At 32.2% G+C, this 144,179-nt stretch overlaps 9 protein-coding genes across 11 annotated transcripts; 5 read left to right on the forward strand and 4 right to left on the reverse strand.

Moving 5' to 3' along the window:
- Nucleotides 1-475: 475 nt before the first annotated feature.
- LOC139524331 (uncharacterized) lies at nt 476-7,692 on the reverse strand. The gene has a single exon (XM_071319084.1). It carries the CDS (start codon nt 7,543-7,545, stop codon nt 6,325-6,327), a length of 1,221 nt encoding a protein of 406 aa, XP_071175185.1. The 5' UTR covers nt 7,546-7,692; the 3' UTR covers nt 476-6,324.
- An 18-nt stretch (nt 7,693-7,710) lies between these two features.
- On the forward strand, nt 7,711-36,736 carry LOC139524328 (G patch domain-containing protein 1-like). The gene is made up of 19 exons (XM_071319083.1): nt 7,711-7,958; nt 16,825-16,956; nt 17,409-17,494; nt 18,258-18,418; nt 20,151-20,233; nt 23,345-23,397; nt 24,799-24,984; nt 26,125-26,260; nt 26,662-26,883; nt 27,764-28,114; nt 28,670-28,848; nt 29,941-30,068; nt 30,846-30,946; nt 32,469-32,797; nt 33,878-34,016; nt 34,794-34,940; nt 35,569-35,765; nt 36,130-36,257; nt 36,520-36,736. Exons 1-19 carry the CDS (start codon nt 7,895-7,897, stop codon nt 36,560-36,562), a joined length of 2,865 nt encoding a protein of 954 aa, XP_071175184.1. The 5' UTR covers nt 7,711-7,894; the 3' UTR covers nt 36,563-36,736.
- A 5,667-nt stretch (nt 36,737-42,403) lies between these two features.
- Nucleotides 42,404-49,870, reverse strand: LOC139524276 (heat shock factor-binding protein 1-like). The gene is made up of 3 exons (XM_071319013.1): nt 49,711-49,870; nt 45,038-45,104; nt 42,404-42,504 (listed from the first exon to the last, which is right to left on the reverse strand). Exons 1-3 carry the CDS (start codon nt 49,777-49,779, stop codon nt 42,416-42,418), a joined length of 225 nt encoding a protein of 74 aa, XP_071175114.1. The 5' UTR covers nt 49,780-49,870; the 3' UTR covers nt 42,404-42,415.
- Nucleotides 49,871-56,396: 6,526 nt separating this feature from the next.
- LOC139524277 (uncharacterized) lies at nt 56,397-63,633 on the forward strand. Its single transcript, XM_071319014.1, has 7 exons — nt 56,397-56,515; nt 58,560-58,639; nt 58,744-58,907; nt 59,113-59,280; nt 59,940-59,999; nt 61,254-61,841; nt 63,399-63,633. Exons 2-7 carry the CDS (start codon nt 58,622-58,624, stop codon nt 63,568-63,570), a joined length of 1,170 nt encoding a protein of 389 aa, XP_071175115.1. The 5' UTR covers nt 56,397-56,515; nt 58,560-58,621; the 3' UTR covers nt 63,571-63,633.
- Nucleotides 63,634-68,777: 5,144 nt separating this feature from the next.
- LOC139524278 (guanine nucleotide-binding protein subunit beta-like protein 1) lies at nt 68,778-70,283 on the reverse strand. Its single transcript, XM_071319015.1, has 2 exons — nt 69,968-70,283; nt 68,778-69,592 (listed from the first exon to the last, which is right to left on the reverse strand). Exons 1-2 carry the CDS (start codon nt 70,245-70,247, stop codon nt 68,961-68,963), a joined length of 912 nt encoding a protein of 303 aa, XP_071175116.1. The 5' UTR covers nt 70,248-70,283; the 3' UTR covers nt 68,778-68,960.
- Nucleotides 70,284-74,171: 3,888 nt separating this feature from the next.
- Nucleotides 74,172-76,437, forward strand: LOC139524280 (uncharacterized). Its single transcript, XM_071319017.1, has 2 exons — nt 74,172-74,932; nt 75,380-76,437. Exons 1-2 carry the CDS (start codon nt 74,610-74,612, stop codon nt 76,353-76,355), a joined length of 1,299 nt encoding a protein of 432 aa, XP_071175118.1. The 5' UTR covers nt 74,172-74,609; the 3' UTR covers nt 76,356-76,437.
- A 1,341-nt stretch (nt 76,438-77,778) lies between these two features.
- Nucleotides 77,779-82,866, forward strand: LOC139524279 (DNA ligase 1-like). Its single transcript, XM_071319016.1, has 7 exons — nt 77,779-77,910; nt 79,678-79,758; nt 80,067-80,790; nt 81,115-81,307; nt 81,844-81,929; nt 82,148-82,250; nt 82,543-82,866. Exons 2-7 carry the CDS (start codon nt 79,685-79,687, stop codon nt 82,821-82,823), a joined length of 1,461 nt encoding a protein of 486 aa, XP_071175117.1. The 5' UTR covers nt 77,779-77,910; nt 79,678-79,684; the 3' UTR covers nt 82,824-82,866.
- Nucleotides 82,867-93,157: 10,291 nt separating this feature from the next.
- On the reverse strand, nt 93,158-113,081 carry LOC139524282 (eukaryotic translation initiation factor 2-alpha kinase 1-like). Of its 3 annotated transcripts, none has more exons than XM_071319019.1 (18): nt 112,983-113,064; nt 112,698-112,830; nt 110,923-111,016; nt 109,943-110,119; nt 109,509-109,642; nt 108,897-108,946; nt 107,868-107,991; nt 107,141-107,221; nt 105,640-105,736; nt 102,827-102,884; nt 100,810-101,299; nt 99,733-99,826; nt 98,951-99,051; nt 97,381-97,510; nt 96,818-96,909; nt 95,837-95,974; nt 94,652-94,747; nt 93,158-94,223 (listed from the first exon to the last, which is right to left on the reverse strand). In XM_071319019.1, the coding sequence occupies exons 3-18, from the start codon at nt 111,008-111,010 to the stop codon at nt 94,056-94,058; spliced, it is 2,118 nt and encodes a 705-aa protein (XP_071175120.1). In that variant the 5' UTR covers nt 111,011-111,016; nt 112,698-112,830; nt 112,983-113,064; the 3' UTR covers nt 93,158-94,055. The 3 variants fall into 3 exon arrangements, with proteins under 3 accessions (XP_071175120.1, XP_071175119.1, XP_071175121.1); XM_071319018.1 differs by having other exon boundaries at nt 112,686-112,830; XM_071319020.1 differs by lacking the exon at nt 110,923-111,016 and having other exon boundaries at nt 112,686-112,830; nt 112,983-113,081.
- A 177-nt stretch (nt 113,082-113,258) lies between these two features.
- On the forward strand, nt 113,259-136,304 carry LOC139524283 (uncharacterized). Its single transcript, XM_071319021.1, has 14 exons — nt 113,259-113,339; nt 116,901-116,994; nt 117,843-118,060; nt 119,284-119,485; nt 122,631-122,780; nt 123,603-123,745; nt 124,474-124,705; nt 125,630-125,776; nt 126,687-126,833; nt 128,221-128,330; nt 129,288-129,483; nt 130,255-130,380; nt 133,504-133,674; nt 134,010-136,304. The coding sequence occupies exons 1-14, from the start codon at nt 113,319-113,321 to the stop codon at nt 134,267-134,269; spliced, it is 2,217 nt and encodes a 738-aa protein (XP_071175122.1). The 5' UTR covers nt 113,259-113,318; the 3' UTR covers nt 134,270-136,304.
- Nucleotides 136,305-144,179: the final 7,875 nt, after the last annotated feature.

Consider the following 144,179-nt stretch of genomic DNA (forward strand, 5'->3'; position numbering starts at 1 on the left):
ATTTTCAATCTTATAATTAATCCCTCTCCCCAGAGAAGCAGACATATAATTTAAATTAATTCAAGCCTATTATAAAAGAACTTCAGCATCAGACTTGCTGATCCTGGTTAATATTACATGTGAGAAGAACTGTTAACTCAGGTTAGCTGAACATTCTTTTCTGTTCCTGATTTCATTTTATAATATGTAATATTAATTATTTTTATCCAAAAAAATTATTTTATTTTAGTTTTGGCTGTAAACTTTGGCATTATGGAGAAAATAACTCCAGAAAATATTCAGCGAGTTTCTGCATAACCTTGATCTGCTGGCTTCCTGATTTACAGAGATGGTGCCACAGATCCTGTAAGCAAATGAACCATTATCCTAACTGAAAACAGGTTCAGTTAAAGACCAGAATTCTGCTTTATCTTTCAAATCATCTACCATTTGATAACAGGATATTTGAATATAAATTGAAGAAAAACACATTAAAAACTGTTTTATATATATTTTAATGTAAAAGTCTTTGACTTGCAAAATGATCAACAAATACATGGTATATTAATTTCCTAGAGAGTTCAATAATGAAGCTATGATGAATTTGTTCTTTTTAAAGACAAAGGCATGAAATGATATGATTTATGCCCAATGGAAATACAAATTTTATGTTATAAACAAATGCAAAAACAAAAAAACCAAAAAAGGTAGAATAATATTATCATCTTTTATGACAGGTTATTATAATAAATATCTAATCTGGTTTTTTTTGGGTGTGACCTATTTCCCTTGGGTGTCATTTAGAAGGGTTAATGGTACTTATTTGACTAACCAAATTGAAGATGAGAGAGAATAAGAGAATTTTAAATTGTTCAAAAAACAACTTTTTCTAACGTCTCAACACCAGAATACATGTAGTGTAGCAAATCTGATTTATGAATGGTTTTGTGCACAATGACCTCCATTATGGAGACCAAAAAAGAGCAGTATCGCTTGCTCAATTGTGTGAATTGAGACCTTTCTTTACAAAAATGATTTCTCATGAAGACCTCTATCATAGTAACAAAAGGGCAGTAACTCTTGCTCAAATTGTGTGAATTGAGACCTATCTATTCATAAATGATTTTAAATATCTACTTGATCATATTAAAATTATCAAATAACATGTATAACAACCTGATCATATACTCATAAGTTATCATTGCACAAGTTTTGTGATTACTTTAAAAATTATAATCAGAACATTCGTTTAATATTAAAACATTTTGTATAATGAAACAACCTATAGCTACTAATGTAATATGTATATTGCACATGTTGTCGCTAATGTCCTAGAAATATATTCTAAAAAATTACATGCTAAACTTGAAACATACCTCTCTAACCATTTGGTCATATTTGAGCAGACAAATGTTCCTGAGAAAGGAAACTTAAATAAGAACGGCTTTATTACCATACCTGTTGAAACCCAAATGAAAGGGGAGGCTCCATTTAAAGTAGTCTAATTTCAAAACCTACCTCAGACATTTTTACAAGTAAAATATTTTGAATCTAGTAAAAAAATTGCTTAAACTACAGACAATGACAGATTATCATTTCCATACAATTAAACTTAGGATTAAATGATTAAATTTTAATTAATATCGTGTTCAATTTTTTTTTTTATTGCATCAAATGTATTCTCCTTAAATCATAATAATTCTGTTTTATGTTGTTAATAAATATATTTGACCAAAAATGAGATTTTCAGATAAAACCTCCAAACCAAATAGTAGGAATGTTTAACATTTCAGGATAGTTATAACAGGTATGCTGATAATACAATTCTGCTAGCATGTCTAGAGAGAGAGACAAAATATTACTAGCATTTACAAATTCCGTACAAAAACAGCAGCACTTATGTGAATATTTATACATGTAGATATATATATATTTCATTCAAGATCACTTTAAAAAAATCAACATTCAATGGGTTTAACATATAAAGATAGCACTAACTTTCAAAATTGACTTGAAACAAAAGTAAATTTCTAACACTTATGTAAGTAGTTACTCATGTTATCTGTATTAATTTACCTACAGATATATATTCTCCTCTCTTAAAAGTTTAAATCTATTTTAACAACATCCTACATGTACATATTTCAAAGATCCATCATTCTAAGAATAATTAAACCAAAAAAAATATGTAGACATGTTTATCATGTTTATAGATGATTTACATGTATGAAAAAAAATCGTGCATGAATAAACATTATATTCAAAATTACTAACATCAATCATAAATTGATGGTTCCAAATTAAAAAGTTTACAAACAGGCAAGTATGCTACAATTGAAAACAATCTTTCACCTTGAAAAGCATTGCCAAGAAAATCAATCAAGCGTGTTATAAAAGAAAATACAGTTTTTCCTAAAGTTTGTAACGAACATGTGCATGACTTAAATGTACTGTTAGTCCATTTCACATTTATACATGTACATATAGGTTCCAAATCATGTATGAAATTCATATATTGTAGAAGTGTGTTGCATATTGTTTTAATATCTCTATTTCAGCTTAAAATTATACCAGACTACAATGTAAATTTTGTATTAATTCCAGAACCAAATGTTGCGAATCCATTTGAATTACACTCTCCAGGAAATTACAATGTAAGATGGATGACGTACACATATGACAATATTGTTCCAATATGTCAAACTTAAGCATAAAACATAATATTTCCCACTAAAATGTGGTTGTTCATTTTAAAAACAATAAACATTTTGATCATAAATAAATGCATTTCCAAATTCAACAGTCTCAAGATTTCTTTACAAAAACAAACGGCATGTACATCATGTTCATAACCAACCACTGGTTATAGATCTAGAATGTTAACCTTGTTCGACAGAATTTTTTTTTTTTTTTTGAAAAAAATTAATAGTAAATTTTAAAATTCCTAGTACATTGTAGTAATATATAAAACTATCATTTTAGAATAAAAGCTAATATAAGGTGCTTGAAATGCCCATTTGACTATCAAAATGAAAGTGTAAATTTTAAATGTAGGGATTATTTCATTTAAGATTAATATAAACTGCTATAGCTGGCTAGCAAGCTACATGAAATGTGCATGTAGTTCACAATTCCAAATGTTCAAAAACAATTGTCCTTACAGTAATGTCCTTAACCAACTACATCATAAACATGATAAAATTGATCAAAAAAAATAGTTTTGAAATCGACTTTTGAGGTACCTACATGTACATTGACTGATAGGTATGTACATGTATGTACAGTAAATTTGGTTTAATGAATTAGAAAATGTTTTCTACTGAAAAGACAATGTACATATACACTCAATCATCGATGTACTGGTATACAATTCTAAGAAACAGATACAGAAACTTGAAAATCGACTATAATTATTGGTTCAATACGTTTCTATTAATATTTCTGGACAAAACTTTAAAAAAAAATTGTGAACATGAATTTGTCTGTCTGATCGAAATCATTCCTATTTTTTTAATGACATGTACATTTGTATTTAACATAAAATGTTATTCAGAAATGTTCAGCCTTAAAAATAGAAAAAAATCAAAATCAGATGCAAAATACCCCTACAATACATTTACATGCACTTTAATTTGCATTGTACATGTAACGGATGTATATGTTACAGTGAATTTGTATAATCAGTGAATATGTAGAATCCCTGAAAAATTCAGGGATTATGTAGAATCACTGGCCAGTTTAGGGATTATATATAATCACTGAAATTTTCAGGGATTTTGTATAATCACTAGAAAAAAAGTCAGGGATTATACATAATAACTGAAATGAAGAAATAGTTTTAATTTATAAAGAAAATGAATAAAAGTCAAATAATTTATGTTATAAATGCTCATAATAAAACAGCATTACACTGTATAAACATAAACTGTAAAATGTTAAGCACAAAATATCAAAATGATAACACTATTTTTTTTAAATGTTAGGCACAATATATTAAAATGTTAAACACAATATATTAAAATATATGCCTCACATCTGTTATTACCACAATATCCACAATTTAGAAACCATTTTCATTCACATATCGAATCAGATTTTATGACCCCCTTAAGAGAAATAAAGTGTTCAGTAAAAACATCTGTAGGTACCCCCCAAAAAAGGAATTAGCAACACCGAACTGGTTCGAGCAAGAAACCATGTTTTTTGGCCAGGCGATATCCTTTTTCAGACTTTTGGTGAACAAATATCACTGAGTTTTTTGGTATCCCCTTTCCTTTTTTACCCTGTGGAATCATGCTAAGAGAATATTACACCAAATGACAGTTTCCTCTTAACTTTTGTTCTTATTGTCAAGCCTTAGTTTTTCTATACATTTAGATGCGTAAGTTCTCTCTGTTTAAAGTTCTTGTTCATTTGAAGTTGAACAAAAACAAAACAAAAAAAAAACAAAAAAAAACAAAAAAAAAACAGATGTTCCATAATCTACTTCACGATTTGTTTTCCATGTACCACAAATAACATGCTCTGTGGATTTACAAATTGAACATGAATATCCATTGGACTCTGGCTTTTAATAAACAAACAATACATGTTAAGTCATTAAGTTATCACTTTAAAGTGAATCTTGATAATATTAATTTTGAAAGTCAATGAAAGTCTTCAACTTTATCTCTTAACCTTCAGTTGGTTGTATCTTTAAGATCATCCTCTGTGTTTAAAAGCAAAATTATTTCATCTACAAGGACTATGAAAGTATGATTTACTTGTGTCTGATCCATTTTGCTTTAATTCAGCAAATAAAATATGTTTAAACTAAACTATGAACGTAAAAAATGAAGATTAGTCTATATGTAGTTTTCTTTTTTATCAAACAAAGGATCCTTAAATATTCATAATCCCTGAAAAAAATATTAGGGAATTTGTAGAATAATTATTAAAATGTTCAGTGATTATGTAAAATCACTGGTCATTTTCAGGGATTATATATAATTTCTAATGATTTTAGTGATTCTACATATTCCCTGAAAAATCAGGGATTCTACATAATCCCTGATTATACAAATTCACTGTAACATGTACACTGATTATACATGCACATTTTAGCAAACACCTTTTTGAAAAGGACAACAAAAATTCACAGCTATCTATCATGTCTACATGTAAAAACATTAAGTGCAAAGCTATTCTTTTTAATTTATCAAAAACTTGTTTTTTTTCAAAAGATATAACAGTCAATCAAACAATTTTACACCAAAAGGAACACTTTTAATATTAATTACTAACATAAAAAATATAATAATCCAATTCACTAAGACACACTTGGTAAAAAGTATACACTGTAATATGCACTTGTGAGATGATCAAATGATGATACATTAGGTTTCTAAAATTATAATGTATAGATGTATGTCGAGTTACATAATCTCTAAATCTGACTCAATGTTTTACCTTGTTTCATTGTTTTACCATGTTTAAAGCCAAGTATTGCAAATGTATTGCAGATACATGACGTATGTGAAAAAAATTGGTACAATAAAAGAACATATGTACCTATATACTAGTATTAAGTCATGGAACGCTCACTAATTCAGTTTATGCAGATCTACCCTACATGTGTATATAAAATAAAAAGATGGCATGACTGCCAACGTCCAGTCCAAAGGATATGGATTAAAGCAACTATAGATCAAGTACTTTATCATGTTTATCAGTTTATTGTTTGTGACATGTCTCATCTAATAAGCCTAATCTATAAGTATAAGTGTTTTTCTTTAATGCGTTGGTTGGCAAAAAGTTCTGACAATGACATAACCATCTATATATACAATATATGGTCATTCTGTTGGTTTTTTTATTTGACAAGTACAAAAATGTAAATGAAAGTTTGCAGTCATTTTGGCAGTTATACATTGTAATATATATATATACATGATATACTGTTACATACAGGTAAAATGTGCATTTGTTTGTGGATTTTCTATTTAGAAAAGGTTTGTTGACCATGTTGACAGTGACTGGTTCAATTTCTTTAACAGTACATGTACAAATATGAATAAAATAACAATGCCCATCTCATTATATTAGATATTAAATGAAAATTAAAAAAGGGTGTTTCGGTTTCATTATGCGCATGTGGCCATGGCTGCTGCATGTGTTGGTAGTGATGTAACAAATAATTTAAAAAGTAATTAAAGAGACTGTTTTCTCCTTCATTTCCTTTACTTATGCATGTACATTTAATTTGTAAATACAATCATGACATTTAAACCTACTCTGTCTTAAATTCATACATGTACTAATAAAAATGAATATTGTTTAATATATGTACACATGTACATGTTTATATCAATATTGATTTTCCTCAATCCATCCCTTTATCTTTTTCGGCAGTGGTAGTTCTTGAATATGGTCATAACGAGTATATTGACGAATGACAAAACGACACAAATATTGCAATGATCTGACTTGTGTAAACCTTGACACAGGTTTTGTCAGTCTAACTGGGAATGACGGAGCACCAGGGGATCTTGAACGAGAATAACAAAATATTCCAGTCTGAGAATCATTCATTGAATGTTCAATTAAATCAACAATAGAGGGATAACCCTCAGTGTCTGGTTGTGCATAGAAACTAAACATTCCATTACAATGTTCAATTCTTGTATGCCAAGTTCTACCATATGATCTGAAACTTAAACTTAACAAATAGCGCTCATCAGAGCTATCTCTAACAAGAAAAGCACCATCAGGCTGATTTAACAGTTTATCTTCTGCTTCCACTCTAGTAATAGGACCCCAATACCATCCAAATTTTGAAAGTCTGAACAATTCTTGCGTTAAACTCCAGATTTTAGGACCACCTTCATCATCAAGAATTTCTGGATGGCACAGCAGCTCCTGAGAATTATTTAGTCTTTTTTCAGCTGAGACAAAACTGGTCAAGTTGAGACAGTGTCCGTTTGACGAGGCATACACAGAATTTCCTTGCCCACTTCGTTGTACCTCTTGATATGTAATCAGTTTTTCTTTTGAGTGTTTTTCAGGTTTTATATGATCACTTTGCTGAAATCTTGAGATGTCTTTATTACGATAACTAACTTTATCTTTTGTCAATAATGAATTAGAATCTGTATTCACATGATAATCACTAAACTTGTGTAAATTGTTTGAAGATGTGGTCAGATCTAAGCTATCACAACTATGAGATGAGGAATTAGACTTTAATGAAGCATCACAGATGGTTTTACGACATCGTCCTTTCTTTTTCTTTGAGTTTGAATCACAAATGTTAGGAGCAGTGTAATGAGATTCGGTGTGAGTGTGGTCAGTTTCATCTGTTTTTCGTCTAAAATTTAACGTCAATTTTCTTTTAAAACTTTTGAAAAGTCCAAATTTTTCCTTTTTACGAATTGAAGGCTCATCAATCAACGTTCCAGATGGTGCCACATTGTCACTTTCAATTGATGCTGCAACTAGTGTATTGATGGGAGTTTCACTGTTTTCACCTGATTGTCTTTCGACTCCTTGACTTGACAGTCTCATTCCTTTAAAGGATATCTTCTTCATGTTAACCTATATAGGCAGAAACATTTTTAAATAGCTTACATCATAAATCGTGACAAAACAATAAAAATTCTTATGCAGGTAGTTCATCTCTGGGTGATTCCCAAAATCATTTTTTGATTCGCATGCGCAGTGATGTAAGGGTAAATCTTGACCGCATTTTTGTTAATTCCATTGGATAATAATAATTAGTAATGTAGTAAATATCATTTAAATATCATCATTTTTTTTAAAACAACCTCTTATTCTTATCTGATAATCATAATAGTCTTTTTATTCCAAAAAAATATTTTATCTGTGATATTTTACTGCGGTAATATTAAATGGCAGCCTCCATGAAAAAAAATTGAAAATGGATTCAGACGAAGAAGAAACGTTTATTTGTCTCGGAAACCCAGTGGAACAAATTGATGAAGGTATTGTCCCTAGGAACAATTCCCATGAAATATCTTTTCAGTTATATTGCAGATTGTCCGAAGTTTAATCAGCTGTGGGGTGTAGAAAAGGAGGGTTTCTTATCGTCGAGTTGCAAGTTGCGAGTTAAGAAAGTCGAGTTGCGAGTTAAAAAAGTCGAGTTGCGAGTTACAAAAGTCGAGTTGCGAGTTAGGAAAGTCGAGTTGCGAGTTACGAAAGTCGAGTTGCGAGTTACAAAAGTCGAGTTGCGAGTTACAAAAGTCGAGTTGCGAGTTAGGAAAGTCGAGTTGCGAGTTACAAAAGTCGAGTTGCGAGTTACAAAAGTCGAGTTGCGAGTTACAAAAGTCGAGTTGCGAGTTACAAAAGTCGAGTTGCGAGTTAGGAAAGTCGAGTTGCGAGTTACAAAAGTCGAGTTGCGAGTTGAGAAAGTCGAGTTGCGAGTTACAAAAATATTGTTTACCCCGAATTTTCAGGTTTGATTCACATTTGATAAACAAAACATGCATGTACCCGAACTTAGTTATTCCCGTGATTGTGGGATTTGAAACAGTTATATGTGATACTTATTTATAAGAGTCTAATATAAGTTTAGTTTTGGAAGCATTTAAAAAAAATAATGTATCCTTAATGGACGAGATCGATCTTATTTAATCCAATGCGTTTACACTACCGAACATAAAAAGAACCGATCTGACCCTAAATTTATAAATTACCTTTCGTAAACAAATAATTCTTAAAATAGAATAGTAAAGGAAATTCTTCACCTCGCGCGAACTATAACACATTGCAAAATCATTGAGAAAATATGTGTGTAGACCATCGCTAAATAACGAACGGCCAATGCGTTTGAAGATGAGGATTTGCAGCAAACAAATAGAACTTATTGATTTAGAAGATAATAAAAAAATAGCCGAATCTATGTTCACTTTTCGTATTCCATCCATCATTTTTAAACACGCCGAACATTCACCTGAAAAAAGCGATCGATCTAAGCATTTACACTTGAAAAAAGATCGATTCAAATAAGATTGATCTTTTTAAAACTACATCGATATCTGGAAGTAGACTTTTTTTAGACCGATTGAAGATCGATCTTTTCCGTTTTCATTATTCCATCCATCGTTTTGAAAAACGTGTGTTTTTGCCGCCAAACATAGGTAGTAATTTCCATGCAATCGTGAGAGATATGTACAATAAAAGGGAATTATGTGCTAAAATAGACAATGTGCTTACTTCTAATTTGTATTCCCAAATTGGTGTAAACTAAGGGGATATTTTGAATCCCAACCTTTTCAAGATTTTTATAAATGAATTTTACCGGATGCATTTAATGAAACCCCAGATGCTGTTGATATAAATGACCGCAGAATTGACAGCCTCATGTATGCAGAGGATCTTGTTATTTTTTGTCTAGTTCCAAGGCAAGTCTTTCAAAAAACGAATTGATAGTTTATCCTGTACTTTAAAATGGTGTTTAGAGGTGAATCTATCTAAAACCAAAGTTAATATGTTTAACAAACCTGGAAAACTTTTAAAAGAATATTTGTATTGCGAAAAAGATATAATAGAATGTGTTTACAATTACAAGTATCTAGGTTTAAAATGTATATTGACTTTTTAAGCATGGAAAGGGAGAGTTATACAAAAAATCACTATAAGCAATATTCAAATTGCGAACTTCATCATCTTACAATCCAAGTAATTTTACTCTATAACATATATATATATATATATATATGACCATACAATAAAACCTATTTTAATGAATGGCAGTGAAATTAAAGGAATGTTCAAAACTATCTCTGCAGCATGCCAGAAAGAAAGTGACTATTTTTGACAGCACCTTTACATATGAACGATTTTTTTTAGATGAATCCAATTTAAAATATATGAAATATATTTTAGGTTAAACAAATAGTCTTCTAACTTTATAGCTGTGCTAGGAGAGCTTGATATATTCCCTTTATATTTTTCAGTTGTATTATCAATTATGAAAAATCGGTTTAGAATTAAAAAAAAACAATATGAAAGATGATTTATTATATGATACCTTTATGTGTAACAAAAACATGTTCACTGATAATATTGAATGCTTTAATTCATCCATACACATACATTATTTTTTTCAAAAAGCTGAAATATTCATAATTTGGAAGTAAAGCGTGACTTTGTTATCAAGTCAGTTAAGCAAAAACTTTGTTGTAGTTTGGTAAAATTTTGGAACACAAAAAGAATAGATACAAAGAGTAGTAAATTAGATTTTTATTTCAAATTAAAAACTTGTTTTTCTAAAGAAATGTATCTACATGAATCTTTAAACAATTTTTTGATGAAGTGTCGTCATATGTAAAATCAGAATCAGTGCCCACGATCTCAAAATAGAAAGAGACAAGATATGAAACTTTGTATATAGCAAGAGACCATTTTAAAGGATTTGTAAGAAATGTAGTTGAAGATGAACATTTCATTACAAGTTGTCCAGCATGTACAAAGATGATCTTTAGGGAGATGTTTTTCAAGGAGATATTTTTCAGTATTTTTGCTAATTTTTCATATTTCTCAAATGAGACAAAAATTTGATTTGTTATGTATATTTGAGAATGTGTCTGTACATAAATATTTAGGGAACTACATTTGTATATTATTACAGTGGCGGATCCGGGGGGGGGGGGGGGGGGGGGGGGACATATGTTTTGCACCCCCCCCCCCCCTTTGCCCTGGGTTAGCACCCCCCTTTCGAAAATTCCTGCATCCGCCCCTGTTATTACAAGTCTAGATGTTAAACGAAATGTAAATGAATATATGTTACTTAACAATGATATTTGTTATGATTTTATAGTTCAGGCCCTGTCTTGAATTAAATGTATGTGACTTATTTAGAATAATATTTCGTTTCAACGTATAAAATATGGCAGTGGCTGTTTTGTCGGCTCCCTTCGGGGCTATTTTACCAGCTCCAGCAGAATAGCGATTTATATAGAGTTTTGCTATTTTGCCGGTTTTAATTAAGTTAAAAATAACTTATAATTGACAATATCAAACATGTGAACACTATATAACTCAAGTTTAAACCTAAGTGACTCAGTTTAATAAGTTACCCAATACTTTAAAAAAAAATACTTATGAAATCACGATGTAGCAATAATCATTTTATACTTTCCAATTAAATCTTACCTGTAAAATGGCGCAAATGTAGTTTTTACAATAGTATCTTTGACAGCTACATTTATAAAATAAAGAATAAAAACGGGGAATGAGTCAAAGAGACAGCAACCAAATCAAAATATACAATTCAACCAAAGGTCATTGGGTCTACAACACAGCGAAAAATCACTCACCTAGAGGGAGCCGTGAGCCGCGAAACACAATATTAGATAGATCAAGAATATAGACGCCATTCTATGCTGCTAAATATAAAGATGAACCAAAATTAAAACATATACAAGAGCAACAAAGGCTAAAGGTTCCTGACATAGGTCAGACACAAAAATGCGGCGGGTTTAAACTGGTTTTATTCACGCCCATCATATCCCCTTCATCTCTAGCCAATGTATAAGACATTATATATAATTTTAACATCCTCAATTTTGAGTGTCACTAAATTTTGCGGTCCCTAACGAATATTGCCCGGCTCTGCAGCTGCCCCAAAGCCCACTTTAAACGAAATCTGCAGAAGGGGTGTTTTACATATATGAACTATAGTTTAGTTGCTATCTCCCTTTACGTTTAATACGACGGTGCTATGTATGAAATTTAAAAATAATTAAACTGCAAGCCATCGTCTGTATTTCAAAAGGCTATCTGCTTCTACAGAAAATACTATACGTAGTTATTATCTAGTCCATTTTATTTTTACAAGCGACTCAGATAAAGTCAAAACCACAAAAATAATCAACAACACTATGTACACCAAAAATTAAAATATTTTAGTTTCCTCATTTTTATGCAATTCGACTTTTGTAACTCGCAACTCGACTTTCTCAACTCGCAACTCGACTTTCTTAACTCGCAACTCGACTTTTGTAACTCGCAACTCGACTTTTGTAACTCGCAACTCGACTTTTGTAACTCGCAACTCGACTTTCGTTACTCGCAACTCGACTTTCGTAACTCGCAACTCGACTTTCGTAACTCGCAACTCGACTTTTGTAACTCGCAACTCGACTTTTGTAACTCGCAACTCGACTTTCCTAACTCGCAACTCGACTTTCCTAACTCGCAACTCGACTTTCGTAACTCGCAACTCGACTTTTGTAACTCGCAACTCGACTTTCGTAACTCGCAACTCGACTTTTGTAACTCGCAACTCGACTTTCGTAACTCGCAACTCGACTTTCTTAACTTGCAACTCGATTTTCTTAACTCGCAACTCGCAACTCGACAACAAGTGAATCTCGTAGAAAAGTAGTCAGAAAAAGCAAAGGGGACAAAAAACGGAAACAAGACGTTTCGGCCCTGGAGACAATTCGGACCTTGTTGATTCGTCCTTGGCCTATTCGACGAAATAGAACTTCGACAATGTAATATGGTGCAGGCATCACCATAGGCGGATCCAGGTGGAGGGCCCTGGCGTCCCCTTTTGGTTGATTTATATGAGGCAGACGTTACCTGTGAAAATAAACTCATCATAGATACCAGGACTAAATTTTATTATTTAGTATATACGCAAGACACACGTTTCGTCTACAAAAGACTCATCAGTGACGCTCGAATCCAAAAAAGTTAAAAAGGCTAAATAAAGTACGAAGTTGAAAGAGAACGAAGTCTGTATCAATTATTTTTTTAATTCTAAGGCAGCAACCATTTGATTTTCTGGGGGGGGGGCTATGGTTTTTTTTTGAAAAAAAAGTTTGTTTCCAGTTTTTGGAGAAAAAAATAATTTGTTTTTGATTCTGAGAAAAAAAAAATGTTTGTTTCACCCTCAGCTGCCACTATATGTAATGCTAAAATTGAAAGAAAAAATTGTTTTCGACTTGTCGCGAAAAAAATAGATTGTTTTTCGCTGCAGGCGAAAAAAAAAATTTGTCCAGAAAAAAAAACCATAGCCCCCCCCCCCCCCCCCAGAAAATCAAATGGTTGCTGCCTAACATATTTTTATTTTAATAAAGAAAGGGAAATATCGTAACCTTTCCAATGATGGTCCTGTTGTAAGGGATTTAAGTTGTGACGTTATATCTAAAGTTATATATGACATCATATTCAATGAAAACAAAGAAACCCTGTCATTAGGTAAAGTTTTTTTCATATCAAACAATTAATATGAGGCAGGCATTACATGTGAATTGAGACGTCTGTGCAAATTTTTTTTTTTTTTTCAAACATGTTAATAAAGGAAATGGAAATACTGTTACGTTTCCAAATTCTGTTCTGTTGTTAGGGATTTAGTTGTGACATTATTTAAGTTATGATGTCATCTTCAATGTATATGTAAAGAAACGATTTCATCAGGTAACGTTTTTTTCATATAAAACAATTATTAAACATGTTAAAAATGAATTGGTATTGAGTTCCAATCCTATATTTTACTATACTGTTTTAAAATATATAATATATTCAAAGTCTCATACATACAAGACCACTGTTTTAAAATATATAATATATTCAAAGTCTCATACATACAAGACCGGAAAAAGGAAGTATATTACTAGGATAATGGGGGGATTTAAAAAAAAGTCTGAAAAAAAAGTTAACGATTTTGAGTTCATTAGTATATTGAAAAATTTGGGAAATTTTCCCCATTTTTTTAATTTATTTTTTATTGATTTTTCTACTGTTATCATGGTAATAGGGGACTTCGTCCCTATATTAAAAATGAATTGGTTTTGAGCTTCTATATTTTACTAGACTTATAAATATATTTATATTATTCAAAGTCTTTGCAAACAAGACCTGAAATTTTTCAACCATAATTGAAGACTATGTCCCCATATAAAGGGAATCACTGAAGCATGAAGTGGACACCCCCCTTTTTCGGTCAGTCAGCTGCCGGGACGTGTAGGGGTTAGTACTTCATCTCTCTTCGATCATCAGGATAAATCAAATAAAACTCAATAATTTATGTACAAATGTGCAATGTTTAACATTCAAATAAAACATAGTCAAATGAAATGAAACACTTGAAAAAGAGTACAAATGTATTACATTGTATTTCAAAAGTTAATTTAAAATATTTGTAAGAGTTCCGCGGAACTCAGTGTCTCACCTACTTTTGCTGTTAATCATGTTAATCACACACTCAAAAAAAATTATGAAAAAAATCAATAAAATTATTCCTCTTGATACTATCTTTTGATTGTCTGTCCAAGTTTGGTAAAAATCCAGGCTAGTTTATATAATGAAGAATCTTAAAAATGTTTTAAAAACGTTAACTTCAGACTGTATGATAGATATTTTATATAGATATTTTTATTTTAAAGAACCACTGGGTACATATACATGAAAAAACAATATACAGTCCAACCTCGTTGTGTCGAAGTCGAAGGGACCAGACGAAGGTATTCGACTCATCCAAGGTTTGACTCATCCGAGGTCAAGTGTGACGTCATATATTTGAAATGTATGAAAAACCAATATGTGATTTCTGTAAACTAGATGCATGTTTATTGATCATTGTGCTTTTTTCGATATGATAATATATGATTGTGTATTTATTTTCCATATTTTTAAGATTCAACACACAACATTCACAAATAAAATCAATACACAAATATTTACAAAGGGGATTAAGGGTCATCATAAACATGTCATTATACCCCCGCTTTAAAAAAGGGGGGGTATACTGTTTTACCTCTGTCTGTCAGTCCGTCCGTCAGTCCGTCCGTCCATCAGTCCGTCAGTCCGTCAGTCAGTCCGTCCCATGAAACTTTCGTCACATTTTTCTCAGGAACTACACATCCACCCTTTCTGTAATTTGGTATCAACATTTATATATGTCAGCCATACCGTGTGATGCGTTTTCAGATTCATCACTTGACAACTTCCTGTTTACCGAACACTTGTCTGATTTTACACATGATAGCCAAGTTGAAAATTTTCGTCACATTTTTCTCAGGAACTACAATACAAGGATTTCTGAAATTTGGTTTCAGGATTTATATAAGTCAGCTATACCGTGTGATGCGTTTTCAGATTCATCACTCGACAACTTCCTGTTTACCGAACGCTTGTATGATTTTACACATGATAGCCAAGTTGAAAATTTTCGTCACATTTTTCTCAGGAACTACAATACAAGGATTTCTGAAATTTGGTTTCGGGATTTATATAAGTCAGCTATACCGTGTGATGCGTTTTCAGATTCATCACTCGACTACTTCCTGTTTACCGAACACGTGTATGATTTTACACATGATAACCAAGTTAAAAATTTTCGTCACATTTTTCTCAGGAACTACAATACAAGGATTTCTGAAATTTGGTTTCAGGATTTTTATAAGTCAGCTATACCGTGTGATGCGTTTTCAGATTCATCACTCGACAACTTCCTGTTTACCGAACACTTGCATATTTTTACACTATTGATATTATCCACTTGCGGCGGGGGTATCATCAGTGAGCAGTAGCTCGCAGTTTCACTTGTTTTAACTGTTTTACAAGCAAGTATGTTTACACAGCTTTAATCACTTATGGAATTTACACAGCTTTAATCACTTATGGAATTTACACAGCTTTAATCACTTATGGAAATGAATAGGTTAAAAAAGAAAAACATCCGTTAGGAATTTATTATTAAGGTTTTTATTTCTTTCGATTTTTTAAAAATTTTGAACTTCGAGACATCGGGGTCAATTTACATCAATTTTACATCGATGGGACTTAATAATTACCTCGACTTAACCGAGAATTTGAATCATCCAATTTCGACTCATCAGAGGTTAAAATGCATTGATCAAACGGGAATTATGCTGGGACCGAGAAATTACTTTGACTCATCCTAGTTTTCGACACAACCGAGTTTGACACAACAAGGTTCGACTGTATTACAATTTTAAACATAAGCAGTCAATTAACATGTATATTTATAGCAATCAGCCTTTAGAGGCTTATGATGCACTGTCATTTATGTACGAAAAATTATATGAATAAATTTCAAATCCAGTAATCCTTATTATATCAGAGGCTTAATTCTTATTAGATACAATGTAGTAATGTTAACTGGAAGAAAACTAAGTCCATTTATAAGTACAATACAGGAAAAATGGAATTTTATTTTTACAAAATTTACTTCTGGATACTATCTTCTGGTCACAAACAAGCTTCTGGCCAAGTTTCGTAAAATTCCAGGATAGTTTAAGAAAGTTATTATAATTTTAAAAACTTTAACCACAGAGTAAATGTAATGGTTCCTGGTAGAAAAACTAATTCCATTTATCATTTTTATAAGTAAATACGGAAAAAATGGATTTTTATTTTTACAAAATTTACTCCTGGATACTATCTTATGAACATAAACAAGCTTCTGTCTAAGTTTGGTAGAAATCCAGGATATTTCAAGAAAGTTATTAAAATTTCATAAACTTTTAACCACAGAATATTTGTGGCCGCCGCTGCCACCGGAATGTAGGATCGCAAGGTCTCACTTTTTTCGTCTAAAGTCGAAGGTTCGACAAAAATTAAATGGAATTAAACATAATTGTTTCACTGGAATTGAAATGGAAAAGAAAAGTATTTCCAGTTAAATAAAATAGTTATTCAAAATCTCAGTTTGAAAAGTCAATGTAACTGCATACTCATGTTGTGTTAAGAATTTAATAACATACTACTTGTAGCAGGAAAAATTGTTATTAGTGAATTTTAAATTAAAAAAACCTGTGTAGATTGGTATAAATATTTACATAAAAATAATTGATAAAATTCACTATATTCCAGATGCGCCATTGAAGAAGCCAGTGTTTGTCGGAGACTTGAAGGTGAAAGATAATAAAGGCAGACAGAGATTCCATGGAGCATTTACTGGAGGATTTTCTGCCGGATATTTTAACTCTGTTGGATCTAAAGATGGTAAAATCAATTTCAGACATTTTAGATAAGATACAAGATATGTTGGCATTTGATTTGGAAACTGCATAAAGTTCCAACTTGTTGGTCATGATGATCATAAGCCATTTCACAGAATTATTTTGAAATTGTTCTGATCTATACATTGCATCGTTTCAAAGAATTAGTTACTATCGTATTAAGCTCTTTTACTCATTAGTTGAGCATGATAACATTTTGCACAATTTGAAGGTGAATAAAAATATTTTGATATCTACTAGTTAAAGTAATTTCATGATTAGAAATTTATGATTGAAAAATCAGTTGATTATATTAATTGAAGTTAAAACAAAAATTTGAATCACTATACTTGCATAAAGGTTTTAAGGTTTTTAGGTCATGCCAGTATTTACAAAATGTATATTGTAGTCCACTTTTAAGAGATTTGAAATTAAATAATTTTTTTATTTTGAAAGGCTTTGCACCCTCAGAATTTGTATCTAGAAGAGACAAAAAGTATGAATCAATGCAACAAAAACCTGAAGATTTTATGGATGATGAGGTAAAATTATTGTCATTGTAGTACATGTAAACACTGTAAATTAAATAGATGCCCTAAAATTTCAAATTAATTATGATATGTAAGTGAGATATAGGAAGATGCGGTATTAGTGCCAATGAGACAACTCTCCATCTAAATAACAATTTATAAAAGTAAACCATTAAAGGTCAAGGTACAGCCTTCAACACGGAGCCTTGGCTCACACTGAACAGAAAGCTATAAAAGGCCCCAAAAATTAGTAATGTAAAACCATTCAAACGGGAAAACTGACCATCTAATCTGAAGTCGAAAGTGTTTATTTGTTTGTAAGTGCTTCAAAGATATAATGATTCCAATAGCTACTTGATTTTTTTGGTCAACTGCTATTAAAGAAGGGATCAATTAGGTGTTATCTTTGCCACTAACAGTTTGACAATCAGACTCAGAGACTAATTCAAATAGATTACTTCCATATTATTTAGAAGAAAAACTCCTGCCCAAATGAATTTCAGTTAAATGTAGTTGGGGGAAATTTGGATAAAAATATATACAAAAAATTGTAGAGTCAAAGCAATTAGAGTTTAATGGGTAATTCTGCTTCAGAAAGTTGACCTCTTGACTGAATTTAAAAAAAAATTAAAACTGGTATGATGGATGCAGATTCGTAATACATTTTTAAAACATCAGACACCTATTTAGTAAAAAAAAATAAAAATTGATATGTCCTTAATGTCCAAATAATTGTAACATTAATGAGAATTTATTAATCTACTACACACTATAGGATTTCAATGAACATGGGATAGCTCCAAGAAAACTGGTTACATCAGAGAAATTTTCTACAGAAGAAAGAAGAAAGAGACGTTATGATGAAGGACAGGCCTTAATGACAGGAACTGTATTTGAAGGAACATCAGCCTTAACAGATTATATTCTACCTGAAAAGTAAGATCCCTGACAAAACTTATGCAGTGTAAACATGGTAAAAAGATCCATGTACCATATCTTCTCAATGCTATTTTCATGATGACAAAGTTTCTACAGAGTTATTCTCTAGAGAAAGAAAGTACCGGTATACATCAATCAATTCCCAAAGATTTTCCACCTGCAATAAAATATTATATTGATTTATTGCAACCTTAATTCAATGATGATGTAATTTTGTCTCTTCAGTGCAAAAAAAATAATGACAAGCATGTCAAAATTATCAAATTTTAAATTTATGCATCGTTTTAGAAAAAAGTAAAATAACAAAAATACTGATCTTAAAGTGAAATTCAAAACAGGAAGTCCTTTATCAATGGCAAAAACAAACACATCAAACTAATGGAAAACAACTGTCGTATTTCTGACTTGGTACAGGCATTTTCATATGTACAAAATAGTGGATTAAGGTGGTACCCAACACTTTCACTAAAATTAATTTGGCTCGTTTAATTTTCATAAAATTTTGTAAAAGTATTTACTTTGACACTTTAACAAAAATATAAAAATTTAAAAAAATTTGAACCAACCGTTTTGTCAGAAAAATTACACTGGTTATATAGCAATTTGACAAACACCAATTTCGATCATTGAGAAGCGTAATATTCCTTTTACAACACAACGTAATTAAAACGTTAAGCCGACTTTACAGAGTTATCTCCCTGTAGTGTTAGGTACCACCTTAAACCTGTTTTTTTAGCTAGCTAAACCTGTCACTTGTATGACAGTCACATATATAGCTTATCTTTGCAACAGGTATAGGATGGTCTTTCTTCATTTAGTGCAATCTGTAGTTCTCAACTTTTTCAAAGCCAATCTATACATTGTATCAAGTTATATAAAGAATTGATGAAACTGGTAATATTTTCTGAAAGGTGTATATGATGGAGATGAAAATTTAGACTTCTGGATATATGTATTACTGTATCAGTTTTGCAACTTTTTCACATTTTGTCAATATCCGGTTCTATTTTTAATGGAAGTGGACTTTCGTTTTGTCGACCTAGATACTGCAGTATAGCCTTTCAACGAAAAGAAATAAAACCCGTAGCACTACAGACTCCTAAGAGGATCTAAAACGATGACAAAAGACTCTGATTCAATCGGTAATGAAAGGTTGACTATCAAACGGCAGCGAGAAATAATAATTTACAGTCGTGCACCTGTTGACGACAATCAAAGTCTCGATTTCAAGTTGTTTTACAAATATGCTTCTCACCACTCCAAAATCTACGTTTTCATACATTACTTTTGTACAAGTTAAACGACTTTCATGACCGCAGGTTAAGTTTTCTAAATGTTTCAACTCGAAATGAAACTCCTGACCACGATTGTTTATGATTCCGCCATTTTGTTTTTCACGAGGTTTTTTCTTCTCAACAAACTTTGAAAAAAACATATTTTGACAGCGTTTTTACGCCCGATACTAAAATGTAGAATGCATTTGATGTTTATCATAACATCTATGGTGCAACTGCACCAAGAAACATGTCTAAACGGTATTTTTACTGTTTGCACTGTGACCGTCTAAAAATAGAAATCTATGTATCCTTAAGGATAATTTCGCCCTCAGCTCCGTGGTGCCAAAAGGATAATTTCGGCTCGTGCTCGAGGGTGCCAAAAGGATAATTTCGGTACGAAAGGGTTAATAATTTGATGATAATTTTCTAATGAGTTTTCCTGTATATTACAGACTAAGTGTTGGAATAAAGCTTCTAAAGAAGCTGGGATGGAAACAAGGACATGGAATTGGCAGTAGAAAAAAACAAGAAAAAGGTAGTCAAACAGTACTTATATGTCTTTTGAATCCAGGGGTTCTTGTAATGGGGGTCTAAGGTCAAGAACCTGTCTTTTCTAGGAGAGAACTTTTCATATTTTACAAAAGTCAAGGACCTACCATTATTTTCACTGATGCTTATACGCTACCATTGATTTCTTATGGAGGACCTTTCACTTAAAATTTCAAATGGTCCTGGACTTTTCATTTTTTTAAAGCAAATTTGAACCCCTGAATTTTTATATGACCACAAAAAAAAATTGCATTTGTATATATATATATTGGTATCATGTTGTCCACAGCATCGTCCAAGACACTTAGTTTCCAGACAATAACTTTATTTTAAGTGAATGGATCTCTATGAAATTTAAACACAAGATTTGAAACCACAAAAAGAAGGTCGGGATTGATTTTGGGGGTTATGGGTCCAACAGTTTAGGACCAAAAGGCCCAAAAAGGGGTCAAAATAAGTATTTTTTCTAGTTTCCAGACAATAAAGTGTGTGTAAGTATATGGATCTTTCTGAAATTGTACCACAAGGTTCCATTTCAAGAAAGGAAGGTTGGGATTGATATTGGGGGGTTACCGGTATGGCCCGAACTGTTTAGGAATTAGAGGCCAAAAACAATACTTCTCTAATACTAATAAATTGCTTATTTCTTGACCAATTTCAATGAGGTTTTCTTCATGAATTCTTGGGGTTCTTAAATATGCTGAATCTAACCGTGTATTAAGATTTTGGAATTTGGCCCCCGTTTTAAATTGGTCCACATGAGGTCCAATGGGTCTAAAATTAAACTTTGTTTGATTTTAACAAAAAATGAATTCCTAGGGTTCATTGATATGCTGAATCTAAACATGTATTTAGATTTTTGATTATGGGCCCAATTTTCAAGTTGGTCCAAATTGGGGTCCAAAATCAAACTTTGTTTGATTTCAACAAAAATTGAGTATATGGGGCAAGGCTTCCAAAACGGTCATATATTCCGGTCATTTGTATAATGTCCGGTAAAAGACCGGCTGGGAAAAGCATGAAACGGTCATCTACTTTTTAGTTTCAAAGGCTTTTTCGGTCATTTTAACATATAAATTCACGATCTTTTTGACCCAACATTTTGCCTTTAACAGCCATACATTTCCGGTCATAAAAGTGACATGACATGATGATTAATTACTATCAAAACAACCACTACTTCAATACTTTTTAATTTTAATCAAGGCTAATTAGTTGTTGGACAGCTGAAAACTACCTGTTCAGGTGACAGGTAAACTATTTTCAGTACCGGACATCATATAAATTAATCGGTCCATTCCCAATTATTTTCGTACATTTCAGCAGCTTGTTTCTAATTGATTTAAAATATATAATAAATACATTTATAAACATGATTTGATAAATCATTTAAAAAGGTTTTAAAAGAAAAATCGTCAGAACTACGTTGTATGAACAAGAACACGTGTGCGCATGTGCACAGGTGGGAAATTCAATTATGCATCCTACATATCTCAAAAATGCTAAGACTATCATTAATACCTGTATCTAACGTTCATTTCAAGTATTTTGTTGAAGAAATAACGTGGAAAGAGCTTCTTCGCTCAGTAGTTCTATGTTACGTACACGGATTTTACGTATCCGTTTATGGTCCATTTTACCATTGTCAAGTCAACATCCGGTTTTGAAAAATGTGACTTTAAAAACGAAAATAAAGTTCTAGACATCTTCATTTTGCACAAATAAAGAGTCTAATGCAGATATGAGCACGCTGATGTGCACACTTTGAATGATGCAATGCCAATTTTAACAGTTTATGTCAGAACATCAAATTCATATCAAAGTAAAGTTTAATATCGATTTTAATTTAATGTCAATCATATGGATGGCCATCTGATTACCATAATTGCCTTTTGTGACTTTGTCTTAGGGATTAAAATTCGGATCAGATATAAAATGTCCGGCTGGCTCAGAAAAATTTTGGAAGCCCTGATATGGGGTTCTTTGATATGCTGAATCTAACCATGTATTTAGATTTTTGGGCCCTGTTATCAATTTGGTCCACATTGAGGTCAAAAGGGTCCAAAATAAAACTTTGTTTGATTTCATCAAAAAACTATTATTGGGGTTCTTTGATATTTCAAAACTAACTGTGTTTTTAGATTTTAAGTTTTAGGTCCTGTTTTTAAATTGGTCTACATTAAGGTCGAAAGGGTCCAAAATTTAATTTTGTTTGATTTTAACAAAAATTGAATTTTTGGGGTTCTTTCATATGCTGAAATTAAACATGTACTTCGATTTTTGATTATGGGTCAAGTTTTCAAGTTGGTCCGAATTGGGGTCCAAAATTTAAATTTGTTTGATTTCAACAAAAATTGAATGTATGGGGTTCTTTGATATATTTAGATTTTTGATTTTTGGGCCCTGTTATCAAACTGGTTCACATTGAGGTTAAAAGGGTCTTAAATTAAACTTTGTTTGATTTCATCAAAAATTGAATTCTTGGGATTCTTTGATATACTGAATCCATGGCCATGTATTTAGATTTTAGATATTGGACCATAATAGGTAAATTTAAATTTTTTAAGTTCATAAGACCACATTTATTCTGTGTCGGAAACCTATGCTGTGTCAACTAATCACAATCTAAATTCAGAGCTGTATTAAGCTTGAATGTTGTGTCCATACTTGCCCCAACTGTTTATGGTTCGACCTCTTGGGTCGTATAAAGCTGCGCCTTGCGGGAGCATCTGCTTGTTAATGTCATGTCATATTTGAGGAGGTTTTATTACAGATTATTGTTAGGATCCAAAATTAATGTGTATGATTGAGTAAAATGAAATGTGTGGTATACGTCAATTTATTACATCTACATTACAAGTATCATTTTAGCTTGAATAATGTGAATAACTGTTCCCTGAATCTATGTTCTAAATAAGGATACATATAAACCTAGACTAGTATACCATACATATTTAAACAGATTCATTATTTAAAAAAAAAAACAGTTTGTAAAGATTAAGTATACTATAGCATATTGCATTGACTTTTATTCAACAAAAAGACACAGTAAAATGAATTTCAAAACTTATTTGAATACATATTTATATCTTTTTAGAACCAGAGCAAAAGATTTATGGATGTTCTTTGCCATCTCAGACAGAAGAATGGGTAAGTGAAAAAAAATTATTTGTTCCAAAAAAATACACATTGAAAGAGACAAATTGTAACAACTGTTTTGAATTTTCTAGATTGTTTGATTTTTAAGTGACGAATTACAACAGCAAGGAGTTATGCCCCTTCTTATAATACATTTAGATGATTTTTTAATTTAAATTTCCGGGTGATAATTTAAGTACCACTTGACAAAATCTTTTGAAAAATGAATACCATTTCATGGACCATAAAACATAGGTCAAGATCAATTTTGATAATTTTGAGATATATGGTTTAGGAGTTATTCCCCTTGATTCCATTTAAATAAGACAAATTAAATATAAAAGGGCATTGATTGCAATGGAATACTGTGAATTCCTAGTTAAATAGAACTGATAATATCACATTTAAAATACATATGATAATTTCACTCCTATGACTTAAAGTCATAAGAAACGAGTGACAGGTGAAAAATAATGTTATTCCGATTCTTGAACCAATGCATACAAACATCATAAACTTAGTCTTCTGTGCACGATTTTATCATTTTTTTCTCGCTTAAATTTCATATAATTGTCAATTTGTTTTTTTCAATTGGTAGTGTTGTGAAAATATGGCAGGTAATTAAAGTTCGTGTTTTGAAGCCGAAGTTTAACGATTGTCACCTCTTTGTCAACAATCAACAAAAAGCATGAATATTGAGCACGTGTTTAACATGTACAATCAGATAATTATAGTTTATTTTAAGGACATCCATGCGTATTGCTATCACCGGATTTTTACGAGATGGGTCACACTGAGGTCACTTTGCATACGGAAAATATGTCGGGGAATTGCTTCCTGTAAGGAAGCAATTAAAATAAAGTAAACTTCTTCTAAATATGAACAAATTAAAGAATTTTCTTCAGAAAAAAGTATATGTAGATACGTTTTATAATGAAAACTATCCATTGAGTTATAAAAAAACATATGCATTCTTTTTTTTAATTTGAGGTTTCTTATGACTTTAAAATAAAAAGGTGTGTTGTTATCTAAATACATTGATGATGATGTTGCATCAAAACAAATTGGGAATATATAGAATATGGTTAATTTAATTGCATTTTCTACTTTATTGCATTAAAAAGTACATGGTTAATAAAATAATCTATGATTATTCCGAGAGTAGAAATATGGAAAACTATTTAACTTTTAACCATAATTATACACAGAATTGCATGTGACGTTTGCATGGTGAATATAATTTTTCAGTAGGTAAATATGTTGTTTTATTCAAAATCCAATCCATATAGAAAAACCTACTACAGTTCTATCAATATGGAATATTATTCTATATTTGATTTTTTGGATGAGTTATTGTTTAAATATCACAACCTTGCATGTCTGGTTTTGTGTACTTATTAACTTTATTAACAGGATTCTGATGAAGAAGCAGAATTTGGTCCTAAAGATACGACTCCAATATCATTTGTTGCTAAAGACAATGTCCATGGTTTAGGATACAGTGGTCTTGACCCCAGGTCAGCACTCCCTGGAAGTCATGTCAATCTGTTTGAACCACCAGCAGTTACTAAAACAGGTCGGAAAGGAATCAGGGGTCAGGTGTGTATTTAAGGATGTACAAAGGTGAAATTAAACAAATCTAGAATATAAAATTGATACTATAAGTCAGAATAGCACTAGGTAGTAACAAAATAAACTAAAATATTGATAGGTTATGGAGCTCCTTTTTAAGATCATTTTTTTTATATATAAAAAAATAGGGGGGAAAAGGCTGACTTAGACATTTACCTTACATTTGCATTGGTATTATTTTGGTCTCAAATGGAAAGAAAAGAAATCTAGAATTTTCTTTAATTTTGATAAATGTCCTTTTATGAGCTTTTGAAGTCTTATATAAAATAAAAATGGGTGTTATGGGGCTCCCTATACCTGCTAAATTGGGCTGCTGTATCATAGAAAAAAACAGAAGGAGTTTGAACATCTAACACAAATTCCTAAACCTCAACTAAGTACATCCTTAAGAAAATATATGCACATTATTATTTTTATTTATGTAAGATTCGTTGTAATTATTGATATTAAAGTAATAAAATTTCTGTATTCGTGAATTCTAATAAGGATCTTATTTGGTGTAATCTTTCACTGAAATTTGAAAAGTTCATTCAAAGATTGATGTTTATGTGTATTTTAAAGTTGGAGTAATACAATACTAAAAATAAGTAGCGTAGAATCCATGATGACATTATAAAGGCAGGAATGGCTTTACTATATAATGAAATTTTAATTTTCTGATTCATTGGGTTAGAAAATAATCCAATTTTCTCCATCAAGAGTAGAAAAAATATGTTTAATATGTAAATACCAAAGGCCAATCCAATCATTTATGGATTAAAACCATTTATTATTTATTACTAAAAGTAGAGCTCTTTCATTATTTCATTGCCCATGATATATAGGAGAAAACAACACAAAAACAGGAAGTTTAAATATCTGTTGTGAAGAAAAACAAGTACTGGTATTATTTTATTACCTTTGCTATTCATTAATCAATAACCTAACAAAATATCTCAATGTCGCAGAACTTATTTATTTATGTTGCACTACTTTACGTGTGACAAGAGAAATATCTCTTTGTGAGTAAAACTGTAAAACTGTATAATAGATTTAGGTCACGACCATAAGAGAAGTAATGACATCATCATCAATGCTAAGGATAAAATGTTAATTATATATTTGTAGGGATTTGGTGTAGGAGCTTTAGAGGATGAAGATGATGATATTTATACTAAAGATCACATGTCAAATTACGATATGACCATGGAAATAGAGGACACATCAAATTTACATGGATGGACGGCTCCAAAACATAAACATGGTATGTTTATAGAGATCTATATGAATTTTTCTGACTGATTGGAATGTTATTGCAATGTGCTTTCGTCTGAATTTTACTTAACACTAACAGTCAACTATTTTGTGCAAATGAGGAGATGCGGTATTTTTTGCCAAGGAATTATAAAACAAATATTATAATAAAAAATCACTTGAAAGTAAATGAACTTTCATGGATAGATCCAGTTCTTATTAATTGCACGTTATTTTAATTTTAATTTTAATCTCAATTTCTTTTACAGTAAAGTTTGACCTGACACAAATGGCTATGTTTATATGTGTATTTGAATTTTTTTTAAACAATTATTTTCATAAAAATGTTTGCGAGTGAAAGCAGTTATTTATACAACTATGGAAAGATATTATGTTCCATTCTTTTTACAGAATCTAAGCAGTTAGCAATCGGCTATATTGGAAAAGTTCTAGAGGGATTTAAGTTGACAGATAAACCTCTTCATCAAAGAAAATCTTTTCCTCCTCCTGATTTACCCAGACACTTCAGACCTATCCATGTTTTCCAGAAGCCCAAAGATACAGAATCTGATAGTATTATGAAACAGAAGGAGCAGACGTCCATCACCAGAAGCATTGCATTAGGGGAAGTTCGTAAGTATTAAGGGCTATTCCATTTAAATGAATGTGGGAGGGTAGGAAGGCACTATCAAAATATCCGTACAACCAAGAACCATTTTTATATAACTGTGCTTAATGGTAATAGACACATACTGAAAAAAGACCCATGACCCACATTCATTGATTAAACTTTCCTTCCACATACATTCTAATGGAATAGCCCTAAGATGATTAAACTTCCCTTCCACATACATTCTAATGGAATAGCCCTAAGCATATAATCTATTGGAGATTCATTATGTTGTTTTGCCAACATTTGTATTCAATCCTATAGAACATTTAAATTGTGTTTTCCTTTACCCAAGAAGTGAACGAAAATTGGTTCCCATGAATAATAATGAATCCATAAAATACTTGTGCATCGAAGTAAAATGAAAGGAAATTTAACAAAATCATTGTGTGTTATTTACATGAGTTAGTGATGATTAAGCTGTGTTAAAAAAGGTCACAATAAATTTTGTGAATTTAGAATATAATCTTTAAGAAAATTTATTTCAACCCTGACTTCATTTTTATTTTATTTTAAAAAGATATATATGCTAATTGTATACAAAGGGTAAGTGCTTGATCAGTATTTAAAAAACTGTTTTTGAAAATTACACAATGAAAATTTAAAAAAAAAATGAATGTAATGCAATAAATGTTTGGTAAATTTACCATTTTGTCTTGTAAAGGAATTTTATTCTGTTATTTTAAAGTATTCAAGATGCTAGTTATTTAGATTAATGGTTTCAAATCATTTAATTGCATTCTGAAGAAGAAAATAATTCCTTTTCATACTCTTTGTCTAGATATGTCATTATAGCTTCCTATATATATAATAAATTTGTCTAAACAATGTGTTACTTTGCAGGATCTGTTTTTGATTTGGTGTCATCTAAAGATAAAGACAAAATGGAAAGAGCTAGAAAGGGAACTGAACTTTCTCTAGTACAGCCTTCAGACAAAAACCTGATATCTATTCCTGAAAATCAGCAATTATTTAAAGTACCATCAGTGAGTTCATCTACAGAACTACAGTTGGTTCCAGTTCATACAGATATTACTGAAAAGTCACAACAGTCACAGCCAGGAACTGATCAATCTAGAACTAGTGCACCAGTATTCCAAGGAGGAAGTTTGTCTTTTAAACCATTTATCAAAGATGAAAGAAAACAAGCAAGATATGAGAAATATCTTGTACTTGTGAAACAGGGAATGAAGGGTAATATTTGTTATCAATTGACCAATCTCAATGCAATATGTTATAGTCACACATAAGAAAATGATATTCAGTAAAATTCTTGTATTAAATAAAAATCAATGAAAATTACAGTTTTGATTTTTTTTTCATTCTGATGATGTTGTAATGAATAACTTCTAAAGTATGAAACTTTGCTTGCATAGAAAATTGTACCCACGATTCCTTTGATTTTTTATTGAAATTTTGGTCATGGAAAGCTGTATCCGACAAAAAAAATATGGATAACTTAGAATAAAAATAAAGCATAGTTATACTGACTGAACTTAAAAAAGAAAAATGTGCAATTTCTGTGACAAAAATTTGACACACATAACAAACATGCATTTTATTGTTCAAAATGATAATGAGTCATTATCATGTATTGCTGTATTATCTTCAATGACTTTTCACGGAATTAAAAAATTTAAATGAAAATACTATTTAAATAAAAATTATTATGTAAAAGTCAAAATGAAGAAAATCTGGTTACCATTTATACATCCAATTTCAGTATTCCAATTTTAATTCTAACCACAGATGCCTATGCTGAAGTAACAGAAGGACATATGACAGAATGGGAAAGAGAAAGAGAGAAAGAAGAATTTATAAAGGCAGGAAAGATGTACAAACCTTTAGCAGGGATGATAGCCTCCAGGTTTACCAGGGCTAAGTTTGATGATACTGTTGAAACTGTAGATGTTCCTGCAGAAGAAGGGGTAAATTTGATTATATTTACTTAAACTATAAACAAACTAGGGCCTTACTGTGATTTTAAGATGAAGATCATCAATTAAAGCATTGTTCCTTTGCTTATGTGTGTTATTTGCTGTCTTGTGTTGAACATATTGCAAACAAAAGAAAGTCATTATAAAACATTCTAACATGACGTCCTTCAAACGCTTTGAGTACACACCCATGGTAAAATATGAATATATTGTTAGGGCTGTTCCGATTGTACTCCCAAGTCATACGTTTTTTTATGAATGAGCTACCCGACGTCAGAATATAAGCATTTTACGGGAAAATACACACCTGTGAAAGTGAAAATCATCACAACAAGGAAACGTAAACAAAGATGCAAAAATGTGTTATATTAGCCATTTTTGTATACATATGAGACATATAAGTACAATGATCATTTAGATTCATCCAAATTTATCTAAATATGTGATTGTAAATGGTTTAAGCATCATCATTTATTCAGTTTTCCCCATTATTTTACATCAATTTATTAGTGCGTTTATTTACGGGAAGGGCAAAAAATGCCATCTACTAAAGCGCTTTGATCCAAAACAATTGCGGTATTTGTCCTATTAGAATCGAAATAATTCATGGTGGCTTGAATATATCAGGATTTTACCACAGGTTGTCCCTTAATGCTGATATTTTACCTCTAGCAATCGCTCAGGGTAAAATATTTGTCATAAAAAGCCAACCCGTGGTAAAATCACTATATATTCAAGCCCCCATGAATTATTTCTTAATTATAAAAAAATATATATAAATATACTTGTATTAGATTTTTTATAATTTTGAAATTAAAACGAGTCATCAACAACCTGGCAGTACTAGTTACGATGAAAATAGAAACCTTTGGTGATTGTTTGCGTTCATACAAAATTGAAAATAATTTGAACTTTTACTTAATATTTTAAAAAACGTGAAAAAGGACAAAACTATAGATCTTATATGTGCCTCTGAAATAAATATGCACCAATTAAAATGTTGGAATGTTTTACTGTAAAATCTTGCAATTTACATTAAAAAGAGCATTTCAGAAAATTTAAAGAAAGAATTTTGAACTTCAGGGTGACAAAGATGACAGAGAGAAAGCTGCAGAAATGAAGATGTATGGTAGATTGACGAGGGATGAATATAAATGGTATCCACATAAACTGTTGTGTAGAAAGTTCAATGTGCCGGATCCTTACCCAGGGTAAATATTCTATGGAAATCGTTTTAAAAACAGAAAAATACTGTAGTTCAGAAATTATTGCAAGGTTTTTATTAATGCATTTAATGTAATTATGTGAGTATCACAATTAATATGAATTATAATAACTTACATTTTGAATTTAGATAGATATATTTTGCAGACATTTATGTATGCAGATTTTCTTGAAATGGCAATAAATAATCTCACATTTTTGTCCATTGTTTAAAAATTGCAAAAATAATAGCACACAATTATTTCTGAATTTACAGGACTTTGTTTAATTGTCATGATAAAAATTTTGCTTCTCTAGCAATTACACCTATGTAACAGGTTATTGTCCCCTGTGCAACACGTTGATGTGGGACATAAAAATACTTGGTGTCTGTCTGTCTGGTCTTATTAAGGCTCTCACATATACAATTCTTGGAAGATTTATTTAAAAAAAACTTATATTATAGGTTTATATCCCTAAATGCCTAAAAAGTTCAAAAATCAGTGCCGATGATTTTGTTGTTGTTGTTATGTTTGTAAAGATGGAATCATGATTTATTAATGTTTATTTCATGTGGTTTCTTAGTATCTGCATCATTGTTTTCAGCAGTGTATGAGGCTCTGCTACATGAATCATGGTACTGGTCTTCTAAATTGATTAGGTATTCAGTTTTCTATCGTAGGTGGTGAAATGGTTCAAACCAAATTAGATAGATTCAAATTCAAAAATAACAAATTATTTAAAAGCATGTGGTAATAACATTAATTTTTTATCTATTTGTTCAGATCTGGTATAGTTGGTTTACCTACAGTAAAGAAAGATAAATTCTCTGTGTTCAACTTTCTCACATTCCAACCAGATGAAATGGCTGAACCTGAAATCTCTGGTAAGTTAAAAAAGTGGAATTTGTTCTCAATTTAACAGCAGTATTATATTATAGTATACCATTGTACTTTTGTATTTTTAGAAAGCAACTCAAGTTTACTGCAATCTCCCCCAAGAAATATAGCAAACAGCTTTGATTGTATGAATGTTTCAACTCACCAATACATCAAATGAATTCTGTGTTGAACAAAGCGACTCCTAAAAATATTCATTATGAAATCATTTTTTATCAGATACTCATTACAAATGTTTATTAACCAACTAAGTGCATTATTGCCAAAAGTGACTGTTTATTAAAAATTACATATTTTCTGTAATGGCCCTGTTTTTCTGTAATGGTCCTGTTTTTTTCTGTAATGGCCCTGTTTTTCTGTAATGGCCCTGTTTTTTCTGTAATGGCCCTGTTTTTCTGTAATGGCCCTGTTTTTTCTGTAATGGCCCTGTTTTTTCTGTAATGGCCCTGTATTAATGCCCAGTTTGTCTGTATTAAGCCCTGTTAGGGTTTTTAATAAAGTTAATAAAACTAACAAAGTTGTAAAGAGTATAATACCTTTTTGTATTTTATTCAATTCAGTAACCAGCAACCAACATTAAAGAACCATATAAAGGGATCACTGTTCATCCTGTTTTTTTAAAACATATCTCTTTCAACTTAATATCTTGGATATTTGGTATATTTAAAGCTTTATAATGGTGAAGTACAAATAATTTTGTTCAAACTAAACTGTCATTAAAAGAGTAAGACAGTACATCAAGTTAGCACAAACACATACACTTTTGATCAGTTAGTTAATAAATGTATTAAGAAATGGGTGTTTTTATAATGGCCCCGTTATATGTCCTCGGTCAGTAATAATGGCCTTGGATGTCTGTAATAGCCCTCGGCATTGCCTCGGGCCATTATAGACTTCCTCGACCATTATTACAGACCTTGGACATATAACAGGGCCATTATAAAAACACCCATTCATTAATACTATAATAATGGTCTGCATTAGTTAAAATGTTGAATGTGATCAATAATCCTTCATCTTAAATGGGTCACTGTGGAATGAAAATATAGTCTCTTTGGTTTTCTTTAATTAAACAGTTAAACCCCTTCCCAGTGTGCTTTGGTTTGGCTGTACTGTATATGTACATGTACCCAGCCACGTCTAGTCAGAATGAGGATGTTAAATTTAATGCCTTGTAAAGAGATAATGCCATGCTCTCTGCACAATATGAACCCTTACAACAACTATGTGGGGGCCTGTTGCATGGCAAAATTTGTGCCCCTACCTAATATACAGCCATCTTTTTTAGTGGCAGGCCAAACTTTTCCAACCTAAATCCTTGATGGCCTCTATTTGAGGAGCTGTATTTATTGCGGATTTGTTTTCTCCTGAATATGCATGAAATATTTGCCACTGGACTTTAAGCAGCTGACAATCAATCATTTAAATACTAATTTCTTGTGAATATGTATAAATATATAGATGGCATGATTTCTGCAGGTTATATTTATTCATTTTCTCATTTTTAAGGTAGCAGAGATATTGATAATCAGACATCTTCAACATCTACAAATGATAATAAAGAATCTGCAAGCTCGCAGGATAAAACTTCCAAATCAGAGGACATATCAATTTCTTCCAAGCCTGTGTCTATATTTAGTCATCTCTCTGCACCAGAAAAACCAAAGCACCAATCGCAATCAGGAAGCAAAAATAATAGGACATCAGAAAAGCCTAAATCTATTTTTAATCATCTTGTGGAAGAAGCAAAAGACAAATCTGAAAGTTTACAAAAAGATGCTCACTTTGACAAAGCAGACCAGGGAAATGATGAAAAACAGGCTTTTGTTGAAGGGGAGGTAAATATTGTCAGTAGAAAACTTTTATTATGTGAACCAAATAAATTTTATGGGATAAATTAACTAGCTTCACTGTATCCACCTCACTTTTGGGGTAGTAAAGTTTGAATATATATATATATACGTATATATGCTTGAATATTAGGTTGTATTTTAGAAAACAATAATATTAAAAAATATTTTAAAACCAATGAAAGTGATAAAAAAGAACAGTAACACACAATCCTTTTGTTATATTTCAATTTGGATAAAAAAAACACAATTTTTATACATGTACATGTAACAAATTTTGTTGTAGAGGGGTCTAAATACAGCATAAACAAAATTTTCCAAAAGACCAAGAGTGAAAAAATATGTTATAAGAAAATGCATTTGACTAGCATCTCAAACAACTGATGTTCTTAAACCCTACTGACTGCCATTTTTTCGATTGCCAAATAAATTGATCACAATGTGTAACAAATGGATCTCTATATTAATTTAATACAAAGTAGAAAACAATAAATTTGTGGCAAATAAGGTTAGGTTTAGATTAATACAGGGGAGATAATTTTGACATGAAAAGTAAAGATTTTAATTACTTTGAAACTTTTATGATGTTTTGTATAGCATTACTTCACAGTGAAAGGAGTAGGTCCAGTAAGACCCCCTTTTGGCTCCAAAATATAGCAGTTTTACAAAATTGTTAAAATGTAAACTTTTAGCTCTTTATTGGAAAGTAGAATACTTCTGCTACATGTATATGGGCTATTTATGACAATACAATGCACATATATCGGGTACAAGCATCATACATCATACATATAAAGGTTGAGAGTGAACATGGATGCAGCCACTTTCATTTTTGACAAAAACCATCTATCTGAAAAGTGACATATGGCATTTTTGATAGATTTCATAAATTATTACTTATTAAATCGACCGAATTAGACACTTAAGTGTTTAAAAAGTGTCCAATGAACTTGAAATTTGAGGCCAAAATTGACTCTCACCAGATCTACTCCTTTTATTTTAATTTTTTGTATAAAGTAAACATGTAAATAAGTTTACAGAAATTAAACTTATTTGTTTTACTTTTAGAAAACAGTTGATGGAAAACCATCATTGGATTTATTTGCTGCTATTTTTGGAAACACAGATTCAGAAGATTCTGACAATGATGAGTTAGAAGATAAACCACCAGATGAGACTCCTAAAACATCTATAATCTCAAAGCAGGGTATAAAATATAATCATTGAAAAAAAAACTGTTTTTAGTAATATTGAAGTTAAAAGTATATTTATTTCGAACAATTTAAAATGATTTAATATCTGATGTGAGGTAACATTATAAAATAAAAGATGTGGCTTGATGGCCAATGAGACAACTCTTGACAAGAGACCAGTTGACATAGAGATTTTAAAACAACTATAGGTCACCATACAGCCTTAAACAATGAGCAAAACTTAAATGGTATAGTCAGCTATAAGCGGCCCTAAAATGAAATGTTCAAACTTTTACTAACAGCCCTTTTATGTACAAAGTAATGAACAAAAAGCAGATATGATATACAGCAAAAAACAACAACTACTAAATTGTAGCTCCTGATTTTGGACAGGCACACACAGAACAGGGCAGGATGAAACTAGTTTGCTTGCTGAACTGAAGATTCTCCTTCAGTGACCTGGTACCATAAAATGGTCAATGTCATGCATGTTCTATTACTACATGTATATCCAAAAGAGAGGGGGGGCTAAAACATATATTTTTTTCATACTTTAAAGAGTGTTAGGACAATCTTGTTCACTTTGTTAGCTCCCAATTAAGTCTACAAATCTATTTATTCATAAAAAGAAATTAAATAATTTTAAATATAAAAAATATGATAATCATATTCATTTCTGTTTAATTTTTTTAAATTTAAAAAGTGAGAAAATTTAATTGTTGAAAATGCCTTCCTATTTTCGAGTTTTACACATTAAGACTAGAAGTGTAAGTCATAGTAATACTTTGCAGATATGGAAATTACACCCAAAGAAGCCTCAGATGTACCACAGTATTTACCAGGAGGACCAGTTGTCATGGAAACCTTAGAAGATAGACTATCACCCAAAGTACCAGAGGGGCCATTAAGTTATGGCCCTTTACCACCATCTTCATCTGGTGAGTTGTTTGATTAAAAAAATGACATTTGACATAACATTTACATATACTGTGGATTCATTTATTCTTTTGTGGGTACCAATTTTCATGGATTAAGATAAACCTCCATGTTCGAGGATTTTTTATTTTTTGGTTTAGCTGAAGTCTGAAAACATCTCTATAGAAGATTTTTTTGTTGTTGAACATTTAAACTCTTTGTTCACATGTACCCACGAAATCCACAAAAATTGGTATTCAACTAATAATATTCCACAGAAGTTATAAAGCTGAATTTGGCGGTTCTGAATACATCCTTATTTTGATTTTGGAAATATCAACAGTAATATATAATAACGGGATATTGGAAAAGACAATATTCCGGTATTTAAAGTTTGGGGCTAGTATAAATCTGTGAACAGCTATACAGTATTTTTTATGTCTTTAGATGTTCTATTTATGTAAGTTTGTCATTAAGAAATAGTATGTGGTATTAATGTCAATGGGATGAAACACACAGAAGAAAATAACTAGTTGCATGAAAATTATCCCCCCCCCCCCCCCAAAAAAAAAACAAAACAAAAAACAAAACAAAACAAAAAGAAAGTTTTAAATGTAAGTCCCTATTTATAAATTAAATATTATATTTCAGCTGCATCTACCAGTACTCCTGCATCTACCAGTTTTGTAAGCAGTGCTGATTATTTAGCACCAACAGGTCAAAGAAAGCATGGTACAGGAGATTTTGTTGATCCATCTTTACTCCCTGATAGAAGTAAACACACTAGGGATTCTAGTGACCACAGAAAGCATAAACGCTCCAAATCCAAACATAAAAAAGAGAAAAAGGTAATGTAAAAATGTATTTCTTAACATTAGATTTATAATAAGAAAGAAAATTTTAAAAAATATTTTTTTACTTAAAAAGGTCTGTTACAAGAATGACATTCTCCATTCTCCCTAAAAATTCCTTGAAAAAAATTGGCATACATGGAATATATATGATAATGGTAAATCTGTTTTAAACTTTGGCTACAATATTCTATGATTAAACTCTCTTTTCTGTAAATCTAATATTATTAGCCTTGCCGGAATTCAGCAGCATAAGTGAAACCATTTACAAAAAATTCTTTGAACAATAGACATTTAATTCGTACAAGTTTATTGTATAGTCTGTAAGGTATGATTATAATTTATGTGTGTTTATTTTAAGTCTAAAAGTAAAAAGTCCAAACACAAGAAGAAGGATAAACGAAAGAAGAAGAGTTATTCTGACAGTGATGATTCAGACGAGAGTAGCAGTGAAGAAAATCTACCTACAGATAAGGAATTATTAAACAAGTAAGAAAACAAAACCTTTGTACAGTGTTCTCCCAATGGCTTTTTAGCATCCTAGTAAATTCTTGGTATAAGCAACAGAGATATTAAAAAATTTGAAAGCTCACATAACTCAATTTTTAACTATTATCAACACAAACCTCTGTACAACAAAACTAGGGGGATCTCAGTTAGATCTGGGGTGTTATGTTTAAGGTTGTCTCCAGGGTTGTTTTAACTAGCATGAAATGTGATTTTTTTTTTCAAAACTTGCTTTTATTTTCAGATTGAGGAGTTTACCTAAAGGGAAACATTCACTGTTGAGATGAGGACATGCTTCGTTGGATTAACATCATTGCTCATCTGTGATAGAAAAAGACACAAACAATTTTCATGTTCAGTTTATACAGGATATGTTGTCACAGCAGACATTAGCAATTATAAAAGTTTATTTATATTTTCAAATGGCTTTAATGGTCTAGGAAAATAAAACTCGCCATAAATGCCATGATCAAAATTTTGTACGCCTGATGCTCCTTTCATTTAAAAAAAGACAAAAAAGGCCAAACAAAGTAATGAAGTTGAATAGAGCACTGAGGACACACAAGTTTTAAAAGTTTTGCTAATTATATTTAAAGTAATCAATTTCAGGGGTATAAAATACTTGATATTACGAAAAAAAATCATAGTTTATATACGACCCCAAAAATTTTTGGGATCGTATAATGGTATGATGTCGTCGTTCTCGTCCGAAGACACATTGGTTTCCGGATAATAACTTCAACTGTTCAGGGTTCGACCACTGGGGTCGTATATAGCTGCGCTCTGGTTTAAATAGTTAATTTATAATTGTGACCATATCAATGACAGTTCATGTCAAAACAGAAGTGATGACTACTGGGCTGGTGATACCCTCGGAGGAAGACTCCGCCAGTAGTGGCATCTACCCGGCGGTTGAATATAAACTCATCATAGATAGCAGGATTGAAATTTTGTACCCCATACATACATTTGGTGACAAGTGTTGTGTTCCAAAGATTCATCAGTGACGTTGAAAGTTAAAAAGGCCTAAAATTCAACGTTTTCAAGTTCTTTTATTTAGGTAACCTAGAATATAACAATGGTGGAAATCTGCTGCAATGTGTAAAAAAAAGAAGTTGTGGTATGATTGCCAATGAGACAACTATATCTACGACTGTTCAAATGAAGTGAATGTAGTAGATATCAGCTAATCATATGATTGATACAGTTTGAGCGTTAGAATTACAACCTATATGTCTCTAGTCAATAAATAATGTCGTGACTCAACTTGGTTTGATAATGCCCAATGGGATGAAAAGGACACTTATACATTTTGAGGTCAGTAGGTCATAGATCAAGGTAACAATATAAAACTATTACCAAAGTTTGTTTGTTGTCTTGGTAAAAACAGGAACAATATTGATTTTGGGTTAGTAGGTCAGAGTTCAAGGCCACAGCCATTCTTGAAAGACTAAAATTTTGATGAAGTTCCAATTATAAGTTGTTATTTTTTTAGGTTTAATCATGCCCAAAGGATGTTCAACTGTTGGGGACAAATCTATCAACTTGTCACACTATTAACCTGGTAGATGATAGTTAGAAGCTCATGTGTTGATATTGATTGAGTCTCAAAAATTTGTACAAATCTAAAAACCAGTTGAAATTTAAAACCTTTAAAGTATGATTGAGCATACACTTGGAATATATTTTATCTAAATTTGGTAGTATATACTCTCAAACTGTCAGCCATCCATTTCAACATTATCTTGGTGTCAATAAAAGGAGATAGTACACTGGCATTATTTGAATGAGACATCAACTAAATAAGTTGGTTCTTAGGTTCATGCTATATTTATTAGGTTTAAAGATTCAGAATTATGTAAATTTCTGAACCTGTTTTCATTTTTAGCTCACCTGGCCCGAAGGGCCAAGTGAGCTTTTCCCATCACTTGGCATCCAGCGTCCCTCGTCTGTCGTCGTTAACTTTTACAAAAATCTTCTCCTCTGAAACTATTGTACCAAATTAATCCAAACTTGGCCACAATCATCTTTGGGGTATCTAGTTTAACAGATGTGTCTGGTGACCCGGCCAACCAACCAAGATGGCCACCATGGCTAAAAATAGAACATAGGGGTAAAATGCAGTTTTTGCCTTTTAACTCAAAAACCAAAGCATTTAGAGCAAATCTGACAGGGGTAAATTTGTTAATCAGGTCAACATCTATCTGCCCTGAAATTTTCAGATGTATCGAACAACCCGTTGTTGGGTAGCTGCCCCATAATTGGTAATTTTAAGGAAATTTTGCTGTTTTTGGTTATTACCTTGAATACTATAATAGATAGAGATAAACTGTAACAGCAATAATGTACAGCAAAGTAAGACCTAAAAATATGTCAATACGACCAAAATGGTCAATTGACCCCCTAAGGAGTTATTGCCCTTCAAAGTCAATTTTTAACAATTTTCATAAAATTTGTAGATTTTCACTAACATTTTCCACTGAAACTACTGGGCCAAGTTCATTATAGATAGAGATAATTGTAAGCAGCAAAAATGTTAAGTAAAGTAAGATCTAAAAACACATCACCCTCACCAAAACACAATTTTGTCATGAATCCATTTGTGTCCTTTGTTGACCAAGGTGAGTGACACAGGCTCTTTAGAGCCTGTAGTTGTTGAGCCTGTGACTTTTGGCTCGACATAGGGATAGTGATGCGTCGGCAGCGTTAGCTAACTTCTAAACAGCTTTATATTTTAGAAGGTGGAAGACTTGGATGTTTAATACTTTGTGTATGGATGCCTCAAGTTATGAAGTTTCTGTTAGTCACATGTTCAATGTCCTTAGCCTCATTTTCATGGTTGAGTGACTAATTGAAAAAAAGTTAAGATTTTTTGTAATATTTAATTCTCTTTTATTACATTTTGTATAAGTAATAAGATAACTATTTTTGGTATGTGCGTACCTTGCAAGGTCCTCATGCCCGTCAGACAGTTTTCACTTGAAATTTACCTCATTCATGGATCAGTGAACAAGGTTAAGTTTTGGTGGTCAAGTCCATATCTCAGATACTATAAGCAAAAGGTCTAGTATATTCAGTGTATGGAAGGACTGTAAGGTGTACATGTCCAACTGGCAGGTGTCATCTGACCTTGACCTCATTTTCATGGTTCAGTGGTTAGTTTGGTTTTTGTGTTTTGGTCTGTTTTTATACGACCGCAAAATTTGAAAAAATTTTCGTCGTATATTACTATCACGTTGGCGACGTCGTCGTCGTCCGAATACTTTTAGTTTTCGCACTCTAACTTTAGTAAAAGTGAATAGAAATCTATGAAATTTTAACACAAGGTTTATGACCACAAAAGGAAGGTTGGGATTGATTTTGGGAGTTTTAGTCCAAACATTTTAGGAATTAGGGGCCAAAAAGGGCCCAAATAAGCATTTTCTTGGTTTTCGCACTATAACTTTAGTTTAAGTAAATAGAAATCTATGAAATTTTGACATAAGGTTTATGACCACAAAAGAAAGGTTGGGATGGATTTTGGGAGTTTTGGTTCCAACAGTTTAGGAATTAGGGGCCAAAAAAGGGCCCAAATAAGCATTATTCTTGGTTTTTGCACAATAACTTTAGTTTAAGTAAATAGAAATCAATGAAATTTAAACACAATGTTTATGACCACAAAAGGAAGAATGGTATTGATTTTGGGAGTTTCAGTTTTGAAATAAGGGAAAGGGGGATGTGAAAAAAAAATTGGAGAGTCAATTTTTTTCATTTCAGATTTCATAAATAAAAAAAAAAATTCTTCAAACATTTTTTTGAGAGGATTAATATTCAACAGCATAGTGAATTGCTCAAAGGCAAACATTTTTTTTTAAGTTCATTTGACCACATTCATTCTGTGTCAGAAACCTATGCTGTGTCAACTATTTAATCACAATCCAAATTTAGAGCTGAATCCAGCTTGAATGTTGTGTCCATACTTGCCACAACCGTTCAGGGTTCAACCTCTGCGGTCGTATAAAGCTGCGCCCTGCGGAGCATCTGGTTCTTATACTGTATGCAAAAGGGTCTACTATATTTGGTGTATGGAATGATTGTAAGGTGTACATGTCCAGCTGGCAGGTGTCATCTGACCTGGACCTCATTTTCGTGGTTCAGTGGTCAAAGAAAATTAGTTAAGTTTTTGAGTTTTGGTCTGTTTTTCTAATACTATATGCAATAGGTAAACTAAATTTGGTGTATGGAAATATTTTATGATTTATTTGTCAGTGTGCAGGTTTAATTTTACCGAAACCTCATTTTCATGGTTCATTGGTCAATGTTTAGTTTTCTTGGTTAATGTTAAGTTTATGTGACAGTTGTAATAAAGCTTTATATTTAGGACTATTAACTTATTATCAATGATTAGTAAAGAAGGCGAGACATTTCAGCGTGTGCACTCTTGTTACAAATAGGGAGACACTGCCAACATAAGAGTAACAATTAGCAAGTCTGCAGTATTAATGAACTATGAGTGACCTGACAAAAGAATACTCCTGCCCTACAATACGTTTTGGTGTAAATTTTATTATCTCCCTTTTAACATGTTGTTCATAAATGTTTTTCCTTTCTTTGTTTAGAAAAAAAAATCATAAGGGTTCCACGGAACCCAGTGTCTCGCCTACTTTTGCTGTTAATCGCAGACTCAACAAAAATGAGGAAAAACATCAATAAAAATTTCCCTCTCGATACTGTCTTTTGATTGAAAGAAGCTTCCAAGTTTGGTAAAAAATCCAGGATAGTTTATGAATCTAATAAATGTTTTATAAACTTTAACTGCAGACTGTATGTAATGTTAACTGGAAGAAAAACTAAGTCCATTTATAAGTAAAATACGGAAAAAGTGAGAAAAAAATTCACAAAATTTACATCTGAATAATATCTTATGATCAGAAACAAGCTCTTGTCTAAGTTTGGTAGAAATCCAGGATAGTTTAAGAACATTGTAAAATTTTTTAAAAATTAAACCAGAGTGAATGTTTTGTTTCTGGCAAAAAAACTAAGTCCATTTATAAGTAAAATACGGAAAAGTGGAAATTTATTTTTACAAAATTTTCTTCTTGATACTATCTTATGATCATAAACAAGCTTCTGTCCAAGTTTGGTACAAATCAAGGATAGTTTATGAAAGTTATTAAAATTTTAAAAACTTTAACCACAGAGTGAATGTAATGTTTCCTCGCAGAAAAACTAAGTCCATTTATAAGTAAAATACGGAAAAGTGGAAATTTATTTTTACAAAATTTTCTTCTTGATACTATCTTATGATCATAAACAAGCTTCTGTCCAAGTTTGGTACAAATCAAGGATAGTTTATGAAAGTTATTAAAATTTTAAAAACTTTAACCACAGAGTGAATGTAATGTTTCCTCGCAGAAAAACTAAGTCCATTTATAAGTAAAATACGGAAAAAATGGAATTTTATTTTTACAAAACTTACTTCTGGATACTTTCTTATGATCATAAACAAGCTTCTGTCCAAGTTTGGTAGAAATTCAGTATAGTTTAAGAAAGTTATTAAAATTTCAAAAACTTTAACCACAGAGTGAATATTTGTGGACGCCGCCAACGACGACGGAATGTAGGATCGCTTAGTCTCGTTTTTTTCGACTAAAGTCGAAGGCTCGACAAAAAATGAGTATTATGGTTTGTTGTAGAATGACAGATTAAGGGTTAACTTATAAAACCCCAAAAACTTTGTTGCAAGGCCATAAAAAAATTAGTGAACTACTGGTATTTTTTATACAAATATCACATTTATTTCTGTGTTTTTACAACTTTGATTAACAAAGAAAATCACAATTACATATAATGTTTCAAAAAATAAAACTTCTTACACCCAATAAATATTTAAATACATGAATGTGTACAGTAATACTTTTGTCTTTGCTGTTCGTTATATGCATAGTCCTAAATTCATCACATCTAAAAAGTCTTTAAAACTTGGTCCAACAAACACTGACGACCTAATAAATAGTACACTATCTACAGAGGCAAGACAAAAACACAAAGAAGCTATCGTAAAATTTGTGAAAAATATGAGCTGCGATTTTTGAAATTAATTAATAATGGCTGTGACACGCAAAGGCACACAAGATGCGTCATCTAAGGTCTGAGGAATGTTATGCCCGTCCATCATCAACTCCTGCCTGTGTCATCAGATCGGCAATGTTCTTTTCAAGGTCATCAATCCGACTGCCCATATCATCTAGTAAGAATGGTTAAGGAAATAATTCCAATACAGAAATAGTTTAATAAATTGAATACATGTAAATAAATATTGATAAAACCCAATAAATTATTATTACTATATGACCATGATCAAAGTATAAATATAGGCATACATCCAAATTTTCTTGTTTGTGCAGAATGACACAAGACATTTAAAATCAAAGAAATTATCTAAATAGAAATAGGATTCAATGGTAAGAATTGTTTATTAGAAGATATACTTCTGAAAAGTTCTCCTTGTGTTGCCCTGACATGTGTGATCATAGCACATGTTAAGCGTTGTTTCCAAACTATCAATGAAACCCTTCCATATATGGTAATCATCGTTAATCATTGTACAAAGTATATTGTTATTTTTATAACTTTTTAATGAAGTCAGACAGCAATTGAAGAAATGGGTTCCTGATTAAAAGAAAGATTGATAAGAGAAACTTTTCGGTCTCCAAATGATGTATATTTATGGCTTTTATAAGCAAAGTTCATAAGATATTTGCCCAAGAAAGTTTTCCTTCACTGAAGCTTAATTTGGACTCCCATTGACCCGAAACATAAGTTTATTGATTTTCTGATTTTATCTAATAATAATCTGGATTGGATTTCCATGTATATTGTAAAACTCAATTTATATTCCCCTTGATGAGGTTAATGTTTTGACCATAAAGTAATAGGAATAATAAACTACTTGTTATAGAAATTCAGTAATGTCCTGCAACAGTAATTTACTTAAACCTTAAAAGAATTGAACATTTTAGGGATTTGTCTATCACAGCTTTTTGATTTTGATTGACATTAAGTACCCTTGATTGATGATAACTGTATTTAATGTTGTTAAATCTCCTTATCTATTAAGAAGTTATTAACAGACCATAAATGGTTTTTCACACCTGATATTAAATATCATTGATTTATGGTCAACACAAACATTGACATGTTAGATATGTCTTGTCATGAAATTAACTTGTATCCTAATTTTATCAATTTGATTGCTGGTAAATTTCAACTTTCTTTAATAATAAACTCATTTGATATATATGTTCCGGACCATATGAGTATTTGGACCATACACATATGCTTTTAAGAAGCTCTAGATCTCAAATATCGAAACATGATTGCAATACACTATATTCACAAGACAACTTAAATAAACTATGTTACTTCCAGTGCCTTCATTAAGAAAATTTTCGAATTTATTTTTTTAAGTCGACATATTGCCATTCGCTCGTTATAACAAATCGGTAATGACCATCGGTATAAAATGTGTTTATTATAGTTTTGACAAGTAAGTAAAATTAACTATGTGAAATTTCTAATTGTTATTTAGTTAATCTTTTTATTATAATATAATAATAAAATTACCTATATGATAGGTCTTTGTAATGAACGGTCATACCATATGAAGAGTTTAGAAGTATTAAAAGTAAACTGTAACAGAGTGTTAATTACCCCGACCATACGCGTACGGTCGGACCATATGAGTATATACCCATAAGGTCATGACCATATGCGTATGGTCCAAATACTCATATGGTCCCGAACATATACATCAGTCAGGGGACTTACTTAAATGAGTGATTTTCTAAATCACTGGTTTAAGTAACATTATTTCCATAAAAGTTGAGAGTGAGAGTTGTCTTTCTTTAATAATCACCTATTTAAGTAGTACAAATTAATCACTAGAAGAAGTGATTTAATCTTATTGTAGCTTTAAATATAGAATACAAATGATCCAGGGTAATTATGTTTCTAAACTTATCAGAACCAACATCTGTGTTGTCTAGGATGACCAGGTCATTTCAGGTGATGACCTTGTACTGAATCTAGGATAATGACATTAAAATCACTCAATTTCCTTCCCAAAAATCACTTATTTAAGTATCATTATTTTAATAACCCCCACTAATTTCCACAACCCGAACAGTGAAATGTTTATCCTGAACAGTAGAATTTTATTACATAATCTGAAAGATGAAACCTTGAACTTTACAGGAAAAATACTCCCACTGCTGGGAAAAATCTGTTAAGAAAGTATCAGTTCATTATGTAAAGCCATTATTATAGCATTTTTTCAAATAAAATAGAATTTTCAGATAAATGATAAAATCTAAGGCATAAACCTTGCTACTTAAAAGAAGCAAAAAGTTCATGTTTTTCAATTTTACTAATTAAAAGATATTACTTAAACCTATGTGTTTAAAATTTTGAAAAAAACTACAAAATCCCAATTTGTGACAAAACTTTGAATTTGCTACTCAAATAAGTGATTTAAAAATCACTTATTTCAGTAAGTACCCTGACTGTACATTAAGTCATTACCCTTAGTTTAATATAATATATAGTATACATGTTATATAGTATATATAGCTAAAATCTGAAAAAAATATTATATGCATATAGAAAAGGTTTGTCATGGTAATGAATAATTTCTTTTTAATTTTTTATAAACATGATGGTCATCCTGTGTTTTAACAATTTCAAAGACTATCTTGTAAGAGGTAAACTAATAAAAAGGATATTTCTATTGATGATCTGGTCTGACATTCCCTGGAATTTGTCCTGCATATTTTGTAGAAGATTTTGTACCTGAAATGAAAAAAAAAATTATGATTACACTTGCAGTCAATCATCATCAACTAACTTTGATCTAAAACATTTTATTTCAGTGGTTAAGTTAACTTGTATTGAGTTGAATATCTCAAAAGAGTTGAATATCTCAACAAAAATTACACATCTCTTTTCTGCATCATGTTCAGTGTGGTTTTGTTCAATCTCGTAAGAGTAACACATGTCTTCTACCATCTACTCGGTTAATTTGTGTGCTATTTTAGTGTTTATTTACTACAGATTTGTAGGCATCAAATTAAAAAAAAAACAAGTGCTTATATTTTGCATCCCTAAGAAATGAACTCACTGAAATCAAGATTAAATAAGGTATATTTTTTTTATAAATGCCTCATTGAAAAGGCCTATTTTTTGTACATCCAAAACATCTGATACACATCCAACTTTTTGTGAGACCCAAAGCTTTAGCTTATGTTTTTGTGAACATTCTTTGTTTGTATGCATTGTTTGATCTTGGAGAGAACCCTGCCCCCCCCCCTCCCCCTTTTGTGGGAAAATATTTTTTTTTGTTAATTATATAGGGAAACACTGAAACATGACTGAAGCGGACCCCTCTAATGACAGTCAGTGTCTCCCCCCTTTTTACAAAAAGTTCTGGATCCACCACCGGTCTGTATTACTGCGGAGTGTTAAATTTACATGTATGTACCGGTATGTTATGTACATGTACTCTAGAATTTGATTGTTAACCCTCCACATAATAAGTGAGTTCAGAATCACTTGTTATTTTTTTCTGTTACTTAATTCATGCAATGTATATATACATTCTAAAGTCAAGGGAATGTACATGTACAAATGTATCTGGGATAATTACTTTTGATCAAATTAATATAATACTCCTGACCTACATGTACCATGAAGCCTACAGACTACAGCAATTAAAGTCAAGTGAAATATACTGTTTTATATCAGACTGAGTATAAATCAATTCTTTTCTGAGTTATATTTGCTAATAAATAAATCATCAACGTATGTAAACTTAAATTAACAAAATCAATTATTACTTTAAAATTTACAAAAATGTACAGATCTATAGAATACTTTCCATTTTTGCTGTTTAGCAATTGTGCTTTAAAATTGTAGGTACATGTACATGTATAGAAGCTTAGTAGTGGTGGATCCAGGGGCGTCTGAGAGGGGCGTAGACCTCCATTTGGTTGCCCCAAAATTAATTATATATATATATCATGTTTTTCTCAATACTTTTATTATTTTTATCAGCATAAAATCAATAGTCTAGCATGTCTAGAACAAAAATTAATATCTGTACAATAATAAACCAACCAATACTTATTAATCTGTCTAATTTTGACATGTGAAGTGTTTTAAATAAACCATGCTTTCAACAAGTAGATTAAATCTAAATTTGATATCTCAGTTTTCATCTATTAAATACATGCCAAGACAAGAACTGTGAACAATGTCTATGTTTTCACATTATAAATATTTAATTACATAGTTTACAATTTCTTATTTCATGTATTTATTTATTAAAATCAATATAGTTTTGCAAGTACAATGTAAAGGACTTCATTGTTTGGAACTGATCAGTTGTTTATTACACAGTGTTATGCATGATTAGTTTCATATCAATAATTTAGTCATGTTACACGGAAATTTTGGCTTACTCTGCAAAAAATATGCATTTACATTAAATTACAATGCACTGAGTTAAGAATTTTCTATATCAAATCTATGAGGGTCTAAATCAGAAGTCATTCATTTACAAATGTAGCTTTTCTCTAATTATAAAGCCATTTCTCTCTATTCTTCATAGATTGGGTCAGATTTTTCTCTATTCCTTGATTTTTGGCCTATTTTTCTCTATTATTTGTTTTTTTACCCATTTTTTCCATAGTCTATGTTCCATTATTCTCTATAATTGTAATCCCCACCATGAACCTCATAAAAGCATTGAATTAAATTGGATACATAAACTTGTGCATGTTGATTCTATTGACAAAGTAAATGGTGGTATTACTATGTATTATGTGAACTGAAATAAATTGCAACAACAAAAGCTTGCCATTGTCAAATAAAAGTTAAAAGGTGCTTTATTTTCATTTCTGAGTTCAAAATTTAATGAATTTTTTGTTTGACTTTTAAAGATCAATAATCTTTACATACAATCCACTTATGTTACATTTAAATGGAATATTTCAACAGGGTTTAGGTTCTCTACAATAGTATTTCGTACACACAATCTAATAAGTGTATTGTAACATTAGACTTAATTTTTTTCATGAATTTAAAATAAGAAGTAACAGGTATTCAGGGGTAAAAAACAATCTTTTCTAGTGTTATTTTTGTTTTTCTAGAAAATTGAATTATCTACTGACATGACAGATAAAGAAGTGTCTTTTTAGATATTGCTACAGGTCTGTTTTCAATATAAAAATCTAGAATGGCTTTAATGTTTACTAGTTGTAAAGTAAAATCAACTCTACTCATTATTATCATGATTATTCCATAATTTTATTAACATAAAACATGTACCATGTGATCATTTCAAAAAGACACAATGTATATTTTTTTGTACATACAATTTATATGTTACATTGTACCTTTATGAACAGGATAAATTTATTAATAACTTTTTATCAAATGATGACATCATTAATTTTACCTTTTGAACTTGAAGGGATATTAATGTAAATTAAACAAGTTGTACATGTATGACAAAATACATTGTACAAATGAAATGTATGCAAAATTCAAGTCACAATTGAGTCACCAGAACTTCAAAACAGCATAAATGAGTCATACATGTACATGTATTCTAAATTCTGCATAAAGCCAAAGAAAAATAAAGTTGTGTTGAAATGCCACTGTACCTAAGCTTAATGTTCATGCTTAGTGATCTATATTGTACATGTAACAGCAGTGTATCCAGAACTTTTTATAAGGGGGAGGGGGCACTGACTGCTAAAAGAGGGGGCCGACTACAGTCATGCTCCAGTGATTATATGTAATCAACCAAACTTTTTCTACGAAAGTTGAGAGGGCACCCCAGCCTCCATGGATCAGCCTTTCTGCAAACATATACATGTAAGTGAATAAGAATTTACTTACAATGTATGAGCCTAACTGGTGCTGAGGCTACTGCTTTTATCAAGATCAAATGTGCAATATTGAGTCAATGAATTATTTTAAACATTAAAATATATCAACATAATCAAATGACTTTGAATGCAAAAAGTACAAATGTTTAGCTTATGGTAAAAGGGGTGATGTTCTATTATAGATTCTTAGCAGAATGCCTTAATCCCCTTTTAAGTCATTTTGGAAGACTATTAATTAGGCCATAAAATATAATAAATAATAGGTTTGTTTGCCCAAACGCTACCTACCCAGAAAAAAGCTGCCTACTCAAATTCTTATATTGTCCTGATTTGAAGAAGTTTTTTTTTTAATCAAATAGGCATGAAGACTAATAAACATCTGATACATTAATTTGTACTTCAATTTCTTTTTAAAAAAAAATTAAAAATTCCTACCTACATTTTGTCTCAACCTTTGGATAGGGTTTGGGCAAACCAAAATATTTTTTAAGTGTGGCCTTATTGCTAGGGAAAAGACATTCTTTAAGTGATGCTCTAGGTAGAAATTGAAAGGAACAAGAGGATATGACATGTAGTACATGTATGACGTAGAGGTAGAAATCCTGATCATGAAAGCTTTTAAAATAGGCAGTGGCTTTTTTACCATCTCTGATTTAAATATCCTTATTCAAACCGGCAAAATAGCCACTACCTTTCATGCCTTTAAAATAATTGTGATATCTTGAAATGCCATAGTTAAGGATAGGAATAGGCCATAGGGGGTACCTTCATGATGAAAAACGGTCAAAATTTTTGTCAATAGACGTTAACAGTCATTTTTGGTGAATGATGATTTATATGTATACATAAAATGTACACATTCTTTTAGACGATAACATAATTGACTGATTTTAATGCATGAGGTCTTCCAAAAATGACACTTATGATAATTATTTGAGACCTCTGACGAAACAGGATAAGGATATTTTGACGAATCACAGTAAAATTTTAATCAATTTGAAGCTAACAGTTACTGAAAATGACCGTTTGACGTGTCCGACTGTAAAAGGCATTTATCATGTTTATACCATGTATACTACCCTCATAAACTTGAGTTCATGCACTTTCCTGTAAATCTCATATGTTACAATGCTTAAACAAATGTTACTACATCAGTTTTACTGTTTAAGAGGCTATTGGTTGATGACTTAGTTTACACCAATTGACATAATGATTGACCTCATGTGTAAATTATTAATAAAAAAACTACTTGAGATTGGTGAATTTTTATAATGGTTATTATCTTGAACAAGGGCAAAATCTTCAAGAAACATATATCTATTTGGACTAGCCATTCAAATTGCTGTCAATGATAAGGGGAAATCATTAATATTATCAGGATTTTGTTGTAGAAAAAATGTAGTTGTCACAAGTTCAAGTTGAAACATGAATTGAATGATTTGAATATGCAAAATTGCAAAATCACAACCCACTCAAATCGATCTTGTTAATGAAAATATACTTACAAAAGCTGTTAGATCTTGAACATTTTTAGGATCAGAACCACTGGACATATAATCTTTGCCTGTTTCCATTTTAGTGTTATTCTTTCAAAGGAAAATATAAACAGGAAGACGGAAATTGTTGACAATCAAGCTTTATAGTGTATTTTCGGAACACTTCGGAAAGTATCATTAGACTGACGAGTACTGTCCCCTTGAGTTACAAGTAATTTTGGCGGGAATTTATAAAATTCATCAAGCATGCAAAGTTGCGACCCGCCTCAGACCACACGTGTATATGTGTGTGTGTGGGGGGGGGGGGGGGGGGGGGGGCTTATCCCGAAATCCCGGGCTTATAAACAGGTCCCGAATTTAAAGAAATTTAAATCCTGACATCCTGACGAAATTCGAAAAAAAAGAATCCAGGATCCATCCCGAAATCCCGAGCTTAATTAAAAACACCCGATCCGGAGTACCGATGAAGGTCCACCCCACCCCCTCTGCCACGTGTGGCAGAGGCGGATTTTTTGGTGGGGCATTGACTCCCATTTGTGAAGAAAGGAGTAGGTCCGGTAAGACCCCTTTTTGGCCCAAAAATATAGCAGTTTTACAAAATTGTTAAAATGTAAACGTTTAGTTATTTATTGGACAGTAGAATGCTTCTGCTACATAAATATGGGCTGTTTTTTACAATACAATGCACATATATCGGGTACTAGCCCCATTAAGTCATGCTAAATTACTGAAATCTTCACAATTCTAGCATTTTAGTTAAATTTTAGACGGTTTTCGTGTAAAACGAAAGTGGCCGCATTCGTGTTCATCCTTAATATTGAAATGTAAGTCGTATTTTATGATAATTACATAACATATATAAAGGTTGAGGATGAACACGGATGCGGCCACTTTCATTTTTGACAAAAATCATCTGAAAAGTGACATTTTTCGGCATATTTGGTAGATTTTTCATATATAAGCTTGAATCTGAGCGTTTGGGGAGGTTGTATCATGGTTTGAACTACTTTGTTGCTAAGTTTGGAGCCTCATATATAAAACAAAGTCAATTAAATCTCACACAGAAATATAATACATCGCTCGACAATTTTTTAAAAGAAAACGTCAAGTTATTCTCATAATATAAAATAAAAAGGTAATTGAAGCTTTAGAACACAGATTAATATGGTGGCCGGTTAAGGCCATTTCGCGTTTTCGCGTTTTCGCCCATCATATTATATAGGGCGAAAACGCGAAAACGCGAAATCGCGAAGTCGAAAACGCGAAAACGCGAAGTCGAAAACGCGAAAACGCGAAGTCGAAAACGCGAAAACGCGAAATATTTTTTCTTTCCGATTTCGCGTTTTCGACTTCGCGTTTTCGACTTCGCGTTTTCGCGTTTTCGCGTTTTCGACTTCGCGATTTCGCGTTTTCGCCTTTTCGCGTTTTCGCCTTTTCGCGTTTTCGCGATTTCGCGTTTTCGCCTTTTCGCGATTTCGCCTTTTCGCGTTTTCGCGATTTCGCGATTTCGCCTTTTCGCGTTTTCGCGATTTCGCGTTTTCGCCTTTTCGCCTTAAATTATAGGTATATTGATCCAATATCCACCCGTTTATAGTATGGATCACATTTCTATGGTGGCCGGTTAAGGCCATTTCGCGTTTTCGCGTTTTCGCGTTTTCGCCCATCATATTATATAGGGCGAAAACGCGAAAACGCGAAATCGCGAAGTCGAAAACGCGAAAACGCGAAGTCGAAAACGCGAAAACGCGAAAACGCGAAGTCGAAAACGCGAAAACGCGAAGTCGAAAACGCGAAAACGCGAAATTTTTTTTCTTTCCGATTTCGCGTTTTCGACTTCGCGTTTTCGCGTTTTCGACTTCGCGTTTTCGCGTTTTCGCGTTTTCGACTTCGCGATTTCGCGTTTTCGCCTTTTCGCGTTTTCGCCTTTTCGCCTTTTCGCGTTTTCGCGATTTCGCGTTTTCGCGTTTTCGCGTTTTCGCGATTTCGCGATTTCGCGATTTCGCGTTTTCGCGTTTTCGCGATTTCGCGTTTTCGCGTTTTCGCGATTTCGCGTTTTCGCGTTTTCGCGTTTTCGCGATTTCGCGTTTTCGCCTTTTCGCGATTTCGTGTTTTATATACCAATACATATTCTTAGTATTTGACTTTATTTCATAATCTATTTTGTTCAATTAAATATTTTATCATAAATATTTGTTGTTTTTTAAGGTGTTTCGGTTAAGGTTTAACTACCAAGGCTTTTCCTCATCAGGTATCCCAAGCCTCTAACTAATAAAATAATCAGTTTCAAAGTAAAGTTCAAAGCATCCATACGCATAGAATTTAAAAATTCTGCATACCGGGATACGACACCTGGTAACTTTGTATTGATGTATTGTATTCTAAATTAAATCAGTTTATGATTTGATATAACCATTGTCTTTTATGTTGTGATTTATCCTATAACTTGGTTTATCCTATAACTTGGAGGATGTAAGTAGATCCTTCAAGTTTTTGTGTCTTTTATATGCTATGATCGGAGGTTTTGGAAACATGGTTTTTGTGCTATCATTTTGTTCAATTAGGTGCCAATGTTTTTTAATTGCTTTATTTAGTCCATTGAAGGAAGGATTAAATTTGGTGGCTAAAACAAATGGAGGCATTGCTCTTTTGTTTTTAAGCTTGTACCTTAGACAATCTTTTCTTTCCTTATGAAGTGCATTTGTTATAATGGGGTTGATATCTTTTTCCGAGTATCCCCTTTGGAGAAGTTTTGTTTTAAAAGTTTCAATTTCTTTTAGTGTATCTTTTATGCATTTTTCTACCTAGTTCGGCAAAATCTCGTAAGAGATTTTGTTTTGTTTAATGTATTTTACATCAGGACTGGGAATAAATTTTAATCCCTTTGCAAGAACTAATATTTCATAGTTTGTGAGATTCTCACGTGAAAACACTTCTATATAGTTTAAAGCTTTTTTTACATTTTCATGAAAGTGTTTTGTGCGTTTAAGATGGCCTTTGTTATTATTATGTATACGGAGTTTACTTTTGTATTTTATTAATCGTTTTTTCTTATCCCTTTTTCTGAGAGATCTTTTTCTATTACTCATAGTAATTTATTTGTATAAATTTGTTTTGTGACAAAACTATTTTGTTTGTTTGTATAATTATTTCAACTCTAATTGAGAGATGAAATGAATATATATGAACTTCAACTCTATTTGAGAGATGAAATGTATTTTATTAATTCTACTCTATTTGAGAGATGAATTGATTTGTATTTTGTTTAAATCTATTTCAAAAATTATACATTGTATATGTAAACTCTGTTGAAGTGTTTGTTCACTTGTATCCCGGTATGCAGAATTTTTAAATTCTGTGCGTATGGATGCTTTGAACTTTACTTTGAAACTGATTATTTTATTAGTTAGAGGCTTGGGATACCTGATGAGGAAAAGCCTTGGTAGTTAAACCTTAACCGAAACACCTTAAAAAACAACAAATATTTATGATAAAATATTGAATTGAACAAAATAGATTATGAAATAAAGTCAAATACTAAGAATATGTATTGGTATATAAAACACGAAATCGCGAAAAGGCGAAAACGCGAAATCGCGAAAACGCGAAAACGCGAAAACGCGAAATCGCGAAAACGCGAAAACGCGAAATCGCGAAAACGCGAAAACGCGAAATCGCGAAAACGCGAAATCGCGAAAACGCGAAAACGCGAAATCGCGAAAACGCGAAATCGCGAAATCGCGAAAACGCGAAATCGCGAAAACGCGAAATCGCGAAAACGCGAAATCGCGAAAACGCGAAAAGGCGAAAACGCGAAAAGGCGAAAACGCGAAATCGCGAAGTCGAAAACGCGAAAACGCGAAAACGCGAAGTCGAAAACGCGAAAACGCGAAGTCGAAAACGCGAAATCGGAAAGAAAAAATATTTCGCGTTTTCGCGTTTTCGACTTCGCGTTTTCGCGTTTTCGACTTCGCGTTTTCGCGTTTTCGCGTTTTCGACTTCGCGTTTTCGCGTTTTCGACTTCGCGATTTCGCGTTTTCGCGTTTTCGCCCTATATAATATGATGGGCGAAAACGCGAAAACGCGAAAACGCGAAATGGCCTTAACCGGCCACCATACATTTCCGACCTTACATTGATTACGTGCTACGTGTACAATGTTTCGAGTTCTTTCGGAATTATATTCCAGGTAACTCTCTTCAGAGGTCGTCCGTTTTATTTTTATTTTATATAGCTATATACCAACATATAAATAAAATTCTAAACATCTTTCCACACAAAAACAAAATATTATTTCATAAACGTATGAAGGATGATGGATATATTTTATTTCAAGGTACTACGGAAGAAGTTAAACTTCTTTTCGAAATAGCAAACACAAACCACAACCTACTGCAATTTACTTATGAAATTGACAGACAAAGTTTGAAATTTCTAGACTTAGAAACGTATAAAGGACAGAGATTTCAAAAAGAAAATATCTTAGATATTAGATGTTTCACAAAACCAACTGAAAAATTCCAATATCTACACCAAAATTCTAACCACGCTAAAAGTTGTTTTAAATCCTTTATTAAAGGTGAAGGAATACGAATTCTTAGAAATACCTCTGATCCTGACAATTTTAATGAAAGAATAAACTTATTTACAGAAAAATTAATACAAAGAGGTTACAAAATCGCTTTTGTAAATAAAATATTAAGAAATATTTCCCATACAGAAAGATTAAACAAATTAACAAACAAAGAAACAAGAATAAACAAAAACACAGATAACTATAATATATCTTTCATAACACAATACCACGCTAATGCGGAAAATTTACAAACCATTATAAGAAAACATTGGCATTTAATTCAAGACAACCCACAGTTCAAAAATCTCTTTGATAAAAAACCCACAATAGCATTCAAAAGAAACAGGAACATTGGGGAAATCGTTAAGAAACACTTGAAATAAATCAATGTCTCCCAATAGAAATTAATTAGACAGTTATACTAAAACCAAAGGAAGGTGCGTTGACAATGAAAAATGCATATTGAAACGTATCTTAAACAATAACCAAAACCAGTTATCCATACGTTGATAAAACGAACAATAATAAATAAAAGGTACAATAATAAATAAAATGTACAAAATAATAAACAAACAAACATTTAAAAATAAAAATAAAAATAAAAATAAAAAATAAAAATAATAATAATAATAAAAATAAAAAATAAAAATAAAACGGACGACCTCTGAAGAGAGTTACCTGGAATATAATTCCGAAAGAACTCGAAACATTGTACACGTAGCACGTAATCAATGTAAGGTCGGAAATGTGATCCATACTATAAACGGGTGGATATTGGATCAATATACCTATAATTTAAGGCGAAAAGGCGAAAACGCGAAATCGCGAAAACGCGAAAAGGCGAAATCGCGAAATCGCGAAAACGCGAAAAGGCGAAATCGCGAAAAGGCGAAAACGCGAAATCGCGAAAACGCGAAAACGCGAAATCGCGAAAACGCGAAAAGGCGAAAACGCGAAATCGCGAAGTCGAAAACGCGAAAACGCGAAAACTCGAAGTCGAAAACGCGAAATCGGAAAGAAAAAATATTTCGCGTTTTCGCGTTTTCGACTTCGCGTTTTCGCGTTTTCGACTTCGCGTTTTCGCGTTTTCGCGTTTTCGACTTCGCGTTTTCGCGTTTTCGACTTCGCGATTTCGCGTTTTCGCGTTTTCGCCCTATATAATATGATGGGCGAAAACGCGAAAACGCGAAAACGCGAAATGGCCTTAACCGGCCACCATAGATTAAAGTGTAATTTGGCATTTCTTAAGACAAGGGACGCTATAACTTCTAAAGAATAGTACTAAGTAAAAGCAGAGAGCACAAACACATTGGTTGCCCTGGGCTGCATGTTTTCTTTCCTTTGGTTGTGTTGTTGTCTCTTTGATACATTCAATGGTTCTTCAAAAGAAAACTTTTGAATGTATTTCACATATGGTCCTTTGTTAAACTAAGTTCCTCGCTCGGCAGCCATCTTCGATTATTGTAACAACACTTGGTCAGCACCTCATATAAGGAACATTCATGCCATGTTTGGTTTCATTCCATCATTCCATGCATTCAGTGGTTCTCTAAAAGAAGACATGTGTTTGTATTTTCCATAGAGTCCTCTGTTAAACGAAGTTCCCCGCTAGTGGCCATCTTGGATGATTGGTCGGCTTCAAAGAAACACCACGTGGTTAGCACCTCATAAGGAACATTCATGCTTTGTTTAGTTTCATTCCATTCCATTCTGTGGTTCTCTAGAAGGAGTTCAAAATATAAAAAGTTAACGGCGACGATGGAACCAAGTGAATAGAAAACCTCACATGGCCCGAACTTAAAAAAGTCATTCATAACAACAAATAGCAGAAGAAATGAAAACGTTGACCGGTCTGTGAGTACGGAATAGTTCAACCTGTTCTGGATAAAATCCATAGGCCTGTACGAAATATGCTGACTTTTCATGAACCTCAGCAGAAATATAATCTGAGATTCTTGTATTTATTTCTTACAATAGAATTATAATAATACACGCAAGAGAATAAATTTCTTGCTTTGTTACTTTTCATGACATCTGTGTCTACGTCATAAAATCCGGATAATTTTATGTGGTGTATTAAATGTTAGTAATTATTTTCAAATTGTCATATGTTAACTTATATAAAATCAGAATAAATAAATTATAACTTATTAAACGAAATTATTCGTGAGAACCTGTGTTAAGAATATCACGTACTATATATATATATATTCCTGTGTCTCCTAAGAGGTAGAACGGCGAGGTAAGACATTTTCTAATGTAATATTCAGACCACTGTATGAGCTAAAGCTATTATTTCAATCTCATGTATATGATATTTACCGAGAGGTTGACCTTCAGTTGGCTACATGATGTAACTGAATAGTAAAATCACAAAAATACTGAACTTAGAGGAAAATCAATTCGGAAAGTCCATAATCACATGGCAAAATCAAATAACAAAACGCATCAAAAACGAATGGACAAGAACTGTCATGAATACCAGTTTTCCTAAGAATTAATTTGATAAAAGATCGAAGTCGAAGACGAATTGACAACAAACAGAAGAAAAATGGTAGTCTACAAAACAAAATGTAAAAAAGAAAAAACCCTCTACAAAAGATATCATGGTAGGAAATGCATGCACTGGAATATCCTATGAACTTTGAGTTGTATAGTCATATGCAGGCGTTGTTATAATGTTGCTGCATAGAAATGGAAAAATTACAATTGAGGAATCTGAAATCAAATCGTTCGCCTAAAGATTGTCATTAACTGACCCTCATTGCATGATCATTTGCAAATTCAAGTCAAAACAACAACAAATGGAAGTTTTTAACGACCTTGACTGGCTATACAGCCCTTGCACGGTCGGCTAAATCAAAATATGAGTTAGACATGACTATATACCAGTTGTATCATTCACTACAAGATCATACCCGTAGCCAGGGGGGTTCGGAAGAACCCCCCCCCTTGAAAACAAATAAGCACTGTTAAAGTCAATGTTCTGTTCGCATTGTGACTGTTAAAGTCGAGTTTGTGAGTCCTACGAACCCCCCCCCCCCCCCCCCCCCTTTTTGAAATTCCTGGCTACGTGCCTGAAGATCAGTTGGTTCATGCGTTCAACATAGTCACAATTATTTCGTGAGAGGACTTCATCTATATTACGGAATGTGAGATTAAAAGATAATTCTAGCTCGCTTTGCATTTTTCAAAAAGAAGCTCATTTGTTCAAAGTGTACCTAACACGAATAAAGGAATAAATAAAAAAGAACGAACACAGCTGGTTCCTATCTGAATGTAGGTTGTATGTCGAAAAACACGCCCTCTAAATGAAAGAGAACAACGACTTACTTCTGTTCCTATAATAGAAAGTCGTTTTTTTTTCACTTTCAGAATTGTGTTCCCTTAAATGATTTAGTCCACTCATACATCGCTGATGTACTCAAACAGATATTTGGAAATTTTAAGTATCAATATCGTATTCAAACCACATCTAGAGTACAAATGTACGAAGTTTCATAGTAACTCTTAAGCCCGGCATTGAATGTTGATATAGCAACTTAGCACTGTAGTTTAGAAATAGGTTAGAAGCACTTGGAAGACTCAACACTAAAACGTTAGACGCGTTTGTGATTTAGGTATCCAATAAAATAAAGCAAGTCAGTTTTTCGTCTTTTTAAATTCAAAAGGAACATGTAGAACAGAACTGTAATTAATAAGAAATGCGCGGCGTAAACGTTTAGATGCAAATATATGGTCAATGCCTTGTTATCCTTTTATCAAGCAGGTGATGTATCGTGAATGATTTACACACACAACGATGTTGTTTGGTGCTTTATCTGCGAGGACAACAGCAGTAATTGTTCTTGTAATCAGTTATTATACATCTGAGTCATTATGCTAATAAATTATGATAAAAAAAAAAACGCTATATAGAACTGCAGCAAAATTATTCTAAAACTCCAAAAAAACAGGGGTGAATGAAGGAATTTTAAAAAGGCCGGGTCGAAAATCCATAAAGCTAACTTTATCAAACTGGATTCTGATTTCTAGATTTTTTCTTCTTTTTAACTACACAAAAAGGTAACTATTTACAGAACTTGATAGAATTGAAATTGTCTATTGTAGCTTGCTATGGTGTATGGGTTCATTGTTGAAGAACGTAGGGGGACTTATACATTTTAAGTTGCGAACGTTTACATCATTTGTTTATGATGGAAAGTTGACCCGTTGGCAATCATATCCTATCTTCTTATTTTCAAATAATAAGACTAGAAATAACACTCTCAATTTTATAATTACAGAGAAAGGGGATCACACAGAGAGCAATATGGTCAACGACTGGTGTTGAAAGTTTCTCATCGCAATGATAACAGCATGGATGGTAAGTATTATATGTAATTCTTATGAATATTGTAAATGCTTGTACTCATAATTGAAATTATAACAACTTTATACCTATAGCTTTTAATATTCCATTAATTTTAGTTTCAGAGTGTCTGCTTATTGGTGATTGTCTTCAGTCGACGGACCTTTACATCAGCGTTTGATCCATATACCAAACAAGCCCGCTTGTGCAATGGTGTTGTCATCTGGCCCGCTAGACCATTGCTACCGACAAGACAAATTGGTTCAGGCGAGAGGTTTCCAAGGTGTGTTTCTTTTAGTATACATCTGTTTTAGAAATTAAAATCACAATTAAGGTTTGATAGGGTGAAATTATGCCATTATTTTTCCAAAAGAATTGAGAAGATTTCGCAAATATTTTCAGCCTGCTTTTTAAGTTATTATCAATATGGCATATTTCTACAAGACGAGAGATTCAGCTTTACCTTTAGGTGTATTTTGTATTCACAGAGAAAAGGCAGTCCATGACTTTGTAGAAGATCTGGAAGTTTTAGTTAATGAATCTAGAACAGGTATACATGCCAGAAGCATGAGTAGTGCGCATGCACGCCACAAAAGAAGTACCAATGTGCCAGCTTCAGACGTGTTGGATAAAGTGTGCAATGGCAAAAAAGACACGTAAGGACATAATTATTATAGTTGCCGATTACGCTGATACTCTCGGTTAAACATTAACAATAACTAGCTAAAGACATGCAAAAGATACCAAATTCATTAGTCGAAAAAAAAAACTGAAGACGCTAGGGCTAAAAATGAGAAAAAGACCGGGATGATCTCATGTGTACATGGGAGGTGAATAGATCCTGCTCTACATGTAGCACATGTTGTGTTGCTAATGAAATAAATGAATCATTTCAATCGTCATCTTCATTATTTCATTAAACTTGTCTTTCTCGTTAGGGGAATTTTATTGTAATCAAATTAGATAACTGTGTTATTTCAAACTTAATTAAAAATGAAGCAAATAAATAATTATTTTAAATTGAAACGAATGAATGAAACTAGCCACAAAAAAAGTCTATAGGATTTACTAGTGGTAGTAGATTAGCATATGCTTTGATTATTTTTCACGTGTTTTCCCCCCATGGCTTAACTTACAAACCCCATTGTGTTAACTAAAGTTAAAGCCTTTCCACACTTATACCCTATAAAGGTTAAAGCTATAAGAGCTATTCGACTGTTATCTGATCTTTTGTCGGGTTGTTGTCTCTTTGACATATTCCCCATTTCCATTTTCAATTTTATAATATTAAAGTGCATGTTGCTTAAATTTTTAGAGGTAACCCATGGGCTGAAGATTTACCTAGTACAGCATTCCGGATGTTAAGAGGATTTATGTAAGTTGCAGTTTATTAGATACTTTACACTTTTTTCTTGACTGGCAAATGAAATACTTTACTTTTCTACATTGACTAGAGGAATAGGGGTGGGTTGAGATCTCATAAACATGTTTAAACCCGCCGCATTTTTGCGCCTGTCCCAAGTTAGGAGCCTCTGGCCTTTGTTAGTCTTGTATCATTTTTAATTTTAGTTTTTTGTTTACAATTTGGAGTTTAGTATGGCGTTCATTATCACTAAACTAGTATATATATTTGTTTAGGGGCCAGCTGAAGGACGCCTCCAGGTGCGGGAATTTCTCGCTGCATTGAAGACCTGTTGGTGACCTTCTGCTGTTGTCTGTTCTATGGTCGGGTTGTTGTCTCTTTGAAACATTCCCCATTTCCATTCTCAATTTTATTTAGATACTTTTAGTATTATGCTTGTTCCTTGTGTGTTGCTATCAAATCACTCAACTATAAACGTTCATAGCTTAATTTGAAAGTATAGAAAAAATTAGTATGATGAAATTGAGATTGGAGATGGGGAATGTGTTAAAGAGGCGAAAGGCCACCAATGACAATGCGTTTGAGCATAAACAATAAAAGACTTGTTATCAACATAATCATAGTATCGTCTCTGCAGATGAAATGACACCAACTGAACACAAACCCTTAGGGTCGTAGTGATGCTGGCTCTAACCGTTTCTGGACCAGGAAAGAGTCCAAGAGCGACAAAATATAATTTCATGTAAAGCATTTTGATTAGGATTTCCTTGGTGTAATTATTTGCAAAGAAATCTATATTTATGTTTTATATCGAGAAATTATACGTGACATTTTTGGTCCCCAATATTCAAAGGGTCCAGAAGTGGCCAACTTTAAGAAATTTAACCTCGTTTGGTTTGAATTTTAACATTTAATCCTTGTAATCTATTTCCGTGCCAACGGTTACGGTTTTCCCAGCCCCTGCTATAATTAAGAGAGTCAGAATCTTTAAAAAATCACATTTTGGATGCATGGTTTGCCAAATTTTGAAACTTTTTTGGTGTTCTCCTTCCGACTGCCAAAATCAAATGGGAGTTCAGCAAATAATTGTTTCCAATATTATGTTATTGTAAGAACATTGTGGGTTTTCGCTGTATGTCGTGTTATGTTAGGAAGCCCTTACTTATGCTGTCGGTTTAGATTTATAACGTTATCGTGTTCTATGCAATGGTAAATATACTTGGAGCTTTATAACATTTGGAGGTTTTTTATTTCTTTTTTATGTAGGGGTATGTGTGACGATCGGGACCAAACCAACGAAGAAACAGTAGTTCAAGAACAAGAGAAAAGAAAAAACAAACGGAGCGACACTGTTCCAGTTCACAACGGTGTAACATTTATTCCTTCACATGGTGTTAAAGGTGTTACTCCGGTGAAGAAAAAGAAAAGGAAAAGGAAGAAAAAGAAAAAGAAAAAGAAGAAAAAAGAAACATTTAAACCAGCAGAGGTGCTAACAAAATTGAAAGAAAAACCGTTTAATAAACCAGAAGCAAAAGTTTGGGATTTTGTAGAACCAGACAATAGTGCTAAGATGGCACCAGCAGACGACACACACCCAGACGTGAAAATTGTTAAGTGGAATGGAGGGAATTTTGTCGATCCACATTCATCCAAAGTAGTATCGTTTGGCAGACGAAAACGCAGTACAGACCAGATTTTCACTTTACGAAATGTTGACCAAACAGTATCTGGACATTCTGCGTGTACACCTCATTATGATTTATTCTGGTTCAAGGACATTGTTGGGTACATGGGTGACATGTGTTGGGTGCTTGGAAAATTTTCTCGAAAGTTTTACTATTCTTCAAATTGTATGTAAGTAAATATATATTTTTTTCTAGGATTTCACACGAATAAACCATACAGTTACAAATCTTTGTCTGTAAAACAAAAACCGATATGGCGGCAAAATAAATTGAATTGCAATGGCAATCGGAAACACAGACACGAATCTGCTGTACACGACAGCAAAATTAATTGTATTGCAATGACAATCGGAAACCATACAACAATCTGCTGAACACGACAGCAAAACCTTTGTATTGCAATGTCAATCGGAAACACATTTTCAGACAACAATCTACTGTACACGACAGCAAACTCCATTGTATTGCAATGACAATCGGTAACACAGACAACAATCTGCTGAACACGACAGCAAAATCCATTGTATTGCAATGGCAATCGGTAACACAGACAACAATCTGCTGAACACGACAGCAAAATCCATTGTATTGCAATGGCAATCGGTAACACAGACAACAATCTGCTGAACACGACAGCAAAATCCATTGTATTGCAATGACAATCGGTAACACAGACAACAATCTGCTGAACACGACAGCAAAATACATTGTATTGCGATGGCAATCGGTAACACAGACAACAATCTGCTGAACACGACATCAAAATCCCTAGTATTGCAATGTCAATCGGTAACACAGACAACAATCTGCTGAAGACGACAGCAAAATCAATTGCAATGGCAATCGGAAACACAGACAACAATCTTCTGAACACGACATCAAAATGCATTGTATTGCAATGGCAATCGGTAACACAGACAACAATCTGCTGAACACGACAGAAAAATCATTTGTATTGCAATGACAATCAAACAAACACAGACTACAATCTGCTGAACATGACAGCATAATTCATTTTATTGTAATGGCTATCGGAAACACAGACAGCAATCTGCTGAACACGACATCAAAATGCATTGTATTGCAATGACAATCAAACACAGACAACAATCTGCTGAACATGACAGCAAAATTTATTGTAATTGCAAAGGCAATTGGAAACACTGCCAACCATATGATGTACACGATAGCCAACACAATTATTTTAATAGCAATCGGGAACACAGATTCATATTGTATCTGCCGTATCGATTGCCGGTGCATTTTCAAAAATGTGCGCGAAAATGTTGAAGATACATGTGATCGTTTCATGATTTTAAGCCTTTATATTTGAATTTTTCGCAGTAATATCTGCATTTCAAAAATTAAGGCAAACGGTACACCTTTTTAACTTTACTTGAATTTCTGTTCTAAATGCATATGGCGATGCATTTGATTATATTTTTTTTGCATTTGGATCGAACATTTCTGATTATTTCTCATTTTGTTTGAGGATGTTTTCAGTTTCGTCACATATATTCCAATGAATGACAATGTATTTCTTAAACTTCAATAAAATACTGTACTACACATATAATTGTCAAGATTTAGTGATTTATTGTGAAAGTATGATTGATTCAGTGAAAGGAATTTGATAAAGGGTCCTATTTCAAAGCCATGCAGTCACGGTTCTTTAAGGTAGTAGTTTTTATGAACATCTGTATAATCTTTGTTTCATTTTTTTCAGGCCTGGAGTGTGTCATGCATCAAATCCATTATTCAGGAAGCAGTCCCATTGTTATCCTGGAAAGCATTCTACACACGTTATATGGTTTTATTGTCCAAATTTAGAACCTGGTGAAAGGTATCGAAAAATGGCGTTCAATTTGGCTCACAACTGTGAATGCAGGACGTGTTGATTCGAATTACTTTAAACATTATTAATAAAAACATTATTCGTTGATAGTTGAAATGTATTGAAATGTGGTTTTATTTTATTTTATTTTCGAGGTTTTCTACCAGAGACATATATGTTACAGGGAATTTGCAAAATCAGTGGACTAATCAGTGATTTTGTTAAATCACTAACAGTTTCAGTGGTTTTGTAAAATCCCTAAAATTGTTAGGGATTTTACAAAATCACTGAAAATAGAGCTAGGGATTTTGTAAAATCCCTGATTACAATTAAGTATAATAACTTGCTATTAGAAATGTATTTTTTTTAATATAAAAATAAACTAATGATCACTAATGATTTTGAAATATATTTGTTTATTCTAACACTATGAGCTAGAACTAGTGTATAATGATAATGAGTAAAAGACATGTAAACGGATATTTAGACCACTGTGAATTTACTTATTTTTGGCAAGTTTGGGCGACATCTACTGTTACATAATTGCCCTGGTTTTCGATGCATGTCTGTATCAAATCAACCTGTACTCAGAAAATTGAACTCTTTGCTTATTATAGACTTCACGACAATGCCAGCTCGACGTTTTTTTTAGTTGGCATTCCTCTAAAGGTCCTTGTAAAGTTCTGAAGGTTTGTATGAAACATTTGCACACTTTCTATTTGCGTACTTTTAATACCATTTTGTCCCTACCACCATGACCTATTGATATGTGAGTTTTATGAACTATGCTGTACATGTCTGAACCATTGTTCTACAGTATGTCAGTTGTATACTATAGTGCATGAAAACTGCTCACTAAATATTAAAATAAAGGCTACATTAACCTCAAACTTACTGAGTGTAACTGTAGAATGCTTTTTTCACAGAAATACTTACCAAAAATTAATGAATTTATTTTACATATTCCCTGAATTTAATCAGTGAATCTGTAAAAAAGATCTTAATTATTTCAGGGATTTTGTAAAATCACTAGTCAAAATCAGTGATTTTATAAAATCACTAATCAGTTCAGTGATTTTATGAAATCCCTGATTTCATAAATTCCCTGTAACATATACACATATATGTCTCTGTTTCTACCTATAGTTGATGGCTAATCTTTTCACTTTTGAGGCAGTATTTTAAGTCCCACGTTTGCATTCTTTGTACTTATCGTTCATATATTACAGAACATTCTCTTATATATATATATATATATATATATATATATGCATAATTTCTACACATCATATACTGCTTTATTTCTAAATAGACTCACAAAGGGCAAATACAATTAATATCATAATATTATTATTAGGGGGGGGGGGGGGGAGGAGGATTTGTTTTGGATCGGTTATTTATTTTTGGAAACTAAGAGGAGTGGACAGGTTATCTATTTTCTGCACTATTGAAGCAAGATTTTTCATTTTCATTAAAGCAAGGGACTGATTATTTATTTTCACAACTATAATTATAATATTCGAAAACATACAATTTTTAAATTATTTGTTTATTATAATAATACATGTGTAGTCAAGTCATTATAATATGTATCATTTAATCAGAATTAATCATCATCCAGAATTTAATCTTCTAAACTCCCAACTGCATATACATGTATTGCATACATACAAAGTATTAAAGTTTGGTTGTATCTAGCCTTTTTTTTAAGTTTTGGGAAACATTTTTCGTCGAGCGGAGCGAGGCAAAACATATTTTTGAAGGGTTTTGGACCCATTGAAGGCCGAGAAGCAAAAGAACAAATGATACAAAATCATGCTTTCTAGGTGTTCCCCAGACCCTTTCTTAATCTGAAAATGCAAGTTCTTTCTAAATAAATTTTTGACAATATTTTGGTCTCGAAGCAAAATGTATAAATTCAGTGGAAGATTTAAGTTTCTAGGGACCAATATGCATGATAAAGCAAAAATGTAATTGAATTCAATTGAGGGACAACAGAACTTGCTTCTTGCAAGGCACTCCCCGTGAATATAATTGGATATGGAGACGAGCATTTAGTTTTGAAAGGAGTAGGTTCAGTAAGACACCTTTTTGGCCCCAAATATAGCATTTTTGGAAAATTGTGAAAATGTAATCTTTAAGCGATATTTTGGAAAGTAAAATGCTTCTTCTACATAAATATGAGCTGTTTTTGACAATACAATGCACAAATATCGCGTTCTAGCATCATTAAGTCATGCTAAATTTGGAGAAGGTCCAGTAAGATCCTTTTTTGGCCCCAAAATATAGCAGTTTTACAAAATTGTTAAAATGTAAAATTTTAGTTATTCATTGGACAGTAGAATGCTTCTGCTACATAAATTTGGGCTGATTTTGACGATACAATGCACATATATCGGGTACTAGCACCATTAAGTCACGCTAAATTACTGAAATCTTCACACAATTCTAGCATTTTAGTTAAATTTAGACGGTTTTCGTGTAAAACGAAAGTGGCCGCATTCGTGTTCATCCTAAATATTGAAATGTAAATTGTATTTTTTAATAAAACATAACATATATATAAAGGTTGAGGATGAACACGGATGCGGCCACTTTCATTTTTGACAAAAACCATCTGAAAAATGACATTTTTCGGCATATTTGGTAGATTTTTCATATTTCAGCTTGAATCGTTTTTTTTTTATTACTAAATGAGTTAAAATCTTTCACATAAACTAATTGATTCAAATAAAATAGACACTAAAGTGTTTAAAAAGGGGTCAAAATCTTACGTCAGATGAACATGAAATTTGAGGCCAAAATCGGTCCTTACCGGACCTACTCCTTACTGGACTACTCAAAATGTTACCATTTTGGTTAATTTTTAGACGGTTTCCGTCTAAAATGAAAGTGGCCGCATTCGTGTTCATTCATAATATTGAAATGTAAGTTGTATTTGATAATAATACAAAACATATCGTCGGTGTTATGCAAAAACCTCGTATCTCAATTTTTTGCGGAAATCTTTTTATCAATTATTTAGGGTTAAATATGTATGTTCCACTGTATGCGAAAATATCTGATCTTCTAACCAATCATTAACCCCAATTCTGACATGTGACGAAAAAGTGTAGTCGGATTGATGAGACATTTTGTTGTGCGAAAATATCATATCTCTAAGAAAAACACATGGCACAGCAGCTGACATTATCACAGGTACAGTTTTAACAATTTTAGATTCTCAAAGCTATTACATGATGAAAAGCTTTGAAAATACATAATAGGTGCAGAAATTTTTGCTCGTCTTGGTAATTGATTGGTTAGAAGATCAGATATTTTCGCATACAGTGGAAAATACATATTTAATTCTAAATAATCGATAAAAAGATTTCAGTTTTTTCTGTCTGGTGTAAAATTATCAAAACCTTAGATACGAGGTTTTTGCATAACAGCGACGATATATAAAGTTTGAGGATGAACACAGATGCGGCCACTTTCAATTGAAATTTCTTTCAACATGTTCAAATAAAGAAGGCACTGGCTACGGTTACATGGAAATGTAACAATAATAAAAATATTATTGTTACATCGGAGACTAATTGTCGGAATGCAAAGTTGGGCAAGGAACCGATTAATTACGAATGTAACAATAATTATTGAGGCTACGGTTACATTGTGTTATTGTTACATGAAAAACAGCAATGTACGCTAAATTTATTAAATTTAAATCTTCTTTAGCTGTGTTGTTTAATTCTTTCATATGTACTAATTAATACTTGTTATAATGATAATTAATAAGTATTATTATTATACAAATGATGTTTAAGTTGTTTTACACATTAATCTTAAAGGTAATAAAAATACCTCAGATTAGCAGTGTCAAAATTAATGCGAAAAATATAGTTTGTTGTTGAGAACTGGGGCTGATAAAGTGTTCACTTTTTGAAGTATTTAACTGCACACCTTCTCTTATTACTGTCATTATATACTTTGAACAATGGATGAAGAGATTTATTTTACCAATTTAGTTTTGGATGAAAAACTTGGGATGCGTTTGAAACGAAAATGAAACAATATCAAGACACAAATTTCATACAGCTCTATAGCTATAGCTCTATACAAAAGCAACTCCAAAAAATTGATACATCAACTGAATCAAAGTTTGTTAACTGCTAAGTTGGATACTGAAATCTGAGGAAAACCTAACATCCGTAATGGACGGCTATGCAATCATATTGAAAGACAACATGAAACTACACCACATGCTTTCAACCAAAAGATCGGATGAGAATATCAACATTGCGAGAGTAAAATAGTATTTCTCACCGAAAGCATGGCAAACATTAAAGACCGACCGTGCAAGGGCTGTATAGCCAGTCAAGGTCGTTAAAAACTTCCATTTGTAACATTAAAGATTTCCTTATCTTCTAAAAGGAATATCGCAGAATTGAATTGCACGGTATGCGATACAGACGTTCACAGCGGAGGGTAGAAGGGGTCCTGATCCCGACATCCCGGGCTTAAAAACATGAAGTCCCGAGGTCCCGAATTAAAAAAAAATAAATCCCGATCAATCTCGATATCCCGAGCTTAAAAAAACACCCGATCCCGCATCCCGAAAAAGGTCCTGCCCCCTTATTACTGGTGTGTGATGGCTGCTTGGAGTGGATTCGTTAAAATGATGTGTCGGACTTAAACATGCTCCAAAAACCACGTACTGGATATTTATAAACTGTCATTGTAAAAAAAAAAAAAAAAAAGACATTGTATGTATTGTAAATATAAAATAAATGTCTTAAACTTTTATTATTTAGTACATATTACAAGTCCCCATCGTACATTGCTGTTTTTCATGTAACAATAACGCTATGTAACCGTAGCCTCAATAGTTATTGTTACATTCGTAATTAATCAGGTCCTCACCCAACCATGCATTCCGGCATTTAGTCTCCAATGTAACAATAATATTTTTATTATTGTTACATTTCCATGTAACCGTAGCCAGTGCCAATAAAGAAATACTTGGCATGCGTAAAGTTTTATCCTGTCCAGTTTTACAGACAAAATTTCACATAACATTTCATTGCATATAAGAAAATAATCTTCACTGGAAGTTAAGCAATCAAATTTTCACTCTTTATTTTCTGTGTACAAACTTTAGTGATCATGTAACCTCAAGTTTCCAAAATATTCTATAGAAACACCAAATAAAAAAGAATGATGTTTTGAAACAATCAAGATATATGTTTCCGATTTCCACTGATTCCGATAGAATTTTGCTTTACAATTACACCTTGATACGGGTAATTATCAAGCTAGTGCTCATCATTCAGATTTTTTTAGGTCTTAATATAATACAAACCTTTGGGGACATATTTGTTCTAGATCCACTGGTCAATTTCTTGTGTTATTTCAAATAGTAGTTTTTTATTTTTTTTTATTTTATTATGTGTTTTAATAATAAGAATAAAACTATTTATAAATGTCCCATAAACTAATATGGCCATCCTTAGATCCACATGCTAATATATTAGCAGATGAAAATGTGACACACTGAACACTTTCTTTATGGTATGACAGTACAGCTAAAGGTTTTAACTTTTTCACAGAATATATTCTGATATTAGAATCCCATCCACCAGAGGCAAATATCTTTTGATCATGTCTTATTGAAACACTAGTAAATCCTGGATTTGTTACTGTAATTTCTTTCCCTTTTAGTAAAGTGTTGTTCTCACTAATTGACCACGACATAAAATTTTCATCAGCTGATCCTGATATACCAAAGTTTGATTGTGATGAGTAATCAAGGCACATGACAGATTCTTTGTGTATTTGTGACTTGTCGGCCATCTTAAAAGTCTTAGCATCCCACGATGCAATACACCCATTTTCATATCCAATCAAAATGTTGTTTTCAACAGATTTTACAGCCATGCACATTCCATATTTTTGCCCTGAAATATCTGGTTTCAGTTCTCCTATACATTGTTTTGTACTCATGTCATATAACTGTACTGCAGAGGTACTTTCAGTTGGTATAGCAATTTTATTGTCTACTATGGAACAAGCACAGTATCCAAAACTTGTGGATTTTATGACATCTGTAATCGAAATAAATCATCCTAAAATAACATTTCTAATTATAAGTAAATATTAAATAACAAATTTTGCTTAAGTCAATTCACATACCAACTAGTCATGCTAGTATGGATGATACTTTTCAAATTCTTCAACATGTTCAATATTAAACCAATTAATTTTTGTTTTCACTTAATTATTAAGTCTAATGTTAACAAATAAATATAACAAGATAAAAATCACAATACCAGGTACTAAGAATAATTAGCAATTTATTTTGCAAGAAAATATTCAACTAAATGTTCTAAGAAGTAGCTTTTTATTAATCTTGTATTATCATCAATTGTTCTAGTTTTCCGACCGTGGACTGCATGCATTAAATTGAAAATTTATATTACCTGTTTTTGTCCAAACATCTCCTGTTTTATTCCAAAACTGTATAAAGCCATCTCTACCTTGTGTAACCATTGTACAATCACTTATAAACTCTATCCATAACACAGAATGTCCAGAATGACCGATTATCTTATTGACTGGGCGCTTAGTTTCCATGTCCAAGATGTAAATATTCCCATTCTGATCACCAGAGTAGAGAACATCATTAGACCAATACTTCAAACACGTCACAGCACTCTCACTTCCACGTAATATGTAGACTGGATCTGGTCCATGTGCCATTGTGTAATCAAAACTGTAAAATTATACAATATTTGTCAATCACACATACTTTTTTCTGCCAAAGAACATGAAGAATCACCACAACAAGTAGAAAACTAACGAAAAACTGACAAGGCAGCAAGGGCCATCCATGCTTGCACATTTTTGTATAAGGCAAAGAAACAAAAACATAACCATGATAACTGGGTAGAAATGATTTACTGGACTTAAACATGGGTGTGAATATAACTGTTTTATATGAATGAATGTATATATACAATGTATACAATTTATAATATGAGGGTAGTGACATGACCCCCCCCCCCCCTACCCCCCCCCCCCCCTAAAAAAAACAAAATATTGACAAAACAAAAACGAAACTACAATAACATTAAAAAAACTGTTCATGAACAAAATTTATGGTCACTTTAAAACATGCTTAAGCCAAGCTAATTCTCTGTGTTGAAGGCCATACTTTGCCCTATAATGGTTTATTTTTTTTTACAAAATGTGACTTTGATGGAGAATTGATTCATTGGCACACATACCAAATCTTATGATATCTAATTAAGGTCATACAATTCAGTTTATTGGAGTTTATATTAACAAGTTATTTTAGGGATGTTCAGTTCCACTTTAGAAAATATAACAAATTGGGAAAAGATGAATTTTAATTGTCAGCTTGATAACAAGAACATATTTGACCCTCCTCAAATTACCTCCAGCTTAATTATGTACGAATATTATGTCTTAATTTTTTTCAAATGTGACACCCTGTTAGTTATTCTTAAAAGGATAAATATTATAAACATAATAAACATAAACCACCTAAACCACGTCCAATTGTATTTTTGTCCATCTGATAAGTTAAGCCTTTTTCAATTGATTTTTATAGTTCATACTTATGTTGTACCACTGTCCGAGGTTTGGGGGAGGGTTTGAATCCCACTTATATTTTTGACCCCGCCACATTATGAAAGTATGTGACTGTCCCAAGTCAGGAGCCTGTAATTCAGTGGTTGTCGTTTGTTTATGTATTATATATTTTTTTTTCGTTCATTTTTTGTACATAAATAAGGCCCTTAGTTTTCTTGTTTGAATTGTTTTACATTGTTATTTCTGGGTCTTTTGTAGCTGACTATGTGATATGGGCTTTGCTCATCATACGGTGACCTATACCATGTATACATTTTTAGTTGTTAATTTATGTGTCATTTTGTTCTCTTGTGGTGAGTTGTCTCATTGGCAATCATACCACATCTATTTTTCTTTTTAGTATATAAACTATTTTCAAAGAAATGTTACAAATGTTAAGTGCATTTTTCTGATACTTATAAATATATGTAAAAAGATATTCCAAATCTTTAATAACTATATTTGTCCGACAATAATGAGATGCCTAGTTTTATTAGAAACAACAGAAAATGTGGGTAAATAATGGAATACTAAGTGATCTGTATATGTATAAAGAATACTTGCAAGAGTCACAATTTCTGTCTACATACAATTTTCTCTCAAGTTTTTTAACTTTCACTTTATCCATGTGTTCTATTTTCATTTTCAAAGGAAATGTGAAAGTTTGTCTAAATAATCATCAATTACGGACATGACATGATTTTCTTTTACCGGATCAACATCTTTTCGGGTTCTTGTATGCTGTGAATTCATACGTAGCTATTAAGGTCCTTTTGATGATTTTGATATTTGATAACCATAGATGTATGGCAAAAAAAAAATATTCAAGGACAATAGAGCTATGTTTTCAATTCCAAATTTTATAAAAAAAAGTTTTCAAATTTTAGTTTTTGGATTTTTTTTATCAAAGTTTTAAAATAGCAAACTACCAAATTTAATAATACCAAAACTGGACGTACAGTTTTTATTATTTGTTTTTTTGAAAGTTTGAATGTTTTGATTTTTTTTTTATTGAAATATGATATGAAAGAGGAAAGGACTAAAAAGTGAATACCAGTTACACGGGCGAAACGGAATGAGAAGGGAACGAAACCAAATGAAAAATCAAATCTCTTGAAATGAAAACAATGATTTCTGAAATCTAAATATAATATAAAATAAGAATTTAACTTGATTGATCTGCAGGATGAAAACGATAAATGTGATTCTTTCAATCGAACAATTATTACTTAAAGTAGTTATAGACCTGCCAGATTTAGATACACTTTGATTCCGAGTCTAAATAAATGAACAGTAAACAGAGCTTTGAAATAATTGTCAACTGTGTGATTACTTCTCTAAATGTGGTTATTGACGATGATAACAAAGTTATTAAAAACTATTTATTGAACAGGGAAATATTAAAAATATTAATTCACTGCGAACAGCACGTAGAACCTTTGAAACAGCGTACATAGAATTTGGCGAGGCAGTTTCAAAAATGGTTAAAATCACAAGAGAGGAAATTCTATAAAACAAATAGTTGGAACAAAGTTTATTCATCAAAAAGCCACTAAGCTAACAAAAAAACTAACGAAACGCAAACAAAGCAATACAAGGTACGTACCTAAGAGTAATAGCTGTCACTAAAAGCTATTCCAAAGCTAAACCCGACCGTAATCTGAATTAATCAGGTCAACCCCCCACCCCCGAGACAGTCAACACAATAATTTATTACACTGAACTTAGAGTTCGTCAAAACTTTTATTCATACATTTCATTACCGTTATGTTTTTGAAACAACTAGTGTAAAATTGAGAATGGAAATGGGGAATGTGCCAAAGAGACAACAACCCGACCATAGAAAAAAACAACAGCAGAAGGTCACCAACAGGTCTTCAATGTAGCGAGAAATTCCCGCACCCGGAGGCGTCCTTCAACTGGCCCCTAAACAAATATATACTAGTTCAGTGATAATGAACGCCATACTAATTTCCAAATTGTACACAAGAAACTAAAATTAAAATAATAAAAGACTAACAAAGGCCAGAGGCTCCTGACTTGGGACAGGCGCAAAAATGCGGCGGGGTTAAACATGTTTGTGAGATCTCAACCCCCCCCCCCCCCCTATACCTCTAGCCAATGTAGAAAAGTAAACGCATAACAATACGCACATTAAAATTCAGTTCAAGAGAAGTCCGAGTCTGATGTCAGAAGATGTAACCAAAGAAAATAAACAAAATGACAATAATACATAAATAACAATAGACTACTAGCAGTTAACTGACATGACAGCTCCAGACTTCAATTAAACTGACTGAAAGATTACGATTTCATCATATGAACATCAGGCACAATCCTTCCCGTTAGGGGTTTAGTATCATACCATCATAACATATATGAGAAGAACATAACCCGTGTCATGCCAACAACTGGTTTTTGAATAAATGTGTATAGTTCCGATGCAAAGACCCTATAAGTGAATCAATATTAACGCCAAAATATGCAATCTTTAATGACCTGACAACAATATCGTAACTATATACCTTCTTAATAAGTCTATTCAAAGGTACCTTTTTGTGTCGAGTTCATGATTTAAGACTGAGAGTATATTGTATTTAAAGCTTTACAGACGCCGATCGGTTGTTTTACTGTCGCAAATTGAGTTTACCTATATTCGAAGCCTTAAACTATTGCATGCATGATAATACTGTAAATACACAAATATGAAATAAAAGAAGAAATGTATTAACTAAATTTTGAACAAGAAGTAAGCAGTAGCATTTGGGTATAACTGTCAAAAAATACAGTACAACAGACAAGCCTACACACTTGTAGATTGATGATAGTTGTGTAAAGCAAGAAAGCGTTCCTCGTATAACTTCCAATTTTATAAATTTACTACCAGGACGTTGGCTGCAACCGAAATTTGATACATTTTGCAAGAAATATGTCTTATACTTCAGGCAAATACTACAATTCGGCGGCAATATCCACAAAGACTCGCCATGGTTGAATTGATTGGAGTCCAATGACCACCAATCAGTTATACCCCCTTCACATACACGAATGTTTCTTACGAATGCTAACGAATCACCAAAATTTACAAGATTCGTTAAACTTTAACGAATCTTTTGCGAATAAACCACTTTTACGAGTGATTTGCGAGTGCTTTACGATTGGTTACGATTTACTAAGAATGAATGCGATGCTTTTACGATAACAGTAGACGATTCATTGCGAATAGATACGAGCAATTAACGAATGCATACGAGTGTTTTGCGAGCACAATACGAATGGTAACGATCTGATCCAAGTTTTTACGATTGGTTAACGAATAGTTTACGATAGCCCACGAACATTTGCGATTGAGTTACGAGTGTTTTACGAATGTTTATTTTTTTTGCAATGGGAAATGCATGCACTCATATAGATAGTAGGCCATACAGTCTCATTTATTATCCATGTAAACATTCGGAGTAACAAGACATGTCTTACGAGAGAAATAAATTATTACTCTTCCATAACTTCCTTCGACTTCTTCTTCCACTGGCACAGAGGGCAGAGGAAGAAAATCAACAACTGTTTCCTCTTTGTTTTAGGAGGAGGAGGAGGCGGACTCAACGTAGATTTTGGTGCAGGCCATGGCTCATCAGAAGAACTTTGTTTGGACAATATGACCAACTCCTGCATGAGCTTAACCGGGAAGATGCGTCTGGTTACAGAAACTTTTTAAGAGTTGATGCCGACTTGTTTGGGGAGATACTTGACAGAATTACCCCTGCAATCAGAAAAAGCTCTACCTCTTTCAGGTAAGTACTTCAATTTTCAAGCAAAATAAAACAGAAATGTACATTAAGAATAATAGTTAGTTTTATTTTGTATGCTGACTATATCATATGAATATCCGACGGTGCCGAAGGACGAGGCTTGGATTTTCCGCATGATATAGTCAGTTTAGAAAACCATACTAACTGTTTTTTCAGAAATTCATATCTAAGTAAAAAGGTCAGCAAAACAATCTTTTAAAAAATTTTCCTTAAGCACTTTGCTTCTAAATAATTCAATTTAATACAAAGTGAACAAAGTACGTGTTAGTAACGCCCCAAATAACGTTCGTATTCATATGGAAGTGGGTATATTAAACTGTCTTGTCTTTTGTTATTCTAATGTATGACACATTTCCAGTTTACCTTTTATGCGACAAAAAATATTCTTTTAATTGCATTGTAAGTTTAGATAAATATTTCTCGTTACAGGGAACCACTTGAACCAGGACTGAAGTTAGCCGTTACACTCAGACATTTGGCTACCGGTTCCACGTATGCTGATCTTATGTATGCCTTTCGTGTTGCCCGGAACTCCATATCACTCTTTGTGCCTAAAGTCTGCGAAGCAATTTACTTAGCATACAAAGATGAAGTCATGCCGGATGAGATTACGACGGAAGATTGGATGCGTATAGCATCTCACTTTGAAAGAATATGGAACCTCCCACACGCTTGTGGTGCTTTGGATGGGAAGCACATTAGAATAAGAAAACCGCCTAACTCGGGGTCGTTATTTTTTAACTACAAACATTTCTTCTCTACAGTGATGATGGCTCTAGTTGATGCAGATTATAAGTTTATTTGGCTGAGTGTGGGATCATACGGAAGTGCATCTGATAGCCAGATATTTAGGGACTCGGAACTACGACCAATGTTAGAAGATGGAACTTTGGATCTTCCGCCTCCCTCCCCTCTTCCAAATGGTGAAACAGATATTCCTTATTTTCTTATTGGCGATGACGCATTTCCTCTCCGATCATGGATGATGAAACCCTATTCAAGAAAACGTTTAGACCACGATGAGCGCATCTTTAACTATAGGTTGTCCCGTGCACGTAGAATTGTGGAGAATGCTTTTGGCATTCTTGCCATGAGATTTCAGATTTTGATTGGAACTATGCAACAACTGCCAGAAACAGTAGATTTAATCGTACTGTCTTGTACTACTCTTCATAACTTACTTCGGATAAGGAAACGTGCTGATCTACAACTGTTTGCTGACGAAGAAGACAACAATCATAATTTAATAGAGGGACAATGGCGACAAGGTGCGCAACTTACCGACGGAGACCCAGGGTATCAGAGAAATTTTGGTAACGCTGCTGGAATTGATCAAAGGAACTATCTTAAAAATTACTTCAACTCGGAAGCAGGCGCCGTAGATTGGCAAGAGAACATGATTTGACTGGTTCAGAAACATTGATTGTTTTGAATGCATCAGTATTGTGTTAATTGATGTAATGTTTAAAAATAAAAATTTAGATATAGATAGGACTATAAAAAATCTCAGAATGAGGTTCTATCATAATGAATAATTCACTCCAACTTTGTTTGACATACACTTTATAATACAAATTTGTTGCAATACTAGTACTTGGAATGGTATTTAAGGGATAGAATATGAGTGAAGAAGGGGAATGTGTCAAAGAGGCAACGACCCAACACGCGCAAAAAAGAATAGGTTGAGTTTAAACACAAACTTTGATAAGCATCAATAAATGAGTTTCAGAATGATTTTGACATTTAAGCTAAACGACGGTTGTCACACTTGAAGCAGGAGCTGCTAACCCTTCCAGGGTACTTGAGTTCACCACATTTTGTTTTTGTTTGGGGTCCATGTTGCTTTGTTTTTAGTTTTTGTTATGTTGTTATTTGTGTTGCCTGTTGTGTATTTGCCATGGCATTGTCTTCTTTGTGGTTTATGATTATTGATTGCTCCTTAGTGTGTTCGAATTTGATTTACAACTAAATGTACATTGAAAAGGGCACAGGCGCCAAGTAATGGCAAAAGATTCCGTTTGCATATTACACTTTTCAGCGATGTCATTTTTTATTGGTTTTGTTTAAAAATTTTGGTTCCTAAAATAAACAACATAAACAAATGTGGATTAACCTATTTCTTTTCATTCTCAAAAAAAGCTACAAATTTTCTGCAATCTACAAATAGTTATACATTTAAAGGTTCTCTATTCAAGATTTTCCTAAATCTTTTAGAATAAAAACAAAACCCCAATTTTATCGTCAAATCATTTGTTAAATATTCCTATTTGTAAAACATTCGCAAAGCACTCGCAAAGCAGTCGCAAAGTATTCGTATACATTCGTAAAGCAATCGGATATATTCGTAAAGCACTCGCGTGAATTCGTATCAATTCGTTAATCCATCGCAAAGCGATCGTAAACTGCTCGCAACTATTCGTAAATGAATCGTTAAACATTCTTAAATCAAACTGTTCACGATTTCTTGCGAATGATTTACGAGTTGTTGCGATCGGTTAACGATGCATTAACGAATTGTTGCGAGTGATTTGCGAGCTCTTTACGAATGAAATGATTCGTGGACATTCGTGTAAAATTTTTGGCATGTCCAAAAATTTCCAAATAGTTTTACGAATCGATACGATTGTCTGCGAATGTCTACGATTTGTTTAAGAGTGGTTTACGATTGCTTGCGAGTGATTTACGATTGCTTGCGAGTGGTTTACGATTGCTTGCGAATGCTTGCATTTGATAAAACAAACAACATTCGTAAGGAATCGTAAGACACATTCGTGTATGTGAAGGGGGTATTAACGTAAATGACCCCACATGATATCTAACGTCGAAACGTCATAAACCTCTCTGGCAACCGTGTATCAGATTAGAACGTTGCCGCCTATCTGCCTGCCGCTTTTATACTGCTGAATATCTGAAGTTGAATTTTGAAAGTTTTGCGACGATTGTTGGCATCTCATTGTGAGGTAAGACTAATTTATTTGTCTTACGCGTCATGCACCCTAATTATGCAAATCTAATGCAAAATTAGCGAAAATAATTCATGTATAATATTTATCAAGTATTTCATTTCTCCTACCTCAATTTAATGCAACTTTGCAATATTTTTTTTTCTAACTCAAAGAGAATCTACATATTATTACGTTCATCCAACTTAATAGTTGCAATGGTGTTTTGTGTACTATTGTTTTTCTGTTGGTCCTTTCTTATTCAGCCAAGGCATTGTCAGTTTATTTTCGACTTATAAGTTCGTCCTTTTGATATCTTGTGCCTCTCTTTGACAACAAAGCTGCAAAGTTAAAATAAGCGATTTATTTCAATATTGGTTATTTCATGGAACCGTTTACCCAAAAGAAATCGTATAAAAAGGCTCTTGTAATTCTAGAAAAGTAGTAGCAATTCCACCACTGCCGTCAGCATCTATTTATTGATTTATTTATGTTTGGTTATTGTTTCTTTTTTTCTGGAATATAGAACAATGACTATTGCATGTAATTTTGTGTTAAAGTCCATCATAAACATATAAAATAATTATAAAGTAAGTTGATGATACCGTAGTCTTTTCTCTAGCAGTAGTATGCATTTAATCCAAATTTTATAAGTTAACACAAGTAAACTAACTAACTAATTTTATTCAGTATATAATCCAGTACAAAAGGATCATCGCTGAAACACATATAACAAGAATGTGTCCTCAGTACACGAATGCCCCACTCGCACTATCATTTTCCATATTCAGTGGACCGTGAAATTGGGGTAAAAACTATAATTTGGCATTAAAATTAGAAAGATCATATCATAGGGGACATGTGTACTAAGTTTGAAGTCGATTGGACTTAAACTTCATCAAAAACTACCTTGACCAAAAACTTTAACCTGAAGCGGGACAGACGGACGGACGGACGGACGGACGGACGGACGCACAGACCAGAAAACATAATGCCCCTCTACTATCGTAGGTGGGGCATAAAAACATATAAGTAACTCTTTATAAATATGGTGCGCTATAAGCGAATTTATGCATGGATTTACCTTCATCAGTAACGTTCAAATGCATCATTGATGTATAAATACGTCGATATTTTGGGAACCTGCTACTTGACCCCAAAAGGACATAACAGAACGGCATTTAAGGTAAACTTTGCCTGAAGGGAGTTTGAACCCTTGAAAAAAACTTCTATTGAATACAATTAGTTATCAATGCACACATAGTACTCTAAGAACATGGATCCGATAGATATAAGAAAATGTGGTATGAGTGTCAATGAGACAGCTCTCCATCCATGTACAGATACAAACTGTGTCACATGACATTAGATGGCATAACGTCATAATTACGGTATTTCTTTGGCAACGTTGCCAGTTTGTTAACCTGACTTCGACAGTGTACCCGCTTTTTGAAAATTTGGAACTTAATTAACCATTTGTCGAAGATTTAGTTATATAGAGACTTATATAATAATCTATATTGGTTTACTTTTTTCAAATTGGGACTTGGATGGAGAGTTGTCTCGTTGGCACTCATACCACATCTTCTTTTATCTATTAAAAAACAAGAGATGGAACGAAAGAACATTTTAGTGACTGAACCAAACTAGTAATGAGTTAATTGATCACAAAAGAGTAAAACAGATATGAGAGAGAGAGAAAAAAAATAGAAAACGAGATTTAATTACACCAAAGAAGAGAAAATAAACCAGTTTTAGTGTAATATTTCCTTATATTTTTTTCAGAATTGAAATGGAGATCCATAGTAGCAGTCTTGAATGGAATGTCCGTAATTTAATGTTATCGTTGCTGCACGTTGCTTTCGGGTAAGCAATCACTTCCATTTCTTATGATATATGTCGGCACTGCTGTTAAATTTGAATAGATATAAATTTTCTGGCGTTACGTTTTACTATTTTTAATCTAAGACTGAATACAATCGCTTGAATTAATTGTAAAAGTCAAATTCGCATATTTATATAACATTTTAAAACTATTCTATTCCTTTTTTTAAAGAATAACATTCAGTGTGACTTTATTACTGTCTTTGAGAATTATTTTGTTGAATGGGTGGTAATTTTGCAGGATGAACAGCGGTACATTAATTCTGACTAGTTATTGTTTTCACTTTCAGTGAAATAGAAGCTAACGTTATGTCTGGTAATTGCAAAGAGATTGAAATACCTCAGAATAACAGAGAATCCGAAAGGGAGGGAAACGAGTATGTAAGATTCGCTTTCTTGAAGGATGTAAATAACTCAGAAAGTAACAATCTTATTGAGGCATTGGATCTTAAAGATGAAAAGGAAGCAACAAACACAGATGACAAATGTGCTGCTTTCTACACGTCCGTCAGAGATGCTGAATACAATAAACTTGTTGAAGCATATGACAAAGAAAAGATAATCAAAGAAGAAAAGGAGAGAAAGAGGATATCAAGAGACGAAGAAAAGTTAGATTCGACTGAAGTCATATCAGCCAAAGAAGTAACAGACGAAGGCGAATATGCTGATTTCTACAAATCAGTCAGAGATACTGAATACAATAAACTTGTTGAAGCATATGTCAAAGAAAGGATACTGAAAGAAGAAAAGGAGGCAAATATAAAAACAAGAGAGCAAGAAAATGTAGATTCGTCTGAAGACATATCAGACGAAGACGAATGTGCTGCTTTCTACACGTCCGTCAGAGATGCTGAATACAACAAACTTGTTGAAGCATATGACAAAGAAAAGATAATCAAAGAAGAAAAGGAGAGAAATAAGATAACAAGAGAACAAGAAAAGATAAAAAAGCAATTTGAAGAATTCTGGAAACCAGCCGCTGACATTGATTCTCTGCGGCATGTTTCCCAAAAGGTATTTACAATCATATTTTTTTTTAATTCTATTTTTCTTCCACTTTCAAAATCTTCTGAGTATTGGGTGTTAGGGAACGTAACGGTAGATTTTTTTAACCGCGGTGTTTATTGTTTTGTGTACAAACCCCTAGTATCAGCGTTAATATCAGAAACAATTGTACTTTTCTAGAAGCTAGCGTCCAATCAACCATCAGTTCATTGTGTTTTTTTCTTCTGCTTAAAACATTTTTTAATTGACTTGTTTTTGATATTGTGCATTGAGAGCAAAACTGTTTACTTTTCGTAATTTTCATATCTTCTCATATTTTTTTCTTTTCGAAAGCCGAATGACAGTAAAGAGAAGGCTTGTGCTTCACAACAATATCTACATCTTAAAGTGGAACCAATAGAGAAAAGACAAACAGGACCCTTCCTATCACCGGTGAAAGAAGAAAGAGTAAAATCATTTGTGAGAGAACAGCATTACAATTATCAAAGCTTCCAAAGTACCGATGTGAGGAATGCACCTATCAACAGTAAGCATATATAGAAATTATTTTTCTAGTGAAGTGGTTTTAAAAAAGATACAGAAACACAAATGAAGAAGTAAATAAATTTCGTGACCGATTGGAAATAAAATCCCAATAAATAACACATAATAGTTATTCACTACGGAACCCTTAACGCAAATATAAGAATACGGAAATGTGGTATGATTGCCAATGAGACAACTCTCCACACACCACGTTTTGGCTAAGATTCATCTATATGTTATAAGATAATACCAGTTTTATATACCAAATCAACAGTATAAACGGTATCAATTATACTGCACCTGATCGAGCACCTGATACGCATTTCAATAATAAATGTCTCTTCAGGGATACTGAAAATTGTAAAACGAACTTTGAAGAGCTGAAGAAACCAAAAAGGACCTAACGTATAAAACATATCACACACAAAAAATGAAAATTACAAGTAAGGAAGCACATGTCATTTTTTGGTGTTTCAACGGTGTGTGCTATCTACTTTCAAGTTTATAATTGAGGAACATTCTTGCTTTGCTTTTCAGGAGAACTGGACACAGCTGTAACAATTAGTGAAACTGTTCCCAATAAGAGGGGTTCTCTTCAACGGATGGTCAACAAAGTATTTAAGGTAAACGATATTGATATTGTAATAAACAATTAAATTGCAGTTAACTTGAGAAAAAACGGAATTTTACAATATTCACATGCACTGGTGTAGTAAGTACTCTGCCTGCCTATTAGCCTCTGTCATAATGAAACAAAATATCAAAATTACACACAGGTAATCCATTTTTTAACATGACAGGCTTAAAAAGACGTAACACTTTGATTTGCTCTATTTTTCAGAGAAGCAAGCCTTCAACAAAAGACATCAATGATAACCAGCTTGTGTTAAAGGATGAACTAAAGTTAGATTTGTCGACATTGGATGATATAACTGAGGATGAAGGTAATTTATATCATATCACCTTTTTCTATCTAACATAGTTGCCATTTTATAACCTTGGTGGATTTTCAGTTCATAATGAATCTTATCAAATGTTGCATATCATCAGTAATTGTAATTCAAATTTTTCATGAAAAACTTTGAAAATTAAAACTGATTTTTTTTTTATACAATGTTTTACAAAGTATGTTCTCAACCTCCAATTAAAGATGAGATTGCAAATAGCGAGTGTGTAAATAAATTTATCTTACTTTCACCTCTCCTATGTTAATAGTACATGTCCATTTTCTTTTAGATATACCAGACACATCAAGAACGTCAGACAGTGAATGGTTCAGTATTAGTTTAAGTGACACAGAAGAAACGCCAAGACCACATTTAAGGCCATTCTTTTCACCACTAGTGGAAGACATACATGTTTCAACGATTACTAGTAAAACTAAAGAATCTGTAAAAGAAATAGAAGTTGACTTTCCGCCCAAACCTAGCAGTGGATTCATGGGCTTTCGACAGTGGTTCTGTCAACTATTTTGTTGTCATAGCAAACCTGATGAAGATGTTGATCATTGTATATAATTCCTTTCGTTGTTTATTTATTAAAACTTTTATTTTATTTAAATCTTTGATTTATGTTTATGATTGTTAAGCTAAGTACCTGTAATTCGTAAGTTGCTGTTTGTCATATCTGTCATAAGATCGTACATTGACTTATAGTGTTAACATCCTCATACATTGGTCTCTGGTTGGCCATGTTCTCTTTAGCAATTCATATCTCATCCAGACAAGTGTGGACACAGATGAGTGTGAAAAGTATTTTTGAATGTTTAACAATGTTTTCCGACAAAACAAAGTTTTCTGTGTTTTTTATTCAGTGTTCTATGTTAAAATATGTGACACAGTGACAACCATCCTAAATATAAGACCAGTATCCAAACACTAAACATTTGGTGTCGGTATTTCAATATTATTTTTATGTTTTATATTGTCACGGAGGAGGCACTATTTGTACATGTTGTGTGGATTACCAGATGATTCTGTTAAAACATGTTCCAATACTTTGATTTTGCATTATGTAGTCTTAATGTGCAAGAAGGTTTATGAGAACCTGTATCTTTGTTCTTTTCAATGTATGGTTCTATTAATACCATTCTGGTGGTCATTTATTTCTTGGAACCATACATTATTTAAGGATACTCCCAGTTTTAGGAGTAAAAGATTTCGTTTAAATGTTCGAAATTGTTTCGTAGAAGATTTCTAATAGTTCAAAGTGATGCATGCACATGGTGATAAATGAGTAAGAAAATACACTCCTGTTGTATTACACATGTACAAGTATTTTAATTGTTTATTTGAAAATGTATTTTTGTTTACTATTATCCAAGACCTGATTGAAGTTGAAGTGACATATAAGGATCGTAATGGTGCAACGTGGATAAATTTATCGGTTTCAAAGAGCTAAATTGGTAGCGCGTCATCCCTACAATGGCTTCCATTTCTACGATTGTAAAAATAAACTGGCGTAATGGGGAGATAATTTTTACGAAGTAGAATCCTGACTGCTTAGTCGGCACATCAAAAGGAACATTCATGCTATGTTTGATTTCCTTCCATTCAGCGGTTCTCTCAAAGAAGACATTTGTATGTAGTTCTCATAGGGTCCTATGTTAACTAAGTCCCCCGCTGGCGTCCATCTTGAATGATGGATCAGCTAAAAAAAAAAACAAGACATGGTCAACACCTCATAAGGAACATTCATGCCAAGTTTGGTTTCATTCCATTCAGTGGTTCTCTAAAAGAAGACATTTGTATGTATTTTCCCAAAGAGTCCTATGTTAAACTAAGTCCCCCGCTGTCGGCCATTTTGGATGATGGATAGTCTACAAAGTAACAACATTTGGTAAGCACCTCATAAGGAAAATTCATGCTATGTTTGGTTTTATTCAATTCAGTTGTTCTCTAGAAGAAGTTCAAAATGTAAAAAGTTAACGATGGTGACGGAAGACGGACGCCAAGTGATGAGAATAGCTCACTTCGGGGCAGATGAGGTAAAAAGGTGTGCATATGGCCCCCACATAAGACAATGTATGGAGTTGGACAAGCAAAAGTCTATACATATACGTAGCTCCTTAAGTGGGGCCCTGATCTCTGCCTCTGCAATACAGGTTTAATATGTGAAATAGATCCCAGATCCTACCTTACAAATTCCTGTAAATAGCTTTACAGTGTACTCCATCTTAAATTTCAACATAATTCTTGTAGTTTCAGACTATAAACAGTTTAACATAATCAGTGATTCTTATAGGTTGAAATTTGAAGTATCTTTTAGTAAAACATAGGATTGTCTCTGAGAACCATTCTGAATTTATGATAAGAAACAGAATCATGGTGATATCATTTGTATGATCAGCTACTAGTATATAAAGTTGTCTAATTCTAAGGGAACTCAAACTTCCCAAAACATTTTTTCCATCTTAAGAAACTTGAATGATGATGAGTCATTGACATAGGTGGAAGACAATTCAATACAAGAGGTCAAATTAGTAAAACAATATTTGATGAGGACCACGTTTGCAATTCACCTTACGCTGTCAACACGATTATTGAATAAATTAACAGTACTAGTAAAATGTTTTAATTATGACCATGCAAACTGTATGGCCCTGGATATGATGGTAAAAAGAATGAACAGTTTAAAAGAAGTCTTGATGATTTTTCAAATTTGGTGTTATTTTAAAAGCTAACTTGCAAATTTGAATTTTGAATCCAGGTGTGCTAAAAGTTACTTACCCACTTCCTCTACTCTTCGCTGTTGTTTGCTTTTCCTTAATGGAGCCCTTGGTACATCCCGTTTCCTTTAAGTCATTTTCTAGTGTGTCTCCATGTTGCTTTTTGTCTCCTTTTTTTCTTCTAATGTCCATCTAAGGGCTACCTTTGTCATGTCTTCAGATGGTTTGCGTAGAACATGACCAAGCCACCTCCATTTCTTTTGTATCAGCGAAGACTACATGTCCTTGGTATTGGTAATCTCATGTAGGTCTTTTTGGAGATTTTGTTTGGCCAGAATATTTTCATTATCTTCGTCAGACATGTGTAATGGAAGCTGGAGAGTCTGTTGATATCTTTCTCAGTGATTAGCAGGCACTCTGGGCCATATACGACGTATATGTTTTCCAGATGTTGCAAAATCTAATGAATGCTGATCTAGCTTTTCCTTTTCTGATCTTTATATCAATTTCTGAACTACCTTCTGTTATACAACTTCCTAGGTACTTAAAGAGTCTACTGTTTCCAGCTGTTTCCCTTCTACAAATATAACAAGCAGAATCTCTGTGTTGAGGTACATTAACTTTGTCTTTTTTGCATTGATCTCTAGTCCAATCATCTTTGCATTTTCTTCTAGCTTTTTGGTCCTGCATATGATCTTCGGTATGCGATCAAGTGCTAAATCATCAGCATAGTCTGGATCCTCAAGTAGTGTCCAACTCAGTCCGGTGTTACTTTCTGTTAGGGATGTTCTAATTACCAAACCAATGACAATAAGAAAAAGCACAGATGACATACGACATTCTTGCCGTAATCCTCATTTTACAAGGAAACTGGTGTTAGCTTCAGTGTTGATGGTACACGATAAGTTTGTATATAATTGCTTGATGAGTTGCACTATCTTGCTCGGTTTTCCACAGCTTCTCAAAACGTCCCAAAGACTTTCCCAGTGTAAGCTGTCAAAGTCTTTTTCGAAGCACTCATGGCACTGTAATAAGTTGGTTCGTGGGACAAATTTGTGGTCTATGCAACCTCAACCTTTTCTGAAACCAGCTTGTTCTTGTCGTAGTTTCTTATCCACGGCGTCTATAATTCTCGATATTAATCAAAAGACCTTACTTGGAATAGATAGTAAGGTGGTTCCTTTCCAGTTGTTGCAGCTAGATGAGTCTCACATCATCAAATTTTATTTCCTCCCAGGGCCGTAACTACATTGAGGCAAATGAGGCAAATGCCTCATGATGGAAATTTCAAAAAAAAAAAAAAAAAAAAAACGAAACAAAATTTAAGATTGTTTTCATATCAAATTGTTTTCACGGAAATTGTCTTGCAAGACGCAAGTTCTCTTTACTCTCAGATGTCGCTCTTGCATGATTATCGTGGTCCATGCTTCTTTTTTTATTTTTAGTCTTCAGAGTTGATGGTCTGTTGTTTGTACTTCTGTGTCCCGGGTTTGTCTTTAATTTGTTCATTTATTAACCCACTTTATGACTATATAGATATAGGAAGATGTGGTGTGAGTGCCAATGAGACAACTCTCCATCTAAATAGTCTGAGTGTTGATTTTCATTTGTAAACGTGTGGTTTTGCAATGTTGCATGTCCACCAATGTCCAGACATTGTACGAGAAAATATTTTAAGAATATTTACGATGCTACTGGACACAGAAAAATATGGTCGTTTCGGCTTGGAGAATTGAACTTGATATCAAAGAATACAAAACTGGCTCTTTTTGTTGTAGATACAACTAGATAGCTGACATAGTTTAAATTAAAGTAAGACCACCAATTTCCCGGTATCAAATCATCTATAAAACATCAATGTATTGCCATATGATCTTTTACATTAAATGGTTAAGTCCGACTGTCGTGTTCAGACCCTTAGACAGAAAATAAAAGAAGATGGAGTAAATGTGCACGAGTCATTATCTCACACAAAATTAATGCATAGAAAAAATACAAATGAACAATGGTCAAATTTTTATTCTTCATCTTGATAGTTTCTGGAGGATCTTTAACAATAAAAGAATCATTAATACCGTAAAACAAGGTCAAGTTGATCCTTAGTGTCGACTTTTTTCGCCTCGCTACGCTCGGCGAATATATTTTTGCCTCACTATTAAAAGAGGCTAGTTACGGCCATGCCTCCTATAGGAGATTGACATAAGACAACATGCAAATATTATGTACAATTATAAAAATCTCAAAATTAGAAATGTCAATAGCTTAACATTTTGAATGGACAAGTATTTACAGTTTACAGTATTTTAGGGAGGAAAATCCTTCGTCAATGACTTCCAAACGATGTTTTGATATTAAAATGTCATAGAGATCTTCATGATTGCCAAGCAAAAGATCTGAGAAACCGTTGTGTACACGAAATTGAAACTAGTAAATTCAGTTAATCTGTTATATAGTGAAAGTCTTTGTAGTTCTGTGCACATACATATTTGGTGGTTCAGTATATCTAGAACAAAGTGTCCACACAGTTTGAAATTTCAGCTAGTAGGAGGAATAGTCCAAAGTTTAGCTATATGTTTCGCGGTTAAAAGTCTGCCACTAATTTTTGCATATTGCCACAGGAAATCATAGTTATTGCTTTCAGATAATCTTAAAAAATTGACAAAATCGTTGTATCTGCGCATTCGCTCTTCCTTTTGGAGTCTTTCAATTGAGTAAACAGCACTACTGACAATGTTTTTCCATTGAAACTTGGTCGGGAATGTGCCTGTAAACATATAGTTTGTCCAAAATTTCAAAAGGGAGTACTTTGATAAAATGTTAATTGCATCTGGGATGAATCCATATTGTTTTCTACATGTATCTCCGAAAAATTGGTATAGTCTGTAGATGAAAATTTGTTTTGTAAGATATTTCGTCTTCATTTCACAAAGTTTACATAGGAACATCAGTTTCCGTTTTTCAACTTATACTGGTAGTCTCTCGAGGTTGATCATCGCTTCAAACATATCTGACCGTGTTGCAGCTAGTTGAGTCTCACGATTTTGGGATTGTAATGATGTTACCGTCAGAACAACTGTCAGCTTGTTCCAATATTCTCTTGAATACTGGGTGTAAAGTATATACTGCTAGCACTGGATCTATCTTGAAAGGTTTTGCATTTAGTTTTTCTATCCCATGTGTCTTTTTTGTTTTTCAAGCTTTTAATGCCTTTACGTATTTCATGTTTTGAAGGTGGATCTGTATCTATCTCTACGTCTATGAGCGTTTCAGGAATAATTCCTAATTAGTCTGGATCTTTGCGGTTAAGAACCTCTTGAAAATGTTAGTTTCATCTTAAGTATTGATCTCGTTCTGTTGTTTGGTCTTTAATTGGCATATCACCTAGCATTTTTACTATTTAGTTGTTTAGTTACTTGATAAATCTGTCCAATTCTCTGATTTGAAGCTGCACCTTTTGCTTCTCTTGCTAGGTCTTCTGTAAAATCTCTCTTGTTCTTTCTTGTTGCATTCTGTATACTTTCTTCTTAGTTTGTCCTTAAGTTTTGAAATATTTTGTTATTTATTTCTTTTCTTTCATCTATCAATTTCTAAGTATCAGGTGTTATCCGTTCTTTGTGTATTTGTCTTTTGAATCCTAGTACCTTTTTACAGATGCCATGAATGTGCTGCCATTCATCATTGACTGACATTGTGTTTGTATCGTCAGATGTGAGGTTATTTAATAGCTGAAACCTGTTCTTTATTTCTTGTTTAAAACTCTTGCTGGATTTTTTGGTATTATAATTTACTAACATCAAATTTCCTGTTCACGTTTACATAGGTAGACAAATTTTGAAGTTTCAGTTTGATGTTTGCAATTACTAGATGGTGGTCACTAGCAATATCTGCAACCCTTATAACACGTATATCTTGCAATGATCTTTTCCACTTTCCATTGAAGTTAATGTGGTCTATTTGGTTTTTGTCTCGTTCATTTTCAGAAATCCATGTCACCTCATGTATATCTCTGTGAGGAAAGATAGTGCCCCTATAACTAATTAAGTTATTGGCACCACATAAATTTAATTAACGTTCTCAATTGTCGTTGATTTTGCCACACCTGTATTTTTCCATTACTACATGTAGTACTCTTTCATTCTCAACGTAACCATTTCCAACTTGGTGTTTACATTACCCATCAATATTGTAACATCATGTTTTTGGTACTTTTTTCTATTTCAGATTGTAGAGCTAGATAGAAATATTTTCTCTTCATCCTCTGCTTCATTTGTCATTCATAGCATTTCATGATGGCAAGTTTTCCCTGTCTTGCTTTGAAGCAAGCTCTCGTGATCATTATTCATACTTTATCATGGATTTTGTTATGTTTCTGTTCACTATAATTGTTACTCCTCATTGGTGTTTTTCGTCGTTTCTACCTGAATACACAATTGTTCACCTGTACTTCTTTTTACCAGATACTGTCCCATCTTCATTCACTAATACCTAGCAGGTGAAGTTTGTATGCTCTCATTTCTCTGATAACTTGATCTTGTGTTCCTGTTTCGTACATTGTTCTTACATTACAGCATCCGATTTTCAGTTTTGTTCTTGTGCTCAAAATACTTTTCATGTTGTCAGCTTCCGTTTGGCTTTCACTGACATCATTCATACTTGCAGATGTCTGCTGGTACTCTGATCTTACGAGATGAGATAAGTTTTTACTTGTCTTTGCTTCCGTAACTGCATTTTTATCATGAGACGAGATAGTTGGTCTTGAGCTCAACCCCAAACCTGGAGGGCCAGTGGATTATATATTAATTATAAGGTTCCAGTCCTCTAGATTAGTTGTCAACCAAGGCTTGCGTTTCATAATCTGAACGGATTTGTTCGAGTTGTCTTTCTTAAATAGTTTGCCTTCTGTGCTTATGACTCCTATATAGTCAAACTATTTACCCGTTGATGCGTGCCATGGTATGTCCACACATTGATTAGCATACACACTGCATCTTTTATGCCCTTACTACTCTGAGATCCCCAAGGCAGTTCCACCTGACCTCGAAAGATCAGTTACAAGTGTTACCAACGGGGAGGATACTGCTTGAGTTTTGTTAATGTAGAGGCTGTATACTGGCAGGAAAGACTTAATAAACTCAACTCTCTTTTTACATAAAATATGTTAGCCAGCTGCGATAAGAACCATATAAATAGATCTACTGCACTGGACGTATAACATTACCATGTGGAAGGTACACCACCAAAAACGAGCTAAAAGTAAGAAAAGCACTATGTACTGATTGCTTATCTATAAAAAGAAAAAGACACTTGTTTTTTTTAACTTTTTTTATTCATCATTTAAATTATCATATAAAACCAACAAAAAAAAATAACAATATTTACATAAAATAACATGCTTTAAAAAGGAAATATTCATAACAAGACATTTTGTACCTGACAAAAATGTGGCACTTTTGGTACAAAAATGAACACTACATATTTACAACTGGGTAAACATTTACATCTAGCTGAAACTTGTGAGAATATTCAATAATATCAATCCTATCTAAAGGTTTTTATATTGACACAGAAACATTTTCTTCTCTATGCTATGAATACTATGAATAAATTCAACATTTTTTTAAAAGAAAAAATTCTTCCAAAATCAAAATCAGAATTTACATAGTCATTCTGCATGAAAAGAATATTTATAATAATCATACACATAAAATATATATGTGAACATTATGAAAATTCAAACAAAACCATATATATGTCGAGTACAAGTTGCAATTTTGTACAGGTTATAACATGTATAAAAATATTGTACATGTCATAATTTGTACAATGCTAAAATTTACAGCATGCATAAAATACTAGATTTTCATGCATTTTAGAAACAAGTTTTTTTTTACTTCTTGCTACAAGACAGAGACATTTGACACTTTGAATTATATAAAACTTTCCTTCTACATTTACACCTCCCAGTCTTTCAGTACAGCTGCCTTTCTCACATACACCTTATCGCTAATCCTGGCTGACCCGGCAGCTTGAACTTTTGACGCATACAACAATCACTTTTCCATTGTGGCATCAGATATTTTGTTTTGTGCATTCAAAAATTTACGGGAACCTGTGTGATATCCAGTAATGGCGGACAAATAGTGATAAGGTGTATTGACAATGCACAAAACCTTGCCCTCTACTCAATGATAACTTACTCACTATCTCATGTATTGCTCTCACAATCATATCACTCATTGACACTTCAAACACATTTAAAGTTGAATTTGCAAAAAAATGAACATGGTTTCTACTCAAGTATCCTTTTTTTTTGTCCAACATTAGTTCCAATTTTAGAGACGCCATGTTCATTCACATTCATCACCACGCCTTCAATGTTTCTCTCATATATCTACCCTGTGTTTATTTTGAATATTTTGAACCAGAAAAGCTCAAGTGCCAGAAATTTTTTTTCCATCTCAACATTTGGTTGAGATTAGATGGTTTACCAGGCATGTTCAGGATAGATTATCAATGGACGGAATAGGAACGACAACTTTATCATCTTCGGAGAGAACAGTTAATATGTTTTTTTGTCGAAGCATCAGCTTGTATCTGCTGGCCAGAAATGGCCCTCTTTCATGCATACTTGATGTCAAGTTCTCAGACAGTCTTGGTAAATGGGTCTTCACTATCTGTATTATTGAATACAGAACTTGCTTCAAATATTGCTTTTAAGTCTTCTTCTGTTTGAATACGAGATGAGAATACTGCATAATGCTTATTGACTACATGTGTATTTCAAAAGCATTTTTTTAGGTATTAAGTAATTATAAAAACTATTTATTTGGTCATTAACTGTGTCAAAAAGGTATCAGACTAACAGAAATGGACAATAACAAAAAAATGATGAAAATATTATTGAAGTTAGGGTAATAAGAGAATCATATTTTAATTTTCCAATTTTGTACAAGAAAAACCATTTTTAAGCAATATTTTGTACATTTTATAACATGTATGAGGTACTTTGGTACATGTTATAACTTGTATTTTTGCATTGTACAAATTATAACATGTACAATATTTTTGTACATGTTATAACCTGTACAAAATCACAACTTGTACACGACATATATATGCAAACAATATTCACCAGAATTATCAAATTAATTTTTTTACTACTTTTCAATTCAAAACTAATATAAAGCTTTTATAAGTGGTAAAATTCAACATGATGGTCAATCCAATAATTAAAACACATTTTTTGATTTTTGCTATTACTATTTATATTCACAATGTACATTAAATATTGATAAGCTAGAATTAATTCTTATTTTTTGGTGTTTCATAACAGATTCCATAAAAAGGCCTTGGTATCATCCATGTACTTCCATATTTGGCTTTTTGCTTTGTCATAGATGCAAAATTTATTGAGGGATAAATCCAGATCTTATCTGGAAACTGTCTTTTTTATCTAATTAAAAACAGTTTTAAATGCTATCATATATGAGAATTAATACCAGGATCTATATATTTAAAAAATAAGCAAGAATGTGCCCAACTTACATACATATGACATAGATGCCCCACTCACACCATTATTTTCTATGTTCAGTGGACCGTGAAATAAGGATCAAAACTCTAATTTGGCATTAAAATTAGAAAGATCATATCATACAGAACATCTGTACTAAGTTTCAAGTTGATTAGTTTCATCTTCATCAAAACTACATTGACCAAAAACTTTAATCTGAAGCAGGACAGACAGATGGACATGATGGACGAAATGAAGTACGGATGAATTAACAAAAAGTGGCACAGACTGAAAAAAATAATGGCCATAATTGAGGCATAAAAACAAAAATCAGTCTTTGGGACTGATATGGATTTTTGATGCTAATGGATTATTGTAAGGCACACACAATGTTTATTTAAATGAAAAAAAAATAATAAAATATTGTGACAGCAAGAATTGACTATATAAAAACATTTGAAAAAGGGGATTCTTTATTGGGCATTTTGTGAAAAAAATCTTACTGGCACAAGAATACTTGAGGCATCAGCTGATGTAAAGAAACATCCATTTATCTATTAATACTATGACCGTGGACAAACCTATGGTGTACTAGAAATATTTTGTCAAGGCAAGCATTATCATATTATCATATATGGTTTTGGGGTGGACATGAATAAAAAGGAGAAATATAGTTATCACACTTGATGCAGTGGTAGCATTTATTTTATCTATATCCAAAATATGGAGCCTTATAAATTTTCAATATCTCTATAAAAGGAGTTAAAAAAGTAAATTGGATTTATGAGATCAACTAATCAATTATAAAATTATAAAGACATAAATACAACCATTAGAAAGATTATGTTTATAACTTAATGATAACAAATTAACACATGTTATTTATTGCAAAAATTTCATAATACATGATATTCATATATCATCATTATGGCTAATTCTAAGACATATTATAAATTAATCTCTTTCACACAAATTTGTTGAATATATGTTCAATTTTATTCAATTTAACTAAGTAACCAAATCACCCAAGGTAAATGAACAGGAATTACTTGGTGATAAATACATAGGCCATCAACATTCAGCAGACACATACCCTATACACTGTCTTCTTTTCTTCATAAACATATTAAAAATGCTGAACATATAACTTTATACTGTACATATCTACAATACTGATTTGAATATCAAACAGGGTTTTCTTTACAAAATAAAAAAATACAAGGTTGATGTTGATGAGACAAAGTTCCCAAGTTATACTGAGAAAAAAAACATATATGATGCAGTATATCACAAAATGAAAAGGGACAAGCTCAATACCAATACAAGTATGAAATAAAAAATAACAAATCTTTCTGTTTAATCATTTCCTAATTTATCCATACATGTAGTGTAGTTGTTGCAATCTTTTTCAGTAGTTTCAAAGAACTTCTGTTTGCAGTAATGATATCAGTCCTTGTTACACAAGGTTATTGGACAGTTTTAAACCAGAAATAAAACTGGTTTACCTGCCTAAATCTGACAGATTAAAGCATCTAATTCTCAAAAGATGATGTCCTTTTTTTAACTTCATCACGTTTTATCCTTTTTTGTCTTATGTTTATGTGGTAAACGAGACTGTTCTAATGTTAATGAAGATGTTAGAATTTCCATCTGTACATCTCTTTCCTTTAGCATGTTTTTTAACTTCTGTATTTCTAATGCCTGATCGTCAATCTTAGTCTGCATTTCCAGTATTATCTGAAACCACAAATATTTGTATTAATAAGGAACAAAAACTTTAAAAATATTGTGGTCAAGTAGATGACGAAATAAAGTATTCTGAATCCAGATTTTCCCCATACCTTAGAGTGTTAAATCTAGAAAATAATCACTTGATTGATAGCTTCGAGACAAAAAATATTTCTGCTTTGCGTGAAAAAATTTCTGACTCAAAGAAACTGAGTGCACATGCAAAATTGTCTCGCCTTCTCTACTAAATATCTATTGCACATTGTCTTAATCTGACCTCTTTTTGCAAAACATTTATAATCTTAAAAGAAAAGATTTTCTTTGAAACGGTCATAACAGAATGTTTGTATATTTTTCTTTTTTAAAAAATTTATACACATACAGAATTTTGTTATAAACATTTAATGAAGTTTAATAGTAAAAGTTACATATAGTACCTGATCTTTGGTCAAAAACAATTCACTTTGTAATAATTCCTTTGTTGTTGGTCTGTCTGAGTGCACACTATTGGTCATCTGTATCACAGCTTTTGCCTGGAAGTTAATATTTTAAAACATTTAGCTATACCAGCCAAATACAAACAATGTTAAAAGTTTACATGGATAAAAAAAAGGTATATACCTGAAGAATTTAACACTTATTACCAGCACATCAATTACCATGACTGACAATGTTTTTTTTTTTCATTGTACATGTACTGTGTATTCATTATAATTCGATGAATACCAATTTTTCGAGGATTTCCTGTGTACAGCTGAACCACAAAATAAAATGTTCAACAAATAACAAATTTTCTTAAGGCTTGAATACAGACTTTGGCAAAACAATGAAATTAAATATTCATGAACATGTAAGTTTTCCTTAATCCACGAAAATTGGTACCCATGAAAATTAATGAATCCACTGTACTTATTTTATTTTATGAAGTTTCATTCACAAAAGACAATTTTACTGTATAAACAACGATATAAAACACATAAAAAGAAGTAGCTTGTGCATCCTATTTATATTACTATATAACATTGATCTAATTTTTTTTCTTCCAAGAAATGGTTTCTTAATTCTTTAAGTCCCCATTTGTATTTTTTTTTTTAGCAGTTACTGTTCTTTTCTGTGCTGTCCAATCTTACTATCACTGAAAATCCAATATTGGAAAATTTACAAATTCTTTGCATTTATAACCCAAAATACACTGAACATCAAATATTAGAAAATTTACAAATTCTTTGCATTTATAGCCCAAAATACATTTTAAAAAAATTCATTCATATTGAACATGCTCAGATTTAGTTTGTTTTATAATTTCAGAAAAAACCTGATTTGAAGTGCCCGAAAAAATGCTACAAAATTTTAAAACTGCAAAATATGGAAGAATATATAAATATTCCGTTAACAGGAAGTTGTTTAGTCAATCTGTTTATGAAAACGAATTGCACAGTATAGCATGCTCATATCAAGCTTACTACAAAATATCAGGAAACTCTGATTTGTAGTTCCTGAAAAATTTGAGATAAAATTTATAGAATTGTAGATGGAAACTTGGACAGACAGATGTTGACTAGTAAACCTTCTTATTTCTAAGCAAGGTATAATTATGATATATATTGAAAATGTGATCATACTTGTTCTGGCCAATGTTGTAAGATCTGTGCATCTATTTCTCCCTGTCTAAGCAATTCTAAACTTTTATACTTTTCCATGTCAGTTTTAAACCAATGAAACAGTTCATATAATATCACGCCCAAACTGTATATGTCACTCTGAAATAAAAATAAATAGTTACTTATGGTTATCATTGAAATGAATTATTGCTGTGATTTATTGTTAAAAAACAAGAATTTTACAATTGTCTGCCCATGTGAGTTTATTAACATTTATTCATGCATGAGTGGAGTGTGTGATGCTCTTAATCATTTTAATACATACAACTGCAATTCCAACTGGCTATTTTTTTTTAAAATTTACTAACTATATAATTTGTTCTAGTTATAAAATTTCTCAACAGATTGTTTAATTGAGTTAGTTCAATATCAATTATTTCATGCATATATAGAACAAGAAACAATAAGAGGGTTTTGCAAGATATGTTGACCAGGATGAACAAAAGTAGGAATAAGGCAGGTAGGAATTTTGTACTTCCCCTGGTTGGTTCAGAGCAGGATATTCTCTTAAAACAGGCTACTTATTGACAAAAAAAAAGAGCTGAGACAGTGTTTTTTTTTCACATACAGAGAGCTTATCACTATAACAACAAAAGGCATCAAATTTAACATCTCAACTCTGACACCCCTGTTTAGCAAGGATTTCAATGCAGACTAGGAGATCTAAAGGACTAGGTGACCATATTTCTATACCTAAGTTAGCCTAAGAGTGGCATCACAGATTAAAGTCGTTTATCAGTATAACTAAAAATATCAAAATGATCATTCATTTTACAAACGCAAGATATTGCATTACAAAGCAAGCATAGAACATGACACAGATTTTAATTCTTCTTTTTCAACCACTGTTACGATGAAAAATAAATCTATAGATAGCTCATTGATCAAAAAGGTAACCATTGAACCCATTTCAGTCTATTTTATGTACATAAACAATTTTACCTTATTTGTATAAACCGATCCTTGCAGTTGTTCAGGAGCCCCATAGGTTGATGTTCCAACACCAGTTGTATGTGTATCCCAATAAAATTTATCTGAAGAAAGAAAAAATAAATTGGTTCTTATTATTCTATGATATGTTAGCAGAATAACTTTGTGACCTTGGTGACAGGCTGTCTTAGTAGTTTATTAACTGTATCACTTGCTTTTCAACACTGATATTTAGAATTTGAACCCTGCACATGGCAGGTGTATTCAACTCCAATCTTAATTGACTAGAATTGTCAGTTTTCCTGTCAAAGGTCAGGACTCTCTGCAGGCAAGTTTGCTTCCTACTACAGTAAAAACTGACTGCAATGATGTTGCTCAAAAGTACTGGAAGTGGCATTAACCACCAACAATCAATCTATCAATCAGAATACCTTTATCTGCCCTTACTTTCAATAATAAGTTATGATAATAAATGTTTTTATTTATACAGTCTTTTTTTTATCAGCCTTGACCATGATATTGCTACAACTTTGCAGATTAAAATTAATATATTTCAAGGAATACATGTAACATACCTGGACATTCCAAGGGTGATGGTGTTAACAAAGCATCTTCTCGTCCAGAATTTCTCAAATCATCTTTAGCTAATCCAAAGTCACCTATCTTTACATGAAGCAGATGACCTTGAAGAAATATATTTCTGGGCTGAAATTACAAAACACTTTGAGTATCATAAGATTAACCCACATATCCAGGAGAAAAAAGTTAATCCATATATATCTACCCTGTAATAAAAGTATACTGTGGATTTTTATAATTCATTTGATACCATTTTTTGTTGATTTCTATAGTCGCCGTCAGCTGAAATTCGTAGCGGTTATCGGTAAAAATAATCTAAACAATCAATCACGTTCACTCGAGATATAGTTTTTCACATTCCATTCATAAATCACAAAAAGAAAAACCACTACTGACCTACCTTTTAAGTGATTGCACTGTAATAATCCTGACCTTCACTTTTTCATAGACGATTTTGAATGGTGGAATCAGCCATTGTTTTTACCGGAAGTGTTTCCGTGGAGTTCAATTTCATAAAATTTGCATAAAGCGCGGGAAACCTTATCACATCAATGAAAGGAACATTTCAGGAAACTGCGTACAGTGACGAATGTCAAATGTAAACAAATGATCCTCATAGAAACGAAGATGGCGGAATTACAATGGAAAATATTCTGGAAAATGTGAAGGTCAGGATTATTACAGTGTGATCACTTAAAAGGTAGGTCAGTAGTGGTTTTTCTTTTTGCGATTTATGAATGGAATGTGAAAAACTATATCTCGAGTGAACGTGATTGATAGTTTAGATTATTTTTACCGATAACCCCTACGAATTTCAGCTGACGGCGACTATATATAAAAATTAAAGATGAATTCAAATGTTCTACAATACATAACTGTCTTGTATGCTGACTTCAGCAAAACCATGATATCAAATGTACAAGAAAATACAATTTTCCATCAATTGACAATGATTGATAAAAAAATGATATTCAGGAAATTTTTTAAAAAAAATTCCACAGTGTACCCTTTTCTAATTTCTAAGCATGGTTTTCTATTGTCAAGAAAGGGTATAATAATTAGGCATATACAAATGTAAATTCTTACTCTTATTAATTTATCACCTAATTACAGCATCAGACATGTATCTTGGAACTTTTGTTTGCAGTGATAGATTCTAAGAGATATTCAATAAAATTGATAGTCTAGTTCTTTTTTGTACAATAAATAAATCGTTTTGTCATACATATCTGATCAATGTTCCCTAGTAAGGTGACATTTCAATCAAATCCAATTACACGTTTTAAGAGGAATTATGCTTGTTTGGTAAAATAGACATGTTGAACATAACCTTTGGAGAATAAGTAAAGTACAGTCTACTCCTTTATTTGTACTTACTTTCAGATCTCTATGTATCAGACCATTGGAATGGATAAAGTCTTCTCCTTTATTTGTACTTACTTTCATATCTCTATGTATCAGACCATTGGAATGGATAAAGTCTTCTCCTTTATTTGTACTTACTTTCAGATCTCTATGTATCAGACCATTGGAATGGATAAAGTCTTCTCCTTTATTTGTACTTACTTTCAGATCTCTATGTATCAGACCATTGGAATGGATAAAGTCTACTCCTTTTACTAACTGTTTAAATATCCTCATGTTAGCTGCTGCATTTGTCTTAAACTCTGAAATAAAAAAGATAAAAAATATAACATTTTGATATTCATTTATTCTGAATGTTGAACAACTTTTACTAAAAAAATTGACAATGAAATGTACATGTATGTTTTCCCCAAGCAAACATATGAATGCCAATATAAAATATTAACAAAAAAATCAGTTAGTTGCTGCTTTAATTGACCAACAAGAGTATGCATGAATATCTATTTGTTATGATGCCTAACATTGATTTTAACAATTGTCATGCATGCAATTTCTATCATACATTTGGAATTAGGTTTAAATTCATTGAAATTTGACAGGCTCTAGTGATGTACCACAGTTATCATTGACCATTAAGAAAATTAGATCCAAAGCCTTTTGTCTCAAATTAAAAATTTACTCAGTGCTGAAAGTTCAAAATTTGTTCTAATGAAACAAATTCCGTGAGTATTGAATAGTTTGATTTTTGAGTCAATAATATCATACTCAACATTTTCATAACCACAAGGCCTGGCCTCGCGGTCATAAAACTTTTGAGCATGGTTTTTGTACTCAGACTCGAAAATCAACCAATCAAATTGCTGGATTTCATGTTTCGAGCATGATCTTTGTGCTCCGAGTTTTATGCCTTCAAGGCCAGAACTTCATGAAGTTTTTGGAACACAGATATATATTAGACTGATTCTGTTATACATAATACTTACCAAGAAATGAAGAACATTGAGTATTTCTTTTCTGCATGTATTCCCTGAGTGTCACACTACATAATTCCATTTGTATAAACAATGTTACATGAATCTGAGTGAAAATAATACAATAATGTTTTCATTAATAAATATTATTTTTGTCACACTATATGATTACCAGTACACATTATGTGGATTTATTTATTTTGTTGGTGCTATTTTATAGTAGTTTCAGACAACTTGCAATTGTGTGGCTATTTGATTTCGTGAATTTGCAAAAACTGCATGCAAGTTTATAGAAAAGTTTTTATTGGTTAAACATTCTCCTGTTTCTATGAAATCCACTAAATCTGGTATTCCATGAGTAATAATTATTCTACAGTAGTCCACGGGGTGTAAAAAAAATGTATATGAAATTTAAAATACTTAGGAATATTTGTTACAGAAGCTATGTCACAGTATTATCTTTTTATCTTTTTACTTAAACCATACATGTTTTAAAAGATTCTCTTTAACAAAATGTAGAATGAATTACACTATGAAGGTACCAACAATAAAAATCTAAGTTTTTTGTCATCAGCAATTAAAAATGAAAAAAAAAACGTGATTATTTTATAGACTTGGTTCAGGTATTTTTGTTGATTGATTCAAAGAATAATCTGTAGTGGTTAGCCTATGGGACTACAAACACAAAGATTCCTGGTTCATTCATGTTCTTGGAAAAAATTTCAGGGACTGAATTTTCGTCTCTCCCTTGACACCATTTGCGAGTATGGTCTTGAGAAACAATGGTAGTCCGTCAGAGGGAGGTTATAAATGGCTGACCCATGTTAAGAGAGAGCAATATCTCTTTCAAATAAAAGACACCCTTGTAAATTTCTAAAAAGAGCAGGATAATGCTGATACATGGCAGTACTTCGTCAGCAAAGTGTAAAGGGATTAATATAGTTGAAATAACTTGTTTCCCAATCCACTATAAATATATATGTATAAAATAAAAATAAAAATTTATGTAGATTAAACCTTATCAGTCCTTCACTTTCACTAAAAAAAAAACAGAAAAATATATATGAAGTATATAATCAAGTGACTTACTCTGGAATGGATGTTATCTTCACTGTAATGATGATAGCCCAACAAAACCTGTTTATCATGTGAATGGTCATGTGACTTGTTTCTACATGTTAAGCAATCACAGCTGATACTTCTCCTAATTCTACCGGGTCTATCCCAAAAGGTATCAATATGTGATACATCGTCCCATGCTTGTCCAAAATTACTTGTCTTTTCATTAAACTCAGATTCAAAGAATTTAGAAGTACAGCTATGTTTCGGAACAGTTTTATGAATAACTTTATCACCACTTCCACTGTTTGTGTATTTACTTTCTTTGCCTCTGAGCATTTCACATGCTTCACAGTAATCCGACTGTGACATGATTTCAACTGGTTCCCAACCGTCAGTTAATTCAACCAGTTTAGGTAGGCTGCTGGGGTTGTTGTCCATTGAATAGTCATTGTCAAATTTAACATGAGAATCAAATATAATGCTATCCCCCAAATCTGTAGACTTGGAATGATTTATTCTGTAAATAGAAACACATGTTATACTATCATTAAATACTTGTTTTGGTTCTTTAAAAGCAAGGCACACAAAACCTCAATTCCTATCTACAGTATTATTTTTCTCCTGCCTTATACATGTTATACATAATGATAATGTCAACATGGACGTAATTTCATATTGCATAGATTATCTGTTTTTCTGCATGTAGAGGTTAAACATCAGCTGCATATCATAAAAATGATCATTAAATGGACATAATTTTTCAATCAGTTTAATTGAAGTCTGGAGCTGGCATGTCAGTTAACTACTAGTAGTCTGTTATTTATGTATTATTGTCATTTTGTTTATTTTCTTTGTTTACATCTTCTGACATCGGACTCAGACTTCTCTTGAACAGAATTTTAATGTGTGTATTGTTATGCGTTTACTTTTTGGCATTAGCTAGGTATAGGGGAAGGGTTGAGATCTCACAAACATGTTTAACCCCGCCGCATTTTTGCGCCTGTCCCAAATCAGGAGCCTCTGGCCTTTGTTAGTCTTGTATTATTTTTAGTTTCTTGTGTACAATTTGGAGTTTAGTATGGTGTTCATTATCACTGAACCAGTATATATTTGTTTAGGGGCCAGCTGAAGGACGCCTCTGGGTGCGAGAATTTCTCGTTGCATTGAAGACCTGTTGGTGACCTTCTGCTGTTGTTTGCTCTATGGTAGGGTTGTTGTCTCTTTGTCACATTCCCCATTTCCATTCTAAATTTTATTGAATCCTGTAATTCAGTGGTTGTCGTTACTTTATGTGTTACATATTTGTTTTTCGTTCATTTTTTTTGTACATAAATTAGGCCGTTAGTTTTCTCATTTGAATTGTTTTACATTGTCATTTCGGAGCCTTTTATAACTGACTATGCGGTATGGGCTTTGCTCATTGTTGAAGGTTGTACGGTGTTAATTTATGTGTTATTTTGGTCTTTTGTGGAGAATTGTCTCATTGGTAATCATACCACATCTTCTTTTTTTATATTTAAACATACAATGATGCATTTTTGGACAAACATGATATCACCACTGAAAATTAACCCGCTGTTATAACAATTATCGGAATGTCTGGGTGTTGTTCAGGTCTTCAAGAACAAACGTTTAGGGTTACAACAAATCAGGAACAGCAAAATTTTCAAATGAGTTAACATGATAAATGTGTTCTATCCCATCTTGGCAGTAACAACAATTCAAATCACACAATAATCAGAAACTTATGGTTATAAACTTTAGAGCGTGTTTTGAGTTCGACTTCTTCAAAATTAACATGGTCTCATCTGAATTTTTAGCAAAATGAAAAAAAAAATTTGGTTTAAATTAAAAATAACTTAAAGTTATGGATTTTTTAAAATACTGAAAAACATATCCCCTAAGAGAAAAAAAATAATAAATTATGGTCTGATCACAAAATCCATTAAAACTCTATTCACCACAACTTTCAGACTAAATTGCAGCCCTAATTTTATTTTGTTTATAAACAATTCCACCATACTGAAAACAAACTTCTAAGTACCTGCTCTCTCTACTGGAAATACTCTCATCTGAAGATACAACTTTAGTGCCAGGAATATCTATAAATATGCAATTATATATAATAATACCAATGTACTGTAAATTTAGAAAAGATTGTGATGTTTTAATTTACGGGAACAATGAGACATTACTAGGTTTGCAATAATAAAAAGTAGCATTCATAATTTCAGTGATATTCCTTCAAAAACATTTTGTATTTCCAATCATTATATTTCTGATTTTGTCAGTGTTCACAGGTAACTAATAACAAAATTTAATTTACACATTATTTTCAAAATTTACAGTAATATACACAGATAAACTAGGAGAAAAAGGTCAATCATTTTGACGATTAATTTACTCGATATTACTAAAACAAAAGAAAAATTGAAGTTTGGTAAAAGTTTACCATATAGGCATAAGAATCAAAAAGTAAACAGTAAACTTAAGGTAAGGTTTGCGTACACAGGGAGATAACTCAAATTCAAATAATTGAAAAAAGGAGGGATCCGCCATTTTGAATTGCTTTGATTAACCAATGTTCGATAACTACAATATTATCGAAAATAAAACAACACCTCCCTCAAAATCGCCGTTTTGATGTAATTTTATCAAAATTTGAATCGTACAAGTAACGTTATGACCTTCAGTTTGTTAGTTTTCATTTATATGACGTCACATTAAGCCGTAACGTCTTTGTGCAAAAACCATTCATAAAGTTTCGCGGAATTTTATTTTATTTCATTTCATAAATGTACATTTTCATGCCCCTGCCGTAGCAAGGGGCTATTGAGTTTTATCCTTGTCTGTTTGTACGTCCATCCGAATGTACGTCCTTTTCTACAAAATTGGTTTCCGTTCTCTAACTTTAGTTTGCCTCAACCAACTGATATATAAAACTTATGCATAATGCTTTTTACCACAAAAACACAGAATAAATTTGAATTTTGATGTCGTCACTTTTACAGTTCTAGATTTATGAGGGGTCGGACAGGGTACACATTTCTCCTTTCTCCCGTCCTTTTCTCTTGTCACCTGCCGTAAAACCTTTAAAAAAAACTAATGTATGGGAAGCTCATTTCAACAGAAATTGATCTAATATCTTGTGTTTTGATGGCTTGTCCCCGTCCTGTCCTTTCACAAGATAGAAGTGTTTTTTATTCTGCTTCAAGAACCCCGATAATTTTTTCACTGACTGTTAAGCTGTCTCTTTCATTGAATTTGTAAGTCTGATGCACGCCGTTTCCGATTTTTTATAAAGTATAAATACAAATTATAGAAACGCAGGATTGAGTGAAAAACGGCACATTTTTTGTGACACTTTTAGTCAATTTCGTTTAAAATGGTTGGAATTTACATAATGCGCCACTGATGTGTTTTACTTATAGAGGATGCATATATATATTCTCAGATATTTTTATTGCATAATTTTTACGAATGACAGAATGTTGACTTGGTCTTTCAAATGTACAGTTTGCAAGGTTTATCCGCAAATACGCACACAACCCACACGTTTACATCATTCGAAATATATGTTATTTTATCAATCACTTTTACAACTGACGGAATGTTTCTAATCGTATTTTTTTTTATGGATGCATTAAAAATGTGTCTTTCAGACACACCTATTGTATTGTGTCGTCCTGAACATACCTGAAGTATTTGCCACCGGACATTTTACAACCCCTAATCAAACAAACTTCTATGCATATCAGTCAACTTTGAATTAATTTATCTAAAAACAAGGATGGTAACTGGTGTCTCTACACATGCATGGACTCACAAATAATCCGGGAAATTGTTAGTTTTTAGTCTTTCTCCGTATATATATAAGAGATCATAATGAAGTAGTAACGACACTCGGAGTATTTTTATGAGGTCGTTTTCTGTATTTTTCGTTTCTGTTCTCTATCTTTAGTTTGCTTCAACCAAATGTTATAAAATTTATACGTAATGCTTTATAATGGTTTATATTTATGCAAGAGGGGGCATCATCAATGTCCCATGGACACATTCCTTCAAACTCAGAGTCTTGTACATGTATTAGTACACAAATATGACCAAATTTAAACACCTCCCCTTCCGACTGATAGTTGTGGGCATAAAAGTTAAGGGACGACATCAAAAGTTCAATGTAGGATAACAAAAAACAACTTAATTCACATAGTTTGTTCACTGACCCCCTCCCCCGTCTTAACTTAATTTGGGAAAAATTTGATTGACCAATATGGATATATGTAAAATCGATGTCAAATTAATAAAAACTTGCAGCAACTTTTATCCCCCCCCCCCCCAAACTATTTGAATTCAGTTTTTTTTATCCTACATTGATCTTTTGATGTCATCCCTAAGTTAATCACTGTTTTCTCTCATTGATTATGGTCAATCCAAAAGTGTTACAAGACAAAATGATTCTTTGTAAAAAGATGCTATTAAAGATGACTCTCTTCTTTGGAGATCAACGAACAAAATATTTTTGTGTTTTACAGAAATGACAACATGAACACATAACGCCGATTTCCGTAAAAACGAGTTGGGGGACATACCAATTTTATTAGCTCATTGCAATGCAAATAGTTAAATCCTAAAGTTCACAGTTTTTTATTTTTATTAAATTTCAAAATAACATATACATGTACAGTAAAATGTATATCAAGACTCCTCTTATGGGAAAATAATGATCCTACTCTTATCCTTATAACAGGCTAGGCTTTAATAATATTTCACATGAGGAATACTCAAGAGGCAATCTTACTCCAAAAAGCATTAGGATTTTCTAACCTTCCACTTTTACTATTTATTCTATTGTATTACCAGGTCTGAAGTCTGTTGAATATTCCAACCATGCAGCGTTATATCCTACTATGTTAGGGTGCTGTAGATTGGCCAAAGCTTTCACTTCTCTTAATACCTATAACATATTCACAGTGATAACATACTGATTTATAATACAAATGGTTTTACACTAGTAATTTTGGGGCCCTTTATAGCTTGTTGTTCGGTGTGAGCCAAGGCTCCGTGTTGAAGGCCGTACTTTAACCTATAATGGTTTACTTTTCAAATTGTTATTTGTATGGAGAGTTGTCTCATTGGCACTCACACCACATCTTCCTATATCTATACCATGACATGATTTAAAATAGAGTTTCAAATGGGAAACTATATGCAAACATTCAAATTAAATAAGCATTATTTATAACAGATCTTCCATATATCATTCTTGCCCAGATGATAGGAGTTTATAAAGACTTTGACTGGCTATACAGCCCTCGAACAGACGAATTGCCCTAATATTATTTGAAATTCACAAGTGATTAAGCTTTTATGTGTCGACCCTAGAATGATACATGTGGATTTCATTATCACACATTAAAAAAATTCTTTATAGTTTAACAGTGGTAGCAGAGCGTATCCAGTGTCTGAACTTCAGCTCACTACCTGTTTGCAAACTCTAATTTTTTAACTGAAAAAATATTTCATCAAATGCAGTAATTCTTTAATTAAATATATTTTGCAATTTTATCATGCTAAAATCATTAAGACATGCTTAAACAACCACACTAAAAAATTTGGTATGTTATAAAAATCTGATATGAAATGGTTACATAGATGATAAAATCTTTTAAAAAGTATTGCAATTTAATTAATACTACCAAAGGGAGATAATTCAAGCTTAATTTGAATATTTTTATTCAACTAAAAAGAAGAGGTACATATAATTAAGATGTTTAAATCTGTGTACAATTCAATTTTGGGTAAAGCAGTTGCTCATATTTATTTTGACCCTAGAATATGTGTAAAATAAATCAAACCAAAGACTTCATTATTTGTAGCAATTACTAATCTGCTCAGAGTCTTTCTGTGATCTTTGGAGCTAGTCAGTTTATTTGTGTTTTTTTTCCTCCACATCTGTACTGTGGAAAAGTTTGTATAGAATTCTGAACACTTAGTGAAGATGTGAGGCGTCATGACTGTCCAACAGATCAGGGTCATTATTAGGATACCTTCATGACGAATAACTGTAAAAAATTTTGCTAAATGATGGTAACGGTAATTTTTGATGGATGACGATAAAATGTACACTTTCTTTTAGATGATTAAAAAACCGGACTGGTTTTGACAAATGAAGTTAAATTATTTCCCCAAATAAGTGTAAGATAATTATTTGAGACCTCTGACGAATCATGATAACCATATTTTGATGAATCACAGTAATATTTTTACTAATTTGACACTTACAGTAGCCAAAAAGGACCATTTGACGCCTGACAGTAAAGGGCATTACTACCCTCATATATAAACTTTTGAAAATTACCTTCATCCAAACATCTGGTTGTGAATGCTTGAACTTTATCTTTTTTATGGCATATAATCTTCCATCTAATTTGTGTTTTGCCTGTAAAAAAGAAAGTTGTTTCAAGAAAAACACCTAAAGGATATCCATAATTATTTAACTGTGCTTCCAAAAAAGCAAAATAAAATGTATGTGTAACAATTAACACCTAATTGTATGTAAAAGCATGCATATTCAAAAATAATGAATCAATATAACTTTCCAATTTCTTAAATCAATTGTAATTTCTTCATATTTCTAAATTTATATCCTATTGTTTGCCTTTTCTATACACCATCTCACTTTTGAATAGAATTTTTCAAAATTCTTTGTTAATTTCCCTCTTTCTTTCAAGAAAACTTGACTGTTTTCCTAATTATTGATTAGTTAGAATGGTTTTTAAATACTGCAAAAGTACTTCATGTTTATCAAAATAAAATTTGTTTACTCACTACGTATATAATAAAAGAAGATGTGGTATGATTGCCAATGAGACAACTCTTCACAAGAGATCAAAATGACACAGAAATTAATAATTATAGGTCACAGTACAGCCTTCAACAATGAGCAGAGCCCATACCGCATAGTCAGCTATAAAAGGCTGTCATCTATAAATGCACATTTTACTGTATAAGTTAAGACAATTTAAGACTTTACTGACACTCAAATTATGTAAAATGCAGGGTAATATAAAACAGCCACAATATACCTTATAGACAGATCCAAAGCCTCCTTTGCCAATTTTTTCTTCTTCTGTGAACTCTGTTTTATATCTGGATGTTTGGATCTGAAGTAAATCCTCAGTAGGTACCATGGAAGTCTGTGGACTCAGTCTTTTAAAATAAACATAATTATAGTATTGGTAATGAGAATGCAAAACATGATGAACAACTACACTGCATGCTGTTACTAGAATATATGTCTACCCTGGTAGCTGAAATTAATTCAATGGTACAAGGGAAGACATTTTACAATTTTTGAAAAACAAATCAGGATTGATTGTAGTTGAAGGTAAACTGTTATAGACAGTTTATTTGGAGTTTATTTGTATTAAATTATCAATGACAAAGTCTCATCTATATTTTCTTGACAAAAAGTCCTTTGAAGTGGAAATCCACACTGGAAACTTTTAATGAGTGAAAATGAGATGTGATGATTGCCACTTTTAGTTTAGCAACAAACAAAAAAGAGACTTACTTCATAGAGCTATTATATAAATTACAATCCCTGCATATGCTTTTTGGTCCTGAAGGGCCTTTTTTCAGAATTGAGATTTTACAAGGAGTACTTTTGATTTATTTATTTTTTGTTTTTATTTGAAAACAAGCCCATAGAATATTTGTACTTCATTTGACATTGAAATTCATAGTAAACCTATACCCACAAAATCCGGTAAAATTTGCATTTAAAGAATAATCATGATTCCACCAGTAGAACATATTCATTAACCAAGTTTGCATAATATTGCCTACTTTTTTCCTTAATGTTCTTAGAAGACTTATACATCAGTTCTAATTGCAGGCGCAGATCCAGAGGGGGGGTTCCGGGGGTTGGAACCCCCCCTTTTTTTTGGCCGATCTATGCTTTTGAATGGGAGCATATAGCTGGAACCCCCCTTTACTCTGGGTTGGGAACCCCCCCTTTTTAAAATGGCTGGATCCGCCCCTGAATTGATACAATGTTATTTCTCTTACATCTAATTTTAGATATATCTTTTATTTAAAAAAGAACAACAAACCTTTTAATCTGTTCCAAGGGTGATGTCGGAGAAGGAAGAGCTCTCCTGGTCTGTACAAAGTAAAAACATATAAATTTTAGCATTTCATCATATATTTTATAAATTCATACTTTTTTGTGTGCATTTATTGCATTTGTTTAACAATGGATAAAATTGTGAGATTAGTTTCAGAAATTTCAGGAAATGCTGCTAATAAAAATTCTTAAATACTATCAAAATTTGTTTTTATAGAAACCTATTAAGTCACATATTTCTCAATTATAAAAAAACATAGGAAAAATTTCTGAATTAACAGTAAAATTAATAATAAAAGACAAATTATAACATGTATAAATTTAAATCGAATGATTTGGAAATTAAAATTGAGCTTGTAAGCTTTGAAGTTGTAAGTTGGATATAGTAATAACTGATGAAGTCGAGATTGTTATCCATTCATTGAATATAATTGGACTGACCAAAGCTGAAAGATATCCATTTTATTTATATAGTACTTTTAATTTGTTGTAGTATTTTGAGCATCTATGGCTCTAGAAATACCTCATTTTCCCAATCAAAAAGTTAAATCAATTCAAAATTCAAGAAAAATTCCAAATATTTGCAAAATTAACCAACCTTGTCTATTTTTAACATAGCTGTGTGTAACACATGGTCCATAAAAAGTCTGTATTGTGATCTAACACTGTGCATCTCATCTATAGTAGTCAACGCTGGAACTACATTCAGTCGAGCAAGATGGCTGCTTATAGCTGCAAAAAAATATTGAGAAAACTATCATTGGTACGAGTATCTGATGCAAATATCAAAATGTGAGTTCTGAAGTTGCAATACTCCTACAGTATCATTATTTGCATTAAAAAATCTCACAATTTCTAAATTTATAGAAGTAACAATACATATGCAAGTTCATTTATTCTGCTTGACTGTATTTCAAATATGACTAGCTATCAGGTGTACTTGTTCCTTTTAACATGTTTAATAGGTTTAATATGTTGTCACTTATAGAATTACCAATCTGTGTTTTAAAATCTTCTAATTTTTCACCATACCTTTGAAAAGTTCTTTCCCCTTTTCTTCATCTTGAGCATACATAAAACACAATTGTTCCAGTATAGATATCATTAAAAGATGTGAAGGGACAGTTCTAGGCACGAGTCCTCCGTTACATGCATTAGGTACTTCCTTGCGGCTCTCTTTGCTTGAAGTCATACTGGTTATGTCTGAGTCTATAAAAATAAAATAAATGTCTTATATGACAAAAGATTTGACACAGGGAACTATCAGGGCACATCTGAAAGTGAAAACTTGTCTGGTTTTGCTTTGAATACATCTACAAAGTCACTAATACATGTATTTTAGGCAGTATCAAAACATTATACTTTTAGTCTAGTATCTCTATTTGTTAATTGTATAACCTACAAAAATGTAAAAGGCAATGACAAACTTCTATACAGATTTTTTATTGTGATTTGGCTTTACAATATATGATCTAGACATGCAAAGGGTGTGGTTTATGCATAAATTGTTATCACAGAGATATGTCTTGCTTTTTTGTAATTTTGATAACGCAAATGTTGAAATAAAAAAAGCAACACTTTAACATGTAAGTTTTGTAAATATTCAAAGTCAATGACTTTGACTTACCACTAGTGGTTCACCATAACATAAACCTTATCACACACTTATACATTGTTGACACCACCGCGGACGCTGGAAACAGCATACCTACATGACCTATGTTTCGCTTTTTGACTCTGTCAAGCGAGACAAAAATTAAAACTGATTTGACCGTACCACATTGTGAACATGTACTTTATCTGAGCCATTTATTGCTCGCCTTTATTTGTTATCTTGTTTTCTCAAGGAGTTGGGACTTGATGGTTCAAATATGTTATATGTATATTGTACTGTGTATTTTCAGTATTCCTGCTATCCTTTTTTATGAATTATACATGTAGGCGAAAATTCTTGTATTTAAATGACGTTTAATCTATTATCTTCTAAAACATTAAAATCAAAAATATTTTACCATCAAAGGTTCTGATTGAAGTGGGCTTGTATCGCTGAAAACTCTTTGAAATTCTGGATTTCATGCTCTCATCATTGTTCTGATCCATAATATTCTACAAGATTTTACATTTATTATAACTTATAAGGACTGCTTTATATTTTCTTTTTATACAAAGAATTGCAGGAAATGGTCTAACAATTGCAATAATAAGATCTCTCATTTTGATAACTGAAACAAAGATCAGTGCATGCAGATTTTTTTACAAACTCTATTTTTGTCCATTTGTCATCTTTATATGCATGATACATGTATGTATGTTCATAAGTTTGTTTGTATAATATTGTTATAAATATTCCCATACATGTAACCATGATAACAATTAAAAAAAAAACCATGGCAGGATTTCAGCAAACACCCTGACCATGCCAACCCAAGGATAAAATTTTAATGATAGTGAGGCCAAAAAAAATCCTATAAATATGTTTAGACATGGCAATAAACACTGCATTTGGAGTGTGAAGAAAAATTGCAAAAAAGCTTCAAGCTTTTTTAATTTAGAAAACTTTATAGCAACATTTTTTATGTATTCAAATTTACTGGGGACCTTGGTCTTTGTCATAAATAGAAATATGAATATCAAATCATTGAAATGGGATGTTCCTCTCATTATGTGTGCGGCTGCCTATAATTATTAATAATATAATTTATAATACATGTAATATATGTCTCATTGGCACTCATACTACATCTTTTATATCTATAAAATATACATCTTGTATCCAAGAACAGTATATAGCTTGCAACTTGTATCATATTTACAAGTACAATGTATGTGGGCAATGGCCAATTCAATTATAAGTAGAGACAAAGAGAAATTAATCTTGAAGCCTTCTTTGGTGATCAATGCACTTAATTGTATTTTTAGCATGCATCTGATAACATTGGCCAATGCGTCATGCTGGTTAACTGCTGACTGCTACTGCACTAGCAGGTGGGCTGCCATAATTGTGGGTCTCATTGGGGTCTAAGCGTGACTCAGGTTTGCTGATTTTTTGTAAGCCTCACATGTGAAAGTCAAATTACATGTATTGTGCCGTGAAAACAGGAAGTGAAGTCTAGTGGGACACGGGAAATTACAAAAAAAATGAAAATTGCTTACGTACATAGTGTAAGCGGGATACATGAATCTAACAAAAGAGTAAGCAGGATCTGGGATCAGATTCCCCCCATAATTTGACAGATGGAACAACATCCCTAGTAATGAACCTCAAAATGAGGAACTCAAAAGTCATGTGTAAAGAAAAAAATCTCTGTGTAGTGATATTGGACATGTTTCTATTTTTTACAAATGACTGAGCTTAACCATTTGTGGTGATTAGGAAAGTAGAGGAACATAGAATAAATGTGTAAAAACTATGGAGCTATTAAATGTGTTCAAAGTATTAAATTTTCAAAGAACTTATTGTGTTAAAAAGGGGATATTTTACCACAAGGAGCCACATCACGAAAGGATGTTCGGGGTATGCTAATTTATGGAAAAAGTAATCTCACTTCGTACCCCGAAAATTTAACCACATATGTGAAAATGTCACAGTTTCGAAACGAGCTATCATACATATATCCAAGTTTACGATATGGACTGAGCTACAGGAAAACACATTACCATTACCGCCTATGTAAAAACAATTAAAGATACTGACCCAGATGCCTGTCCTGACCGACTTTCAAACATAAGCGCTCACACAAAATCATGTAGAAATATAAATTTTAAACAAAATTACCATAAATATTACCAGGTTTGTACCATAAGTGAGAGCAGAGAAATTGTTTTATATGTCACTTTCTTTGATTCCCATCTGTCTCTGAGATCTTTCTCCATGTCCTCATGCAGTTCCATGTTCCTGAACATTCTAACAATATCATGGTCTATAAATAAAAAAGAAATTTGGAAAATATTGCACAACAGTGTCCACACATAAAATATAAATAAAAACATCTGTCCTAACTACAAATTACGAATGCACAATACAAATCAGTTAAATAAGGAAGCATAAAAGATGAGCCAATAGTGACCTTACTGTAAAGTTTGCAGAAAACAAAACAGTTTCTCTGGAGTTATTTCCCATATGAAAGAGGGACCATTTCAAAATGTTATTTGATTGATTATTGCATCATCTTGCAATTACCGCTCCATCATCAAATTCCATAAGTTTCAGATAAGACCAAATTAATGAGTTGAATAATCATGATTGAATTAATTATTATCAATACTTTTTAAAGTTAAATGATTGAGTTGTCAATTGAAAATTCCAGTGGTGACATTTTCCCTCAAAGAAAGAAGTTATTTCCCTTTATGTAACTTCCTGTGTAAACAACCACTTGTTATTCTTTTGGCTCAAGAGTCAAGTCACAAGATGAAAGCACTTATATTAACAGTAAGGACAAAATAACATTGCAAGGACTATACAGTATTAGTCATGACAATCATAATATGATATAAGTATTCTTTCTTTATGTAGACATGTTGACATCAATCAATTTGCTTAAAATTAAAGGAAAATAAATCACTTAGTCCAAGGATTTCCTTGCTCAGTCCCATTCCAAGAATATATTTACCATTTTTAGTAAAAATTACATAAATAAATTTCTTTCAGATTTAAAGTAATATGAGGCAGCCATTACCTGTGAATGGGGACGAAGTTTGTTTAAATTATTTTTTTTGTATTTTAAATATTTGTTAAAAAAAAGATACGGAAATACCGTAACGTTTCTGATTTTGGTTCTGTTGTTAGGGATTTTACTTGTGACGTTATTTAAGTTATGACGTCATGTTCAATGTAAACAAAGAAACGCAATGCATCAGGTAGGCCTAATGTTTATTCATACCAAAGACAAAGAATGATTAAAAATGAAATATTGGTATTGTGTTCCTTGAGTTCCTATATTTTACTAGACTAATCAAAGTCTCACGACAACAAGACCGGAAGAAGGAAGTAGAGTTATGTGTTCTGCGCACATCCGGAAATTAAAAAACACGACAAAAAAAAAATTGAACGATTTTGAGTTCATTAGTACAATGAAAAGTTTCGGAAATTTTCCCGATTTTTTTATTTTTTTATTTATTAAATTTTCTACTGTAATAGGGGACTTCGTCCCCATATAACAGATCACAAAATTTCCTGCATCTAACCTGTTTATCAATCTTGTTTTAACTTACTTTAGTAAGACCCGTCCTCGAGTACGCCAGCGCTGTCTGGGATCCCTACCAGCAACAACAAATCCAACAACTGGAAAACGTACAACGCCAGGCTGCTAGATTCGTAATGGGGGACTTTTTCTCGAGGGAACCAGGTTGTGTGACTAAAATGACTCAGCAACTAGGTTGGGAACCACTGGAACATAGGAGAGCCAGGAGCAGAGTCATCATGTTCTACAAGATAATAAACCATATTGTAGAAGTTCCTGTTCACCACCTGCTCAGCCATCATGATACCAGATCCCGTGGTTCCGTGTCAAATAACATCAGACAGATAAGGACCAGACTGGACTGCTTTAAATATTCATTCATCCCAGCCACCATCATATCCTGGAACAACATACCACCAGATATCAGAGCTTCCCCGTCTGTGGAACACTTTCGACACGCCATCCAAGATGTCAGCGTGTCGACACTACTCCACATCTAAATTACAGCACCGTTTTTAACTGTACATACAGATCTCTTTTTAACTGTACATACTTGAAGGTTTTTAGCTGACGGAAAGATAGAGATAGATAGATAACGGAAGCAGGACAAATCGCCCCACACCTAATCGCCCCACTTTTTCACCAACCCGAACCCACTTTTAAAAAAATCACCCCAAACTGGTTAACCAACTTGCCCCACTTTTTAAAAATTCGCCCCAGTTGTGAAAAGGGTTAAATCCTGTTCATATTACTCCTAACAACTTGCCCCAATTTATGAAAAACTGTCATAATCATTTTGATGAATATATAACTTTCATGTCTGCCAACTCGCCCCACTTAAATGAAAACTAATCTATACAGAATACACAAAAATATAAAATGTATTTAATTATTATTATTTAAATTAAATGATGTTTCACTTTCTTAAATTATAATTCTTGACTTATCTTATAAAACATTGAAAATGTTTACCAGGAAAAAATTTAACATGCATGCTGATGCTACCTTCTTTCTGTGTTATTTCAACCAAAACAAAAGAACAAAAATGAAGATGCATTTCTAACGTTTTCATAAGTGGGGAGAATTGGAAGGCCTGTAGACACTCATTACAGTTTAATTATTTAATTCATAAATGGGGCTCGTTGGTAGCCATTAATTCTATTCATACTTTTATTTATCAGTGGGGTACGTTAGCAGACATAAATTCAACATTATTACTTACTTTTTCGTAAGTGTAGAGGGTTGGCATGACTAAATATTAGGAGTTTCCTATTTTTCATACCAGATGGACAGTCAAACTCATAAATTGAAAATAAACTGACAACGCCATGGCTATAAATGAAAAAGACAAACAAACAATAGTACACATGACACAACATAGAAAACTAAAGAATAAGCAACACGAACCCCACCTAAAACTAGGGGTTATCTCAGGTGCTCCAAAAGGGTAGGCAGATCCTGCTCCACATGTGGCACCCGTTGTGTTCAACAGGATATACAACGGGATAGCATCTTTTTCCTTAAGTGGGGTAAGTTGGCATTTCTAAATTCATCGTGGTTTATCATCTATTTGTCATGAGCGGGGTGAGTTGGCAGACCTTATTTCAGCGGGATTTTAACCCTTTTCATAAGTGGGCCATGTTAACCAACCTACTGTGGATTCATTTATTTTCGTGGGTATCAATTTTCGTGGATTGCTAAAAACTTGCATATTCGTGGGTATTTGATTTCGTGGTTTTGCCAATCTCTGTATACAACATTTACAAGGTCTTTTAAAAATATGATATTCGTTGAACATTTTAATTCGTGGTTCACCTGTACCAACGAAACCCACGAAAATTGGTATCCAACGAATAATAATGAATCCACAGTATTTTCAATGGGAGTTTACCATTTTCAAAAGTGGGGCGAGTTTGTGAAAAAGTGGGGCGATTAGGTGTGGGGCGATTTGCGAGATTTGTCATGGATTCGTTTTAACTATTAAAAATCTGCAGCTATAATTTTAAATGATGGCAACAGAAGTCAATGGAAGTATTAATACCTCATTTGATAGAACTTGAGAATTTATATGCTCTGACTATAATACTACTGTAGCGTGTTACCAGTAAGGCTTTTATTTATAATTAACCATGAACAATGATATTTTAAAGAAAAAATTCAACATTTCCAAAAATCAAAGTAGGTTGATGCTTGGATAGATCTTCATGCCTGCAGTCTGTGTCTTTCTAATCATGATTTTTTTTAGCAATCATTGAAATGTTGAAACAAGGAATTATTTGAATCTGGAATAATTTTGGGTTCTGGGAAAATTTATTAGAAATGAATGATGAAAACTAACCCAACTAAATAGGGTTAGCGATGTGCCCATGGCTAAGGGCAATTTTACTGTCACTATCATTTCATTATGAACTAACTACCCCCCTCCCCTCAAATTTTCTTGCTTTCCTTTTGTGACATCATAAAAAAAGGCAACCATGCCAGATGACGTTACATAGAAAGAACACATCTTTTTGCAAGTCGCTCTGCATTATCTTCTTTAAATCATTAGAGAAACAGATTCCACCACCAAATCTCGTGCAATATGATATTTATCCACTCTCGACAGTTAAATTTTAAATATTTAAAATGCTTGGCGAGCCTCACTTTTTAAATTTAACGGTCTCAAGTTGATAAATATCATAGCACACTCGTTGCAGTTGTAGAATCTATATATCTCAACATCCTGTGACTTTTATATATTTTATTTTTACATGTAAACCATTTATGAAATTGATTAGTATTTCTAGCTGAAGTCTTTTATTATTTTTCAGATACAAGTAATTGCTGTAGTATTGAGCTGTAACAGTTATAGAACAGATGCTGAAGATGTCAAGAAGGTCCACATCATATTTATGAATCATTTAGGTAGAGAAGATTGAAATTAATATCGTTTAAGGTGGTACCTAAAACTACAGGGAGATAACTCTGTTAAGTCAGCTAAACGTTTTAATTACATTGTGTTGTAAAAGGAATGTTAAGCTTCTCAATGATCAAAATTGGTGTTTGTCAAACTGCTATATAACTAGTGTTATTTTTCTGACAAAACGGTTGGTTAAAATTTTTGATTCTTTTGTTAAAGGGTCAAAGGAAGTACTTTGACAAAATTTGATGAAAATTAAACGAGCCAAATTAATTTTAGTGCAAGTGTTGGGTACCACCTTAAGTCATTAATTTAGATCACACTTAAAGCAAAATTGAAAATTGTCTATTCTACATATATGCTTGTATACACATTTAGAGGTTGTAATTTTCATTCAATCATCTCTTATTATACCCTCATTCGAAAAGAGATCAAGAAGATAAGTCGAAACCAAAGGGACAATTTGGTGGCAAAACATGGAAAAGGTAAAAAAGACAAACAACAGACTAAAAAACACATCACAAAATTCAAAATATAAAGATTGAGCAACATTAACCCCACCAACAAAATAGTAAAATAGTAGTGCACTTTTGTCCATTTTCTGAAATTTCCATAGTATTTTTCTTGTACAGAGTACCCTAAAATTTGTTATCAAAACTAACTATACCATGTGAAGCAGTTTCTTTCTATTTCCTGTTCTGAAAACTTAAAACAGGGGTATCTTTAGTGAGTAATAGCTCACAGATCAACTTGTTCATATGTAATAATTTTATCCAGGCAACATTTTTACATAACTGAAAAGAACCTGAAATTAGGTTGTTATCAGTTACAAGTACTAACTTTTATTTTTCAGATGTAGGATATGATGGGTTGCTGCCAGAAGAACTTGGCTTTATTAACAATGTCCTCAATAAATACTTTGTTGAGTATTTCCCAAGATCCATCATATTATCAGAGCAGCTAAGGATGCTGGGGTATTATGAGAGGTTTATATACACAACACATCCCTGGCTAGTGTCACTTTACTTGAACTGTCCACCTAATCTTATTTTATCTGGCATAAAATTAAAGGTATAGCAGATAATACAATTTAGGATTAACATATTTTTGCAAAACTGCTTGTATTTAAAATAATTTTCTGTCAAAAGAAACACTGTATCATTTTAAACATATAAGTATAAATAGGAAGATGTGGTATGAATGCCAATGAGACAACTCTCCATCAAAGTCACAATGTAGAAAAAATTAACAGTTAATAGGTCAAAGTACGGCCTTCAACACAGAGCCTTGTCCCACATCAAACAGCAAGCTATAAAGGGCCCCAAAATGACTAGTGTTGAACAAATCAGACTGGAAAACCAATGGTCTAATCTATACAGATATAAAAAACGAGAAACAAGAAACACTTATGAATCACATCAACAAATACAAACACTGAACAACAGGCTCCTGACTTAAGACAGGTGCATAAAAATGCAGCAAGATTATAAAAAGAGTGCCTTTTGAGATTACTGATAACAGTCAGGGGTACTACTTATACAAGTAATTTTTATTTACTTGAGGAAGTAAAAAAAAATATACACATATAAGTTAATTTGTAGGATAGTTGTACAAGTGAATTTTATTTACTTGTATAGGTAAAAAAAAATTGGCTTAGTTATGTCCCTTAGACATTCAGATTTTTTTACTTGTATAAGTTAAAAAGTCATCCTATCTTCTTTTCTTTCCTCTAATAAATTTTTAAATGATCTGCCCTTTACAGATGTCTTTACTAAATGAAAATCTCATTTGTCTGTTATCTTCAGAAGACTGCTCATTTACAAGCACCAAGGAGCATTTTTTGAAGGCCTTGCGCAAATACTTAAGATCTTTGCACAATCAGTAATGAGATGAAACATTGAACTCTAATAAAAAATAATGAGCTAACCTGGGAAAACTCATTAGAGGCATGATTTTACATCTCAAAACTTTGATATTTTTGTGGGATTGTAAGAAAAATTTACTATGTGTATATTTTTTTTTACTTCTCCAAGTGAATAAAAACTACTTGTACAAGTAGTACCCCTGACTGAATAAAGCAACATAAGAGGTTTATATTTTTATTTCATGTACCAGTAAACAAATATGATAACTATTATTGCACTAAATTTTGCAATCTGTGATTAATGCACCAAAAAACATGAGTTTGAACATTTCACTATTAGGGAGATTGTTGGATCTTTGGTTTAAATAAAATACCAGTCTCACAATTATGATTACGTTTGTATATAGTACTGTCTTGTTTATTTTTATAGTGTCCAAATGCAACAGAATTAAGCTCATTTGTAAATGCTGTGAAGCAAGGAGACATCACATGGCATGCTGGACCAATGAACATGCAGTTTGAGGTTATGGATGTTGAACTTGCTAGATTTGGGATCAAGTTGAGTAAGGATTTGGATGACAAAATGAACATTGTCAGGAAATTCAGAACACTTAGTCAAAGAGATGTACCAGGTACAGACGTTTTACAATTAGATACATAGAAATTTGTATACAAAATTAATTTTACTTTTCAATCAGATAGATCCACTTTGCACAACCCACTCAAATGGTTTGTTGTTAAATTTGTTCTCTTAATAGATATGTATGAAATTTTTTAATGGACATTCAGCGATCAACAGAAATCATTTAATAAGTTGTTTCTTTCTTTTCTGTGTCTCATATAGATTTATAATTAATAGCTTGTCCTCCCTCAAGAGCCGATGCATAATAAATCTGCTCTCAGGTCAATTGCTGTATCATATCACCAGTAATCAAATCCCAAAGGAATCTATCTCTCTCTCTTTCAAATTTTTGAAATATTTTTATGCCAATTACAATTGAGGTGAGGTTTTTAAATTCCTTCAAAATTATCAGAAACTCTGCAGGTAATCATTTAAGAAAAGGAAACTTTTACTTGAAATAACGTAAATAAATAAATCAATGCGAGAGGATAACATTTCAATATTTTAAAATTGTGTTATTCATTCTCAAATATAAAATCCAACATAAACAGCAAGTTTTGACTTCTAAATCTATGATAGATGTAATAGAATCACATTAATGAATCTTGTATTCGTGCTTATAGATGATTCACAATAAAGCAGGCATGTATCAAATTCTAAAATAACATTTTGGTCATCTGATGTATGTATATACCTGATTTGGCAGTATCTTACTTTCTACTTCTTGACACACATTATTACATATTTATAATAATAATATAATTTATATTTTGTACACTTCTTATACGCCCATCTTAGACGGGACATATTATGGTATACTGTTGTCCGTCCGTCCGTCGCCCACACTTTGGACAATTACTAAAAAATGCTTTCACCAACATTAATGAAACTTTGTTGAATTGTTTATATCTATTGACGTTAGTTCCCTTTCGATTTTTATAAATTTCTGATTTTTTGTTTCCATGTTATGAAGTTTTATCCTTAAATAAGGGGAGATTTTCCAGTTTTCGGACAATCACTCATAAACACTTTCACAAAATTTTATGAAACTTTGGTGAATTGTTTATATTTGTTGACTTAAGCTACCTTTCAATTTATATAAACTTCAGATTTTACTGATCCCTTTTGATTTGTATAAATTTCAGATTTTACATTTTTTGTGTTTTGCAGTCTTATTCTTAAAAAAAATGAGTTTTTTTTCCAGTATTTCGGATAATAAATCAAAATTGCTTCCAGCAGTTTATAATGAAACTAGGGTGACTTGTTTTTATATATATATATCTATTGAACTAAGTACCCTTTTGTATTTTATATAGTTTCTGATTTGATGTTTTACAGTTGTTGAATTTTTCTTCTTAAAGGGGCACTAGCTGTCAAATTCATGGTCACTGATTTGACTCAAATTCTCATATTTGATTTATAACAATGTAAAACATTTATCCAAACTATCAAAAGTTTAAAATAAACAGTTAACAGAGCATGGGGTAGATAATATATAGGTTCGTTTTGTGTGTATTTTAGTCCAGACGCCATATAATTAACTATCGATTTGACCTCAGATGACCATGTAAGCGATGTAAACATAAATAAAGATATGAATAGATTAAACAAACATGTGCAATTGGATTTTTATAGGTCTATTTGATTTTATTTCATAGATTTAAAATAGATGTTTCTCATTGCTTTTAACCGTATAAGAATGATTTTATGTGCATCAAGCTAATTAAGTAATCAAATGATTTACCGTAGTTTCTCTTTCATTGTTAACATTCTTTTTCTCTAAATAACCAGTACTCGTACAATGCATGCGTTGTCAATCTCTAGCTAGGGGTTAAATTGAAGTTCACATGAATACGGATTTAAAGAGGTCGACTCATTCACTTGCAAGTGAATGACTAATCATCAATGTTTCTTAGCGTAATTTGACAAAATTGAACCTTTTTGGCTGCAAAAAGCGAATTGTTATTTCACTATTTTTTATTTCACTTTCATTATTGATTGAACAAAAAAAATCAAACTTTAGATTTTTTTATATATCTTGTAGCTAGTGCCCCTTTAAAAAAAAGGTTGTAAACGGCCAAGGAAATTTATTCGTTTAAAAACAGCCTAGTTAATGTACAAAAAAAACAAAATCAGTTAAAGCATAAAGACAAGCTAAAAGGACAACAGGCGTATCATGTGCTTATAGCACAGCTCTTTATTTCTCAAGTTTTGATTTTTGTTACAAATAGCCAATTTTGATGTATAAAGATGGAATCAGACTTTTATTTTTTTTGTATATATGTTTTTATTGTCATGATTATGATAGGGATTCACATTCCCATTTTGTTAGGAAAATGTATTTGTTACTTCCTAGAAGAGCTTTTAAGCTAAGTATGGCTATTACAAATTCTAATGCAATTTGTATGTAACAATTTTTTTCATTGGCTAAAAGTTGCCGTCAAATCCACAGTTGACCAGGCGTAACTAAGGAGGGACAACCATTTTGAAATGATTGAATCAACAAATGTTCGATTACTACTATATAATCCAAAATAAAACAACACCTACCTCGAATTCGCCGTTTTAAAGTTATTTTATCCGAATTTGAAGCGTACAGGTAACACAATAACCTCCAGTTTGGAAGTTTTCATTTGTATGACTTCACATTTATCCATGACGTCTTTGTGACAAAATCATTCATAAAGTTTCATGGATTTTTTTTTATTTGTCAAATTTAGACAGTTTTCCAATTTTTATCGTATTATTTCTTTTTAAAATGCATTAGAATCGGAATAACAGTACTGTAGTTGAAGAGTTGCCACCGTCAATTTTGATTTGACGGTCACAAATCTCTGTTTTACTGTCTCCGAAACGCGTCGCCAGTATCTACAATTGACGGTGGCAACTCTTCAACTACAGTACTGTTATTCCTTAATTAATGGTTCATTTAAAATTTATATTTTTTCTAAGAAGTTCACATTTGTTAAGATACTTCAATCTGCTTTACTGGATGAATTGCACAAGGATTGTATTTATCTGTACATATACTTATTTCATGTTTAAACTGTAGATTATTTTACTCAATATTTTCTAACACAACTGACAAGTATTTCAAAATACAATATTCAAAGTATGCTTTTGTATTTGTTTGATTTTAAGTTGCTCTTCTTCAGCAATGACACAGGGGATTGTCCCTATTTTAGAAGAGGAGGGTGTGGCAGCCATCAGTGTTGGTGTCAATACAGTTACAGCCCCTCCTGCTGTCCCCCCAATTTTCAGATGGAAATTCCAAAACTCCTCTGTAATAGGAATATGGCATCCAGGTTAGTATCATAGGGTTGAATTCGCTGTTTCAGAGTCTAATGCATCCTGGGTAATATTTCCAAAAGCATACACCAAAACGTTGTGATTGGTTTAAAACGTGATAAACAATAGAAATTCAACCAATGACATAATGTTATTTTCATTTTGGTATACGAACAATGAGATTACCCATTGGACTTTAGATTCTGAAAAGGTGAATTGATCTAGGTAAAACTACTGTTGTCTGAAAGGATTATAAATTTTTGCTACTGTTTAGCATCAAATAGGTTTAAATTTTACAGTGATTCGTTAAAAAAATCCTTATCATGGTTCTTTAAAATACCTTATTGTGATTCTTCAGAGGTCTAAAAAAAGCTGTTACTGTTATGATTGGAAAAAAATGAACATGATTCTTTAAAAAAAAATTTTATATATCCAAAAAAAAAGATTACATTTTATTGTTATGTACAAAAAATTACTGTTAAGGTCATTTGGCTAGAATTTTTACTGTTATTCATCATGAAAGTACCCCCCTTACTACCATCAACATAGGATATATAGTTTAGACAATCATAAAATAACACTTTTGTCCTGTATAGTATTTAGAGTTTTTCGTAACCTTTATGTTAAAATGTGCACAAAAATAAAAAATACAAATTCAGATCTGTTTAGAAATTTAGTTTCGCACTTATAGACGTTTATCTTCCATTTTTGTTCGACATTACTGTTTATGTCCAAACATCATATTTTGGTTTTAGTGGGATCAAAGTGAATATCACTGATTGTATAAGTAAGTTAAAAAAAAAAAATTTTCATATTGATCATTGACCTTGTTTTCACAGGTGGCTACCCTGATAACCCTGGAAAAACACCTGCTACACCTGGAGGGTTATCTAGACATAATTGTGCAACATTCCCTGGCTTTGACCATGCACTTTGCTTTGGTTTTAGGACAGATAATAGTGGACCTCCAAAGAACATTGCTGTAAGTTAACCACATATATTTTAATTTTTAACATTTGATTCAAAATATACAATATTTTACTTCGTTATTTAAAAAAAAATCATTCAAGTTAAAACATTTGTTACTGTTACACAGGATATCAATTTGTGCAAAGCTGAAAAAGAAATGCAAGACCCGATTGGCATTTATACTAGATTTGTATTGTACAGAATGATATAATTAATGTCCATGTTCACATTTGACTAGTAATAAAACATGATTAAGGTTAATCTGATTTTTGCTTTTATTTTAAGTTGTAACTTTATACTGAAGTGAAGCAATTATTTATTTAATGGATTGCAATATAATTAACTGTGATAGTTATAGCATTATAAATTAACATTATTTTAAAGTTTTTATTTATTTTTTCAATTGTCTAGATTAATTTTTATTTATCTTTTTACTTTTTTTATTCAACAGACAACATGATTGTAACTTAGTGTAAATACAGATTTTTATAAGAATTTAGTGTAAATATAGAATTTTAAAAGTGTCTCATAAGTCAATTTTATGGCTGTGTATTGATTGAATTTTTTAATTGATGATATATATAATGTGTACTTTATTATGTCAATCAATATGTGACACTATAATAAAATAAATTTATCATTATCATTAACGTTACCATGGTTACTAGTGATAAAATTTAGGTCATAATTGAACACACAGTATTTATAGATTCTTGAAATAGCAACAAAATTGTGTTTCAGGAAGTATTATTATACTATGAGATAGCCAGATCCCAGTTTCCAGGAGCTGATGTACAGGCAACACCATTTGAAGATTTTGTTGAAGCTCTTCAGCCAATCAAAGATAAGCTTCCTATCATTGATAAAGAATTTGGAGATACATGGATAGAAGGAACAGCATCTGATCCCAGGAAAGTTGCAGAAATGAGGGCTTTGATGAGAGCTAGATCTAAATGTCTAGAAATAGAAACTGGTAATGGAAATAATATTTTCTTGTTAAATAAAAAACATAAAAGCAAAAATGGCTTTTTGCATTAAACCAGAAAAAGGCAAGATGTGGAAAAGTCATTCATATTGCCATACAAAAGCAGTGATGAGACAAAAAAAATAGACAACATTAAGATTTCATTTCAAATCCATAGCTATGAAACATCTTCTGAAAGAGTTACTGCATCTGAAATTGAGATAAGATTCATATTTTATCAAAACTAATTGCTAAGAACAAGAGAAAAGAACAAAACATAACTTTAATCACTTCTATGTAAATCTGATGTAGTCATCTCAGATATGGTCCTCAGATATACAAAGTCTACATCTAATATAAACATCATTTCTGCCAATGAGAGATTATGTGCTTTTCAATAGCTGAAAACATGTTATTCAGAGCTAGCTTTCAAAAACAGGCTGTGTAAAGCTTAGCAAATACTTGCATCATTACCATGTATCTGGCCTTTTAAATTACAAACCATAATTATTCCACTACAGACAGCCAAGTCTTTGATTCAATGTTTACATAATACTTGTAACATATACCTTTGAAAGATGTGAACTTACTAAATGTTACAATAAACCAGAAAAATCTTAAAGATTGGAGACCAAACATGTTGATTTTCGGTCTTTGGTTTAAAGAGTTTATCAGGAAATTCCTCCTCTTGTATTTAAAGACAGTAACCAGATATTATGACCTGCTTAAAATTTAAAAAGGCAATACATTTTTAAGTATATAAGACAAGACCAATATAAACACCAACTAAAGTGAAAACTAGGGTAGAAATAAGACCAGTCTCAAAGAATTGCTACTCATCGTCAATATATACCTATAAAGAAGTCAAATACAAATTACAAATAAACCAGAGATGTTAATTCAGCTTTTTTTTATTTTCATTGTCTTTTTTAGGTTGTTCATTGTCAGATAACAGAATATACAATGCCAGTGTATTGATGTTAAAGTTAGGAGAACACACTTGGGGTCTGAGTAGTGTGTTTGACAGTGTACATTGGACCAATGATAAATTTTATGCCATGCTGGACAATAAGAAGAAAAGTAAGATTTAAGGTGGTACCTAACTTTACAGGGAGATAACTCTGTAAAATCAGCTAAACGTTTTAATTACGTTGTGTTGTTAGGGAATATTAAGCTTCTCAATGACCAAAACTAGTGTTTGCCAAACTGCTATATATAACCAGTGTAATTTATCTGATAAATTAGTTGGTTCAAATATTTTGAAATTTTTATATTTTTGTCAAAGAGTCAAAGTAAATACTTTTTCAAAATTTTATGAAAATTAAACGAGCCAAATTAATTTTAGTGAAGGTGTTGGGTACCACCTTAAATACAGTATGATTTAAACAATTGTGTGGTGGTTTATTCAGGTCATCATATATATCTAAGTTGATGAGAAATCTCTATCTACTGATCTTATTATTTAAATCTTTTTTTGTTATCAGGGAAGAAAAGATTTTTGGATTTTAGGTCACATAAAACACTAAAATGTACCAGATATTTTATTTTTTATTAAATATAAAAATCTGCTGGTCATCTCTATTATATCTATTGCAGAATACTAAAGTTGTGTCAGTCCTATACAGAGTTTTGGCAGTCAAAATCTTCATACCACCACTTTTGAGAACTCTGAATTTACTGATAAAATACCAAGTATCTGCTTATTGTTCAAAGTTATGTCTGTCTGTGCGTCTTTCTGTCTTGCTAGTGCTGTCACTTGTACAATACATGCTAGATTTTTTTTAAATAATTATATCATATGTTTATGTTCCAGAAAACTTTTTGAAAACCAATCCCGATCAACCATTTAAAAAAAAGTTATGCCCCTTGGAAATATTAATAATATTGGAAAATGCATTGTTAGTGCTCTCATATGTTCAACTCTTGTTAAATCAATTATTTGATTCTTAAAGAGTTATGCCCCTATAAATATTAATTATCTTTATTTCAGATATAAATTTAACAAATGGTGTATTATCCTGGCAAGAACAGAGAAACTTTAGTTATATGGCAATAGATGCCCTTGGATCACACACCTTAGCTACACAGATAAAGTATGAATTATCACAGATTGATGCCAGGAAACCAGATATAACTGGTTGGTTAACTAGTATTCACAATGCTTTAAATGTGAATTCATTATTATTTGTTTGAAACCAATTTTCGTGGAATTTGTTGCTTAAAGGCTGTATGCAGACTTCACAAATCCTGGAAATTATATATCCATAGGTGTGCCCATTTTCTTTTATCCACAAAAATTGGAACCAATGAAAATGAATGTATTCACAGTATATAATATATAAAGATATTTTCTTTTGCATTTTTGTGATATTAAATGTTATGATCCACAAAATAAAGGGGGATTTTTTTTCTTCATCTAAATATGCTTTATGATTTTGTAAAACTTATTTGCTATCCAAAGATCTTGGTTCGAGTTTTTTACTGTTGATGACTGTTATATAGAAAACAAATTTTACATATCATAAATCAAAAATAATTCAGACCCTCATATCACTGTCAATACGACATAAGTCTTTTTGCCAATTACCAGTTTCATTCTGTTATTACACACTCTAACACATGTTTTTTCTCTTTACTCCAGCGACAAACTGTCCTTTTCAAAGCAGTGGGCTTAACACTCTTTTAACTGTTGTTTATACAAATTAGATAAAATCATAAATCTGTCATTACCCCTGATAAATCCATGTGATACAGAACCTGGTATGTTAATAATTATCTCAGGCACTGAAATCTGAGTCTATGTGATGAAAGTAAATGAAAATAAAAGAAATTGGTCAATTGACCATTTTCATATTACCAACTTTTGACTCCAAAGTTTATATTTTTTCCACAGGTTACCTAGAACATCCTGGTACCAGGTCAAGTTGGAGCAACATAAAGAAGTAAAATCAAGCTTTGAATCTGTACAATTCTTGGAGAAAATATACTGCTTCATATTTTCTTTACACGACAAACTCATTGGAAAATAGTAAAATTTCCCCTCAAATTACACCGATTAAATGTTTTATTTTACTTTTTTAGTAAAGCTCCTAATTGACTAAGTACCAGGATGCTGTAGGTAATCTGTCGAAAAATAATATAAACCTGAGTCAAAAGTCGGTAATTTGAAAATAGTCTATTGTAGGCTGGTTCTTAACTGGACACTAGGCCTGCTGCCTAGGCTAAGCATGATAATTTGAATGTGATATATAGGCATTCTAACCCATTTTTGTTTAAAAATAACTATTCATTTTAAAGTCTCTAGATTCACAATAGATTTAATATAATTTAAAGATTTGTAAAAGTTACAGATAATATACATTATGTACAGATATTAATTTTCTCTTTCTGCTTGCTCATTTACTATGTAAATGCATGTCAATCCTAATTAATAAATAAGGGAAACAATTCATGCAGATAGATTTCTAATTACATAGTCAAAAAGACTACATTTGTTGAATATTGCTGTTGTTTTTTTTCCACAGGATTAGTAAAAGTTAAGGACATGTTAGCAGCACAAGAATGTACAAATGGGTTTTCCCTACAGTTTGATGATGAAGGAACTATAATAAGTTTGAAGGACCCAATTACTAAGGTTCTTTTTATTCATTTTTCTTTTTTATCCAAAAAAAAAAAAAAATAATTGCATCACAATAAAAGGAGTAGGTTCAGTAAGACCCCTTTTTGGCCCCAAATTATAGCAGTTTTACAAAATGTTAAAATGTATACTTTTAGTTATTTATTGGACAGTAGAATGCTTCTGCTAAATAAATATGGACTGTGTTTGACAATACAATGCACATATATCAGGTACTAGCATCATTAAGTCATGCTTAATTAGTGAAATCTTCACAATTTTAGCATTTTAGTTATATTTTAGACGGTTTTCGTCTTAAATGAAAGTGGCCACATTCGTGTTCATTTTTAATATTGAAATGTAAGTTGTATTTGATGATAAGACATAACATATATAAAGGTTGAGGATGAACACGGATGGGGCCATTTTCATTTTTGACAAAAACCATCTGAAAAAGTGACAATTTTTGACATGTTTGATAGATTTATCATTTTTAAGCTAGAATCGGGGCGTTTTTAATAAGTAAATCAGTTTAAATCTTTTACATATACTTATTGAATCAACTAAAATAGACACTTATAAAGTGTTTAAAAAGTGTCTAAAATCTTTTGTCAGATGAACTTGAAATTTGAGGCCAAAACCGGCCCGTACTGGACCTTTTCCTTACAGATTAAGAATTCTGCTAATAATCAATGCTACAAAGAGGTCACAACCTACTTAATGCAAACCTACAGTTTACAAAATAAAATGATTACAAGAAATTTGATAACAGTTAATCAATTCCATATGTTTGTACAAAATGTAAACTAAATGAGAATTTTTGGATAAAACTATTTGTATTTTCATATTTTTAAGTTTTTAGGATACACATTAAGGAAGTTCAAGGTATTGACAGTATTTTGTAATTTAAAGATTAAAAAAGGTTGACATTTTGATAATAAGAATTCTTTATCAATATATCTGTTATTTTTACAGAGAGATTGGGCATCTGCATCAAATCCAATAGGCAGATTTGCATACCAGTCTTTAAACCAATCAGATTTTGACTACTTTAATGGCAGCTATCCATATTCTAAACATTTCCAATTGGGAATAGGAAAACCTAATATGTCAGCTAATGCAAAACCAGAGAGTAAAATATGGAAGATGAAAATGACAGATCTCTTCAGAGGTAAGAGTCTCTTCTATTAAACACACAGAGTAAGGCCCATGGAAGTTGTTTTGATACTAAAAAAAATATGACAATAACTTGATATTTTACATAAGAATTTGTCAATCATGTACTTTGGCTTTATAAAACAATATAAATTAATGAAGATTCATTTATTTTCTGAGTTCCAATTTTGTGAATTGAGGAAAACTTGTAATTTTCGTGGATATTTGATTTTGAAAATTTACCAAAATCTGCATATTAGCCTATAGAAAATTTGTATTTCTTAGAACTTTTCATAGTTCACCTTGACCCACAAAATCACGCTAATTGGTGTCCAAAACTATTAATGAATCCACAGTAAAGTAAAGTTTGAAAAAGCAATATTATCTTTCAATCTCTGGTTCAAGTTTATTACAATGAAAGTTAAACATGTTTAAAGCATCCTTTATGTTTAGCATCCACTGACAAATATTTCATGCATATAAGAATTGAAATATGTTATTGGGACATTTTTATGAACCCTGCTTTGTACTAGATCTATACCCTGAGTCAGATTTAAAAGGTGCTAATTCATGTGGAAACAAACAAAAAGAAGGCATGTATAATCCTACCATCATACATTATTCTAACTAAAGTCAAGCTTTCTTTGTCTTGACATGGGCAAGGATTAAACCCATGACCTCCCTCACTCAAGGCAGGCCACTACCACAAGACCACAGAGCAGGTCGGTTTAATATAGATTTATTATGTGCATTTTATGTAATAACTAATAGAGTTACTTATTTTCAGGTTCAAAATGTAACTTTGTAATGATGGCAACATTTGTGGACCATTCCTGTATGTCTGAGTATGGCTGTCCTGTATCTATAACTGTAGAATATAATGCTAAAATCAATCAAAATACTGGCTTAGGTGGTGAGTATCTATAACTGTAGAATATAATGCTAAAATCAATCAAAATACTGGCTTAGGTGGTGAGTATCTTTAAGGGTCAAATACAAGGCTGAAATCAATCAAAATACTGGCTTAGGTGGTGAGTTCTATAAAGGTCAAATACAAGGCTGAAATCAAATAAAATACTGGCTTAGGTGGTGAGTATCTTTAAGGGTCAAATACATGGATGAAATCAATCAAAATACTGGCTTAGGTGGTGAGTATCTATAATGGTCAAATACCTGGATGAAATCAATCAAAATACTGGCTTAGGTGGTGAGTATCTTTAAGGGTCAAATACATGGATGAAATCAATCAAAATACTGGCTTAGGTGGTGAGTATTTATAATGGTCAAATACAAGGATGAAATCAACCAAAATACTGGCTTAGGTGGTGAGTATCGATAACTGTCAAATACAAGGCTGAAATCAACCAAAACACAGGCCAAAGTGGTGAGTATCTATAACAGTCAAATACAAGGCTGAAATCAACCAAAACACTGGCCAAGGTGGTGAGTATCTATAACGGTCAAATACAAGGCTGAAATCAACAAAAATACTGGCCAAGGTGGTGAGTAGCTATAACAGTCAAATACAAGGCTAAAATCAACAAAAATACTGGCCAAGGTGGTGACTATCTATAACAATCAAATACAAGGCTAAAATCAACAAAAATACTGGCCAAGGTGGTGAGTATCAATAACAATCAAATACAAGGCTGAAATCAACTAAAATACTGGCCTAGGTGGTGAGTATCAATAACGGTCAATTACAAGGCTCAAATCAACCAAAACACTGGCCAAGGTGGTGAGTATCTATAACGTTCAAATACAAGGCTCAAATCAACCAAAACACTGACCAAGGTGGTGAGTATCTATAACGGTCAAATACAAGGCTGAAATCAACCAAAATACTGGCTTAGGTGGTGAGTATCAATAACAGTCAATTACAAGGCTGAAATCAGCCAAAATACTGGCTTAGGTGGTGAGTATCAATAACGGTCAAATACAAGGCTGAAATCAACCAAAACACTGGCCACGGTGTGGTGAGTATCTATTACAGTCAAATACAAGGCTGAAATCAACCAAAACACTTGCCAAGGTGGTGAGTATCTATAACAGTCAAATACAACGCTGAAATCAACCAAAATACTGGCTTAGGTGGTGAGTATCAATAACGGTCAAATACAAAGCTGAAATTAACCAAAACACTGGCCAAGATGGTGAGTATTTATAACGGTCAAATACAAGGCTGAAATCAACCAAAATACTGGCTTAGGTGGTGAGTATCAATAACGGTCAAATACAAGGCTGAAATCAATCAAAACACTGGCCAAGGTGGTGAGTATCTATAACGTTCAAATACAAGGCTCAAATCAACCAAAACACTGACCAAGGTGGTGAGTATCTATAACGGTCAAATACAAGGCTCAAATTAACCAAATAACTGACCAAGGTGGTGAGTATCTATAACGGTCAAATACAAGGCTCAAATCAACCAAAACACTGACCAAGGTGGTGAGTATCTATAACGTTCAAATACAAGGCTCAAATCAACCAAAACACTGACCAAGGTGGTGAGTATCTATAACGGTCAAATACAAGGCTGAAATCAACCAAAATACTGGCTTAGGTGGTGAGTATCAATAACAGTCAAATACAAGGCTGAAATCAACCAAAATACTGGCTTAGGTGGTGAGTATCAATAACGGTCAAATACAAGGCTGAAATCAACCAAAACACTGGCCACGGTGTGGTGAGTATCTATTACAGTCAAATACAAGGCTGAAATCAACCAAAACACTTGCCAAGGTGGTGAGTATCTATAACAGTCAAATACAACGCTGAAATCAACCAAAATACTGGCTTAGGTGGTGAGTATCAATAACGGTCAAATACAAAGCTGAAATCAACCAAAACACTGGCCAAGATGGTGAGTATTTATAACGGTCAAATACAAGGCTGAAATCAACCAAAATACTGGCTTAGGTGGTGAGTATCAATAACGGTCAAATACAAGGCTGAAATCAATCAAAACACTGGCCAAGGTGGTGAGTATGGCTGTCCTGTATCTATAACTGTAGAATATAATGCTGAAATCAACCAAAATACTGGCTTAGGTGGTGAGTATCTATTACGGTCAAATACATGGATGAAATCAATCAAAATACTGGCTTAGGTGGTGAGTATCAATAACGGTCAAATACAAGGCTGAAATCAATCAAAACACTGGCCAAGGTGGTGAGTATCTATAACAGTCAAATACAAGGCTGAAATCAACCAAAATACTGGCTTAGGTGGTGAGTATCAATAACGGTCAAATACAAAGCTGAAATCAACCAAAACACTGGCCAAGATGGTGAGTATTTATAACGGTCAAATACAAGGCTGAAATCAACCAAAATACTGGCTTAGGTGGTGAGTATCAATAACGGTCAAATACAAGGCTGAAATCAATCAAAACTCTGGCCAAGGTGGTGAGTATGGCTGTCCTGTATCTATAACTGTAGAATATAATGCTGAAATCAACCAAAACACTGGCCAAGGTGGTGAGTATCTATAACGGTCAAATACAAGGCTGAAATCAATCAAAACACTGGCCAAGGTGGTGAGTATCAATAACGTTCAAATACAAGGCTGAAATCAACCAAAACACTGGCCAAGGTGGTGAGTATTCTATCATTACTTTCCTTCTTGTATCTTTAACTATAGAATTTACCAGATTGAAATGAACTAAAATACAGTCCTATTTGTACTTGCAGATGTTGATAAAAAGACAGGTAAATGTATGCTATGCTTAATTATTTTGTATTATTAATCTCTAGTTTAATACTGACTTTTGTTAAACAAAATTTACATCACAGACAGCAGCAAAACTGCCAAGTGTCACACATTTAGCGTAAGATTCATGCATTTTTATTATTATTAGGGGAATTTTCCATTGATCAATTGTTTTTTTTTCTTTAATGTTTACAGTTTTGGCCAAGTTTCACTTATTTGCTTCATGAAAAGTTTTCAGAACTGCAGTACATGTAGTGTGATTTGGAAAATAAACTAATTCTAAAAAAATTAATTAAAATAAAATTACCCCGTATTCAATTTTTAGGCGTAGACGTTACCTTACAGTGGTTTAAGAAAGCACCAACCAGGTTACCAGAATCCATATACTTTGTTTTCCAACCAGTACAGAAAACAGACATGTCATGGAAACTTCACAAACTGGGACAGATGATTGACCCTTTGAATGTTATACTCAATGGCAGTCAAAGGCAGCATGGTAAAATTGATAAATTTACTATGAATTTATTTAGAAAGTTATATACTTATTTTAATGAATTTTGTGGTTGAGATAATGATGAATTGTTACCTTAAAAAGATACAAATCGTTGATGTAAATATTTATTTTAATAACTAAGAATTAAGTTTTTATTTTTCTGACACCTTTGTCATTATACTCAGATTTTCAGATGCAAATAAAACCTAAACATTGTAAAATTTTCTTAATTTTACAGTATTCAAAATGTGTGTGTAACATTTGTATGTCATTTAATTTTTCACATACACTGAGACTATAAATTGAGCATTTCATGTTATATTATTTTCCTTTTTCAGCTGTTGACAAAGGAGTATACTACACAGACAGTAATTGTAAAGGACTAGAGATTTTATCTTATGATGTAGCACTAGTAAATGTACTGACTCCACAACATTATGTCAGTCCTATACCACTACCATTGAAGCCATTAAAGGAGGTCAATGGAATGGCCTTTAACTTGTATAACAATATATGGGATGTTAATTGGATCTTCTGGTACCCATTTGAAAAGAGAGATCTTGACCAAAAATTCAGATTTAGAATGAATATTTCCTAGATTGATGTTAATTGTTAAATTATTTTTTTAAGCAATTCTATGGTTTTTGTCGAGCCTGCAACTTTTGTTGCAGAAAGCTCGACATAGGGATAGTGATCTGGCGGCTGTGGCAGCGGCGGTGTTAGCTCACTTCTTAAAAGCTTTATATTTTAGAAGATGGAAGACCTGGATGCTTCATACTTTGTATACAGATGCCTCATGTTACGAAGTTTCCGTCAGTCACATGTCCAATGTCCTTGACCTCATTTTCATGGTTCAGTGACCACTTGAAAAAAAAGTTCAGATTTTTTGTAATGTTGAATTCTCTCTTATTATAAGTAATAGGATAACTATATTTGGTATGTGCGTACCTTGCAAGGTCCTCATACCCGTCAGACAGTTTTCACTTGACCTCGACCTCATTTCATGGATCAGTGAACAAGGTTAAGTTTTGGTGGTCAAGTCCATATCTCAGATACTATAAGCAATAGGGCTAGTATATTTGGTGTATGGAAGGACTGTAAGGTGTACATGTCCAACTGGCAGGTGTCATCTGACCTTGACCTCATTTTCATGGTTCAGTGGTTATAGTTAAGTTTTTGTGTTTTGGTCTGTTTTTCTCATACTTTATGCAATAGGTCTACTATATTTGTTGTATGGAATAATTGTAAGGTGAACATGTCTGGCGGACAGATGTCATCTGACCTTGACCTCATTTTCATGGTTCAGTGGTCAAAGTTAAGTTTTTTGAGTTTTGGTCTTTTTATCTGATACTATACGCCATAGGTCAACTATATTTAGTGTATGGAAATATTTTATGATTTATATATTAGTCACACAGGTTTTATTTGACCTTGACCTCATTTTCACGGTTCATTGCTCAGTCTTAAGTTTTTGTGTTTAGGTCTATTTTTCTTAAACTATAAGTATTAGGTCAACTATATTTGTTTTATGGAAGCATTGTTAGCTGTACATGTCAGCCTGACATGGTTCATCTGACCTTTACCTCATTTTCATGGTTCATTGGTCTTTGTTTAGTTATCTTGGTTAATGAAACGTTTATGTGACAGTTGTAATAAAGCTTTATACTTAGGACTATCAACATAATATCAATGATTAGTAAAGAAGGCGAGACATTTCAGTGTGTGCACTCTTGTTTTTACATCTTTTTATATTCCTATATAATATTTTTTCTGTTTATTAAATTTGTAAATCTCTAGATCTGTTAAGGAGAGTTTGAGACTTCCATATATAACAATCTCTCAATAATGTCATCTACAGACAGTACACATATTTAAAAATCTCTCAATAATGTCATCTACAGACAGTAGACATATTTAAAAATCTCTCAATAATGTCATCTACAGGCAGTAGACATATTTAAAAATCTCTCAATAATGTCATCTACAGACAGTACACATATTTACAAATCTCTCAATAATGTCATCTACAGACAGTACACATATTTAAAAATCTCTCAATAATGTCATCTACTGACAGTACACATATTTAAAAATCTCTCAATAATGTCATCTACAGACAGTACACATATTTAAAAATCTCTCAATAATGTCATCTACAGACAGTACACATATTTAAAAATCTCTCAATAATGTCATCTACTGACAGTACACATATTTAAAAATCTCTCAATAATGTCATCTACAGACAGTACACATATTTAAAAATCTCTCAATAATGTCATCTACAGACAGTACACATATTTAAAAATCTCTCAATAATGTCATCTACAGACAGTACACATATTTAAAAATCTCTCAATAATGTCATCTACAGACAGTACACATATTTAAAAATCTCTCAATAATGTCATCTACAGACAGTAAACATATTTAAAAATCTCTCAATAATGTCATCTACAGACAGTAAACATATTTAAAAATTTGTAATAAAACATGTCATTATTTCCTATTTTCTTTTTACAATTTTTCACAAACATCATGAAATCCATGAACATGATTTTTAATTGTGCTGTTGTTTATTTTTGTTTTTGTTTATTCAAATAAAAAAGTATGTTTGTACAAATATTAATGTATTATAGTATGTGTTTGAATATGTAATGTTTATTTTGAATGTTTCAAAACTTATGTATGTTATCAGGGGTGGATCAATGGGGAGCCCCTCCTCCGGCTTTGACCTGTTTATTTTTTAAGTCATCTACATTTTGACTCACTTGAAATATGAATTAATTATTTCATTTTTCGAGCCATATGTCATTTTTTCAAATGTTAGTTATATGTTTAAACTTATGTTTATTTGTTTTCAATGTTTAAACATTCCAAATATTACATAACATTATTTTTGTGCTTTGTACTTCCTCATGATAATATGATTGATTGATTATTTGGTGTTTAACACCACTGTCACCACTATTGAATAGTTAAAGCTAACTTGTTTCACTTAATGTAATGATTATTGGTACTTAATGAATGTGTTTGTAGATAAATGTTTTTGTGTTCTGTTTAATTGCTCCTTTTAAAATTGTTATACGATGACTGATGTACCCATATTTTGACAATTTTATTTATTGTGTCTGTTTAATTAACGCATCAATGTAAATATAACGGAATTCGATGAGATTGTCATCAAAGTGAGAGGATTAGCGCTATAAAACCAGGTTTAATCCACCATTTTCTACATTTGAAAATCCCTGTACTAAGTCAGGTATATGACAGTTCTTGTCCATTTGTTTTTGATGCGTTTTGTTATTTGATTTTGCAATGTGATTATGGACTTTCAGAATTGATTTTCCTCTAAGTTCAGTATTTTTGTGATTTTGTTTTTTTTCAAAGAATTTTTATTAACTTAAATATTATTCATTATTCATTATTTTGTATTTAAGTTTGATGATTTTTGTTTTTAACAACAAAGTTGTTAATGTACATGTATCTGTTTAAAGTACACATGTATCTATCTAAAGTACACATGGATCCATCTAAAGTACACATGGATCCATCTAAAGTACACATGGATCCATCTAAAGTACACATGCATCCATCTAAAGTACACATGTTATCATAAAAGTACACATACACCTAACAATGGCGGTTACCCACTGTAGGAAAGCTTTTAACCATATTTGTTATTTTAAATCTGATGAATAATGAAATTCATAATTTTACTTTTTGTAAAGAAGTAAGTATTTCAAAAATAAATGTATATAAATGATATATGTAGAATATTTTAGAGTTTTGAAAAGGGAGATACGAAATGGAAACTTTTTTGAAAGTTGAAGGCTATGAATATGTGTGCTAAAAATCAAAATTTGCAAAATCACTTATATGTATATTCTATTTTATATTTTTATAAGATTATGACTTTTATCAGTTTACCTTCTGATAAGAGGTGAGAGCCTGATTCTTTGTATTGTTAAAAAAAATTATGAATCTTTGCTTGATGAAAAATATCTTGATAATATTTGTACTGCAGATCTGGAAATATATTTTTTATTGTCTTTTGGGGTAAAGAAGTCAATACATAACAAATAATTTAGGCTGAAAAAATATGGAAAATTAATACCCAGTTTTTCTACCATCAATTTTTTTAATAAAGATAAAGTGGAAGAAAAAAAACATCCATCATGTTTATAAAGTAAAATGACTGCGGAAATATTTTATTTAGTCTTTAAGATAGTGACTACCAGTAATATCAAATAACATGCAATGCTGAATAAGTATTTATGTTGCTCCATATAAAAATCAGAAAATTATTAAAAAATATTCAGAACATGACAAATCTTTATTAAGGTTCTAAATGTATGTGTTCATTTTTATTCTTTTTGTGGAAAAAAGTAATTTAAATAATAAAGAAACATTCCATTTATCTTTTATAGAATGTTTCAATTATTTCTTAATGTATCAATTCACAAATTAAGATGAACCCTAATTTACCAATCTTAATAGATGTATCTATATGCAGAAACAATAAAAGAGGTATTTTTTTTATTTCCTATTGTTAATTATCTGATTTTAGAAGTTGACTTTTGTGGCACCATCTTATAGTGTGTATACATCTCAAGTTGTTAAAAAAACAAATGTTGGCATGATACGAGGTTATACACTTCTCATATAATTTATGATGGCATGATACTTAACCCCTCATAAGTGGTTGATTTCTTATAATGAAGACATAATCTTTCAATCAGTTTAAAGTCTGGAGATGGTATGTCAGTAACTGCCAGGAGTTCTTTGTGAATTATGATAATCATTGTCATTTTGCTTAATCAGTTCCCTACCAAGGAAGTAAAAGGGGACTTTTGTTTACACTCTGTCAATCCTTCTGTCTGTCCATCCATCAGTCCAGCAACTTGCAGAATGCGTGTATCTTCTGTTACATATTCTAATATCATACTCGGAATTCTTTTGATCTGAGCTTTATTACAGGTGTATTTTGCTGTATGTTTGTTTATTCTACATTGGCCTCTAGCTTTTGTTAGGTCTTTTTTTTTATTTAGGTTCATTTGTATGTTTCTGGAGAATAGTATGATGTCCAATTCGCAGAATTAGTATATATATTTTTTTATAAGGGGCAGCTAAAGATAGACTCGGAATGCAGAGATTTCTCGCTGCTTTGAAAACCCATTGGTGGCCTCGTCCTGTCTTCTGCTTTAAGGCCTGTTTGTTGTCTTGACACATTCCCCCTATTTATTTTCTATTCTAATGATAAATGTGTAACATATTGGGTTTTATCTTAAGAGCTGTAAGTATTCAATTGTGTAATCTATGTTACTAGTTTCAACAATTTGCTTGCTATCAGTGGTAAAATACAATTAAGATTGACATTTGTCAAACTCAACAAACCATTCAAAAAGATATGGAATTTTAATTCGGAACTCATCCTTGTTTTGTCAGTCTTTAACTAAAACTAAGGATTTTCTTATCCCAGGCATAGATTACCGTAGCCATATTTGGCACAACTTTTTGGAATTTTGGATCCTCAATGCTCTTCAACTTTGTACTAGTTTGAGTTAATAAATATTTTTGATTTGAGCGTCACTGATGAGTCTTATGTAGACGAAACGCGCGTCTGGCGTACTAAATTATAATCCTGGTACCTTTGATAGCTATTTACCGAGCAAATAACCATTATCAGGAGTAACATAATTAATTAACATCTCTGATCTAGTTATAGAAAATTGTAACATCAGAGAATATTTGTTGACAATGTTGATGAACAGATAGTAGATAGATATAGGAAGATGTGGTAGGAGTGCCAATGAGACAACTCTCTATCCAAGTCACCATTAATAAACGTAAACCATTATAGGTCAAGATGCATGTATGTATGTTTATCAGTTTAGATCAACCTAGCATATTGACCTTGCTAATCGGATATCTGTAATAACACTGATTACACAACTCGGTACCGAACTATTGATACCAATTGTATGTTTGATGCTTAATATAGACTGTCTGGGACTGTTACTACCAACTTACAGTATGGATTTTTCTCATTGTTGAAGTCTGTACAGCGACTTTTGATTACTTATATCCTCTTATTTGAACTCTGTTAAATAATCGTCTTCTTGACAATCATACCACCATATTTTCATAGTACAGGTCATTTGACCTTGTGGTTATCTTTATGGTTCATTGAGTTCCTGGTTTATTCTGCTTCTCTGATACCATAAGAAGTAAGTCAACTATGATGTATGGAATGATTGCCAGCTGTACATGTCCTCCTGGCAAGGTGAATCTGACCTTTACCGCATTGATCAGTGATCAAAGATAAGTTTTCGTGGTTTATTCTGCTTCTATGATACTATAGGTAAGTCTGTTTCTCTGATACTATAAACAAAAAGTCAAATATATTTGATGTTTTGAATAATTATATAAAAGATGCTCTTGTCCATCTGTTAAGGTTCTATTTTCTTCTGTACGATATCCATTTCTAAAAGAGTGGCGAAAGCTATACAAAAGAGAGTACTAAACTCTTTAGTTGAAAACGAACACTGATAATGCCATGGAAAGAAAAGGAAAGGACAAAAAAGACAAACAACAATACACTGCAAAACAACATAGAAAACAAAACACTAAACAACACAAACCCCAACCAAATCTGACGTGATCTGGTGCTCCGAAAGGGACATGTGGATACTGCTTAAAATGCTACTTTGATAACATGCTTTGTAGTTACGACGTAAGGAACATATCCGATATCATTTGTGAAACGGTTAATCCATAACGGTCAACCAACTCGTGATGGCGTCCGTAAAATTTACAAAGGGATGATTTCAACTTCACCATTTGGAACTCTTGGTTTAACAGCTTCCTTGTGAGCAGCAACCCTCTATCAAGAAAATCATGAATGGAAATGCAAGCACGGGAATATCGTATCAATAGGGAGATATATACCCCGTATACAGGTGCTTCTGGAATATTGCTCTGGCGACACGGTGTACTACTGGTTATATATCAAAATAAATGACATTGGAAGAGTCAAAACTGATGTGTCCTTCCATTTAGGTAAGTTTATTAAATGGCATGGAAAGAGTCAAGTCTGAGATGTCCTACCTTTTGCGTAAATTTATATAATGGCATGGGAAGAGTCAAGTCTGATATGTCCTACTTTTTGCTTAAGTTTATATAATGGCATGGGATGCGGAAGAGTCAAGTCTGATATGTCCTACCTTTTGCTTAAGTTTATATAATGGCATGGGATGAGTCAAGACTGATATGTCCTTTCATTTGGGCAAGTGTATATAGTAGTATTAGACGAGTTAAGACGGATGAGTCCTACCTTTTGGGTAAGTTTAACAATTGCACCTACCAAATGTTGCATATAACTTTAGCTCAGTCAACAGGAACATGTGAAACAAGGTCTCATACTGTACAGAGATTAAGATTGATGTTTAATAGCAAGTGTTTAGTCACATCACAAGTTTTCTAAAATCAGTTATCTGAATAAATTCATAGATGATAGAAATAACTCAATATCATAAACATATAGAAGCCCCTCCCATTATTTTAATTGTGTGTTGTTTCGTATACACAAACCTAAAACGCACCAATTCAACTTTTGACATGCAGAAAGGGGAGGCCAGTAGACAGAACATGTAACAAGTAAACTATTACTATTGTAAATTTTCTCTATTCAGCCGGGCTAACACTCAAGCCACCAATAACAGGAGAACTTCAGCTTATATTTGAAGATACTTTCGATACTAATGATTTTGACAAAAGCAAATGGACGAATGAAATCTCATCTTTTGGTAGAGGGGTATGATGTTTGTTATACTTTTTTTCAATTCATGTAACCCTCACACTCAAAATGAAATACAGCACGTTTAAAAAAAAATCAAGTTTTAATTTTGCGATTTTGATATTAAACTACACAGACATTCAATCATAATAACGACACATGGAAAAAGAAACAATTTGTTGAACAGAAACTTTACATACAACTTTAGCCCAGTCAACAGGAACATGTGAAAACAAGATCTCAGACTGTGCAGTTTTTGGAGCCGAGGTATGTACAGCTTACAGAGTATGGATCAACAAAAACTGTCAGAAGTATTGTAACTTTTGTCAAGGTAAATATTGTTGAATTAAGCTTTAAGTGTTAAGTGACATCACAATGCATACATGTTTTCCAAAATGAGTTAACTTTTGAATCATTTCATAGTTGATAGAAATAATACAATATTATATATACATTTTAGACCCACCCGTTATTTTTATTTTCATTATGTTTTGTTTATTATTCACAATTTGAAAATTCAATTCATTCACCTTTTGACATATAAATGCTTGAGCAAACATGTATACAAATTATACAAAGCAATCAAGTCAATCAAACCTTTGTTTTGCTAGCATTATGAAAATGCTGTATTTCAACTTTTGACATGTAGAATGTGGAAGCTCCAGTACAGAACACGTCACCAGTAGCCTACTACTAATGCACATTTTTTTTTTAAATTCAGTTGGGCTAACATCCAAGTCACCACTGATAGGACTTCAGCCAATATTTGAAGATAGAAAAGCAAATGGAAGAATGAAATCTCAGCTTTTGGTGGTGGGGTATGGTGATTGTTATATTGTTTTTGTCTATTCATATGGACCTCAATCAAAGGGCAATACAATGCGTTTAAAAAATAACTTATTTTGTTATTTTGATATACTTAATTTGATAAAAAAAACTATATTTTGAAAAATACTAACTATAGAAATAATTAAATTGATCAGAACTGTTTGAATATATCAATGGTCATTCCACTTGTTTAAAATTTGAAAGCAAAATGTTTGAACAATAGACCGAAAGAGTGCTCGAGACTCGACATTTTCTTGTCAAGATGGTATCAAATCTAAACGTGTGTCATTACAAAAATATATTCACTATTGTGTAAGGTTTGGACATACATGAATACTACTTTCTTTTGTTGTATATAAAGATAAAATTGAGAATGGAAATAGGGAATGTGTCAAAAAGACAACAACTCGATCATAGAGCAAACAACAGCCGAAGGCCACCAATGGGTCTTCAATGCAGCAAAAGAGAATTGTATTCTGCAACGTATGAATAAAAATAGTAGTAAAATCACAAAAATACTGAACTCTGAGGAAAATTCAAAAAGGAAAGTCCCTAATCAAATGCAAAATCATACGCTCATATACATCAAACGAATGGATAACTATTGTCATATTCCTGACTTGGCACAGGCATTTTTTTATGTAGAATTTCGTTGATTAAACCTGGTTTTAAAGTTAGATACACCTATCACTTGTATGAGAGTCGCACCATATTCCATTATATTGACAACGATGTGTGAATAGAACAAACAGACATAATAGGTAAAAATGTCAGAATAGGGGTACAGCAGTCAACATTGTTTAATAATCTTAATCACTATAAAAACAAACATATGACGCATTGTTTAGAATACAAGAAAATAATCAGTTTCCATTGTAAAAATAATTGTCGGGTTTTTTTTTACTCTTCGGAACTGGGAATTTCAAATTTTTTCCCCAGAACCAACGAACACATTTGTAAGAAGTGGTGTACTTCATCTTAAACCGGGTAAAGAATTATAGTGTGGAAACCCATCTCTTTTCCGTTTGATGCTTTTATGTTTCGATTATTTTAAATGTGATACATTTTACAAAACAAAAATAAGCCCTTTATAAGCTAATACATAACTTTAATTAACAATATTGATTTTGCGAGAGAGAATATATGATGGCTGTGTGCAAAGAGTAAAGGATTTCTAGTTGGACAATGGCTTTGAAACCTTTAGACAGGTAAGACTATATATCAGAAAAGGTACATGTGTAAATTCTGGTAGTAACCATTGATTTTCGATGTTTATTTGACATTTTTGATCGCTGTTGTATGACAATTTTGATCATTTTACACGGAGCTCCACCATTCTTAGGTAAACATTTGGATGCATATATCTTTATTATTATTTCATTGGTTTATATTTACATAAAGAATGTTTTAGCTACCAAAACTTGAAGCAGAAACGTTATATTGTAACATAAGAGGTCATTAAAGTTTTCATTAAGGAACTTGTTATTTTTCGAATGTCGGAGCCCCGCCTGACAGTCTCCCGAATGACCTAATTATTAGAAAACCGTACAGTTCCGTTCCCACACTGTGGTATAAGGCACCAAATAAAAGTAAATAGAAATTGTAAAGGTAAACGAATCTGCACACTTTTCATGATCATATCTTTTATTTCTTGATTACATTTCTATTGTAGGAGAGTGGGGATATTGCACCAAATCTGAATTTTATGGGTGCCTTAGAAACTCTAAAGATGCAATGATACCACCAATTATGTCTTCCAAGGTTATATCAAAAGTTGGTTTCAAATATGTACGAGTTGAAGTCGTAGCTCAGATGCCGATCGGAGATTGGATATGGCCAGGAAAAAATATGTATAGATTCAGTTATTGTTATATCAATGTTT

The sequence above is a fragment of the Mytilus edulis genome, chromosome 5 (assembly GCF_963676685.1).
Source record: "Mytilus edulis chromosome 5, xbMytEdul2.2, whole genome shotgun sequence".
Lineage (NCBI taxonomy): Eukaryota > Metazoa > Mollusca > Bivalvia > Mytilida > Mytilidae > Mytilus > Mytilus edulis.

Excerpts from the sequence above, each read along its gene's own strand:
- LOC139524279 (XM_071319016.1), top strand. The coding sequence starts at position 79,685 with ATGGAGATCCATAGTAGCAGTCTTGAATGGAATGTCCGTAATTTAATG. Across the intron at positions 81,308-81,843 it reads GAGGAATGCACCTATCAACA|GAGAACTGGACACAGCTGTA; the intron begins GTAAGCATATAT and ends TTTGCTTTTCAG. Across the intron at positions 82,251-82,542 it reads TGATATAACTGAGGATGAAG|ATATACCAGACACATCAAGA; the intron begins GTAATTTATATC and ends ATTTTCTTTTAG.
- LOC139524331 (XM_071319084.1), bottom strand. The coding sequence starts at position 7,545 with ATGAAGAAGATATCCTTTAAAGGAATGAGACTGTCAAGTCAAGGAGTC.
- LOC139524278 (XM_071319015.1), bottom strand. The coding sequence starts at position 70,247 with ATGGCACATGGACCAGATCCAGTCTACATATTACGTGGAAGTGAGAGT. Across the intron at positions 69,593-69,967 it reads AGATGTTTGGACAAAAACAG|ATGTCATAAAATCCACAAGT; the intron begins GTAATATAAATT and ends TTTCGATTACAG.
- LOC139524283 (XM_071319021.1), top strand. The coding sequence starts at position 113,319 with ATGAAAGCACTTATATTAACA. Across the intron at positions 118,061-119,283 it reads TATCTGGCATAAAATTAAAG|TGTCCAAATGCAACAGAATT; the intron begins GTATAGCAGATA and ends TTATTTTTATAG. Across the intron at positions 124,706-125,629 it reads ATGTCTAGAAATAGAAACTG|GTTGTTCATTGTCAGATAAC; the intron begins GTAATGGAAATA and ends TGTCTTTTTTAG.
- LOC139524276 (XM_071319013.1), bottom strand. The coding sequence starts at position 49,779 with ATGGAAACAGGCAAAGATTATATGTCCAGTGGTTCTGATCCTAAAAAT. Across the intron at positions 45,105-49,710 it reads TTCAAGATCTAACAGCTTTT|GTACAAAATCTTCTACAAAA; the intron begins GTAAGTATATTT and ends TTTTCATTTCAG. Across the intron at positions 42,505-45,037 it reads AGACCAGATCATCAATAGAA|TAGATGATATGGGCAGTCGG; the intron begins ATATCCTTTTTA and ends AACCATTCTTAC.
- LOC139524280 (XM_071319017.1), top strand. The coding sequence starts at position 74,610 with ATGTCTTACGAGAGAAATAAATTATTACTCTTCCATAACTTCCTTCGA. Across the intron at positions 74,933-75,379 it reads AAAAGCTCTACCTCTTTCAG|GGAACCACTTGAACCAGGAC; the intron begins GTAAGTACTTCA and ends TTCTCGTTACAG.
- LOC139524328 (XM_071319083.1), top strand. The coding sequence starts at position 7,895 with ATGGATTCAGACGAAGAAGAAACGTTTATTTGTCTCGGAAACCCAGTG. Across the intron at positions 30,947-32,468 it reads GGCTGAACCTGAAATCTCTG|GTAGCAGAGATATTGATAAT; the intron begins GTAAGTTAAAAA and ends CTCATTTTTAAG. Across the intron at positions 34,941-35,568 it reads TTTACCACCATCTTCATCTG|CTGCATCTACCAGTACTCCT; the intron begins GTGAGTTGTTTG and ends ATTATATTTCAG.
- LOC139524282 (XM_071319018.1), bottom strand. Across the intron at positions 101,300-102,826 it reads ATTTCCAGTAGAGAGAGCAG|AATAAATCATTCCAAGTCTA; the intron begins GTACTTAGAAGT and ends TTCTATTTACAG. Across the intron at positions 95,975-96,817 it reads GATCGGTTTATACAAATAAG|AGTGACATATACAGTTTGGG; the intron begins GTAAAATTGTTT and ends TTTTTATTTCAG.
- LOC139524277 (XM_071319014.1), top strand. Across the intron at positions 58,908-59,112 it reads TCAGGCGAGAGGTTTCCAAG|AGAAAAGGCAGTCCATGACT; the intron begins GTGTGTTTCTTT and ends TTGTATTCACAG. Across the intron at positions 60,000-61,253 it reads CGGATGTTAAGAGGATTTAT|GGGTATGTGTGACGATCGGG; the intron begins GTAAGTTGCAGT and ends TTTTTTATGTAG.